The 144,179-nt window shown below is 46.0% G+C and overlaps 2 protein-coding genes across 3 annotated transcripts; both read left to right on the top strand.

Annotated features, from left to right (window-relative positions):
- Positions 1-55,601: 55,601 nt before the first annotated feature.
- nudt14 (nudix (nucleoside diphosphate linked moiety X)-type motif 14) lies at positions 55,602-85,055 on the top strand. The gene is made up of 5 exons (XM_036542377.1): positions 55,602-55,770; positions 73,107-73,150; positions 77,837-77,901; positions 79,522-79,795; positions 84,047-85,055. Exons 1-5 carry the CDS (start codon positions 55,690-55,692, stop codon positions 84,294-84,296), a joined length of 714 nt encoding a protein of 237 aa, XP_036398270.1. The 5' UTR covers positions 55,602-55,689; the 3' UTR covers positions 84,297-85,055.
- A 13,696-nt stretch (positions 85,056-98,751) lies between these two features.
- Positions 98,752-139,216, top strand: jag2b (jagged canonical Notch ligand 2b). Of its 2 annotated transcripts, XM_036542391.1 has the most exons (26): positions 98,752-99,034; positions 99,682-99,999; positions 112,831-112,885; positions 118,740-118,994; positions 120,084-120,144; positions 124,214-124,344; positions 124,964-125,083; positions 125,267-125,380; positions 126,744-126,857; positions 128,014-128,127; positions 128,626-128,672; positions 128,859-129,032; positions 130,287-130,437; positions 130,559-130,723; positions 130,844-130,957; positions 131,054-131,167; positions 131,321-131,434; positions 131,665-131,781; positions 132,704-132,731; positions 133,349-133,434; positions 134,047-134,160; positions 134,383-134,498; positions 135,212-135,463; positions 135,884-136,015; positions 137,273-137,420; positions 138,729-139,216. In XM_036542391.1, the coding sequence occupies exons 1-26, from the start codon at positions 98,966-98,968 to the stop codon at positions 139,205-139,207; spliced, it is 3,702 nt and encodes a 1,233-aa protein (XP_036398284.1). In that variant the 5' UTR covers positions 98,752-98,965; the 3' UTR covers positions 139,208-139,216. The 2 variants fall into 2 exon arrangements, with proteins under 2 accessions (XP_036398284.1, XP_036398285.1); XM_036542392.1 differs by lacking the exon at positions 128,014-128,127.
- Positions 139,217-144,179: the final 4,963 nt, after the last annotated feature.

The following is a 144,179-nucleotide window of genomic DNA, read 5'->3' as shown; positions in this document are numbered from 1 at the left end:
TCAAAGTCCTGATTGGATCTACCCCTTGGGTATGGTGCCGGAAAAGGGATGGGATCATGGGGTGATAATCTCTGGTGGATTTTATACTCCTGCAGAGCCTGCCTGTGGAGGAAGGAGTCAAGAATATGCCTTCTCTTCAACCATTGTGCCTTTGGAGACAAGGAGACAATGGTGTCCTCCAGGAATTTGGCAGTTGGTAGACCAGTGGCTGCATTCTTAAAAATATTCCCCAATGACAGTACTGTGTATATCAACAAGATATATTTGACTGTGATGCACTGGCCAGACAGTGTTGTCCTGGTGATATATGAATTCAATTTCTGGAATATGTCACTGAGGAGTTTTTCATTCCATCTAGTTATGATGTTGGTATGGTACATGAGAGAACCATTTAGCGAGCATATGGCTACCCTTACTGTTAATACCTTCCCTGGCTTGTCCTTAAATGCCTCAGTTTGTTCAGAAAGGCTGATCTCTTATATCTCTTTTGCCCATATATACTTTTATATGGTGCTGACACTTTGCGTGGGCTTTGAACTACAGGGAAAAAGAGTATTTCTTCTCAAACAAGACCTGCACAAAACCTTTCCCTGTCAAATCAGGAATGCTTTGTCTTCATGCAGCAATCAGGCATTGGGATCAGATGCTGTGTGTATACATTCATGCTTGAGTGTGTTTGTGTATGTGGGCTTTTTTAATGTGTGTATATATGTATGTGTGTTTCTTTGTGCAGTAAATTATTCTGTGTGTATGTGTTTATGCTTTTGTGTATGCCTTTTTTTCTAAGCATGTGAGTGTGTGTGTGAGTGTGTGTGTGTGAGTGTGAGTGTGTGTGTGTGTGTGTGTGTGTGTGTGTGTGTGTGTGTGTGTGTGTGTGTGTGTGTGTGCGTGGGGCGGGGTAGTGTGGGGTGTGTGTGTTTGTGTGTGTGTGCGTGTGTGCGTGTGTGCGTGCGTGCAGGTGTGTGTGTGTGGGGGGAGGGGGGTGGGTAGTGTGGGGTGTTTGTGTGTGTGTGTGGGGGAGGGTAGTGTGGGGTGTGTGTGTGTGAATGCGAATGAGAGAGAGACAGAGTGTGTCGTGCAGGTGTGTTGAAGCAGTGAGGCAGACTCAAGCGGGGCCTCTCATAAAGACACACCTGGCTGCATCATTACCTCCTGGCTGCGGCGGAGCATCTTTCACAGTGTGGGCTGTGCTGCCAGATTAAAGGCAATGGCAATAACAATATTATTGATTGCTCCGAGCTGCCAGTGAGAGCCTCGCTCTGCTAGTAGACATCCGTCAGAGAGGGACAAGGTCATTGGCTGGGTGACATTTGTCACCTTGCCCAGCTCACACACGCTGTACCTGTCAGGGTGCAGGAGAGGACAGCCTTCATCGACTTCTCATGTTCCAAATAATAGTGGCTTCAAGAAAAATGAGTGTAAGCACTAAGAAATGAGAACGCTAGAGTAGGACGCTAACATTATTCCCTACACGTTTTTCAGCAAGCTTTCTGGGGAACAGCAAACCAAATCCGTTCAGGCTTGGAGGGGTACAGCTCAGGATGGGATCCATGTTCATTGGCACAAAAGCAACAGAGCAACAGAAGGCTTTGAAAAACGCTAATGATAACTACACTTTGCTACAACATTCTGAACAGCTACTGCATTACATGTACCCTCTGTATCAGAACATTCTGATGAAATCCATTTGAACTCCCAGAGCTAAAATAAGAATACATATTTTGCCTAATGGTGCCATGAAAAAAAGATCACAATCTATTATTTCAAAGGAAAATGAGTGGAGGCCTCATTACATGGAAACCTGGATTAGAGGTCTGGAAAAGTTTGTTTAAGATTAATAATGACAAGGACATACACCATAAAACTGAACCACGGCGAGAGTGGAGTGGTATCTTTATTCCCCCAATGTCAGTAAACTTACAAAGAGTTCTACAGACCCAGTTATTAGTGTGGGGCGGCACTGCACTGCGTTCTATTGAGACCACATACTGCTGTCATTACAGCCCACTTCTTATCTGGTGCAGATCAGTCTGGCCTGGCCCTGCTTGAGTCAGTCTTTCCTCAGAGGGAGTGGAGCAGGGATCCATAGTGCGTCTTTGGGGCCTCAGGCTCTTGTGTTTTCTCGGAAGTACTGAGATGATTCAACTCGAATCTGTCTCAATAATTCAGATACATTTCCAGACAAATTGACAGGCAGCAAATGTGATTTGTGTCGTTTTCCAAAGCAGCTGAGGGCTGCAGTGCAGATTCATCCTCTACAGTAGCAGCAGTATAATATTGTATATTGTATATGACACGCACTGGGCTTCATCCTGAAAAAGAGAAATAGTTGCATTAGTGAATTAACTGAAACCCCCAGGAAATTGAATTTTGAAGAGTCTGAAACACAGAACAATGGTACTTATGTTTTTTCTGAATTTTACCTCCAAAAAAACATGTTTGTGCAACGCCACAGAGCAGCCACAGAATACCAAGCTTTACTAAGCGTACAGCCCAGCCAGCTGAGCCTGATTGATTGACTCACTGCCTGGCCGCTAAGGCCAGACAAGTTCACATGTCACAGGAGTGTGTTCCAGTTCTTCCAACGCAAATGTCTTAACAGCACACTGTGCTAGTCAATTCACTCGGAGGGACTGAGGTGGGAGAGACAATCAAGTCGTGGCACGAACTGCTGTGAAGTGCACACCTCAATCCACCAGCATTAAGTGCAGTTAAGTGTGCATTCGGCAGGCACGCATAAAGCACACTAATGATCCGGCTTTGTGAAAGTGGTCCTGAGCTCAGCTTTGCACTGTCACGCAACACACGCCGCGGTTTCTCACCCACCCTCCAGCAAGCTGCTCAGACTTGCTGCAGAGCTTCAGATGACGTGCTTACTGAGAGAGCTCAGGTGCTTTCTGCTACACAGAGAATGCACAATGTGGTGAGCGAATCAGCGCAGAACCAGGAAAAACACAGCAGATGAAGCTTCTCTCTGAACAACCTGGATCAATGGGGCCTCTCCTCGAGACGAATCTCCAAACTAATCCCGCCAAACTTATGCGAGTCACACAAAACTCAAAAGGAGTATACTCAAGAAAAAATCCTCAAAGGTATGTGAGGTCATATCACATCAAAAAAGTTAGATCAAAAACAGCATTATTTGTCTTCCCCTTGAGAATACCTGGGGTATGTATAAGAATAAAAGCCAATCAATATGGGAAAGCTTAAGAAACACAAAGATCTCTTCGACTGTCATTGCGTCGGTTGAAGGACGGGGCCTGGCATACGTGTTCTCTGACCGGCCTCAGCCCGGGAGGTGTGTCCAGACACGGGGCCCCCCCGCCCACTGACTCAGGTATCTAAGGGCAGCACTGTGTGTGCTTGCTTACACCGAACTGCCCCCCTTCACCTCTCAGACATGACATCATCCTTCCAGCGAGACGCATCATCAGGGGTGGTGAGACAGTGGTGCGATTTGAGGAACATCTGCTCCCAGCAGCTACGGAGATTAGAGCGGAGAGCAGCGTGTCAGTATACGCGGAGCTGCGAGGCAGAGGTCAGCTCTCCAACGCCTTGCTCCTGAGGGTGTGAGTATGCAGTGATTTATACCCCTCCCAGCTGAGAAGCCTTTCAGTCCTTCCACAGTCAGACGAATAAATAGGACATCAGTTCCTGGAATCTTCCAAGGAAGTTCTAGACTAATGACCAAAAGACAGTCTGACTAATGCATTTGCCTCTTATGGGTGGCTGGTTCGCAACAGCTGGCCAAGCTGTAGGCGATTTGCCAGGGAACCTGGGAGCTGCCAGAAAAGCAGCGCAGCAGCAAGTGCGGCTTTTATTAAGTCGCAGGTTTGGTCTGGTCAGCGACAAAGCGCTAGACTCTGATGTCATTTTCGGGGGCCGATGGACCGGGGCGATGATGTGACACAGTCATCATTAACCCCATCCCCTCCCATTATAATACGTCGCCGAGAAACCTCACCTGTCCTCAGGCTGTTCCAAGGAGAGGCGCAAGAAATCGCGCCTGCTGGAAAATGCATTTGCAACAAACGGTGGCCGTCTCCTGGGAAATTAGAGCCCCGATTCCTGCTGAATGTCCTACAGGTTCTGTGTTAGAGCAGTCAGCCTGGGGCATCTCTCTCTCTCTCTTGCTCTCTCCCCTCTGCACTTCTGAAGCTCTGTATGCAGATTGAGGAGAACAAGGCCGCCTAATGGCTTCAGCAGGCCCGCGTAATTCCAGACATGCACCAGAGGGCCGCTGGGATGGCGCTCTGTGTCCCACGCTTATGGATGCTATTTGTTTTAATGATCCGCCCTGGGGCTGGTCCCCCCCCCTCCCAAAAAAAAAAAAAATTCACTGGCGGATTCTTAATATGGAGTGCTGTGTTGTGCCAAGGCGGTGGGACGTTCACAAACTGGGAACGCTCCAGCGTTTGCCTCTCCCCAGTCCCCCTTCAGACAAGCTGCGCGAAGAAGGCTGTGTGCGAAATGTGGCTGCACATATTCAGGCTTTGAAACACGGAGGATCAGAGGCCTGTCTGTCAGAAATGATTTTCCATATCTGGAGAAGTAGCGGTTATGAGGATAGAACACTCTGTAGTGAGGACTTTAAAAAGACCAACAGTCCAGTGTTCAAAGCTGGATCAGTTATTTTTTGGGATAAATTGGTTAGGAATTTTTTTCTATCATTTAAATAATGTGTGACAGATCATTGAGAACTATTAACCAAGACTAAATAACCAACAATGAGAACTATTAACAGACTTATTCAAACTTGACTGTATAAACATTCTCCTCTCCTGAAATGTTTTAGGGGGATGTAAACCAAAGGGGATATACAGCTATACAGCTTGGTTTATACATTTGTCACCGTAATATGTCTTGAAAAACTCCTGTCACCAGGAGACCACCAGAGAACAGCACTTCCACTTGAACCAAACACTTTTAAAGTTGAGCTTCAGTTTGGGAGGCCGATGTTAGCGCTGTGACATATTTCAGTGTCTCCCTGCCTCTCTCTCCTCACTCCCCCACTGTCGTGGGGGCAGTGATTGTTACACTGCGGAGTGGATGTTCTGAACATCTTTGTCCTTCACCGCTCTTTATCAGCATGCCAACCCTGCCGTTCAGACTCCCACATTGTAATTACCGGAGCCACAATTATAACCAGCGCGGTGTTTGGAGATGAAGTGCAATGAGACGGCTGACTGTGATTGAGCAGGAAAGTGGCAGTTCTAAAGGCAGTCGCGCCGCGCCACGTTTTGGGCACACACATGCTCCTGCGTGCACACATACAGTGCAGGAACACGCACAAGCACACGCGCACAGACACACACATACACACACACACACACATACACATTCGCAGAGGGAAAAGCTCAAACGTTCTACTGCAGATCATAAAGCAATGCCATCTAGTGGTGGAGTGGAAGAAAAGGAAGTGAGCCGTAAAGCTGGAGTCTGGTTTGGGTTGGGCCCTCTGTTACTCCATTACGTTGTTTCAGTGACTATTTTGAAAATGGTGCTTTAATTGACACATTTTCATGGAATAACACAGGTGTGAACGACATGTTATCATGAAATGGTCATATAGGCTCTTTTTGATCTTGTCTTTCCACTCTTTCTGTTATCTCTTTCATTTTTCCTTTTCCTCCCATTCCCTTATCTCCCTTCCTCTCCTCAGCGGTGTGTTTTCCTCTCATTCTAGCTCTCGCCCATTGTGTATAGTTCCTGTTCCTTTCTTACAGCCCCTGCCGGGTGAACGGCTAACCGTATAGCAGGTCAGTCGATGTGTCTGTCTTTGAAGGTTTGCACTGAGCGCTCACCATGCGTGTATAGCATGCCGCCGCCCACACACACGTGCGTTTTCTATAGCGGCTCACCGCTGGCGAGCCCCTCGGAGTGCTGGTGTTTATGCCGACTGACACATGTGGACTGGGTCTCGGTCGCCGCACCTGAGTGAGAGCAGGGTCTCCCCCCCCGTGGGCACACAGGAGTGACACTGTGAGGACACCTAAGGGGAAGGGGGGGGGGGGGGGGGTTGCGTCACTCTTACGTACAGTGGGGTTCGCCACATCTGCTGTATTGCTTAATTGGAATACTTCACCAACTCGGAACTGACTGAAAGAGGAAAATTAGCCGCAGATGTTCCCCCGGAAAAAAAAAGGTCACTATAAATATTTGAGCAGAGCAGCTCAACTGTTTCTAATGAAGTTCCCACGTACATTTGCGAAATGTAAATCCTATTACCTGCTTGCATGTGTGCCCCCACAGCGTAATGCAAGCACAGCTCCGTCTCTGTTGGTTAACCGTGTTTGTTTTTGCTCATATGATCACAGAACTTGTTAGAACAATGTTTCGTGGTATTGAATCTCATCATGGGGCTGGCACTCCCCAATAAACAAGACATGACTGGCAAAACTTTCTACACATTCCAGTGTAAACCATATACTTAATAGAGAAGTTAAGGTAATGACAGATAAGCAGCAACTAATTAAATATTAGTTAACTGTCTGGTGAGTGATATGTAGCATAAATGGAAAGAGCCAATCATATCCCACGTGTCCTCTGAACCTCTGTGTGTTTGAGTGCCGGGCAGGGGTTGAGTCCTTATTGTTTCCTTTGTTGTCGCCGTGGTTGGGCGTCTGTCTCCTGGCCTTTGTCTCCTCGGCAGGGTCTGGTGTTTGAGCTGCGCATCTCAGTGCTGTAGTGGCACATCTGTCGAGGCGCAGCGGCCTCACAATGGGACGCACGGCAGAAGGCCGGAGAGCCCGTGCCTGCACACACAGCTCTCCATGCAGCCCCCATCTGGCCCGTGCCTCAACAGATGCTCCTTCTGGGGGCCCCCCATCCCCCCTGCTCCCCTCCCACTGCCCCCAACATTGCTGCAGACTGATCCCTTTCATTTGGCCATAAGTCTCTCCCTCCACCCACCCCCAACCCCCACACAGCTAAGTAAAGCAATTAAAGCCATTCATAGTGACTCCACCCTCTGACCCTCCACCCACCGCACCAACCCCCCACCTCTGGCCGTCATCAGCGAGGTGACAATGGGGCCCCATGCACAACAAGCACCCAGGAGCACGCCCTGCCATTGTGCCCTCACACACTTTCCCCATCATTCCTTCACGCGGGCCTTTGTGACCCCAGAGTCCCCCTCCCTCCACACACACACACTGACAATTAGGGGCTGCTGTCTCAATGAAGTGTCAAAAGTTAAGTCTCTGCACACACCCACGCATGCACACACACACACACACACACACACACACACACAGGCAGACCCACACACTCACACAGCTTTTCTTGTTTATTGTATTAATCCTCCATCCGTTGTTTGTTTTTGTGTGATTCAGGCAGCACCAAAAGAGAGACGAGTGGAATGGAATTCCCCGTCTTTTTCATGTGCGTCTGATGTTGTCCTTTGCTTTGAGCAGAATTGTGCTTCGGCTCCTGCTTTTGTAGGCTTTCCAAAAGCAGCAGTGAGCACCGTGGGCCTTGTAAACAAAATACAAAATGCAAAAATACTGCGCCGGTGTGTGTTTGGAGATAGCTGTGCGAAAGTAGCCCTATTGTACACTGCATGTAAAATAGGGCCCTGAGAGTAAGACCTGGGAGCCATCAAGCCCGCCTACTTTAGTTCTAAAACTGCTTGATAGAGATTCTTCCAGGGCGACTTGTAAATGTGGTGGAGCATTATAACTACATGGTAATATTGCAATGATGGACAAATTGAATCACACTCAGTAGCCAACTGCACCATTAATTACATGTGTGAGTAATCAATGTAAGAGCCTAATGTAAGAGTTAAAACTGTTCAGATGTGATCATAATATGGTAGCATGCATTGTGTTCAGTTTAATGTTCAATCAATTATTCTAGAGATATTATTGATTGATGCTGCCTTAATGTGGAAGATACCAGAATAGATGAGTGCTGCCTGGAAAAAGAACAAAGATAAAGGAAAAACATGAAGGTTTGACATTAGGGCTGCTTTTTACGTTCCCTGTGCCTAAGGCGAATAAATTGTTGAAAAGTAGCCCAAGGTCTCCCTGATGCTTAATTTGTAACACACAGTCTCTAGCAACAAGTCAACAGTTATTACACCAATATTTCACACAAAGAGGTATACATTCTCAGGTTCCTCTGAGCACATTTTTTCCCAATGTCAAGTTATATAATCTTGATAAAGTAACAATACTTTCCTGATAACATTTATTACAATTTAATCCTGGCATATTCATCCCAAACAACATGGTCAGAGACTTTGAAGTATTCTCACTGCGCCTGGTGCACTTGGATAGCTGACAAGACTCAAACCAGTCCTGCCATCTTTCCTGTCTGCTGCCCTTTAACAGTTCATTCTGCTGAGGCAGCCACTGTGAAAGGAAGACCAGGCTGAGACACAGGCCCACAAGCCTCTCTTAACCTGTCAGTGCAGGAGAATAGAGATGCACTGCGAGAGAGATGTGAAGCTACAATGGCCTGTACTAGTGTCTCCTGAGCCAGGTGTTTGGAGCAGGTGTTTTCTCCACTCCTTCTCCAGCATCTGGTTGTGCCGTTGCACTCAGCCCACCTGACGTACACGGTGAGGTAGGGTGCTATATGAGTCATCCTCTCTCCCGCACGCGCCTCATTGATCGCAGTGCTGGTAAGCCCTTCCACGGCTGCACGCTGCTATCTGACACTGGAGAATAGCTCTAAAGACACATCAAGGAAATGAGCGGCGCCAAAAAAAATCCAGCACAATGTCCATTAGGCCATTAGTCCATGACATCACATTCGCGCAGGGCTATCAGATTGAGGAGTTCGATAATTTCTCTGAGCTTCAAAGAGCGCGTCTTGTTTGAGGGAGAAAATAGACACCAGTCCAGAAGGGGGATATTTGCACCGAAGGGCGTTGTGCCACGTCGTGCTATCCGCAGAATGCCTGGAGAAAATGCAACCATCTGACTTTAGCCTCATTTGAACACAGCGACACCTTAAAAGCTGTGTGGATGTGTGATGTTCTCATCAGTTGAGTCAGTATCACCTACTTTCATTCACAAAGCCAAACTGTAACATTTATTGTGGCAGTTGCTGCTTGGTCAGGAGTGTGAAATTAAGTGGCACTTATGCTGTACACCATGATGCCTGGAATGGATAATTATGCAGTGTAAGTACAGCTTCAGTGGAGAACCAAGGCGCTGTTCAGCTGGAAGAGTCGTGCGTAGCCTCTCAGTGTGTGAGCATGTCAGGGCCCACGCAACAATGAGGCCGACCCCGCCCCCCCACCACAGAGTGACCTTTTTTAACGGGCAGGAGGGAACGTGGGAAGCATTCAAATGCAGCAGCCCCTTAAGTTTGTGTGGAGAGGCGTAATATTTGGCACAGTGATCCAAGCTCTAGAAGGTTGGATCCACTGACTCAGTCTGACCGAAATCTCTGACCCTCCATAAAAGCTCCTACCCCAGAGTACTCAAATTGGCTGTGACATGTGCCGCTCTCGCCAGTGACATCGGCAGGTGGAGTTAACCCTCTGAGAACGCGCTTCACATGGAAATTTGAACAATTTTGTAAGCAAGGGTGCAACCGACACACCGACAGTGTGATATCTCTGTTATTTTCCAGGTTTTTGTTTTGTTTTGTTTCACACCCTTGGGGGATGAGGTCATGGAGAGGAAATGAGTCATTGCAAAGCAGCCTGTTTGTGCTATCCCAATTTCCGGGGTGTATCTACTGATACAAAGGAAAGCAGCTCCTGCAGAAGCAGCCAAATGAATCTTTGTAATTCCACTTTGTTTTCTGGTTGTGACTTACACTGACATTACCGGCATTCTGTGTGAAATGAAGGTTTTACAGAAATTACATTAGAGCATTAGAGACATTAGGGCACAGTGTGTGATCGTTGAAATATAATTACTATGGCATGGTACTGTCCAGGCAAGGCTGGCAGAATTGGCAAGATGAAGGATTGATTTGTTGAAACAGCTTTGAAATGGAGTCAAACAAACAGATGAATTTGCTCTGGCACAAAACGATTCTATGCAGCAATGCCATATAAACGTGCCCCTGGATTCAACTATTTATAATGACAAAAATGAATGCATTAACATCAGTAAAAGTCAAGAATATGGATTGAATCTAGGTCATAGCTCGGTTTAGTTCACGTAAACCATATTGTATGTTAAGAATTTGGATATTTTGACGAAAAATGCAGGGCACAAAGTTCCGCTTTGGAAGGTGATGATGTCAGTCAATGGCTGGTGAGGGATGGTGGTGGACCACAGTGATGAACAGAGACTCAGTCAGGCAGCAGGGGAAGGATGAGGAGTGACACGGAACATCTCCTCAGACATTTATGAAGTATAGAGCTGTAACTGTAGTCAAACTCTGAACAAACTACATTAAAGTGATTGTTCAGTTTCCTAAACTAAGATGTGTCTGCCCATTTTGAGTGAAATAAAATGATGAATATGTAATGTTTTTTCTTTGCATATATAGACCTCCCTTGCCTTGAGGACTGTCCTTACTTTCAAATCTCAGCATCTTACCACCCAGAGACCTCCAAAGACCATCCGCCTCATTCTGGCATTGAGGTAATAGATGAGTTCATTTCAAACACTAGTTAGCACTTCATGTTGAGTCTGGCGTTGAGTCGCTGTTAGGAACCTGCCTGGAGATGTTTGGAAACATGTGATAGAAGTTAGATAAGTTCTGGGGTCACAGTTCTGACCCCATTTCTGGGCTTGAGACTGTTTGAGGTTGAATCCCCAGTGCGCTTTTGCTCCTCCACCCTTGAGCAAGGTACTTCTACTTCATCGGCAGGAAAATTCCAGCTGCGTAAATTACATATGCACCCTGAGCGAGGGCACCCCGATAGCACATAAATGATAATAATAGTGATGAACATCTCTAATGTGCCTTGGCATTCCAGTGGAGTGAGACATGCTCCGCAGTGCTCTCTTTCATTGAGTGGTCAATTACAATGCAAAAGTGAACTTTCATGTGGGTTTGGCATGAAGAAAAGAAGTGGAGCTGGCTCAAAGTCTGTCTCACATGGCTGACTGGGGTGCAGAAAGAGTCCAGTCCTTTCACAGGAGGCCCTGCGGTGAGCTTAGCCTCCCAGACCAGTGGAATCGCTCTTTGTTTCAGCATCACAAGTGAAACTGTGCTGACTTAATGTGTTTGCAGAAAAGTCATCTCTGCCCCTCTGTCCAACGCAGTCATGTGTCCCCAGCTCTTTGAATGGTAAAGTGTCGATACCCTCAGACTGAGGCCTATTGAAGGGAGAGTTTTTCCGTCATAAAGATTTTCCGTGCGAACGCCGGAGAAGAATGCCACTGTGTGGTTAGCTCCGTGTGGCGCTGTCCGCCGCGGCCCCCTCTCAGCGGGGGCGGCGGGGGCCTCAACAATGACGGGCAAGGTGTCCGTCAGTCAAAAATAATTATGACTTTGCCACGGACGGCTCTCTGCGGATTAGCCGATCATTCAGCGGCTTTGTTTCTTCAATTAGCGGCTCTGTTCCCGGGCCGCCCCTGCTCTGCCCGGGCTCTCGGGGGTGGGCGGAATGGCACACACACACTGAGCCGTCAACTCTCTGCCTGTTGTGCTCCGGACTCGCCCGGTACCCAGCCCCCACGCCGGAATGAATGCAATCTGTCCTGCTGGTGCCATCCTCAGATGACCAATGACGGTTCTGTCTGTCTATTCATTTAAACAGATTATGGTCTGGGATCTACAAAGCCTCAATAGTGCATGTCCAATAATCAGAGGCGTGGAACGCCCCTCTTTGAACTCAACAAGGCTCTCGCGCAGGCTTAATCCTTGCTGTTTCACCACCGAGGATGGGACAACTCCCTTTCTTGTCTCTGATGTACATGGACAAAGCATGGGAGAGGCAAATTGTTTCCGCAGAGCGGCTTTCAACATACACCAATGGATGGAAATCTAATTGCACCGCAGCCCCCTGTGTTTAAGCACACAGTCAAACTGAAGATCTCGGGCTGGATGGAGACCTCTGAGAGAGCAGGTTGTAATTATGGAGCAGAGTTCTGCTTGTTTCATTGAGAGCAGTAGACAGAGGCAGATTACTGTGTTCTGAGGGGTACTTATTAAAGCTCTCTGCTATCCCCATCAGACTTTGATATGGACTGTGTATCTATAAGCTCTTTCCACACACATATATATATATATGTGTATGTGTGTGTGTGTATTTATTAGGGCTACCTCATCAGAGGAATCACACTGTCTTGTACAAATTCGCAAAAACAAATATAACAACAATGACTCAGGGCAAGAACAAAATGGCCACCATCAGTCACCACTCGTGTCGTAAGTGTCATGAGTAGGACATGGGGCCAGTAACAACAAATAGTTGCACATCCCCATAGATTTATATATATACATATACACATTGTTCCACAAAAAAAATCTCTCTCTCTCTCTTCCACAAAAAAATCAGTGCTTCAAATTGATTGTCACAGATTTTTTAGAAGTAAATTTCAAACAAGCAATTTAACACACCATAAAATTGCTACCCAAAAAGAGTTTCCATCACGTGGACATGTGCTTGATGTTAAGTAGTTTGGCATTTAAAAATCACTAAAACACTATGAACTTTTGATTGCTACTGGCATTCAGAATTTGTATCATATTGTGCTCAAATTTGGAACACAGTTTGGGTGTGGAACAGAATGTGTGTGCCCCAAATTTGACAGCATTTAAATGAGAGGTGTTTATTTGTTTATTCACAAATTCTGCAAACTGTCTTCCAGCAGTCATATTTTTCTTTCAGATGAAAATTCAGATGGAGCTGTGTGCAGTGAGCACACATACCAAATTTTTTGCCAGTCAGCCAACCGTTTCACGAGGAGTTAATGTATTTGCATGCATAGGGCAGGTATCCACTATAGAATTAATCTTACTGAGGACAAAGATAGCCTTGGGAACTGTACAAGTCTGTACAGCCTTCTGCTTGGGAGCAAATGCACACAAAAATCATTGTGGTGACAAAGGTCCAAAATAACAAATATCCTGTCACTCTTAGCTATGTTTCATGAGAAGATCGGTCAGCGGTTTGTAACATCCATGTTTCTTGTTGGATCATAATCAAATCTGGATTATCATAGAGGCATGACCTTAATTCTCTGCAGTCTAAATTTCAGAAGGATTTGCCCAATCTGACCATTTGCATTTTTATGTGTACATTTTTCCTTTTAACTTTAGGTTAGGGTAGGTGTAAACAGTATGGTTACCAAATTTTGTGTGAACTGCTACAACAACTTATGAGAAGCTGCTCATAGGTGTGTTACTCATTTTTCAAAATGCCAGAAAATCAGATATAATAGAACAAATTTAAACTGCAAATGTTTTTGCAACTGTAAGGAGCACAAGTGGTCACAGTTTATGGGCTCTACACCTTACGGTTGATTTATCAGAATTTCTTTTTTTTTTGTAATGACAAATAGCAGCTGCCATTTTAGATGCAGCTGTGGGTGTACGTGGCGCCTCAAGCCAAGCAGCCCAACAACCGCCACAAACTCTCTTATTTTTTCACTTTAGGATAAACCATCTGGGTTCATGGATGTTTTTCCAAATTTAGAGAGGAAGAAATTAAACAAAAAATGTGATAAACAAGGGAGCCTTGAACTTTTTGTACTTGGCTCCATAAAAAAAAACAATGAAAAAACAGTTTAATCTCAAAGCAAGGAACAATTCAGTCATGAGAAAATTCAGAAGCCGATGGATGTTACAATATACAATAATTATCAATAAGATAGTTATAAAAAATACGGCTCATACTGGTCACAAGAACATTCCAGAACTATAGTGCCAAAACAATGTCAGAGTTGTGGGAGGTGGATGGAACTGCGGAGTGACTGTGGACTCGCCTCTGTGAATGGCAAGCATTTTAATAAGAGACCCTCTGAGCCATGTGGAGGCATCCTTTGCAGGAGTGTGAGGAGTGGCATGGGCGGGGTGTGTGTGTGTTCCAGATGACTTCGGACAATAGGCCATAAATTCAGGGCACAAAGCCCCCCGCTCCCCCCTGCGTACCGGCAGGATCATAAAGGGGGAGTGGACCAGGCTGCAGATGTCAGGAGGAAGTCTCAGCCTTTCAGGAGCAGCTGTGTGGGACCCTCCCACAAATTCCTTCGCCTTATCACATTATGGAGGTCATAGGAGGATGTGGCTGAAACATTAACAATGGAAACAGTAATAATGCTGCTTGTCATGTCCAGGACAGGTTCATGCTGTTCTTTCTTCATCCAGACCTCGGTGCTGGGAGGGGCGTTGCTGATAGAGGTTGAGGGAGGCGGCCTGCTGGAACACATGTTGGTTGCATTGTGTTTGCTTCTAGAATGCTGTCATACAGCTCCACTGTTCTGTAATCCATACAGGGAGGCCAGGGCTGGGTATATTGGCTCTCCTGGTACTGTGTGATACCCCTGGAAGCTTTCTAGTGCATGAGGAATTAAAGTGTAATTTGTCACGCGTGCACAGTATGTACATTATAGACACATATTTCACATCAGATTAGCGATGGGTTTTGAGAATCAGCTAGATTGTGCACGATGTCACGCGGTCCAGAGCAGTCTCTGTCAGACAGAGGAGAAGGGAAGCACCCTGCTGACTGAAAACCCCCATGTGTGGAGTAGAGATAAACCTGGGACATCAGTTTACCAAGCACGGCACCAGGAAATCCCATCCGTTCGCTGTGTCTTCCCACACCGAGACGCGAGGAGAGCATTACCATTTGGCTGTGGGGAGTGGGACAGATACACAATAAGGCGACTATTTATAGCCGCGCCAGCGAGGGAGCAACAGCAGGCCACTCGTTTTCTCTTTCAGCCGCGATGGGAACAGGTCCCGAGACAGCTGATAAGCGAGGCCCTTTGTCTAAAGTCAACCAGGGTATCTGTATGTTAGACAGGAATAAAGCTCTCCCTCTGTCTGCTGTATCAGGACAGTGCGCCAGAGCTGGGGGATAACAGCCTTGACTTCCATAAACATGCAGCCCTACCCACGAGCCCTCATTTTAACCAAAGTCAACAGTGCTGGGGATCATGTGACCCTTTGGGAGAGCAAGAATGGAAATATGGGAATTTTATCGCCTTTCCTCCTTGTAGCTCTTTCCCCTCTAGCATTGGAGTTGAATTGCATTGGGAGGCAAAGTGTTATGGGCCATATCTACAGTAAGACTGCACCAACAGCTTAGCATCTGAAATCAGTGCAGCACAGACCCAAGGTGTTTGATATACCTTTCTAGCACCCATCTCAGGTGAGATGTGGCTATCTTCCAAGATACTGCAAATGTTATGTCAGAGGATGCAAGCTGCAATAGTGATAGCTGTTCACATGACAGCAATGCCTGTTTCTCTTTTTGCATTGCAGTTGTCTTTGTGCACACATATCACCTCTGTTTTCAGCTCTCATGTGGAAAAATCATGGCAACGGGAGCTTATCTCCATGTCCCCGTGGTGTTGACTCCTCACCAGTTTCACTCCGTTTCATTTCCTCGGTATATGCACTGCTAGATATGATGGGGTGTATCACCATGACACATGAAGCAGAGCTGCTCACACAACTGTAAGCACATCATGCAGTGAGGTGCTGGTGGTTAGTGACAGAGACCCCTGGCTTTAGAAGCATACCAGGGGTAGCACATGTGTGCGTCATTCTGAACCAGGAAGCAACAAGTGCAGCTCAGTGAATTGCTGAAAGATGGAAGAAGGTACATGCATGTGAGCAGAGATTTTGCTGCTGGTGCATGATATCCATACCATAACTGGACAGTATACAGAGGTTCAAAGGGATGGTGCAAGTCAATACCTCCCCCATTTTCTTTAGGTTTAACTGCTGCAGAATTGAAAATGTCCCTTGTTAGGGCATGATGTCCCAGTTTCTGTGGTGAAGAACTGCTGGCCACTTAGGCTTTGTAACATATCAGGGCATTAAGAGGGATCATGAGCGAACTGTGCCTGACTGTGGGGGTCTCTACTATAATTGCCCCCACTTCTGGGGTGACATCATGTCTTGTGGTCTGTTTGTCCACTCTGTCAGCCAGCGCAGCCTGTTTAACAAGAAATAGGAGGGCTACATCATAATAACTAAACTCTGCTCATTGGTTTGGAAGTTAAAAATGAACCTCAAAAAAAAAAAAACTTTGCCACCATGGTGACCTGGATCTTCCTATCTGTGCTGCTGCCAGTGACCATAGCCCTCTTTAATGAGGGGCGAAAGTCCTCCCCCCGCCCAACGGCATGATGGGAGAGGGATTCCCTGGCCCTAGACATTGCCTCTACTGCAGTTAGGTTATTTCCTCTCCCTCCTTTAATGATGTGCCACAGGGTGGAATGATGCTTTTGAAGATTTCAGTGAGTGACAACCGCAAGCCGGAGCTTTGAAGGAGGGGTAATGAGAGATCAGGCTGGGCCGGCACTGGAGGAGTCTGACCCTGCTGCAGACAGGGCTTTTCGCTGGCAGGTCCTGAGCTGGTGGTTCACCCGCCTTCAAACGCCGCTGTAATAATGACAGTGAACTGAAGCCCAGCTGCCAGGAGGTCGTAAAACACTGCGCGCCGCGGCTTCTGGGTGCGCCTCTGGCTGAATCTCTTTCGGACCGAGCCCTTCAGGGGTGGAGGGGTCAGGGTGATTTGGTGTCTCTGCCGCCCTCGCCTCTTTCTCTTTGGCTCTCTCAGAGTGGATGCTGAGCATGAGCCAGAGCTGACGAGGAGATGGAGACCCCATTTGTGGCCAGATGACTCCTTGCCAGTTTAATGTCAGAGGGATGAATCTTCGGGCCAGGGGAGTGCAGCTGTCTGCCCTGCCCAATTTCTGCATGCCTCCAGGAATGCTGGGAGTGGGCACGGACTCCCTCGGCTGTAAAAGTGTGATGGCTCGGGTCAGGCTCTAGTCCACGCGCTCAGGGCTTTCTGGAATGCACACATTCAGAGCCTCCTTCTGTAGGACCCAGCCTTTTATCAGGCCTCCTGCTTCCCGTCAGTCGTCCTGAGGTCCTATTACCCCGAGGCCCTTCCAGCATCTTCAAATGAAAAACAGAACTAGCCACCTGCTCCAATCTCCTGCTTTTACTGTGACTTTGAGCTGCCTGTCATAATACTGGGACGCCATCTCTGTGTGATGTCCACAGACCTGGCGCATCACAGAGATATTATTTGCAGAGGGTCATTGCTGTCTCTGAACACCATTATGCTGCTGATAAACGCCCATAATCCACTGGGGCTTATCAAACAGCACCCCAGTTAAGATCCTATCCACTGCTATTAAACAACATGTCCTATTTGATTTGTACACATCACAGGTGGGTGTCTGAGAGTGACCCCCAGTCAACATGAAACGTATTGGAGCTATGAGTGATTGATGTCACTGTGAGTCAAATGACTAGCCCTGAGATTCACAATCCATCACAATCACAATCCATGCTTTAAGGGGATAGTACGTATATTTGAAATAAAAATGCTCTGTGGAAGAATTACAGAAATTGCCATGGATATGTTCCATTCTGGTTGTTTAATTTAAGCTAGCTCTTATAAATGATGATAGCAAAAGGGACAAGTACCTTTTTTAATTAAGAAAAAAGCAGAACTAGGATACAGTAGAGAACTGGACCAGGTGGAATACTGCTGTTGTAATTTTCTTGGTCATTCCACTACAACTTCATTCAAAGTGGCTCTTGAATAATGGGAAAAGGTTTGTACCTAGCTCTACAACTCCTGTCATTGCTGCCAAATCTCCGCCAGGATGTTAAATATTAGTACCTGGTAAGAGATCTCTTAATTATTGTACATACACCTGTAAAATATTCGGGAGAAATATGATTTATAAACACATGAAGCTTTATTTTTAGGTGAGATATGTTCTCATCTCCAAACTGGTCTCCACATTATAAATGTACCCTCCACGCTCTTCCTGGTTAGACGTCTTTGTCTGCACCTTCATGTTTCCCTAAGACGTCTCTCAAAGGTGACATAACCCTCCTGTTTCAGGCCACTCCGCTCCAAATTGATGTTGTCTGAGAGGGAGTGGGGGCCAGAGTGTATTTGCAGGGTGAAACCAGGGCCTTTTGAAGGCATTTATGACTTTGAGGACTTCCATCTTTAAACAGGAAACAGCCAGCATGGGAGGGCGATGCCATTGCGGTTGCTATGATGTGGCAAAGTAAAAGAGCGCTGCAGTTGGCATGCTTTTCATCTGGCCATTGTGTTATTGGCTTGCTAATGCAGAATCTCAAAGCTTCCTCAAGTGTTCTGGGGGGGCGATAACTACCCAACATCAATTATCTTTCCAAGCAAGCCAGGGTTAAAAGAAATGTTTACATTTCGTTTACATTGGTGGAAAGGCACTGAAACGAACCAAGGAAGCTGAAAAGTAACAAATGGAGCAGCCGAAAGAGCCTTGCTGGGGGCCTTCAAAGTTGGATCAGAACCCCGGAGCACTCTGGGTGGACGAAATGGAGGCTGTTAAGAGCTGTACAACTCCCACTCCCACTCTGGTTAATGCATACTTGACGCCCGAGCGCACCCTCTGAAGATAACATATCTGGGAGACAATTTACTGTTTCACTTGAAAACAAAGAGGACGGAATGCATGCAGGCTGAGGGGTGAAGTGTGCTACGCAGTGCTCTGAATTTTAACTTTGTCAGCACCTACTCCACCACCCTTCCATCTAGACTGTCTGCCCCACCCACTCCGCCCACGTGACCTTTGCGAGGGTGGAGGGGTTTTCTGAATGCGTGATGGGAGAGGGGGAGGCAGGTGCTCCAGCTCATCTTGCGCCAACCCCCCCGAGCCCCCTCACTCCCTGCAGGGCTCCCCCCATTGTGCCACCCCTCAAAGGAACAGCTGCCGTGGCCCCCCCTCCACCCCCCTCTCAGCCCCGATCCTCCCTTGTCAGCCTGTGTTTGCAGACGGGCCCTTGAAGAAAGGTGGCGGTACGAGGCCTCAATTACCCGCGCGTTATCTGCGCGCCCCAGCCGCCTGTGCTCGCCCCCTATTCAGGCGCCGCTCATAACAGCCATGTCCACGATTCATATTGGGCTCCATTCGCCCGGGCTGACGGACAGACACCCCTTTTGTTCCCCCCGAAATGGTCTCAGATGCCTTTGGTTCCCCCCCCCCTCCCCCCCCGGCTTGATATGACTGAATTGGTATCAATGGAGCAGCCGCATTCCTCTGTTTTTCTTGATAAAGAGGCAGGGCGTCACTTCCATAATTCAATCAACTTGTTCCTAGGAAAACAGAGCTGGAGGGTGGCCCTGGGAGAAACAATGTCAATGGCACATTGTCACACTGTGGCATTTTGATGGCGAATCTGATCACACTTACCATCAACTACCAACTACTTTGTTGTATAGAAAATCATTAACATTACATATGATGACAATTTGTCTAATTGTGCTTCCATGTTAAGTGGATGTTTAAATGGCTGGTGTTGTTTATCTTCTTCTTTAGGCTGTGAAGAAGGACAAGGATTACTCATAAAACATTTTTATTACACTTTACCTGTAGTTTTCATTGGAAGAGCTTCCTTTCTTCTACAATTTGGTAAAACAAAATTTCTGATACATTATTATGTGTAATTGTTGAATAAAGCAGTCCTCAGAGACCCACATGAGCGCATTCTCCCATGTACGTGTATTCTTCTGTGACATATATAGACGTCTCCTCTCTGAAATGTCACAAAGCACTGATTTGTATTAAACGATGATGTCCAGCGGCGTGCGCTAGCGGCCACGTCTCATGCGGACAGGCTGTTGCAGGTGCCCCCCTCCGCCACGCTTCGACCCGCTGGTGTCTGAGGAACGAGGACGCCTGTCTGTGACACAGCTGACTGGGTCTCAGTGCCTGTCTCCCACGAGGCCATTGTGTCAGGGTCACCGATCAAAGGGAGGTCATCCGGAATTGATTAGCTCTGTATCAGTGATAGATACGTCAGCCCTTTGTTGCTGACTCTTAAAAAAGGTCCCCATGATATTTAAGTGTAATTGAAATTCATAGTTTTTTTGGTCTGTTTGGTTTCTGATTCCATGATAAGGAAGTCGCACGCTCAAACTGACAGGTTCATGCATGTAAGAATCTCCTTCTTTTTGAGATCTTTGTGGTCTTCATGTCTTGCTCTCAATGCTTGACTGCCCATATGAGAAATAAATAGCAGGGCTAGTTTTAGATGCAGTATGACGTCTCTGCCGCACAGCGGGACTCTGCATCATCCTCCATGTCTATGGCTGCGTGTGCCCGATTAGACAGTGCTGACTGAGGGATGGACAGGTTGGCAGATGGACTATGTTCCCTGTCATTCCTTTCATGCTGTGCCTTGGCATGTTAGCCAGTTAGCCAGTACACAGTACTGCATGTTTTGAATTTCCTGTCTTCCTTTGAACGTCAGTCAGGTAGAATTCTGTGGTTCCAGGAACACCCATCCATTTAGAAGGCAAGGAATCAAGGTATATTGTTCTCTGAATCTATCCCTGAGCTAGTGGGTGGATTGTTGCCCGTTGTGCAGTAATACGTGCGGGTGTGATGCGTCCCTGTGAGCACAGTGTGTTCCGTGCGCTCATTAGCTGGGTGAGTATAACCCAGCAGAGCCAGCACTTTTTCCTCAAGGGCTCGACTGCAATTAACATTCGGGAGACAAGACGGTCTCGGCTCAGCTAACGGACTGGGATGCATGTGCCATGGCGTGGGTAGCTATGCAGTCTGGTGTGGTCTGGCGTGGGACACTGGTGTGACACTGGTCGGGCAAATGATAGATAGTGTGAAGCAGGGAATCAGGGTTTATGAACGATTTTCGTGTAAAACACCTCAGGTATGGGAACAGCCTCAGAAGGAAGGGAGGGAGGCACTGGCTGCCGTCCTTGCTCTGGAACAGGAACAGAAAAACAGATAAGCACATTATACTGTTTCAGGGGAGAGGTGCAGCAGCTGCCATGTGATCGCAGGGGCAGGCGGGAAAGGCGGCTCTCCTTCTGCCTGCACGCATCGCTGGGCTCCGGGGATCGACCTCGCTCGCAATCTGAAGCAACCTGCAACACAGCCACCGACACCAGCACTCAGCGCTCCGGCACCTCGGCCGCCGCCGCATGCAGGGCCCCGGGCTCACAGTGAGAGAGGGGGCACCGCAGCACTCAGACAAAGCTCCCTTTCTGCAGTGGCACCGTGGGGCTGGGGCCGGGGCTGAGGCTCAGAACAGGTTGTTTGTCTTGCAGGCTACACTGAATAGGGCCATCTGGTCTCTGCCCATCGATGGCTGTCCTGCCTGGTTGTCCCAGCACAATGAAGACATGAGAACTGGCTTTATGGCTGGGCATCAGCGCTGACAAAGAGAGAGCGGGAGGAATGCTGCAGGGGTACCAGGACCGGGCTCCCCAGCCCGCTCAGTAGGCAGGGCTAGGGTAAGCCACTTATTGACAGATTAGCATGATACGCGAGGACAAAAGGGAAAATAATGCCCTTTACCAGCCAACAGCAGAATGCAAGAGTCCCTCCCAGACGCTCACTCTCACACAGAATGAAAAGTGTTTCACAATGGACTCCTGCAGGAAATTTCAGAACAATTTTGTGTGCTCATTGTAAAGCCTCACCAACAGGGGGTGCTGCTCTTTACAATCCATTTGTACCACGCACTGGAAATCTCAGTACTACTCGAAATCGTAATATGCAGAGCAGGAGGTGAAACACATGGTAACAGGGTGTGAACAGGATGTGATGGACAATCACCAGAACCAAGGAATGGGGTAACATAATTTGGGGGTATACATAATTCATGACAATGGAGGTGGAAGTGAAAAGTAAGTGTAAATATTCAGTAGTGTACCCATGTAGCCCAATGAGCACTATTAGGTGAGGGAATCACTATTTGGCGTTCATTTGCTTTTGTCAATGTGTGAAAAAAGCAGTTTTTCATATCTTTACAATGGCACACACATGGACGGAAGGGCAGGATACAAACACACACACACATGCACACACACACACACACACAGGGATTCACGGTGTTTACTACTCCTTGCGGAGGTGGAGGGTACACGTGCATGGATGGAAACATGCATCTCCCATCATTTTGACTCCACTGTCTATTTTGTTTTCCGTATCCACCTTTATGATCCTAAAGCTGAATATGATCTCCATTGTTGGGGGTGGGGGGGGGGGGGGGGGGGCTTCCTGCCACCTCATCATCCACTGTGGAGGGAGGTCTGCATCACGCTGTGCCTCTCTGGGATTTCAGTGCTGTGATCATGTGAACAGGCCCTGCCTCATAATTAATGCCTGATCTCTCTGTAGAAGCTGAGGCACTTCACTGCTATAAAATGGACAGACTTTTTAAAAAGGCGTACCTGAGGAACAAAATCATCCTTTTTAACTTCACGGTTTTTTTCCCTCTCGCATTATATTTAGCCGTTCATGTGACAAGCCAGGGATGTGGGTTTCGGATATTGAAAACCCCTGTCCTTGGCTGAAATGGTACCTGTCCACGTTCGGGCCACACCACTGTCACACAGCTGAGATTCACTGCCTCTGTCATATTGCCATAGAAACTCCCTTCTCCTCAGAAATGACCACATTATGGCAGTGCAACCTGAGGGGACGGCCTGCTGTGTGGCTTTCATTATGTTGTTTTGCCTTGCAAGTCGGGAGGCAGTGCTCATTTCCAGCCGTCTGCATTATAAATGCAAAAATATACATTTTTCATTGGGCACTTTGTAGGGGCCAGAGCACAGCGCGGCGGTCACGTGATCACACAGCCACAGACTTGCACATGTTTTATTGATGCACAAAATAAGCTGCATGTCTAATTACGCAGCAGTGGAAATCAGTATGGGGTGTAAATGAGATAATGGTCATTTGGAGGATGAGGAACCTGAAATAAGATGAGGAGGATGTGGTCCAAACAGTCTTACCGCTGAGATGGAGTGGTTGACAGACAGGTAAGAAATAGGTGAGACCCCCACCCCCCACCCCCCTGAAATACAGCCACTGACTAGCTGCCAAACAGGATCTCTTTATTATGACACTAACGCTACTTCATCCAGTTGTGGCTGAGAACAATTACTGTGATTGACAAAGTATTAAAAAAATCACATCATTGGGACTTAGTAATCACATTGTTTAATCAACCGCACCATTTAATCAGACTGCCGGTGTGTTTTTAGAATTTGTGCAGTGCTCAGGTGGTTGCAGGAGAGATAGAAATAGTGAGAAAGAAGTAGTGAGAATCAGAATCAGTGAATCTGCCCAAACATATCTAGCCTATGGCTCTCTCCCCATCCAGCAAATGCAGCTTCTCTGCAGTGAATTGAACGCTGGGAACACTGGAGACATGTCCCCACCACTTTTTGTCGTGGCCCACTTCGTCCCCACCAAAAGGTGTGAACACGTCGAACCCGTCGTTGTCCCCAGCACTTTTCAAAACAAACTGACGCCCATGATTGAATGATCAGCTTAGCATTCCCCATGTGGGCCTGTTTCCTGCCAGTAACACAGACAGTCAGGAATATTCTTTTCTTTCATTGCACGTTCTCTTGTAGAGCTCAAAGGTGTCTGAGAGACCTATCGTTTTTTTTATGATGCTCTGAGGGATTAAATGTAAGATGAAGACAAGAATCCACCATCACAAAGGAAAGACTATATTGCGACATGCTTAAATGGCATTTATATGCTCTGCACGCTAGTCAGCAGGTAAGTATTTTATAGTATGCAAGTTATGGGCATATGTGTTCCATATGTGTGGCATATGTGTCATATGGGCATATGTGTCTCCTCACCCACAGTTTAAACCAAAACCTGTCTTGAAAAGACAATGACAATAAGGAATGACGCATTCCAGTCTCCCATTTCCACAATGATTTGAGCCGGTCACCACTTTGATTTGAAGGTAGATTTTGAGAATAGCTCCACCCAGTGGCAAGGCAGAGAAATACACTTAAGATTCTGTTGAAAACAACAGCTTTCACAGTAGAAACTGTAATTGAGTTGTAATTGTAATTTTCCTTGCATTAGAACCAGAAACATTAAGGAACCAAGGAATCTCTCAAATTTGACCGAGATGCAAGAGTTTTTCCATTCAATATTCTTTAGAAGACAAGTACAAATGTAAATGTAATCAGATAAAAAGGATCTCATTTTTATATAAATGATTTGTATTTTTAAAATGCTGCTCATATTCTCTGCAGATCTCTCCAGATAATAACCATGTGGCTGGTAGTGTCATGTTTATTGCAATTTGTGACTGGATTTGTACTGCACTCCTCAGTAAGGCACTCGATTTGAATTACTTTAGTAAATATCCAGAACTATAAATGAATAATTCATAAACTGTGTGTGTGTGATATTTTAAAAACATACCTGGGATATCTGGGTGCACCTACCAAAATAATAATTACCATTATAACGCAGTTAAAAAACAGTTTTATTGACCACTTTGAGTAACATATTGGCAGTGAAAATATATTCATAAATGTGTTTAGATGTCACTTACGTTAGATGTCACAAAGCAATCTTTTTTATGTTTTTGCTGGTGTCAGGGGAATTGAAAGAAAACCTTGCTGGGTCATCTTTAGTTCATTGGAGAGCTTCTGAAAACACTTGGTTGCCACAGAAACCCTTGTTTTTCCAGGTGTGCAGCACTGTATCTTTTCAGCAAACTGTAATGTGATCACTGTCAGAGGTAATTGAGGTTAGTAACTTTGCCAGTTCCCACAAAAAAATAGTACACATAAAATTATATACATATGTGTCCCTTGCTGGTGTCATCCTGGATCCCTTACATCCACCCGTCCATCCATGATCACTGGTAAATGGTGGCTATTCTGAGCCTGAGACACACCCTGCAAGGTCTAGGCTCCAAGGACTACACGCTGGGCAGAATGCCAGTCAATCACAGGACGCGCACGCACACACACACACACACACACACACACAAGTGACATTATAAAGATGGCAGTTGACTGAGACAGCATGTGTTTGCACTGTAGGAGGAAAAGGAAGGACCCTCGGGAAACCAGTAGGGATGGAAGAAGAGCAGGCAAACTCCACAAAGAGAAAGGCCAGATCTGAGAGGTGACAGCATAACCTCTACACCACCCAGTTCTATTGTATGTCCCTCAGAAATATCACCATCTCTTTGTTCTTTGAATGTAAAATAATACAGCTGTTTCTAGAAGTCCCTGTATCACAGTTGCAAGACATTTTAGAAGGCTGTCATTTGTAATTTTGTCACAGGGTGTCCCATGCTTTTCAGAACACAGAATCAATATGTTTATCATCTGATTGTTTTTAAAGCTAATTATTGCATAACAAATACTGGGTACATTTTGCATTCATTCATTAAAAAGAGCTAAAATGCTGACACCTAATGGCAAAAGCATAGAACAACAACCCTGAAAGCGAGAGCGAGAGAGAGAGAGAGAGAGAGAGAGAGAGAGAGAAAGAAAGGTAAAGAGGGGAGCAGAGAGACACACAGTTCAGTTCATTTTGCAAGGAGAATTTCTGAATTGCTGATCAGAAGGGAAGAGGATGTACACACCCTTGTCACCTATCAAAGTAACATGTCCGCCGGACTACTGACTGTGAGCGCAAGGTGACATTTGGGTGCACAGAGGCACTCAAAAAGCGCACTCCCCTGACCTTCAGAATGAATTACGATCAGGGAAAGGGAAAAGTTCATGCTGTGTGTTGGGTCCCTTGAGCTTACAGTAGGAGCAACTTCAAAAAATGAACCACAGAGGACCTGTCTTCCTGGAACTGTGTTCAATCCATACAGAAAGCTGCATTTTTCCTAGGGGGGATGGGGCACTCAATCTAACCGCTACGCTAGGAGCTTAATGAACACAGCCAGAGCAGCTACTTAATATTAGTTATGTTTTTCTGATGCCCTTATCAAGGACAAATTGCATTTCTTTCTTGCTATTTTACAAGCAACTAAGCCTCAGCTTTTTGCCCAAGGGTGCTGCGGTAGTGCCTCACCTGTGAATTGAACCAAGAAACATCAAAGTTACAAGATTAAGCTATATTGCCTTTCAGGTAAATACATCAGCAATCCAGCCATCACTGATCTCTGAATTAAAATTACCAAGAAAACAAGAAGCAATATTTACAATGAAATAACAGCTTCACCAAGGCCTTTTCTGGCCTTGTTCTCCAATGTCTACTCAAATCCACCCAGTGCATTGCCACAAAGCCTCTGTTGCTAAAATCGTTTTTTGAATGAATAGAATTCTCTGTGCTTTGAACTGTATTGTATTGTCACTCACTAAATAGCAAAACACGCCAAAATTTGTTATCATTAATTTTCCTCACAGTCACAGTCTTAGCCCGTTAACCAGCTACTTGTAGATAGGTATTAGTTAGCTAACTAGCCAGCTATAGTCCCACTTTTGGCTAGTTCATCAATACGTTCAAATTATTTTCCCCATGTTAACACACTTATTTATTCACACTTGTCATTTTGTGACATCTGCCATCACTAAGTAAAGAGATAAAATTTTTAACTGAAATGTTGCAAACAATGGGCAACCAGTTTGTTACCATTAGCCTTCTTTGTTTACCAGCTAGCTACATGAGGGCTTAACTTTTCCACATTTTATGAGACATTTGTGATAATGAAGCCTTGAGGTGGGGTGTTTCTGGGGGTGTAATCAGTGGGAATACATCTCCATGCTGGTCTCATGGCACCCATAGTTGCAGCCTGTGAAATATTGAATTTGACACATAAGACAATAACAGCAACAAAGCTGATTAAATTAGCATGTTGCAGGATACCAAATAAGTGCTCATCAAAAACCATTAGGACATTGTAAGTTTTTCCCAGTAACTGAGATAGATACAGTCAACATAATACCAGTTTATTTACTGTAAATGATTGACTGATGGTCTGATGACTGACATATGATGATACACTGACATATAGGCCTACACACTCATTTGTAAACATGTATAAATACACACACACACACACACACACACACACTCACTCACGTGCATGCACATGTGTGCACACATACATACACACACACACACACACAGATGCACACAAACACATACGGTCCAATCCACGCACTGCATAAAAGGAAAATAAGAGAGCAGAGAAGCAGCCTGGAGTGTAAATGAGCACTGGGGTGATCAGGGTATCATCTGCAGGCGAGAGCGTACAGGAGACCTGTGATGTTCCAGAGGTGCCTGCTTCTCTCCGATGCGAGCTAATTGAGAAATGTTTTAAACCTCAGCCTCATCAGGACCGTCCCACGGAGACGGGCTCCCGCCCGCAGCGAGGAGTGCTGCCGAGTGTGAAACGCGCCGCCGAGGAGCATGAAATATTCATGCAGCCGAGTGTGTGTGCCCCGCGCGCTCGACGTGTCTTTCAGCTGCAGCAACAGAAACATGTGTCACACGCTGCTTCTGAAATGATAATCACATCCCCATTCCCAGAGTGCAATTGTTATACACGTAGTAGCATACATATTTATCGTGATATGCAACACAGCGCGTGGCTCCTGAAGCATTCTCATCACAAGTCTACAGTGGGCAAGAAAAAAAAGTCATTCTTTTCAATGGAGAATGCATGTTTGTGTGTGTGTGTGTATGTGTGTATGTGAGTGTGTGACCTTGAAAAAGAAAACAAGGCATAAGTAAAAACTCTGATGAGGAATTCATGCAGTGTCACTGACAGATACAGTGTATGCAGGAGGACTGTGTGTGACTGCCTCTCTCTTCATGTGTGAGGGAGAGCCGTGAATTATATATGTGCTGGTCTTGCTAGAGACATCAGACTCACCCCACCAACAGCAGCAGCACCAATCAGAGGGCTGGCTCCCTCTACCACAGTATCTCCCTTCCTCATTACAGAGTAAAACATATCAAAATACCGTACACTTTTACTCATTCAACATTTGTGTAACATGAACCATATTCTCAAGTGGTATGAAATATGTTATTTCAATTTTGAATAACAATATTTTTTACATGCACAGCATTGGAGATTTACCAGCCCTCCCAGCCCAAAGCAGTTGCTTCTCATACCACTAATTTACCACAGTCAAAAGAAACATACACTGTGCTGGGTGAATTATTCTTGTGCTAGCAGTAGCACTAATTTACTGTGCATTGCTTGACTGTTTTACTCGTCAGCATGGCATGTAAACGTTCTTTGTCCAACATGTCCATCCTCCACAGTATCTTCATCCTTACACCAAAGACCACCCTGCAGCAGTCTACACCCAGTGGTGCACCTGCACAGTGAGGGATGGGAATATTATCCTGCCTCTCCACTGTGTTGGGCTGTGGGCGGCAGTGTAGCATAGTGGTTAAGGAGCAGGACTCGTAACCAAAAGGTTGCCAGTTCAATCCCTGCTGCGATGCTGTTGTACCCTTCGGCAAGGTATTTAACCCACAATTGGATAAACGCATCTACCTAAATAAATGTAAAAAAAAAAAGAAATTTCATGGCTGCTGCCTTCCCCAATGCCACCTCTCTGAACGCATCCCTACTCCACCCCCCTCTTATTCCTGAGAAAACTGGACAAAAAGCAATGAAAAGGTTTAAAAGCTCTACAGGTCAAGCTTTCACTCACCGTGAGGGTAAACCTCACTGCCTTCTTTTTCCACTGTTTGTATAGTTTGCACAGTACTGTTGGAGGAAATGAGAGGTGCACCCGTCAGCCTGGCCCTCCTTGCTTAGTGCAGACAGGCAGACACAAAAACCATCCTAGCAAGGAGCCCCCTGTACAGAGTCCAGCAGGTCAAGATGCAGGCTGCCCTCAGCCAGCCAGATACTGGCCAGCACGTTCAGCGGAGTGGCTGTGAGTGTTCATTGAACTCATTCCACACACTGTTAAGGTCACCCGTCTGCCGCCCTCCTCCCCATACTCCCCCCGATCTCGGCGATGCAAACAAGATGAATAAATGAATAAATCAACACTCCAGGCAAAACAAAATATGCTGAAAAAACACCAATTAAAACAAATGGCTCAGTCACGTCCACGGCAGCATTTTCTTCAATACAGCTCAATAACGACGCTTTCAAGGGTACAGACTGCATGCATAATTAAGGGTGGCCCTCTGATCGTTACCAGATGAGAGGTTAACTTGAAAAAGATGGGCTCGTTGATGAGCAGTCAATTGGACACGTGGGAAATGGGAGGTGGGATAGCGCGCCCTGCAAAGGGTTAATGTATTTTTCTTTCCTGAAAGCTAATTATTTCCCACACAGCCTTTGAAAGGACTTGCTTCCAAAAAAGTGAAGTCAGGATGCAGGATTCTGAGACTTTCCCCTTGCTGGTATTGGAGACATTAAAATACTTCACCATTCAGTGTGATGTTGTGTGCTTTCTCGTTATTGTTTTTTAATTCCAGTGTTTACCTCCAAACCTGCCTGCTCGCAGAGCAGGGTGAGGGTGTCACTTCTGTTTGTTGGCAGAGGGCCTTACCTCTGACTCCCTCTGAAGTGCAGACTGCAGAGCGCCTTTATACAGGGTCTCTGCCTCACTGAAGTTATTCAAATGTGCCACTGACACGGCTTTCCCTGCATGCTGGGAAGGGTAACGGTGCCACACTCATCTCAAAGACAGAGACACGCTGTCCTGCTGTCTGCCTCCACCACTTTGTATTTAGTTTATTTGTGCTTTTCCTTAAATGTGTGTGTGTGTGTGTGTGTGTGTATGGGGGGGGGGGGTGAGTTGATATTAATATTCACATTTTCTGTTAGATCCTTCTCTTTTAATTCAGCCCTCCCTCTGTTCCTTTGTAAGCATTACATGCAGTCAGTCAAAGACAGAGCTGTTTACTGCCAGTCTGTTTAGATTTCGCTCTGCACATCACTCAACTAAGAAAAAGAAAAAAGAAAAAAAAATAACCGCAAAAAAAGGAAGTCATAAAATGGAAACAAAACTAATGTGAAGAGCTTGGCATCTTTACATTATATTCAGTATTGGACTCTGCATTCTCAAAAATCAAAGCAATTCAGTGAGATAATTTCATTGTTCTTATTCTTGCATGTCACTGTTTCAGATGCCAATTGTGTCATAACAGAATAAAAAAGATTGCTCGTATGTGCTAATAAGTGAAGACTGTTCCAACCATGGTGCTATTCATGACAGCATTATGGTTAGGTACAGCGCAAGTAAAGGTTTTATTGTTGTACTATTGCACACGCTGTTAGCAGAGGTAATCCATGTCTACATGTCTTTTTAGCAAAAGTTCAAAAATAATTACAAATGTGGTAATTTTTTTCTTTGTTAGTGAGTGGTAGTATCACTTTTGTCATTCTATGGATATATTTAGCTGTTCATTTTTACATTCATTAGCTAAGTTGAGAATACCAATTCCCCAGCAGACATATGTTATCAATGTCCAGTGTCCAATGTCACGCTACACACAAAATGTACTGAATAACGGTATTGATTGCACATTTGTACAGTACATCTGCATCCAATATTGTATCCCATTTCATCATACTGTAACCATGTCAGCCATCTTATGTAATGTTTTATTTTTATTGCTGATCTGTGTAATGTAATGTTTATTTGAAAATAATTAAATAAGTTAAATAAAAAATCAAATGCCACGGGGATTCACGTCCCTCACCTGCTGCATATCACAGACTCAACGGCCAATTAACTCCATCAGCAGAACAAGCCGAATTTTCACGTTCCATGCAGAAGCTGACTGTGCATCTCTGTTGCCTACTTCCCTGACAGTTTCTGTATTTACCCCATCAGCGCTCTCTCTTCGTACCGTACCGAAGCTGGAGAGATGAATAATTCAAAGGTCTTTTATCTGAGGCGGGGTGCCACCTCCACCGCAGCTCGCAGAGGTGTCTGGAGGAGGGTTTCCTGGCAGACAGGGGGAACCTGTTCTCTGCATTGGCTCTGCTCCACCTGAAAATGGTTTCATTGTGAGCCAAAAAGGCCAGAGAGAATGGGCAGACATTCTTCCCCCTGCACAGCAGGCTGAGGCCACGGCGGAGGCATTTTTTCAGGTTTAATTCTGAATACCTGGCTTTTTCCAGAAATGGAAAAATTATTTCAAGGCTTCCCTACATAGATGGTGTTTGTTAAATAATCCCGCAAATTCAAACTGTGGAGAGATGATTCTTTTCCCCATGTGTTTTGGTCTGTGATTGACAAAAGGATTTAAAAAAAAATCACTGCTAAGTTTGTGAGTTGTCAGACATCGGTATTGCATACATGTTTCATCAGCTAAGAACAGATACGCTATAATATGATTAGATTACTTTGTTGCATTTGCATTTTAGTTTCCAGTTAGCATTTAGTTGTGTGCTTGTTTTGCGTCTTGACTTTTGGTAAGGTTAGCTAGCATGAGCAACGTCTAACAGATTTACTTGGTAGCTAGCTAGCTTGCTATTGGGAAAAAAAAGAAAATGACCACCATGCTCCCTAATTCTGTTCAAAACTACTGGCAATGTAGTTGACATTCCTGCATTAGCCCTGCTGTCCCATCTCGACTCAGGGGAATCAGTGAGGCTAAGGGCTTGCACTGAAAGAGACGGTGGAAAATGCCAGTGGGCCTTTAGCCTTAGCTCCTATGAATTGTGGTTCTGACAAAGGGGCCACAGAGATACACAGAGTAATGCTGTAAAACAATAGGAAAGAAATCTTCATCTCCTCCTTCTTCCTAAGGCACATCCCAGCTCACAGTGTGTCTCCACACTGCCGGGGTCATTAAATGCGCTGACGACATTGTTTGGAAGAAATTGAGTTTTAACTGGAGCAGCCTCCTACACAATCTTGTTAACACACCCATTAATATTTCATCATTTATTTGTTCTGCCGCTCACTACTTCCAGTAAACAAGGAGCTGGATTGTGAAAATATTATCTATTCTGCTGCAATAACGTGACTTTCTCACTACAGCACACTCTGTCATGGCAGAACAGCAAACTAGTGATCATAATGTTTTTCATTAAAAATCAAAAGAGAGGAGACCCACACAGAGGAGAGTTTTATCCCAGCTCTGTTATTATCACAGACAGATCCTAATCCAGTGTGACCTCCATGGCTGTAAAAACAGGTTCTGTGCTTACAACTTATTCATTTATGCAGTTGGGTATTTTACTGAACTGGATATTTGGATATATAAGGATGGATATATAAGGAGAGGAACATGAATATCTCTGGTTTGCAAACTTATTCCTGTACCTATGATGCCACACTTCCGTTAAACCTCACCTTCTTGATGAACTGAGGTCATGTGTACTGAATGAGTGTGATCCAGAATGGTGGGAGCTTTGAGATGGAGGGGTTTAACCTGCACCTGCTCTAGGGGCTATATCGGCAAAGCAGAGAGCAGAGAGAATGTGGTTGTCTTTGACTGCCTAATTAATTACCTCTCCATTGGGGAATTCCTCAGCGTAAGCAAATAAATTCTAATCATTGTGTACAGCCTTGATGTCTTTCTTGATGTTTTTTTTCCAGGCTATGTGTGCTTCACACAATACAAAATTGATTTTACAATTGTTCCCACAATAAATAAGACATTGCTGTCTGGAGAGGCCAGTTAATTTGTGTGAGCAAACAAAGGAACAATTCTAATTGATTAACTGTAAACAAAACATTGCTCATTTCACACATGTGGCTGCTCTAATACTAGGATTAATCTATCAGTTTTTCCAAGCAACAGCTCCATGCATCCAAGTAGCGTGCACAGAAAAACACCACAGTGCTCCCTGCTGGTAAATTCAAACCAGTGTATCCTCACACACTTGTGGTTACTATTCTTGAATTCTGTATGAGTTCTATACTTACATTTTGGAAAAGTGATCTAAAAAATTAAAGCACTTTTCAAAAACAAAACAAAAAAATCTGTGTCTTCCTCAAATCAATTTCCAGCGTTATTCATGATATCACTCGCTGTAGTCACTTGCAACCTTCAGCAGCTTCTTTGCTTTGACAGCACAGAGCATAGACATAGGAGAAAGCAGTATAATGACTCACTTCATGCAGTCTGAAGAGACTATAGCACCAGGCACTAATACCCTTGTAACTTTCCGCTGTGGTTAACAGATGCTTTCTCACTTTTTGTGGTCTGAGGTTTAGAATGAATTGAACCTGTGAGCCAGAGGTGTAGGCAGACTGGCAGTGGCAGCCAGGGAGGAATCGATAGGAACTATGCTCCACTGTGTGTGTGTGTGTGTGTGTTTGTGTGTGTGTGTGTGTGTGTGTGTGTGTGTGTGTGTGTGTGTGTGTGTGTGTGAGTCTGTGTGTGTGTGCGCAATGCCATACCTGTGTCTGGGCAGATGAGCATGTCTACACAGAATTGCGCAGACCATGTCCTTCAGGTGTTTGCCAAGCTCAGCAACAAGCACAACTGTGTGATATTGAGCATACTCAACCTCAGTGTGCCCACGCCTTAAAGTAGGCAACATTAAACAGTTGGGATTCGCCAAAAAATTCAACAATTAGATATATAATAGGGAGTACCACAAACAAAGAACAATATTTTTTACATTTTTCCAGACTGAAGCTTTGTAAAGCTGGCGTTTTTTCAACATTTTAAAAATATTTTTATAATCTTTAACTTTTCTATACATTTTTACTTTTAACTTATGTACACACAAACACACACACACAAACACTTATTATTTGCATCTCATAAGATGTGTGATGTGTGGGAAATAAACAGAGTCAGGGCTGGCAAATATTCTGGCATAGCTCTCCTCAAGCACACACCAGCAGGGTGAGGAACAGGTGCAGGTGCAGGGGTGTGATTGTGTGGTTTTCGGAGGGTGGGGTGTTGTTTAGCCTCCACTGGGAAGCTTCAGGTTCACTGAGAAACCTCAGCCTTGAGAGAATGAATTTCAGGTGTGAAAATGACACCTCAGATGAATTGGTCAGGACTGGAGGGGTAACGGATAGGAAATTAGCCAGCAGAACTGCAGAACTGAACGCCAACAATGTACAGGTAAACACCCCGAGCTGAAAGAGCTGTATCAGGTTTACTGAGAGGGGGTGGAGTGGGATGACATGCTGTCCAATGCTGTCATTTGGTGGACTCTTCTACATTGTGTGGAACTCTGTGGAATCTGAGGCTGAAATCTAACCGCCTCCGCCCAGGCAGCGGGGTCCAGTCTTCTGCCATCGCCCTTCCTGTTTCTTACCATGGTTACCTGAGAGGAGAGGGCCCATCTTTCTCAAAGAAAGCCAATTGACAAAGGCCCAGAACCAGCCAGACATTTCTAACAGCTTCGGCAAGATGAGGAAAGTCATGTTATTTTCGTTTGCAGAGAACAAATCTATCCAACCACCAAGTCACATAATTTACCATGTAAACTTTCTGCTGCAATGAATATGCTTGCAGTCTGAGAAAAGACTGTAATCTGTGGCCTTCTATAGAGACAGTCATGTCTGTAGCCTGCAGCTCTGGCTGTCCACTCTGTCCAGCACACATACAGTAGAGCCAAGGTGACAGAGACGTGCGTTTGCCCTTGCCTGTTGTCTTCTTATCGCAGAATTCTAATCTGTTAATTACCCATGGCTCAAACAGAGTGAAGATGGGGAAATAAGTGGCGGAGGTCCTGGGAGTGGCAGGTGATTTTAATGAAATGGAAACTGGCTGCACAGCCGGCTCTGATCACAGCGGGAGCCTGATGGCTGCTCATAGATGATAATTACAGTTCTAATTCCCTGCCTCTTCGCCGGGGCACACCGCTCTGCTTTATCTCCATCACAGCACTCGTGAGGTCATTCTGTTTCAGCTCCAGTAAGGGGTGAGGGAGGGGAGGGGGCTGGGGTGCGGTGTTGGACATTTCTGCTCTTTAAAAAAAAAAGCAGGGTTTGTTTTACACATCTGCTGCCAAAATGATCAATGAACCTCGAACACACTTTCTTTGGTCTCAGGTCAGCTTTGAAGGTGGCCCATGCTTCACACTGTCATTGAACGTCCTTCTGAAGAGAAGTGGTTTGTACTACCCACGTTCAGGGTGAGAGAGGGGAGCACACTGTTGATAAAGGAACACCAGCTCTGCCTGCTGGTAAAGTGTAGTAGTGTCATAAAGAGGGAGTGCCACTGTTCCGTTGTCCAATTTCTGGGATCCAAGTCCAGCAGGGCGGGGAAATTCTAAAGACGTCACTCAAAATTCACACCGTCCAGTTTTTCTCCTGCCAAACCTTGTTTCACACATTCTTTAGGGACTTTCTGCTTTTCCCTGACCTTTAAGAACACAAAGGGCCATTTAAATTCAAACATATACAGTTATCCAGATATGATCTGAGCAAATAAAAGGGGCTTCTGTGTGATGGATGCTAACACTCAAGGGGCAATCTCCCTTCATCAGCACTGAGGGTTCTCCGGGCCTCTTGTCAGGAATTGATGGCACTTTAATAGTAACATGCCGGCGCCCTGATTGGATACTGAGCGCTGATTGGACGAACGCAGCTGCTCCTGCGATGTCAGTGTGTTCTCGGGGGTTGAGGTGATCTTGTGATTTTGACACAATTAGAATGCAATGCAGCCGTCGGAGGAGGAAAGAAAAATAAAAAAGTCTCCTTTTGTGACGCGAGAGGAGGGCAGGATGTGGGGAGAAGAATATAAGACAGGCGGCTTTAATTCTGTCCTCCACCTCTTCTGGAGGATAACCCAATTTTCCCTAATTCGATCCTCGCTGCAGCAGAAATGGACAATTTCCTGTTTGCCCGCCGGTGCGGGGAGCAGCGCAAACAAAGTTTCCCCATTCAGTCGGACAGGATGAAGGGGAGTCGCTAAGATCAGACAGGGTGGGGTGATGCGGGGCGGGGAGGTGGGGGTTTTAGGCCCTGACCAGCATCACACATGTCAGAATGTCTAGAGGAGCTGAGGCTCCAGGAAGTGAGTGGGTCACAGTCAAAAGCAGTTAATAGGGAGATAAGAGTCACATGCTACACATACTCCACAAGTTCCTGAAAAGCAGTGTGAGAGATGTACACAAAGTGGCTTTGTGCTGTTGCTAGGCCTTCTTTATCTATGCTCTGTATGATAGGTAGAGGAATCAACTGTAGACTAGCAAAGGCCTCTTTTCAGTAGTAAGTAACCCAGCTCAGTGTCATCATGAGCTTGATATACATGCATGTATGTACTGTATGTCATGTAAATTTATCACTGTGTAACCTTTTAAAGGCTTTGTATCAGTTAAAGCATAGTGGCTTGGGAAGGAATACTTCCCTGTTTATAAAAAGGCATCCTGTAAGTCTATGCTTTTAGAAAATACGCAGTTCTTACAGGAAGGTTATGAACCTCATTCAGCTGTTATTTAGTTTTGGACATACAGACAACAATGCATTAAGTAAAACTTCACTTGGAGAAAAAAGATCATAATTTGTAAGTCAGTATTTGATGCTGGTGGAGCTCAGTTGTGGAACTCCTTGTTTTACTTCAGTCAAGTAAATTTTCTGTGTCCTTTCCAGGGCTTCCACAAATCAGTACCCACTGCTTGAATTCATCCTTCAGTTCTTCAATTCCAGTATGCAAATGCTCCTCTTTAAGCTGTTGCTGCAAGCTCTTCTACATTGTATATATATATACATAGGTACAATTTATGTGCTCAAAAATCAAGCTCCCTAGCTGTATCCACAAGGGGGCGCTGTTATCAAGCGTAAAAGATTTGCAAATTTAAGGAAAGGACAGGCAGGTTCCAGCCTGAGGTGCTATTCTCATGTTTGTTTAATTCTCCAATCACTGAATGAGGTGGCACACATCCACAGAACTGGGAAAGAACACACCTTTTGGAACACTGTTGTTTTGAGGAACCCAATCCACATGTAATGGTTTTCACTAATCAAGTTTGGAAACAAGGCATTGAAGCGTTCAGAAACACATTCCCAATATTTAGTGGGTAGAAAATGCGCAGGTGGTACAACATTATATTTTTAAAATATATAAATATATTCCTCGGTGGTAACCACGAATCAGAAGTCTTAAGCTAAATTAGTTTTACAATATCTGATAATCTTCAAGAGTAAAATTAGGTTTAGCTTCATTCTACATAAAAGGGCTTCCAGGAGGTGTGGTCAGTGTCCTTATTACTTATCCATTGTCAGAGGGTGTCAGTGGGGGGTTCAGCCAAATTTAGAGGTAGAGCTTCCCTGAAGCTTTTTTCTACCCCTCATTAGCTGAGTTCACACATCCTGAGGAACATCTCGAGACTCCGGCACTGCTGGAGGTTTATGGCGCTCATTTAGAGAGCGCGTGGGCCAATCGAGGTCACTCGCGTTCACGGGGAGGGCTCTCGGCGGGATAGAATTAGAACACCGGACACCCGAAACCCGGGGAGGTAAGAGTAGAGCGAGCCACCGTTACACAGTGGGATGGAGCTGCTGACCCTGAGGCCGCTGCACGCCCCATCGTACCTCTGACAAGAGCAGGGGGGCCCGCTGTGAATTAGCGAGCACACTTAGCATGTACAAGCGCTTTATACAGCCCACGGGGGGAATTTCAATTGATTCCTTTACAAAGGAGCAGCGCTGGTCTTTGTCGGGCGCTGGGTCCAGGCCTCTCTCTGGGCCCCGCTGTGGCCGCTGGCCCCTCCAGGTTTCCACGAACAGGCCCCGCCTGCAAGCGCACGCAACACAAACCGGGTCTTATTTAGTTAAGTGCGTCAGCCGAGCGTGCTGAAGGAGAGCGGCGCTGCACTCCCCATTGATTGGAGTGCTGCATTATTTAGTATTTTGTAGGTGTGGACGCACGAGCCCGCGTGAGGGCAAGCGGCAGAGCCCGTCAGAGATAAGCCACGCCGAGGGCGAAGGAAGAAGAGCGCTTCCGCACCCCCCCCCCGCCCGCGTCCAGCTCACCTCGCCCGGGCCGGACACCCGATCCGGCGATGCCCGGCGCATGGCGGTGGCGGCCACTACGGTTACTCAGAATGCGACCTGATACAGGGGAGTAGGCCTTACTTACGAGATAGGCTTCACTAATCCCTCTGTCACCATTTACGTAAGTCAACGAGATACCCCTGGCCAGGACGGCAATTTTGTTTTCCGAGCCGAGGAGAGGATCCTCTTGGGTTTTCCGTGAGGCTAGGAAGCTGGGATTAAATCAAAGCGGGCCGAGAGCTCCCTGACAAGTGAAAGCACCCTCACTGTCATCACTCAGTAAACAGTCCTCCGCCGCTGTGCTGAGCTCTGATGTAATCCCCACTCACGTTCGCATTCATTGATTTCTCTCTGTGCCGAATTCTCTTCATGTTGCTCTTTTTCTCTTCATCCCTACTTTAATGGCTTGTTAGCCATTAATGGTAACCTTATGTAAAATCCTATACTGGCTATTGATGCATGAATGTTTGAAGCCATTACCTCCATATTTATGCCAGGATGTTTATGATAGCCTCAAAGTGCTGTACTATATCATTTTCAAATTTACTCTCTATCTCAGTGGTCCCCTTTTGTGTTGTTAAGTCCGAATTGCGTAGTTGGGCATGTTATCGCCATGGATGGATATATGCCCCCATGCTGACACTATATAGCGCCTTTTGTTGTTTGGTGAAAACAGCACAAATAACTCAACCGGACATTTTCAACAGCATTGTCATCTCTTTTCTGTGGCTGTCATATTTGTTTATGCATGTCTACCATGATGTGAACAGTGTTTGCATTTTAAAAGACAATTATAAATACAGTGCAGAATTAACCAAAGAATCCACTGTATATTGTCAAAACAACAAAAACACTGGGACAAAATAACTCCTATACTTACACTGCTAAGGAACTGCATTTAAATTTACACTCATTTGCAACATGTAATACAGTCAAATTATTAATGTGAGTTATAGTCTTTTTTATTTTATTTAATAAAAGAATTGGACAAAAATATTGACTTCCATGATTGAAGAACTTAGTTATTGAAGACATTAAGGACATGATTGAAGACATTTCTCAAATGTTTAAGTGAAAAGAGAAAGAGTGAGAGAGTGAATATTGATATTGAACACTCTGCATTAATATACTGTTCTGAGTTAAAACCTGCCTGCATTGTAAAATGTGGCCTGAAACAAGAAAAAACTGATGTTCGTAAATTTTCAGCACTGTTATGTTTTGGAATATATGCAATTCATTCATTTCAGGAATACTGCACCCCATTCTTCATTTGTATTGCTGCATAAATAAGATTATGAAGTATTTTATAACAAAGTTTCAGTTCAAAGTTTTTATTATAAATCTATTATAATCTATTATGATCTTAGCCTTACAAGAACTTCAGGGCCCTTCTAAGGTGAAGAACTTCAGGCAGCCCTCAGGTTCTTAGCTTTTTGCCTGCTTCAGCCATTCTGAAGCTTCTGGTTCTAACCAATGTGGATATATTGATTCTCAACTGAAATATTCCTTCTCATACAGCAAGTACAATAAGAAGCAGAGTGCTCAGAATGAGAGGCCCACCAAGAGCACTGAACATGATTTAATTACATTTAATGTGATTCACTTGCGGTCCCAGAGTAAACAATACAGTGAACCGTTTGCTCATGAGAGCTTACTTTCAGTGTTGCTTTGAAATTTCAAAAAATGAATTTTGTGCAAGGGGAAAGTTAGTTAGCCCTGAAGGGGTGTAGCTAATTAATCAATTATTACTTGTTATTACTGGCAACATTTGTGTTCATGCAGCCAAACAAGCAATGGATATGTCTCTATGGATAAAATATGGATACTTGTGAAGAAAGTGAATGCTAGCTAAGCAACTTGAAATCATGCCTAGTGCTCAGGCCAGTCACTGTGTGCTTACAGTTACTTAGTATATCCTTTGTGGGAGACGGAAGACCTGAAAAATCTTCCACTTCAAGTCTGTATCCTCTCTGCGATTGATAATGTCCTTCATATACATACTTGAGTGAAATTATGTCACTTCCAGAGAGTTAATTTTACCCACATGCCTGTTATCCCTGTATGCCCACCTCTGTGTCTATATTCCTTGATCGCTTATATTGATGAATAAGAAGATGATTATCCTGTGGCAAATGGCCAATAGCATATTTTCAGAGATCTTAGCGTGTCAAAACAGTGTTTGCTTTAATAAGGAGAGTTCAGTGGTAAATGCATGGACTGTCTTATTTAGGCTCCTTCTATAGACTTAAGTTATAAAAACAAACAGCTGGACTTTAAAGTGTCAGTCAAGCTTACTACTTGCAGCTGGCAGCTCAATGACTGTGTAATAATAGAAGAATTTCAAAATAATAGCGTGTTGTGTTTAAAGGTGCAGAATAATAGCCCCCCCCCCAAAAAAAAAAAAATGATCCAGGGGATGACAGTATCAGTGTGCCTGGAGACTGCTTACAGCACATAATGAGGCCCAGGTAGGCTATATTTACATTGTTTTTACACTAGGCTGCAGCGGATTCAGGTGGTTCAGTGGTTGCACCTCAAAGTGGATTTACAAAATGCAGTTGCTTGGAATGGAATACACAGGTGCATTCAGGTTTTACACTTACTCTCTTGGCAGGCGCAACGCAGGTGGTGGTAATTGCGCAGTGGAGGTCCTCTGCTTTGCAGGTGCTAAACAACAGAGTTCCATCGGTGCACAGTTTGACCACTTTCATCATCTGGTGCAAACGTGTGAACCTGACAGGGAGTAAAATGGAAAAAAATGAAAAGAGTAACACAGTCCATGACTGAGAGAGAGGTTCAAGATGAGAGCTTCCTCTGAACTGTATTTTCAACACAGGCACTTGGTTTTGTAAGATTCGGTCTCTTAGTGTGTTGACTAAAGACTTTGCAATCAGTCTTTCACCTGGCTTGAATGGCATGGCCACATTACCAGGAAATCATACTCAGACCGATGTACAGTACACGGCATATGCTCGATCTGACTCAGCGGCAACATTATGGGAGGTGAAAGGGTTTCATCAATTGACAAAATCTTCCAGAACATTCCTCACTGTGGTGAGTGGCTGAATCTGGAATGCAAAGGTGAAAATCAAGGTAAAATCATTATGCCGCCCTGAGAAACCGCAGTGACGAAGGTGAGAGCACATAAATTCCTTTGGCAAGCTGGGCTTTGCCCGCAGAATATTCTAACAGAGGAGTGATGAGTGGGGCAGGACAGTTATTATCTGTTTTTGCTGGTGCCACTCCTACCTGCAGTGATTATTGAGTTTCACTCATTCCTTCACTCAGCACCACTTTCATGTAAACAAATCAGCGAAATTTCACCCTGTTGAAGTGATTGTAAGAGCTCGGGGAGCTGGTGATAATTCTGAAGTGTGGATCTGTGCAACCCACAAGATACATTTTGAGTCTTAAAAAGATAGCTTATGGGCAGCAGCTGTTCTTGAATGCCAAATATTTGATCTGTCAATATTTCATCTCTTTTAATTCCCTCAGAGGAAGAGTTCAGCTCAATACCGAGCTGTTGAAAAGTTCTATGCCGCCCACGCACTTGCATAATGGCGGCTGTGAGACCACACAGTAAATCAGAATGCTTAACAGAGCCCTATATGCTCTCTATGTGACCCAACCCACTGAGTGGGCAAGTCTTAATCTGCAATGCCAACAACTTCAAAAGCCCTTTCGCAGAAATAACAGAAAATGATTATTCGTTGGAAAATGCATCAGATGGGCAGGCAGAGTCACCCTCGCCTGCTCACCTGAAACGAGCCCTCCTCACCCAGGCCACCTAAACCAGGGCTCACGCTGCAATTGCCTCTGCTTTTACCATAAAACGCATCCCCCTCACCTCCCTCTCTGACCTGTTGCAGTTAACTATTGCAAAAGGCTGTCAAGTGCATAACTGTGTATGTGATGCCAACCGCCTTAATGAGATTTAGCTGCGAAAAGCGGTTACAAATTAGCTAGTTAAAAGCCCATGTTATCTCGGCTGTAGCACCAATGGAGGGCTGTATTGGACATGCCCCTGAGCCAAACGGCACCATTAATATTCATGGACAAATAATCGAGTTGATTTTAATTAACAGGCTTTCATTTTTAATGTGTCAGCCATTTAAACTTTATGAACCAAGAGGGTGATTAAAGGGAGAAAAACATTTAGTGCAAAGTTAATGATACAGTCATTTCTGAATGCTAAAAAATTAACATGCCAGGGCTCATTTAGTCTTTGAAGTACTTACTCTCAATTTGAAGGGGAAGTTTATAACACAGTGTAGTCTACAAATGATGAAAACATGACTGATTTAGTAGGAATAATACACTAACATGTGCATGAATTCATGTTCATTTTATGTCCCTTATGTACTATAATATTGTATTTTGTTTCAATGATTTGAAGTGAATACTGTTGGGTGATAAATTGCTATAAACTTTTAGTTCATGTAGCAAGAAGAATATACTGGCTTTCCCTTTGTATAGAGTAAAAGAAGCAAAATCTTGATGCGGTAGTCAGCTGAAAACTTTGTACCACGAGCTTTGGCGCATGAGGAGAGCCAGGAACTCAGCCAGAGACTTCAATCAACAATCAGTGATTCACTAGAGAATATGCATGTGGAGACAAGCAGATACAGCACTCTCAGCCTATAGAGGTGTGAACCACTGGTCTAAATTGCTGACCCCAGAGGAGCCCCTTTATTCCCTAAGCTCCTCCTGTCTTCCCACCTAACTTAACTTATGTTGAGAGAAAGTTACACCAGGGGTGAGATTTAGATAAAAAATGTGATCTTAAATATGTATCATAAAGAAAATAAAGATATTAAAAGTAAAGATAGGTTTCACTGGTTTCCATCACTTTTACCAAAATGAAAAACCAACAACCAGCTAACTGCACAAGAGGTCTGCACAGGCCGAACTGATACACTGTAATAGAAATCTGCTAGCGCACCGAGCATCTGAATACAGTGACCTGAAATAAGCTTGTCAGAACTCCCAGGGGCTTCCAGAGTGATTCAGAGCAGTCCCAGACTGGCTCTGAGGGAAAGGGTGTCCACAGTTGGGGGGTGCTGCTGCTCCGACAGCCGGGATGAGTAATTTTTGGGAGGCGGAGCTTCCCAGCATGCAGCGCAGAGGCTGTGACAGTACTGGGGACACGCCCTCTTTGAATCCAGTGCGTGTAAGTGGGCTGTTACCTCTCCATCCCAGGAAGGGGATTCAGAGATGTTAATATGTGGTTCAACAGTTATCCAGTGTGTGACAGAGGGCTGTGATGGACTGCAGACTGTCAGTTAGGGAGGCTCTGCTGGAAGATTCTGCTGACTTGAAGGCCAAAGCAAGAGCCGTGTGCCATTAAGAGTACTCCTCAGTGATTCTATAAGCCAGCGGCACTGCGCTGGCCTTTGTAGAGGATCATATGGCTGAGGCAGACTCCAAACCCCTCCATTGCCTTTGTCTTGTGCGGATTGCCGGAGCCAGTTTCTCGACTGGCATTGAGCTGTTAGCTCCTGTTTGTGCGTGTGCATATCTGACTTTGGAACGACGTGGTGATCTTGTGTGTGCGTGTGTGTTTGTGCACGTGTGTCTTCAGGTTGGAGACTGCGTACGTCGCATTTATTTGTGTGTGTGTGGGGGGGTGTCTGAATGTAATAAAACGTGCTATGCAAATTAGTGCAGTTACGAGAGGGGTGGGAGTGTGTAAAGACAGCGAGTGGGAGTGTGTGTGTGTGTGCACACAGGGGGGTGGGGGAGTGCAATAATCCCTGACTTTTCCATTTATTTCACAGCCAAACCAGGACATCTGTCAGCAGGCTCTGCTGCTGGGCCGTGCTAGATCATAGGCAAGTCCTGGAAGAACCTGCTCCTCTTCCTCTGCTTTGATCACAAAAACATCATAGAGACCCTATTAAACTATTGGCTATATTAGTGAAAATAAATATATATATGTGTGTATATATATATATATATATATACAATACTATATATACAATACATTATATCATTTACTGAGCAGCCTTTTCTTGTTAATTGTATCTCTGAACAAAAAAATTGCCCAATAATTACTGCATTTCCATCTAGATTCTCTATACGGTCTCCCACTGTTAGTTGCTGTTTGTTTTTACATGTACTTGTATTTATGTGCACACTGCATCATACTGTATCAAAAGTAAGCTAATGACCTCCAGCTGCAGTTTAACTGAATGAGGAATGTGAGGCAGGCAGAGACAGGCACTGTGTCCTCAGCTCAAACCCTGTTGGGTACGCAGGAAACATGCTAAAATGCACCGACATGCAGCAATCTGTCTCACAAGCAGCAAACTCTGCGCTGCTTTAATTACAGGGGCTGTTTCAGCAAATTGTCATCTTATCCTGCTCTGATAGAAATACCCAGGGCTAATGGGGTGCTCGCTACCCCCTGTCATTATTTGACGTCCCTGTGATAAGCTCAACGTTTACGGCTCGCTTTGCAAAGGTGAACGTGATTCTGATGATGACTGTCAATGTAATGATGTAATGACAACGATCCTTTATGCCGAAGAGCATTGTGCCTATCATTACTGTACATGAAGGGAATGAACAAGACCATTTCGAAAAGAGGACGTGATTGTTAAGACTTCTTTTGCACTCCTTCCCTGGTAGTGTTTGCTAAGAAAGCAGTCCCCTTATCACAGTTATCAACAGTGCTGACCGGGGCAGCCGCTGACAGCTCTCTATGTACAGTTTGATGAAGATAAAGCCAGTGCTGTAGAAACACCACACCAACGGCAGTAAAGTGGGCCCGGAGGAAGGCTGTATTGTACCTCCAATACAATGGCTTCATTCTTCGGCCCACACAGAATAATACCGCGCTCCACGAGCTGGTGGCACAGGAAAGGACCAAGCGGGCGGTACAGTGGGGTCCCCACGACTACGCCCCGAACACTCCGGGGAGTTCCCCGCATGGGCTCTGTTTACTTTTTTCCATTTGTCACACACAGACACGCGAAAAGAGGAAAAAACCCACAAGGGGCTCTGAAACAATAACTTTGCACCACCCAAACATAACAGTTCTATCAACCACCCATGAGTTATTGGTCATGGGCACCCTCTTTCAAGGCCCCATCTATCAGATGGCACTGTAAGACTGAGCTCCTGGTCTCTGTGAAACCCTCATGCTTCCACACAAGAAACCGGGTTGGGTGGAGAAGATGAGAGACATGCTGCTTTTCATAGACAGCCTGGCTTGAAAACCTGATCTCATTTGCACACTGTGGACCATACGTCCTCGGCTGAAAGGCCCACACAGCAATGTGACAAGATTAAGGAGCTTCACTGTAGGTGGACCATACTCATACATCGCATAAGAAAGACAATACCACTGAAGATCCTGTGGAAGCTGTTCCCTGTCACATAAAATGGGGGACATTGTCATTGTTACCTCCTCTGCCAGGTCTTTCACTGTTGTCTAAACTTTTCATTGTGACAAGCGTATTAATACAATCACTTTTGGCATTGAAGCCTGTTCTCAGAATTCTCTAATACCAGGGCTCCTTGCCTAATATGACTTGATCAAAGGCCTTATGAGAATGAATTAGTGTTGCTTTAGGCTCCCTTGATAGTTGAAACTGAATGATTAATGATGAAAAACTTCACGCAAACAAAGTCAAGCAATCATGGGAACTGGATGGATTGGGAAAGCACATGGGCCCATGCACCTGATTGGTAACAGCATGTGAATGAAGGCTATGTTAGCTCATGGCATTTCTCCGATGGTCATTATATCAGCTCCTCCGAACATCACATTCAGTGCTCATTTTTAATGTGCGGTTGGAGAGTTGTGGGCTTGTCCGTCACAATCCCTGACCTATTGTACCGTGGCACCAAACAAACTACTTACAAGTGAGCAGGTTCTTTATTTGTCATTCATTAAAATTACAGTGTAAGAGGCAAGGTAACATTATCTAGGGGCATTAGCCAGGTATCCGTTCCCCCATGCATTCAAGTGCATGTGCTATACATAGGGTGACAACAGACGTGTTTTATTTTTAATATGGCTCGAACCTTTCATCCTCTCCACTCTGTGATAATCTCAACACCAGGACACAGCGCAATTCAGTTTTATTAAACTGCATTGTTCTCCCATCGATGACACATGCTGTGGGTTTGTTTTATTCTCCTCTCTCATTCACAGCATTGTGACTCTGAATTCTATTCCTTGGCAGGGCTCTGGGCTCCTGTGATGGAGGCGCAAATGAATGCTGCTTAGTTGAGTGAGAGTGTGAAACAGCTCTTCTCAGAGCTGACGAACTGGACTCATCCTCATCGCTCCTCAACAGTTAGCAGTGTATCTTAATGGCCCAACTTTCTCTGTGTTACCATGAGCGTTCTGTACTCTGTGTTTTATCTAAAATTCTTTGTGAACAGCATAGTTATGAAACGTATTATCTCCAATTGCTAGAAAAATTCAGTGTCAATAATGAACTTTTAATAAAGAAGATGGCAAGCATTTGGATGACAGGTCCAAGGCACCTGCCAGGAAGTATATATTACAGGGGAGATTGCTGTCATTGGGCATCCTTGTAGCCTAGTGTCTTGCCTCCCCCACAATTGCTTACAACTCCTGTACTGTGCTCTGGCCTACTTAGTTGGCAATTGCTTCCTTGCAGGTCAAAGCCTTGTTGTGGCACTGTCACAACAACCCCATTTCAAAATTGCTTTCATGACTAGGTGCACACACGCACACACAGACACACGCACACACACACAGAATGTACATGCCCATGCACTCATGCACACACGCTCATGCCAGCCGTGCTGTTGATCGGTACACTGCTACACCATGTGTCATTAAAATACCCAACATGACGAAACCGGCAATTATAATTCCAAGCTGGTGGCCAATGACCTGAGCTACCGTGGGGCATGCTGTCAGTGGATCTTGAACAGTGTCACCTGACTCCCCACCCACCCCCCTACCCGCTCCTCTGAAATACAAAGGGCTCTATTTCAGGCCCCTAATTCAATGACTAGACTGGCCTGGCTCAGGGATGGTGTAATGTGCCGTGAATTAAAGAGGTGAGTGACATTCCCCGACATTGTGTCGCTTGTACAGCTGGTTTATCATATATTCATACACATCTATTTGCGAGTCCTGCTGAATGGTTATTCTTCTTGTGGGTCAGTTGTTCACCTCCTCCATATCCACTGGTCACGCCTCTTGCAGGCTTGGTCAAATTTCCTGGATTAAATTACATGTCCCTAAGAATGTCTGATGCATTATTCATCTATTCATGTCAATAATAACAGAGAACCTGGACAGGAGACAGGTGACCATACACTCGGAAACACAAGAGCAAGTAATAGTATCCTTAGAAACCACTACCCCACGCCCACCCCAACCCCCACCAAGAAAGATGGGGAAATAAACAATTTAAGGGCTTGTAGCTTTGCAAACAAAGGAGTGAAACCTTTGCAGTTGGGATTCCGGATTGCCCTCATCCACGGAGCCCGCCACAGAAAAAACAATAGGAATTGGGTTTCAGTGCAGTTAAAATAGCCCTCTTTCCAGGAGGGGCCAGCTGTCTCATAGTAAATTGCGGGAGAGCTGAGCACAGTACGCCTGTCAGACTCATAGGTCTCTAATCCCAACCGACTGCCACCGCTGTCTGGACCCCTGGTTCCAGGCCTGTGTGAGAGGACAACTGCTGCAACGTTTTCAATCCACTTATAGTAACAGCCACCATCTGACCCCCTCTTTCTAACTCAGCCGTGGGATCCTTGTCTTTGTAGTTTTCCAATATAAGCCTGGATTTTGAGGTGGACTATGGTGGACTTGGCACATTCCCACTTTCCTTCAACATCAGTTAGGCCTTCATTCTTGATTTGACATTATGGTATTATTGAAGTGACTGGGCATGGGCAGGGTGGAGATGATATCTTGTTATATCCAGACTGCTCAGCCCAGTGTCTCCTTTGGATTTATTATTTGCTGTCACATTAGAAAAAATGGCTCTCTGGCATTCCATAATCATATTTAATTGTGTCCATTTTTACAGGTTTAGTAGCACATTGCTTGAATGACACTAGCAAAAGTGGCCCTGTAATTCATGAACTGTCACCCACAATAACTGAGGAACTTGAAACTGAGGAACCTTGTCAATGTATTCCAAGGTTTCTGTTCACAACTATATTAGAGCATATAGGGGGAAGGGGTGTTGAAGAGAAAAATGGAAGGGGGAGGTCTTCAAAAAACCTGACCTTGTCCAAGCAACAAAGCTGAGGGTATGAGAACAATAATAGCCTTGCCTAAAAATAAAAGGGGCAAAATGACAGTGGAGGTTTCCATTACAAAGACCCTTGATAGGCAGGAGGGCCTCTGCTTTGAAAACTGTTCACAAAAGACAAAGTTCCCCTGAGATCAGGTTCCCTTTATTTAGGGCCTACCTGGAAAATAAGAGTAACGGGGACTTGTTTGAAGTGACAGTTGGTGGCAGTTCTAACTACACAGCTCATACTGTCTGCCCGCAGTGTATCTGACAAACAGCTCATACTGTCTGCCCGCAGTGTATCTGACATACAGCTCATACTGTCTGCCCACAGTATATCTGACACACAGTTCATACTGCCCGTTTACAGTGTATCTGACACACAGCTCATACTGTCTGCCCGCAGTGTATCTGACATACAGCTCATACTGTCTGCCCACAGTGTATCTGACAAACAGCTCATACTGTCTGCCCGCAGTGTATCGGACAAACAGCTCAAACTGTCTGCCCACAGTATATCTGACAAACAGCTCATACTGCCCGTTTACAGTGTATCTGACACACAGCTCATACTGTCTGCCCACAGTGTATCTGACACACAGCTCAGACTGTCTGCCCACAGTGTATCTGACACACAGCTCATACTGTCTGCCCACAGTATATCTGACACACAGTTCATACTGCCCGTTTACAGTGTATCTGACACACAGCTCATACTGTCTGCCCACAGTGTATCTGACATACAGCTCATACTGTCTGCCCACAGTATATCTGACACACAGTTCATACTGCCCGTTTACAGTGTATCTGACAAACAGCTCATACTGTCTGCCCGCAGTGTATCTGACATACAGCTCATACTGTCTGCCCACAGTGTATCTGACAAAAAGCTCATACTGTCTGCCCGCAGTGTATCTGACACACAGCTCATACTGCCCGTTTACAGTGTATCTGACACACAGCTCATACTGTCTGCCCACAGTGTATCTGACACACAGCTCATACTGTCTGCCCACAGTATATCTGACAAACAGCTCATACTGCCCGTTTACAGTGTATCTGACACACAGCTCATACTGTCTGCCCGCAGTGTATCTGACATACAGCTCATACTGTCTGCCCACAGTGTATCTGACAAACAGCTCATACTGTCTGCCCGCAGTGTATCTGACAAACAGCTCATACTGTCTGCCCACAGTATATCTGACACACAGTTCATACTGCCCGTTTACAGTGTATCTGACACACAGCTCATACTGTCTGCCCACAGTGTATCTGACACACAGCTCATACTGTCTGCCCACAGTGTATCTGACACACAGCTCATACTGCCCGTTTACAGTGTATCTGACACACAGCTCATACCTGTCTGAATGTAATCCTCCGGTTACTAATGCCAGTATGCTTCACCACTGTGACCTGACTTCAACTACCTCAAATTCCTATGTTGCATAAATCTGTTATATGTCAATGATATCAAAACTATTTAGGGAATATATGTGGAATATGCATTTGCTACCATACAGCATATATTATAAACAAATATTAGACATACCTTGAAACAGATGGTCAATGCAATACAGTGCTAAACCACAAGAGAGATGAGATGGCAAAATCTGCAAAATTGCTAAAATCACAAACAAATGTCTAAACCTGCAATTGTCAAATTGATGTTTGGTCTGTGGAGAGTTGGCTTATCAGGTATTAAAACAATTGAACAATATTTGACCTACTTTTTAAATGAAAATCAATCACTTAAATGTTATCTTCACAGTTTCATGTACAAAAATGTGTCCCGTTTCAAAAGGTACAGTATGAACAATTAGTTATATATGTTGGATGTGTTTTCTATGTCAAACAGGTAGTTTCAGTTGATGACAAAATGTATTTAAAAAGTGTCTAAGGGTTAAAGCACACTTATTGCTTGGAAAGGAATGTCTTCAATGACTTGTCAGATTAGTGGTGTTGCTTTTTGAAAAATAGTTTCTTGTTATGTCTATTCATTTAACTGAAAAAGGTGAAAAAGAAGTAAAACACTGATGGACAAGATCATCCTCATATTCTGCCATTAATAGCTATAGTCTGCTCTTCATCAGTGCTATTCTACTGTCTCTTCACAGTGGAGGGGGTAGCCAGAGGGGGGCCCCACAATCATAGTCCTGAGGGGGTGTTAGTGCAGCTGGTCGTACCCCTAGGTGAGCAGTTCTCCCCCAATAGCACCTTGTTAGCTAACCCACTGTTTTGGCACCTACACACAGACCCCCTGGGCCTCTCTGTACTGGACCTACAGCAAAGCAAAGACCACACCCTATTATTGAGACACAGTTATTCATAATCATACATATAAAGTAATTGAATATACAATATACACACAATTGAAAATGGCCTACTCAGTCTTGTTTGGATATGTTTGCCCCTGCACTGTTTTACTATGGTGTCAGCACCTCACACATGTAAAGAACCAACATTTTCAGTCAGGCATTTTAAGTTTTTCTGTGCCAAAGTCTCTCTAGATTTTAGCTTTATTTATTTATAACACCAACCATACTAAGATCGTGGTGTTAAAATTATTGCCTTATAGAAAAGATGAAAGCAATATCGGGGTGTAATGAAAGGTTTCATTTTTTGTCAGTGCATGGTTAAACTAACACGGAGATTACAGGCACCATGTCTAAGTGCATTCCCTGAGTCCAGTTCTCTTCATCTATAGCCTAATAAAGATCCCTGCTTAACCCCTGTAGATCCTGGGAGATAGAGTTGCTATGGATAGAGCAGTTTAAGGGAGTGAGAGGCCATGGAGGGAAGCCTCTGTGACCTGGCCCCCTACTCTGGCATGTCACTTAAACCCATAGCTGTCTGGCCTGTGTCGGCGAGAGATGGATCCTAATTTGGAGTGATGGAGCTGTTCCCCCACAGGTCATGAGGCCTGACAGGGCTCTCCAGATCACCCCCATGAGGCCATCTTGGCCTGACGTGCGCACAGAGGTGTGGGATTAGCAAGTGATTGGTGTCTTGGGTCCGAACCTACTGAGTAGATTAAGCAGAATAGCCCCTGAAAGAGGGGAACAGATGGAAGACTTCAGTGGGGCTGATGATACAAGGGAGTGAGGTGGGAGGTTAGAACGGATCCACTCTGGACCCTGAGGCACTCCAGATGGATTCAGTACTACAGGAATCAATTCTCAGTCTTTAAACTCCAGCTTTACGTACAGGTATGGGTACAACGCACAACCATAAAACAAGCATAAACATATACATATGCATGAATACACCCTAGTGTTTTTATCTTCATAGGTTCATAACTGCTGAAAAAATATCAAAATCTATGTTTATACATACATGTACATGTAGATCTCAAAATGGAATTAATAATGTCAACTGAAAACCGAAAAATTTAAGAGTTGAATTAAACTTGGTTAAATGACCAGCTTTTGGAAAAAGAGGGAATTATTTCATAATAGGGCTGATATGACAACAGCTTGCTATGAAATAGGCATTCACTATATGGAGCATCTCTTCAGTTAACTCAGATTTACTTCACTGTGTACTGCAGGCATCATCTAATCACTGAGTCACGTGAGAATACCATTGAGAGCACACCAGAATGCTGTTGCTCAACTCTGTCTTTGGTTCTGATGTCACATGCACACGGCACAGTCCCCGCTGACGGTTCTGACGTCACACAGGTACAGTATGGCCTCCACTGGTGCTTCTCCACAAACCTCTTAGGTGCTCCTGCTGTCTGTGCGCACACAGCTCCCTGACCTCCCACTGCTCCTTAACGTTTCCAGAACAATGAGGCTGCCAGGGCCGTGGCTCTCCTTCTGCACAGGGGAGGTGCTTATCGGGCTCAGCAGCTGTACCAATCGTTCAATATGAACCAAGCCATGGAGAAGAAAGGAGCACATTCATTTTCAATAACACATTGTTTTGTCTGGCAGTGTTTATTTAGATGTAGATCAGCTGCAAAAGTGTTATATCCTGCCTGTGTATGAAGCTGGGGCCCAGACAGGAAGCTGGCCCATTGGAGATTGGGTCTGAGGGATGTGTGTGTGGGAGTGGCGTGGCCAAACTGCAACATGGGTACCAGCAAGGAGTGCCACGCCCATCCTGTCACTCAATGTTCTATGAACAAATGTGTATTAGTAATGTTATCCTTTCACTGATTATTATTATTCATACCTAGCCTTGGCATTTCTCTGACCTTTGGAGATTGAAACAGCTGTAAGTTTTAAAAAAATGTCAATGACTTAAAAAATAGCTTCAGCCTTGAACACATTGTGCTGATAGTCGTCCGTCTATTGAAACACTATATGAAAAAGTCCAAACAGCAGAGAGTCAAATTCACTTCAAAGGGTTTAAAGGAGACATTTCAAGATCTTTTCATAACTGAGGACTATACTGAGTCATTGTTCCTGAGAGGAACTATACAGACTATGTCTGCATGCATGCAGTGGAAGATGAAATGTACCCTACTTAAAAGAATTGAAGGTATTGAGCAAAAAACAGTGGTCTTGGAGACAGGAGATCTATTGCTGTATTTCTATGGGGATTTCCGCTTGCTACGGTGGCCCCAGGGACCAGCGATAATTACACCCTCATTACCAACAGTGACCGCAGGCACACACTGCAGCTCTGACCTTGAGATAGGAGCACACGGTCCCTAGGAGTCCTCTACACAGAGCAATCTGATTTCACTTCCTAGAAAATAAAGGAAAGAGAATTGCATGAATGAGCAAGGGAAAAAAATGATGGCATTGATATCCCCTCGGTTTCAAAAGGCACAACAGGTAGTAGCCGTGAACACAAAGCACACATCAGTCTCATCAATAGGATAGTTGTTTGTTGGCGAAGAACAACGTTTCAGAAGAACAATATTCTTCACAATGATACACTCAATATTTGTCAATACATTTTCTAAGAAAGAATGACACCAGGGTTGAAATATGGCCAACTTAACATTAATCAGAATAAATTAATTTCCAAACTGATATACCCCTGTTTATATATCCCTGTGGTTGCCACCCTTATCAATTCCACAAAAATCCCATGGCAGTGTAAAACCAGACTGCACATAGCAGTTCAGTTTTTATTTCTGATGTTACCAAATCGAAACTGGGGCACTTTAACACTATTTTCAGCTTTCTCTCAGAGGAGTGGGAGACACTGTGGCTCAGTGCATTGTGGCTATTAACTGGCTCCATTTCCAACACTTCCAAGTGGAACGAGAACAGCAGCTGGAATTGCTAGAGCTGAAAAACTTTAATATTCCAAAAAATATACCAATTTCTCATGTTATCTGGGATGCATTGAGCAAGAGAGAGAGAAATGAAGAACATATAAGCCATCTCAGCTGGTCTGGATGAACACAAAGCTGAGGCGTATGGTGAGATAAGGAGCCAGAGGTCCATGTAATCTCAAAGTCTCAAAGACAGTCAGATAAGATATAGCATAAATGGATTTCTTCCTTCAAGAAGAATATAAACCACATGTTTAAGCTTTTCCTTGACCATAATAACTATGTGTTATTCACAAGCTAACAAGAATCATCAGTGAATTTAATTTTCTTTCATGTCATATACACACATGCACATGCACACACAAACCATGGCAGTTCCCTGTTTGAAAACAAGTCAGTTGTGAAAGTTCAGAAATTCTTTGTTGTCTTAATCTACATGAATGAGTGTAACAACTCAATCTTGAGCTGTCATTTCTAGACAGAAGTCTTCTGAAATCAAACATCTACAACATTTTGATATCTCAGACAAAAATGCATTCAGTGTGCAGATACCCCAAGTTTCTCAAATGCAGTAGTGTATCTTATTCACACAATGATTTTGAAATCAGATATGGAATCTAAAGGTAATAGATACAGTGACAATTAACTTGTAGAAAATCTTTACATGCATTTTAATGTAACAACAGGAAATGCCATCCCCTTTACATTTCCCTTTACTGCAGTTGATTTAGCATGAGGTTTGAAGTTATAAAAGTGTTTGAAGAGCACAAATAACCAGTCCTACAGCTAACATGATTACCTTAGAATGCAATGCAGAACAACAAACTGTGAATGTGTTAAGTATTAATATGGAGAGCCATGTAACGGCGACGTCTGAGCAATACCATGTTAACAGAAGAACACACTTGATGAGGCACGCGCCGCACGAGCTATGTGTGCCGCTCCCTACCAATAGGTTACTCATGAAATTAACGCAGCATAATCAGAGTTGACTGCCTGGGGCAACGTTTGGGATTTTTAATGGAAAACTTAAAAAAAATCTTTATCCACTATTGCATTTGAAAAAAAAAAAAATCGAGGTGTAGGAGAGGCTCAGGTGAGTCAAGAGTAAGTGAGGTGAAACGCTGAGCGGAGCGAACCGGGAAGGGGTGCGGCGGCGGCTGGCGTTTGGCGGCAGCACGCAGCGCAGACCCACAGTCTCGCGCCGGGCGTGCGCGGGAAACATTCCAGGTGAGAGATTACAACTTTACCGCCTGTGGCTATAAAGTGAGGGAAGGTGAGCTGAGCACAGTGAGCGGCACAAAGGCACGGAAAGGAAATAATATATAACGTTACCACTAATGTGACAAGCATGCCTTTAGTGTGCTTGAAAGGGTTAGGTAAAGATATGACTAATGATTTCAGCTTCTTGCCTTAGATAAATTTAAAACATTGAGTTGGCAATCCACGTCTGCCTACCCACAGCCAGTGACACATGCTGCGGAGAGATTGCAGTATTTCCTTTTCTGACTTTAATAGGTTGGCCTACTGTTCATAGCAAATAGCAGAATGACAGCACACTGTCTCAGTTAGAGTGAATCCATGGATTCTTGAGCCGCAAATATAGTTGGCCTTTTGTAATATGCTATGGGTGTGAAAGGTGTTGTGTTGCTGTGTGTGTTTGCCCGTTTTACCTTATATCGGAGGAGTTACATTATATGTATTGATTTGGCAGACGCTTTTATCCAAAACGATTTACAAGTGAGGCAGAGAACAACACAAGCAAAAATCCATAAGGAGTCAATTTGTGGTAGGCTATGGCGATCACATCCTGGCTGCATTAAAGTATGACGGTGCACCGTTCTTAGTTGAGTGATCTTGACTCACCGTATCTCAACATCTAGTTCAGTTTCAATCACCTACATTAATCTGTCATAGTTGCACAACCAGTTTAGGTAAAAGGCATGCTCGGCGGAGAGCTTGTTCTTTTTAATCAACTGTTAATTGTTTTGGATGCATTGACATAGTGATGTCAATTCATAGCGTGGACAATCCATTTCGTTTTAAGGGCACTGTACTACACACCACTGATTCAAGAATTAAGTCCCTCTTCTGTCAAAAATCCATGATGTTGTCCCCCTACTACACCAAAAGAAGCATTTTGAAACGTATTACATATCTGAAAAGCTATAACAATATGGCATATCTTATATTTTGTCTTAAGTGTAGAACGGAAAATGTATGTCGTTAACATATTTACCGAGTGACAATTCAAGATACTAAAACAGTTTGCTTACTTTGGTAGCTAGACCTTCCTTCTTTGCAGGGAATTGCAAATTTACTGCTATAAGTATGTCCTTTACGAGCACCCGTAGATACCTTTAAGTTATCACTACCTTCTCCTCTGCGGCTGTGCGTTTTAGAACGAGAAATACCGGGGTGGGCAGCAATCTGTATGAACCATGGAGCAGATTAATAATATCCAGATCGTCCCATGCACCAGCTCCAATTATCTGAAACCGTTCAGGGTGCACTATAGCCAGGTGAGTCAATACAACTCACTCCTACGCGATCCTATGTATCAGAGCAGTTCTTGTCTCTAGCTTGCTAGCTAGCTAGCTGTAAACCCACCCATTCATATGCAGCTATCCCTTTCTAGCTAGCTAGCTAGCTAGCTAGCAGCCCAATCCCCGTTAATGTGCAGTTGCTGCTATTATAGCTAATGGTACTCCTCCCCAGTAGAAACGTAGCTACCTGCCGTACACCCATCTTATGGTGCCGGAAATGTTTTATTTTTTTTTTTTTTTTACCAGTTTACTATGGCAGAATTGTTCGTTTGTTAGTCAGGGTTTTGTTTCCCAATATAGTTAGCCAGCTAGCTAGCAACCTTGCTAGCTAACGTTACTAGCCACATGCTTTACATTAGTGAAATTGACAGCATAACGCGCACAATGAATCTGCTATTCCCTATTGCTTAATGATCTTCCGACTTTGAGAATGTCGACCAGATGATAACTCGGCTTACTACCTAACTAGGGTAGCTGAATAACTAGTTGTATTAGCTTGCTGGCTCTTTATCACAGATGTGTCAAGTAGCCTACTAGTTAACAAGTGCATTTCACAAGCCGGGTGGCTAGCATGCTACCGAAACATGCAAGCCTTTCTGCGCTTTTTATGAGTTAAAACAGGCAAATTTTACTTGATTGACGAACGATTTGTCCTCTTCATAGCTACTGGTTGTCTTCCTACCTACAGAAATGTATAGTTAATCAATGGATGTATTCAGTGCTTTTCTTCGGTGCCGAAATGGGGCTTAGGGTCACCGTCTGTTGCTAGACTCGATCAATAACTGTAAGAACAATAGTGATCACCAAATACACATCTGTCAAACGCTTGTCATGATTTTCTGGTGCATGGACGTGAACTTAGCCGCTAGTTAGTTAGCAAGCAACATAGACTCAGTGACTCTTGGCTCTTCACACTTGTCCAAAAAAAAAAAAACGGGATGATCCCAGACTTGGAAGTTTTACTGAAGCTGTAGCAATCTTTGTGATCACATTCTTAATTTAACTTAAAGATATTTCCAAAAGGTCTTGGCCCTTGACCCTTGACCCCTAGAGAGGGGTAGTAAGTGTGTGAGCTTAATTAGGCAAAACATGGAATCTGTGAAATAAATGTGCACGTGCCCTTAAAAGTGTAGCTTACTAATCAAAATTTGTCATAAGTGTTTTTATCTTAGTTGTTCCATTGTGTGAAAAGCTGAAGATGAAGCTGCGGTGTTCTTGAACCTCATTATGAAACAGGATTGAGCCCACATTCTCATTTTATCGACATGGTAGTTCTTTTGTTTTCAGTGCCTTTTTGTATTATTCAAGGCACAGATGTGCACTCAAATGGAAAACTGAAGGAAAAGAAAATAAACCATTTCTGTGTTTGTGGGATGAGCCTGTTCTATGCAATGGCTCTGGGTTACTTTTGAAAATGAGGGTACATGTTTGGCAAAAAAAAAAAAAAAAAAATCCATGCTGTATGCCAGCTCAGCACAATGATTGGCATGCACTGTGCATAGTGTGTATTTATTTGTCCCTGCCAGACTCTCGAAAAGTGACATCAACACATTATGTGAGGATGTCCTGTGCATAATTATTGCATGAGGGATGACTAATTATATGCAGCGTCACCTCTCACGACATGACTCTTTTTTCCAGATCCGTTTAGGATATTGGGTTTGTTATCCTTGGAGGAGGGCACCTGTTTATGTTTCCGTCTTAATTGTTTCCTACATCTGTGCCCATAGTCTCCATATTTTTGTAGTGCTGTAATGCTTCCTTGTATTGAACCTAAGAGCAGAGCTAAACCTAGTTGCCCATTGTGCTTTAAGTTCATGGATGAGTCATTGGTGTCCCTAGCTGGGTCCACAGCATGCAGGAAATTCTTTACACATTCCTAGCAGATGGTTCATATGGACCATCTTCCAGCAGTAGGCACAGAATACCACACAACAATGGGGCATTAGGCATTTTTTTTCTCATGACAACATCTGGTCAGCTTAGCAGTAATTTTTCCGTTGCTAAATTGCACGAAGCAGCAACACTGTTCCCGGAGCATCCGTGCAAGATTGATATGCAGCCTCTCTTCAGGCGTTTAAATATTAGTCCCATAATGAGAGGGTCATCATATAATTAAACACTTAAGCACAATTATTGCCCGATGTTTTCTTGGGCTTCCTACAAAGAACGTCTGTGTCACTATCCATAGAGCCTAACTGCAGGATATGCATATTTTTTTAAGTAAAAAAACTGTGAGGAACTGTCCTGAACTTGTCTGACAGGCTTTCATGGAGAAGTGGAGGGTCGTCTGTATGGACAGGAAGTAGGGCTGGCATGTACAGCACTGCTCCAAATTTTTAGATTAAGCTGTATCTGTTCCTGTATCTGTTCCTGTGCATGCGTGTTGAAGGCAGTGTGAAACGCAGCAGCGCTGCAGCCTCCTTTGTTAGCATGTGCATAGAACATAGTCACAGTTTCGAAACAAACTCACTGATTGTCACTTGACTGTGTAACGGTTCAGTTACATGTGCTGTAGGATGCTTTTCTCTTTGCAGTCAAGGCATCTTGTTGGGGTTAGTCTGTCAGAAATGGTCATCTTCTGTGTGAAAACAAGCAGTTCACCTCAAAATATAACAGTCTAACGCAGTGTATGCTAAAAATTGATTCAAATTTGAGACATGGTCATTGCCCATTGACAGCCCTGTTGTTTTAGCTTGATACAGCCTTAACAAAGAAGCAAACGGCTTTGTTACAGCAGTGTTTTGCCAAGTGTGAAACAATTATCACTATATAGGAGCTGCTTTTCCATATTATGTAGTTTTCAAATGTAACAAAATGTGACTGGAAGGCCCTGGTAGCCTTCTGCGTGTAATCTGTGCACTGCAAGAGGGGATGTGTGTATACCAGGGGTGTGGGTGGCGCTGGTGGATCGGTCTCCTGTGGGGATTGTCCAGCATGGGGAAAAGATGACCATCATGGTTGGCAACTGCTGTGGTCATTATTTTTAGGTATGTTTTGAGTGCGGTATGTACATGAACCTTAATACTTTGTTACTGTGTTTTGAAGTCTGGGAAATGTTATGTAAAGTTTCCTGTGGAAGTCAGGAAGAACAGTATGTGTTGATACATGGAGAGTGAATATGTGTAAGTGTGGGAGACTAAAATTGTAATTGAGATTCTGTCAGCATGGACCTCTTAAAATATCAAACCGTTTTACTCCATTAATTATTTATTTTGCTGGTCACAACCAGTAAGCAGCACTTCAGTGTTATCAGTAAATTAGTAATACTCACATGGGAGGGCCTTGTACTAAATGTTAGGTGTGCGTTTGTGTAATTGGTCTACATGTATGAGCGGAACCTTTAAAAGTGATCTCATTTCCTTGTATTGTCTAATCCTTGTACAGTTTTTCCTCAAAGTAAAGTTTATATTTTTATATTGTATGTCAGACTCTGTTGGCATCAGGTGAATCCTGTGCAGGCAACATTGCCACACTGTGACACAAATCTTTTATGGAAGTGTATGTATTGAGCAACGTGCTGTCAGAGGAATAGCCTATGTGTTTGAACTTGTTAGTGCCAACCAGCCATGAGAATGCTTGCAGCTGTGTTGTACCACTAAGAGATACAAATGAATCTGGTTAATATAACCTTAATATTACAACCCTCTTAACGTTACATTTTTTGACAACCATTTGCCATGCACCATACACAATTGGTTTCCATGTTAAATGGACCGTAATATTCCTGCAAAACCTTTTGCGCTTTTGGTGTTGCCAGTTATTGCTTTGTATGCCCTTATGTGTATAGTTTTGCATTGTAACCAATAATGCCAGCTGTGGAAACATTGTGAACTGTCAGATGGTGTGTTTCTAAACAAGCACTGGTTGGTTATAACCGCACTCAGTGACTGCAAGTCTAGGCTGGTCACTTAAGGCAGTCAGCGGTGCACACCTTTTCAGAATCAGGTCAACCTTCAGCTTATGAGCCCTTTTGATTTTGAGGCTTGTCAAGACATCTCAGGATCATCTGTCCAAACTACCACCTGCTAGTGATATGCCGTTGCCAATGTTGCCTCCTGCCTAGGTACTGATACTGTTCTACTGGCTACATCATGGCTCATTGATGAGTGGCATTGGATTCAGGTCTCAAGAGGAGAAAAACGGGGTGACAAGCTCATCTAGGTTCATATGCCGTTGATATTTGCGATCAATACTAAGTGGGTTACTCTGCGTTTGAGAAATGCCAGACATAAATAGCCCACGTGGGTGAGGGCTAAATCAGATGCCAGTTTGATCTTGACAATTACTTGACATTTTCCATCTATTCTTCTTCAGAGCTAACACTGTTGCTAGTAAATACTGTTTTTTTTCTTGTTGGATCTTAAGGACATTTTGTTTATCAAATATTAATTTGACCTGCTCACTTACTGACCTTACTAGCTGAACAGTTAGTGTTTGTATGAATTCTTTACAAAGTATTTTTAAAATGGTCTGTAAAAATATTTCAGGAACCCACCTGAAAGAAAGACTTGTTTTTGTTGTTTTTTGTGTTTAGTTCTGAATTGATTAATCATTTTGCCTTACTTAGGAAATGTTTTTCAAGCCAGTAAACAGCCTATCAAACCCTGGATTGATGGCTGTGTCTCAGACTGTGACTCCTGCTCAGTCAGTATTCTTTGGTAACAGAAAGAGACTTCATGCCATCTCTTCAAAACAGGATAACAAAGAGAGCATTTTGACTGCATTCAGGACTGGGACTCGGCCCTCATTTTAAAAACCAAATCCCAGCTAAGCACTCCTGCAGATCATGTCAACAGTGGACAAAGACAAAACAAACAAGTAAAAGTTAGAGCATTTCTTATCTTTGTTTACAGTAAGCGAGAAGAGAGAGAATGTTGATGGATCCACTGTTACATAATCGTATGGACTGGGGTATAGTATGGGGTCAGGTTTGTTGAGGGAAGGGTTTTGCCTGCTCTGGTCCTGTTGGTCTTTGGCTGGGTCTTTAGTCTCCTCTGTGACTGTAGATGGTGGCTCGTTTTTTTGCTGATGTTCAACACTTTTTTTGCAATGCCTTTCTCCTTTTGCAACCCCCGTTCTGCCTTTATTAGAAAGGTATCATTGTATTTCTCTGTCTGTGCGCTGCTCTTTCCGCTACACTGGGAAATGCTCATGTGCGATTCTGCCTTATCACCATTAGCAGTTCTGCTTTCAGTGTTTTGTCTTCACAACTTTGCTATCAACTGTTGCTTTATCCCTTTCCCTTGCCCCATACATCAAGGATCAGAAGATGAGTATTGCCTTCATTGTGAGACAGTCTCACGGTGCGATTACATATCATAAATTTACTTTCTTAAAAAAAAAAAAAAAGGCTTTTAAACTATAACTTTAGCTATCTTACAAGTGCAAATCCGTGGTGGTGGCTACGGATGCACGAGTAATTAGCAAACCGGGTCCCCTGGGAAATGGCAGGATCAAGACATGATTAATTAGTTGATTTGTCGCAGGACAGGCTTCATCCCCAGCCCAAATCCTGCAGCTTTTCTCATGAGAGGCATTGAGGGGCTCACGAGCGAGCAGCTGGGCGGACAAGGACGACTCGTCCAGTTGACAGGCTGCTGGATTAGGAGGACGGGGAGGGAGGGTGATATCAAAGGCGGGGGGCGGGGGGTGCTGGGACCGGAGCGAGCGGGTGGACAGCAGTTTGCAGCGGGAGGGGGGGACAACAGACGAGGAACAATGAGGGCAGGGAGCCCTGGGAGGCTCAGGGGTGAGGAGGCCATGGGAAACGTGTGGCAGCCATCACCACAGCACCAGGCCGCTGAGCTCGCTCAATAGGCACAGGAAATAGGATTTGCCAGGGCAGATGTGATGAGGGGTGATGAATACATTTGAGCCGAATGAGCGATATGGGCACAAAGGTGAGCGCCTCGGATGCGCTTCCCATGAAATTGGGAACTTTTTTCTTTCTCTCTTTTTTTTTTTTTTGTTTTGGCTGTTTTAAGGGCAGTCACTTGCTCATGGGGAGGTGTGGAAAGAATCCAGAGCGAACCGAGGGGTGGCTTTCGGCTGAGCATCCTGCGGTGCGGTCTCCCCCCCCGTCGAACCCCTGTGGAATCGTGGGTTGTTTTCACGTGACTTCAGAATGCGGGCGAGTGACTGTTGAGTGGGGCTGTGTTTAGTAAGACTGGGGGTCTGATGGACAGGTGGTCAGCGTGGTCACGATGGACCTCTGAACCCATCTCCACCCCCTGATGGCAGCGCATGTGCTGCCTGGTCATAGGGGTTGTGACTTTTGGAGCCCCTCTTCTGTCAGTCAGTTTGAGGGCAAGGGGTGACCGCTAACATGCTCTGCGGCCCCTCGTAAAGGACGTGTGCTGCTCTCTCCCCCCTGTCCTAGTTCACAGCTACGGGTCAAGTCCTGCTGTGAGGGGCAGTGCTACTAATGGTTTTTCTTGAAGTGAATTTCTGCATTTCCAACTTCTTACAGTTCCTCCAAGTCTCTCACTAAACTAACACTGTTTATCTCATGAACCATGCATGGTACACCTCAGTTAAGGCGTTGTATTTCAGTTTCTTTGCCAGTCGCAGGGTGCAATATTTCTGCTCTGCTGTATCAAGCCAGTGTCATGTGAAAGTAACTGGCATCTTTGGTTGAAGCCTTCATGCGGTTCACGTAGAACTCCTCCTTGTTACGCATTGGGGTTTATTGGGGCAGCCATTGTTGTAGCTGATGTTTCAAAAGCAGTGCTGCAGCTTGCATATTTGAACTAAACCTTGAGCAGTGTCCCAGCACAGCAGTGCACACCCACGTCTCCATGTGTACGTGCAGCTCACCCTGGCTCCAATGGCATGTTCTGCAGAGGCACACACGACTGCATGGTGAAGTCAAAGCAAGGAAACCTATTGATTCCCAAGACCGCTGGGGCAGTGTTTGTCCATCAACCCCCCCCCCCCCCCCCCCCCCCCCCGACCGTGCTCCATTTGAACATGACAGAGATCTCTGGGAAGGGGGGCCGGGAGCGCGTCAGAACATTTTCCCACTGTACGTGGAGCCACGGTTCTGTTGACAGGGGTGGTCGGCCAATCTGGGCATTGTATTTGTGTCCTGTGTATCATTTCCCTGCAAGATTGTGAATTGTTAAGGGGAACAATGGAATGCGTCGCCTTGAAAGGGCCCGTAAATCATTCAATATACCGTAAATATAAAGCAACACACTGCCCTTTTCAAATCGAGGAAAAAGGCTTTGTAAACAGCTCTCCAGTGCAAGTGATTTTGTATTGTATGTGTTAATTGGAATAGGAGCAGAAAAAAACTGCCCGTTGCCAGCAGAATATTGATTAGCCTAAACTGAATGAACAAAAGAACAATTTTTTTCTGCCTTAATGGTTGCATCCTAAACAGGCTAGACGTGACCTTTTGTTTTGCCTTATGTTATATTGCAGCTTGCCCAATATTACAGCTGATACAACTGAGCATCAAAAGACGTTTGTGTGGATTTATTCATGATTAAATGTACGGAAGAAAAATGCAGAAAGAAATTAAAATGTCCTGATGCTCACAAGGAACTGCCTTTGTGCCATCAACGTGTTGAAGAATTGATTAAGTCAGTACTGTTGGCAATCACTGTAGTGTTCGCAGCCAACAGGTTCTAACCTGACAGGATGTTACAGCCAAGCACAGTCCATCAGGGATGCGTTACCTGTTTTCCGCCAGTGTACTGTGAAATTCAGAACAAGTCTCAGTTTGAATGTGTCTCTGCTATTATGCTGTCCTGCTGAGCAGGAACCAACCATGAAATTTCTGGCCCTGTAACTTATCTTGTACTTTTTTACTGACACCAAGACAGTAGGCAGAGTTGGCGAAGGCTGTACTTCATAACTCAACAATGTAGTGATCTAACACACCAGAAACATGATGTAGCTATTGGACATTTCTCCTGTTTTGGGCAGATATTTAGCTACAGTAAGGAAAACGAACCCATTCACATTTAGGGATTAAATGACACATTCACATTTTTAAAAATAACATTGCTTCTTCCTCACCTTGATGTGTAGATTGCTTAAAATCAGAGGGGGAGTGCTGCAGTTTAAATTTTGCATGCAGTATTAAACTGAGTGAGGGAGGCTGCCAGGACTGGCAGTTCCAGAGAAAGATGGCCCTGCTGCTGTCTGATAGCATCCAAAAACAGAAAGATCACAAGATCATATCTGTATCTCTTAGAAGAGCTTCCAGTGACCTTCTGGAAGAGGTGGTTGCTGTAGGGGGGATCCTGTTTTTGTAGATGAATAATAAAAACTGGTTGTCAGACTCCCAAGTAGGCTAATACATGTGCATGTGAACTGCTGGGGCAGTAGGGCCTGTTGCTGTGCTCTCAAGCCTGAGAAAGAGGCTATCTAACTAAAACTACTACTGCAAAATGGGCAACAGTGGTGCATAGAAATTTTTGTTTTCAGGATTATACCTAATTTATAATGGTTAAATTAGTTTTAACTTTTTGTAGCTTGGCAAGTTTTTGGTTGTTTTTGTCTTCTTTCCTTGTCCTTCCTGGTGGCGGCAAAAGGTTAGCCCTGAGTAGTGTTATATCCAGCTCCAGTCTTAACAAGCTTCGTGACAAATTCTTTCTTAATCTCGTCACCATTTGACAAGACTGTGTCGGGAATAATTAGCTAGCCGTGGCTTTGTGTTGATATTGTCTCCGGTAGAGTGTCTGTCCTGACCATTAACAGCAGCGGTGCTCTGATTCACTGACTGGTGAAACTGGTGTCTGTCCTCAGACTGTCCTGATTTTAATAGGAATGTGGGATAGTGCAGGAAATGAGGGAGTTTGTGAGCTGGAAATAGCGCTCCGTCAGTGTCTGCTCGTCCCCTGATGAATAGCTGTGGGAGGAGGAGTGGAAGGGCATGGGTCTTTATGGGAAGCACACCTGTGAGAGAGGAGGGGGAGTAGGAGGAGGAGAGGGTCGGGAGGGTGGGTGTATGTGTGTGTGTGTGCGCGTGTGTGTATAGGGGGGTGTGGTTTGGGGGGGGGGGAGGGGGGTTGCAAAGGCAGCATGTGGAGACAAAGGGTTTGGTCACCCCCTGCTCTCCTCCTTTCATCTCCTCTGCTTTAAGAAGCACATGGGGAGAGATAAAAACACAAAGGCTCGTCTTCAGTCTAAACCCACCAGCTTCACTTCACGGGAGCCATCCCACACATTCCCACCCGTGCTTCCCCTACAGCGCCGTTTTCCAGGCCTGCCAGCCCCCTTCAGTTAGGACTGGAGGTTTTGGTATTTTTTTGATTACAATTGTTTTTTCCCACATCAGTGTTTTGTCACATAACAGTCGATTGTAAAACTTGACTGCCATAAGATAATCACATACTGAACGACAGGAGGTGGAATGAAAAGGGGAGAGCAGCACCTGTACAATGAGCTGAGGGGCAGTTACTACGTCAGCATTTGAGTTCACCACGTGTATACCTGGCACACGGTACAGGTGAGCTACTGCAGAGTTGGAGCTGGCATGCTAGACAGTTTTAAAATTGGGGAATTGTACTCCTTGTCACCACTTCAGGGATTTGGCAGCAATATCATTCGGCTGCATGGTTCTGCCTGCTGGTCACTGATGCTGCTGATGCTGCTGATCCTGTAAGGTTGTAAAGTGCTTAACATAACTCTGGGCCACACGGTCACCAACTACCCAAGCTTTCTCCCCACCTGTCATGCTCTCTTTTTTTGATAGCTGTTCACCTATAGATCAATGAAACCTCATTCTGTTGTCACAGCTTAATAAAGTCCCTTAGTGCTGCTGTACAATGTGTGATACCAGGGCCCTCTACAACTACCTGCTGCTCTTTCTTAGCTTATAAGAGACTACTGTTTCATCAACATGTTATCCTTATATTTCATTGGCTGTTGGCAGTTCCTCACTGCTCACCGATGAAAAGGAGATGGGAAACATTTCGAAACATGCACACAAGATATTCAAAGGAGTTTACATCCTGGCTCATAGGACCTCACACACAACACAACCTTAGGTACTCTTTGTGCATCCCCCAAGAATTGTTGCAGACTAGCAAGGGCAATGAAGAACGAAAGTGAGGCTAAAATTTTAGTGTGTACTTGACAATGCACTGCTGTCGTCTGTGGCCACTGGTCCCAAAGAGAACACAGCACACAGCCTGTTGCATGGACATGTACACACACACACGCGCGCGCACACACACACACACACACACACATATACATAGTCATCTGTGCTGTGTTGTATCTTTCAATGTCCCCTTCACTAATGGAGCTCAAATAACTTGTTCTGTTGTAAGAAAATTTCCACTTAGGTGAAGTGCTCTCTCTTTAATGAAAACATTTACCCCCTGTTTATTTTGTTATGGGTTGGGATCAGCAGATAGCTATTCTTCTATTCTTGTTGCTGCCTGAATTTACTGTGGTTTGATTCCTTTCACTGTGGTTATCACAGCTGCCTGTGCCGAAATAGTCTTCAAGTCTGAATTTGTTTTTATGTGGAGGAGAATGAGGAGAATATACTTAGTCGTGAGGGTGTTGCACTTCAGTCATTTCTGTGATTTACAAGATTGGGAAAGGGTGTGTGTGTGGTGTGTGCGTGCCTGTGTGTGTGTGTGGTGTGTGCGTGCCTGTGTGTGTGTGTGTGCGTGTGTGCACGTGTCTGTGGGGGCCCCTTATTTGGACAGAGCTGGACTGCTGTCTGAATGGATGCGTCTCAGATCGGGAGCTCTGAAACGCGGGAGGCAGGATGTGAGCTCGCATGCATTTCCTGTTCTATTTCAGGTTCATGGTCTCACTTCAAGTGAGCCTGGAAGGAAATGGTTTCATCCGCGTCCGTCCTGTGGAAGGAGCGAACGCATTGCTGATCACAGGCCGAGTAGGTGCAGTGCTCTCTTCCAGCCCTCCGCTGCCTGCCACCTTGGGCTCCGCTCCATAAACAGACAGCAGGAACGGAGCATGCCCGTGTGCATGGCGTCACACCGCCACACGCTGGCCTGGGTGAAGCCCGAGCCACAGCTGCTGCTGAAGAAGCTCATCAAATGGTTCATTTTATCAAATGTGGTTTAATGTCCCAGCAGTGATTCTCTGTAAAATCAAGATGGACGACTCATGACATTGAAATGGCATTCATTTTTTGAACCAGAAGTTTCGCATCGCTGGAACTGCATGTTCCAAAAAATTGAAATGGCGTCATACCATGCCAAATATATGAGAATAGAAACCATTCCTTTTCAGGCTCTGCATGTGGGCACTTTTGGGCATGTTGAGTCCATAAATCATAATCGTTTATTGAAAGGAAAAAAAAAAAAAACCCTTCCGGTTACCCTAGCTAGTATAGTTATAGAGCTCTAGCGCTCTGTGTAGTTGTATTGAAATAATTTTAATGCTTTCATTTTTGGTTTACAGTTTTTAACTTTTTAGACATAAAAAGTCCATAAACCTCCATGAATTTCTTAAGCAACATCTCTGAGATGGTATGTTCTACCACCCTTTTACTCATGGGATGAAATGACCCTATAGCCACAAGAACCCCTTAACTGGGGCAGGAAGGAAGGAAAAAAAAATGCATAGTCTCTAGTGATAAACCCTCTCTGGCACCAAGGTCTGAAATGTAATCTTTTTCTGCTCTACATCTTTTGGTGCATTTTCAGTCGGCGTGCTCTGCGTGTATCAGAAGCTGGCCTCTATAGAAAGTCTCTCTGCGTGGTTGGCAGTCTGGCACTGATCCTTCAGCCCCTGCAGCCTGATGCAAAGGCCCTGTGTGGAGCTCAGACCTGCAATTCTGCTGCACTGATCTTGGTGAAGGAATACCTTTCACTCAGGGAAAGGGGGGAAAAAAAATCCCCTCGGATCCCCTTGTTATGAGCGCACATTGATGCTTTCAGGCATCTCCCACGAAAATATATTCAGCGTTGTTTAGAGGGAAACGAGGAGAGAAGGGGGCTTAAATCATGTGTAATTGAATAGCACATGGTGGGAATTAATGACCGTGATTGTAAATGGCAGCGTGACAGCAATTGAATTTCTGCAGCTGCCGAGGTCGCCATGTAATAAACTGGGCCGATGATAATTAGACTTTAAGCACCTAAGAGAACAAGATTCCTCCCTCCCCCTTTCACCATTCATCCGGACGCCTGTCTTTATTGCGCCAGGGCCCAGGGACCGCATTAACTTCAAGGTCCTGCCCCCAGTAATCTGTATAGTAATCTGTGTCGCCTGTGATTCCCAGAGCCCCGGCGGGCTATTCACACTGACCCAGCGAGTGGCCCTGTTAATGAGGGCCCCCACCATCTGTAGGCTAGGCCAGGGTCCCGGCTGCCATCAAAGTTAGTCCTCTCTGTGGACATGTCAGCACTGGGGGGGCTTTCCAAGAGGATTGCCTTTCACACATGCATCTTTTGTCATTTGAAATGTTAAGAGAAGAGAGGGGGGAAAAAAACTGCCAAATATCAACAAGCAAGGCGCACTCTCATGGTTGTAGAAATGTTTGCCCCCATTTCATGTAATAGAAGTTTGTTTGCCAGTGTTATATAGAGGGTTACAGTGATGTTGCGCACTGCTGTAAGTGGTGGATTGGTGTTAGGAGGCCTTCACTTTTAAGACAGCTCAGAGGGCATCACTTGACTGAGGATGTGCATGACGGAATGCCAATTACAGTGCTGATTCATAGTTTATAAAATAACTTTCAACTGAGTCTATGGATGTACATTCACTTGGCTCATCTCATCACAACACATAACACAAGAAGGTTTGCCAGGTAGGCGAGCATGTAGGTGTGTTTGGACGCTTTTTTTTTTTTCACCCCCGAGTGGTATTGTGGTAAATGTTGATGTGTACTGAAGCCGCCACGCGTTTGGCACCTGTTTGGCGGATGTTCTGAAGGGGAACATTGTCTGGCAACGGATACCACTTTGATCCCCCCCTGCGCTCCTGTGGGACGACCTGGCACGACAAGGAGGAGGGCTGGCCGAACTGCTGCACCTCTCTGGCAGCGGCGTGACCCGCAGAAATGACACGCAAGACTGGACAGAAAAAACCCAGCGAACGGAATGTGAAATATCAAAAAAGCTGTGTCATTTCTCATGTCTAGGTTCATTTGAATATGAAGAGGACAGCCCATACTTCATAGTTATTTGAATGTTCTTTCCTAGGAAAAGGGTGTACCCCATCCTCAAAAATATACAGAAGAAAAATACTGCCTTTGAGTAGTGCGTTTCTTGGTAGAAACTGAAACCTTTTGGTTGTCACATTGGATGGAAGTGTACATGTCTTGAAAGTCTAATAATAAGCTCTCCATTCAGCAGGTACTGTTTGTTGGTGTTGCATGGATCTGCAGCAGGATACGTGGGTTGCACTGCATTTCAAATCTCTTTACTCTCTCTACATAATCTAATCTAATCCCAAATTGCTTCATCATGAAGCACTTGCAGCAGGTGGCAGCCACCACTTGCACTTTTGTCAGTGAACCTGGGCTGCATGATTTTTCATGAGCCTCGGTGTGGTGGGCTAGTGCTACTGTCCCATTACTGCTGTCCTCAGACTACTAATGTCTCTGGGCTCCACTCGCGGAGAGCTGTTATCCCACAGAGTGACCATATGGGCCCTGCTTAGAGAGAACCTGACCCAGGTATTGTTTTACAGCCGAGTGAATTGGCATTCTCTGTGTCCTCATGTGGTTGGCATGGACACCTGAACCTATGCTGAGCTTTTGCACACACACAAAAATGAGGGGTTGTACCTGGGTAACCAAGGTTTCTCCCATTATGTAGAAAGTGCCTTTTGTCATCTCTTTTGCATTCTTTTTATTGTTAGGCCGAAGTGTAGGAGTACAGAAAACAAGCTTGAGAATTACAGGGTCAGCTGAGTGTCAGTGATTGGATGGAACGGGTTCGTCATAAGAGTATTTGAGCACAAGCTCACCAGTTGATTACTTTGATCAGAATGTGAAAGCTATAAAGTGAAGGAAAGGTGTGTGTGTCAAGTCAGTATGGCACTGATGAATAACATAATTAGATAAAGGATTTTTATTTATTTTTTCTCCATCGAGGAAGCAAGAAAGGGGATATCTCGCAGGGAGTTCCTTAAACAGAAAGAACTTGAGTTTCATACTGTCAATGAGGTGGGGAAAATGGGGAGATGTTGATTATAAGAATAATGTATTGCAATGTCTGTTCAGTACACAAATGTGTAACGGCCTGAAACGGCCCATCCTTAGTGTGTTATGGAGCAACGGAAGCGCCTCATTTACACAAGCGATTGTAGTGTCTGCACTAAAGTCACACATATGCTCATGTATGCACGCACCCCTTCCTGCCAACACAAATATGCCCACCTCCACAACTATGTGTTCAAGCTCACGCTTGCTGTGGAATGGTGCCTTTTCCACACTCACCCCTCCCTAAAGGTGAGCATGCTGTTGACAACACCCACATATGTAGGGTCACCTGTGATTTTCTTTAATGTACAGGTAAAACAGTGGGAGAGCCAGGCATTTCCCACCCTGGTTCTTAAGATGATTGTCAGCACCGTAAACACTGTCCTTCGGATACTGTACATGGCACTAAAGCTCTTAAAACGTTTAAGCTGGTAGCTAAGACTGAAAAACATGGGTTCACAGGAACATGTCAGAACTGAAATGTTCGTCGCTGACTGAAATCTTTTTCTAAATCCTACAGTATCTGTATTGCCTTTTCTTAAAGCTGTTTTGGAGTGTACCTTTTTTATTGGACGTGTTATTTTTCTTTCTCGTAACGTTCCTCACATAGGCCTCTGTCCCCTTTCTGGAGCAACCACAGCTACATGTAGCCTGAAATATGTTTGCTTGTGCTATGCTACATAGGTTAGGAGAAAGACCTTTGGACACCAACGCACAGACACAACCCCAGCCTGTATGGTTTCAACACAATTTCAGCTTCCCTCCAAAACAGCCACCATTTAGAGCCAAAAGGCCCAGGCGATTATCTGTAGTTATAGCACAAGGCAAACACAAAGAGCGGGTTTGTGGGCAGGCATTTATATAATGTGCAAAGCTCCATTGTGGGTCTCAGTTTACACAAGGGTGTGTGGGTATGTATATGATGTTGTGGCTAGTGTGTTATTATGTGAACCTTGTTATTTATTATCAGGCCCAGGGTTGCTATTGCAAAACAACAAAAAAATGTAAAAATAAAGACAGTAAAAGTGAATAGTATTCATTCATCAGTTTGCCTTGTAGACCTCTCCCTTAATCCCCTCAGCAGATCTCTGATCAGTGTTGAACAAGTAAATGCAAAGTACTCTCTCACTGAGCACTGATCAGATATCAGTGTTGCTGAAGGCAGTAAGGAATGAAGGAGGCTGAGAGTTCAGCCAAGGTATAGGCAAATATATAGTACTTTACAATCAGATACTACACAAGCTCAAAAAATATATATGTCAGAGCGTGTGTGTAAATTGATAATGGTAGGGAAAATTATAAAGTATAATTTCAGACAATAATCCTAGGTAACCTTGAACAGATATAGTGGGCGGAAAGTGGTGTAGCATTTTGGCTAAAAGCATGGGATGTGTTTTTCCAAAAGGGAAAGAATGTTTGCTTGGAAGCGTAATAATAGCCTGTCCCAATCTGTTGCCTCCCTGTCCATAATCGTCACCTAACAGATCTCATAACCAAGCACATTATACGTTTTATAGGCTATAAAGCTCGGAAACCCTGTACTCTCACAGTTTGAGTTATAATGCTGTAAAACTTGAGAGTTTGAAATTACAACACTGATAACCAAGTAGACTGCTGAGGTAAATACAGATCAGAAGTAAAGCCTCCCACTCATTCCCAAACACCAGGGACATAACACCTGTGTTCAGGTCCATGCAGGGTGAAGAAGCGAAGCACTACATTCTCAGATTCTCAATGGGAGAATGTGTTGGCATGGGAAATGTGTGTGCTGAGTTTCAAGGTGCTACACTTTGTGGTCAGTTTTGGTTTTGTTAAGTAATAATCTTTCTGCCAGATTCTGAGGCTGAATCACATGAGTAATGGATACAGATGGATGCCTAGGAGATGTGCACCGTAGTCCCAAACAAACCTTTATTACAAAAAGTTAGGCGTGTAGATTTAATAGTCATTTTTCCAAAACATTAGGAAAGAAAAATGCAACTCATTGGGGAAAAAAACACACTGGATGCTTGGCCCCCTGCAGAACATACTTGGCAGGATGTAAAATGGGAAGTGGATAACATTTCCTGAAAGATGATAGTGTGTGGTAATGCTGTGGATGTGCCAGACGAATGAAGGCAGACATTTTGTTTGGGTTCCTTTTCTTTTTGGCCCAGTTTTATGTGATGCAGCTCTGGCCTCAGCTTCTGTTATGTACTCAGGTATGACCAGGATATAGGACCAGTTGCTGTTCTGTTTTGCAGCAAAGTAGTGTCAGATATGGAGACTTACGACTGTACCTTTACTTCCATACAGCAGATCACTTATGCATGCTCATCTGCCACTCCATGTGCCATAAAATTTGTATGTCGCATGTACATGAAGTTGTTGAAGTCAAATAAGTGCGTTTTGTTGGTAAGATTTAACATTGGTGCTGAGATTAAAAAAAGTGACTTGCTCTCCCCTGCCAGGTCCTGTGTGATCTCTGTCCCGGAGTTTCAAGTAGTGTTCACACATGACTGGCCGCCATGACAGTCACCCTTTGCTACCCGTGGGGGTAAAGCAATTTCCTCAGTTTCTAGTGTTTTCGTTTCAGAGCACCGTCGCTCCACGTCCTTCCTGTGGTGTAACATGCCCAAAAGCCTCTCCGCATAGGCTCGCGTACAAGGGAATCTGTGTGGGTGTTTTTCTCGTGTTTCCTGCATTCCAGAGCATCTAATGTGAGGGATCAGCATGTACATTCCTGGCCACAGAGCTGCATGTCATGACCTGAGAAGGGAGAGAGTAAGCTTTTTGCACAATTTTAGCATCTGTCATTTCATTGAATGTATATTGGAATTTCTGGAAGAAGATCTTCACATTTTCCGGTGAGGTTTAGCAAGAAGGGAAGTCCAGAAGATCGTGGCGTGGAAGAGAGGGTTGTGTAGGAGGAAGAGATGGTGACAGAGTTTTGGCAACTTCACTTTATTTTTTACAGGGCTTTGTTGAGTCATTTTGGGAGAAATTGTTGCTAAACCCCTTGAAGCACATGTTCTCTAGAGGTTTAGTGGGATGATCTTAAACCATTGCCATCAACACAACACGCGAGTGGGATCCTTTGGGTTGGGCTTTTTGCTACTGCAACCATAGGACATCATTCAAGAAAGACATGTCAGGTCTTTAATTTTATTCTCTTTTGTTTTTCCAGAATGGGACAATGAAATCCTGGGACTTCATGCGCACCCATGATAGGTAAGACTGGTTATCCAGGTACCGCGTAACGAGGAGAAATTCTTGAAATGATAAGGACTTATTTCCACTTCCTCTGATGAGATTTTCCTTATTATCCCCCAAGACTCCTCCTCGAGTTTCTGGGCTCATTCCCAGGGGTCAGAGGTCGGGACCTGGCATCCACACAAAGCCCAATGCATCATACACTTTTTCTGCCTGTGAGCTGAAGCGTGACTCACCACCTACATTAAAACTCCATACTGATATGAGCCAATGAGGCACATGGCAGGGAAACTTTCCAAGGCCTGCGAACTATTACTATCTGCAAACACAGTTTTTTTCTGTGGGGCCTCAGATTGACTGAGCAATGGCAGAGATGTACAGTGAAGCCTGCAGATGCTACTGCACCCTCTCTGGGCGCATTTTGCACCTAAAAGTTGGGACTATGTGACATTGTTAACATCTCATGGGTCATAAATGGCCACTGTCAGGGGGTGGCTGCGCTTGTGGCAGAGCAAAGATCGATGTTTCACAGATAACTCTTTTATAGAGATTTTCATTTACAAACGATGCATGTGCCACAGCAAGATTGTGCCAGAGATCGCCACTGTACAGATATGGTTTAATCTTTAAGGGGTCTCTTTTAGAACACAGCTTCCCTCATCCACATGCATGCCCTTATGGAATCCAGTGCTTTGGAAGTGGAAGGTCCATTTTTACAGGTCTGCCTCCTGAACGCTCCATTAAATGGCTGCGTTAGGAGGCCTGCGATTTCATACCCAATTCTGGGTGGTAGAACAGGGAGGATGGAAAGTTGATAAAGAGAAGAGTGAAAATGTGATCTAAATGGAATTATAACCCAATCCCATATTGAGATTTAAGAAAAAAAGAAACAAAACAAAAAAAACAGCTAAGGTACAGACCCAAAAAGTTGAGCTCAGTGGGAAAATGGTGGTGTGACATCTGAATGATAATGAAAGGAAAATGGAGGGAATTAAAGAGTCCAGGATAGAAAGAGAGAATGGAAGGCCGGGGGGTAGAGCGCGGGGTATGGTTTAATGCTCTCAATGCGGTTGGCCTTTGTGTATTATTGCTGATGGTATCCTCCCAGGGGAACGCTGTATTGATCCTCTTATCAGCCCCTCAATACAATAGGGCTTGGGAGAGAAGGGGACCCTCGCTGTGGGAGCACTCGGCAGAGTTGAAAGGTAAAACCATTAAAACCAGCATCTGTTTAGATCATTAGTGTCTCCCCGGCCCTTTGTGACGTAGACCCTGCTATTGGTCCTCGGGGTGTTCCAGTAATGAGCAGGGAGGCAAGAGGAGAAAGCCGGTGTCAGCTACGCTTTTGTGGTGATGGAGGAGAGGGGGCCTGGGGAAGGATGAAGCCGAGGGGATGGGGTGTGGCGTTTGGGGGGCAGTCACAGTGAGACAGGGGGCTCCGAGGTGGAATGTTAACCCACGCTGGGGGGCTCCGAAACACCCAATCAGTCCGGTTGCCTCGCCGCAATTTGTCTTACAGAGAAGTGGCATCCCAGCGCGTTAGATCATGTGCGCGTCCTCAAGCTGTAAATGAAGAGCGAGGTTTAAACATTACGAGAGGTTTTCAGGTCGAGCGGCAGCGCGGGGTGCTAAAACAAGCCGGGGCCTGTCGGAGTCGTGACCTCGCGCCAGCTGAGCCGCTCTCGGCCTGTCCAGAAGGCTGTCTTTATCACTCCTCGGCAGCCCAGAAGAGAAGAGAAACGGCCTGTGTTCTCCAAGTGGTTTCCTCTTCCTGGTGTGTTTGTTTTTAAGGTGGGAGGTGCGTCCAGGGGCACAAGAGATCATTGTACACAGAGGGAGGCCAAAAAGGGAATTAGGAGTTCTTTATCTACAGGCAACAAGATTAATTTCAGTCCCTGATAAAGTGCTTTCCTCCCGGCCCTTTTATAACGCACTTTATTATTATTATTATTATTGCTTTCTTAAATAAGAGAGCCGCAGCGGTAATCTCCAGCTGGCCCTTGCCAAGGCGTTTTCAGCATGGGAAAGTCGGACCTGGCAAGGCAGGGCAGGGCTTCCTGCTTCCCTGGGCTCTTCCGCTTTCCCAACACGGCCCTCAGCCCCCTGGCTCCACTGACCTCAGAGAGACAGAGAGAGAGAGCGGAGATGAGGCTGAGTGTGTGTGAGCGAGAGGCTGGAAGCCCCAACACCTCACATTCTCATATATACAAACAACCACACAGACACACACAGAACACGTGTACTTTCTCTCTCTCTCTCTCTCTCTCTCACATACATGCACACGCGCGCACACACACCCTATTTATATCATTTGGCAGGCCTAACTTGGCATTTCTCAAGCAAGACATCATGGCGGCCTCAGTACACATCAGATGGGTCACCACTTCATCACCATCTCCAGCAACACCTTACAGCACATGTCTATTTCTGCAAACTGCAACTGTTACTTAGGATAGGCCTTCAATGGGAAGAATCTCCACGAGACGCCTGTTGCATGAGAATCAGGAGAGGATGAATTCAAGAAACACCAGTAACAGAGGAGAGGGCCTGGCTCTGTTGTTTTAGAGGAAGATGTCAGGCTAGGAGCGCAGTAAGTGCGCCAGCAATCTTAAATGCATTCAAAAGGCAGAGGTGGGAAGGGATAAGCAATAGCACAGAGAAGGTGAAGGAGGTGAGCACCTTCCCCAAGGCGGTGTTAACTAAAGCCAAGCACTTAATCTCCTCCAATCCAGTGCATCCTCCATGCAAAGAGGCCAGGAATGCCTACCAAGCCATTGTGTGCACTGTCCTTTTCCCTCAGAAATCCTATTATAGTGAGATTCTTAAGACTGAGAACCAGTAGCTTTGAATTCAAGGAACGGCAAGTGACAAAGGCTGTGGTGTTAATCCCAGGCCAGCACAACAGCAAGGTGGTGGCCTGATCCTTCCCACCCGTTTCCTCTTTACCTCGATGGCTGACCGCACTGCAGCCAACCATTATTAATAGGTGTGCTGTGGTGAGCCAGCCTTTTCTTTAAGGGAACAGGGGCAGCTTGGGGGTGGGTTAAACGAGGGAGAAGAACTTCAAAAGTCTCCCAAAAAAGAGTTCCTCAAAGAGCACCGGGGAGATACGAAGGAAACCTGGGTATTAATTAAAGTGATAACCCTTACCTTTTCAGCTTGTTCCTAAGCCCCGACGACCCTGTTTTCAAAGCCCGCTGCCTAATTGACACTGTCTGCTCTTGTAAATGGATGGGGCTGTTGTTTCTTTTTCTTTCTTGCTTTTTTTTTTTTTTTACAGTTTCAAATTAACTTTGCACATGCCCCCCCCAGTAATGAGGTATTTACATGGGTGTGGGAACAAGCCTCACATGCTTTAAGTGGTAAATGAAAGACAAATGCTTTGTGTTTTGCGCCCATCAGGGGCTTTTGCACTGTAATTTAAGCCTCCTGTTGTACACGCTGCTCCAGTCTCAAAGCCTGTGTCCCTCCAGATCATACGGCGTGTGTGTGTTCATCTAGAGCTGGTCTTCTGTGAGAGAGAGAGAGAGAGAGAGAGAGAGAGAGAGAGAGAGAGCTTTGTGCTTCTCAGTTTAACATGGTGAACTTAAGGTCCTTTCAGCTGGACTGGCGTAGCCAGCAACGGGGAATCTCCCTTGTCACGAATCTTCCAATTAGATTCCCACAGAAGCTCTCTGCGGTCAGCTGCGCCGGGGGTATGAGATCTGAGGCGTGCCGTTGTGAGGGAAAATCCAGGCCTGTTCTGGTTTTGGCCAGCTTACAGACCCAGGTGAAAAAGCGATAGCTTCCCTCCGTGAACTTAGCGGCCACACCCACCTGGCCTTACAGTAGGCCTGCAGGTACTTCTGACTTGGGGTGTGTGGGCAAAAAGAATGAATTATGAGTTCTCGATCGCACTCACGCAAGAGGAAGCTAGTAGGTTAATTGCCTCCGCCCTTGTAATATGAAAATGCAGAACTTGCTGTGCTACCTTGGTGATGAACCTTCTTGTCCAGGTCACTTAAAATGGGGTACTTGACTGTGTATGTTTGCTTTGCTGTTCATGATAGTCCTCTCCATTCATGAGCCTGGTCCCAGTGAGAGCTTGGTTGCCCAAACACACTTCCTCTGTGCTCACAGTGGAAGCCCTGCACACTTAACATTCTCACTCCACAAAGGCCCATGGCAGCGCGTAGTTGTTTGCTTTACAACTACGAGGAAATTGTTTTGGCCAAACTGCCGCTGCGGGTCTTATCATCTATATTGTCCCAGTACAGCTACAGGGGTCAGGGGGTAACGGCGGCAGCAAACAGACAAGGCTCACAAGGCCTCCCAGGCCCTTAGGCCAAAGGCTTCACCTTTGCAATCATGCATTTTCCAGTAACAAGACACTGACTAATGAAGATGTTGAACAAAAGTAAGTGCAAGCCAGGACAAGCCCCCAAACAGAGCGCAAGAAAACTATTCAACCCAGAGTGTGCAGTTATGAAGCATTTTATCAATGGCACTAACATATCCAGTTTGTGATGTGCATGGGCCGATTTTCAGGAGTGATCGGAGCCCTATATATGTATTAGACAGCCAAACTGACATTTTTAGGAGGGTGTTATTCTCCGCCCCGACGCTCAGGGGCATCTCTGTGCTTTGTGGCTCTGCGTTCTGTCAGCTCGAGGGGGACTGTGTGCGCCAGCTGATTTCCTCTCCTGTTCTTGCTTTCTTCCCCAGCGTCTCGGTCCTGATCTTCAACACCACGTTGCACTGCTTCATCCTGGTCAAGCAGTTCCGCCCAGGTAACTCCCTCCGCTCGTGCAACCCCCTCCTTCACAAAGCTCTCACCCAAACGCAGAGAAGCAGCAGGCGTAGCCCGAAGTCCAGTACGCAGGGAACGAGTCAGCCTTCAGCTTAATAGGTTTGATTTCGTCCCGGGCGTCTGACTCGGAGGCATCAACCTGCAAAACAGACACATTCTGTAATGCGTATGAGGGCAGGAAGTAAGGATGTGTGCTGTGAAATGATTTGTCGTGCGGTTGTCCCTGTGGTGGTACACCGTGTCTCGAGCGTGACTGTGATAATGAGATCTAGTGCCACAGCCCCTCCCTGGTGTCTCCCTACCCCCCACCCACCTCGCTCTCAAGCTAAACACCCCCTTAAGAGGCTCACAGCTCTCTGCGCTCAATGTGGGAGGGCTTCCTACCAAAAGCAGTGCTTGCCTCAGGCGAAGTTGTTTTTTTTTCGTCTGTTTATTTTCTTCATTTGTACAAGCTGAGTTTGTTTTCACTCTAATCATGAAATGATAGATTGCACGACATGAGACTCTTCCCCTCCCTGCTATGTATCTACACAACTCTCGGATACAAATTACCACCCTCGGGCACAGGAGTCCTCCAAGTCCCTGCACATAGTTTGGAGATGCGTGTGTGCGTGTGCGCATGGGTGTGTTCATCTGGGTGTGTATGAGTGAGAGAGAAAGAGTGAGACATGCAGGGAAAAGTCTTAATGGCCCATTGTCTGTGATCTGAGTATTATTATATTATTAAGGAAGACAGCAGTTGGGCCCTGCAGACAAATGGAAGGGGGTCTTTGCTGATTTAAAACAGCCCTAACCCGCTCGAATGTAACAGACTCCATCGAGACCTTATGGAATACAGGAATGGTAATGATGTCAGAACAGCGTCGCCCACAGAAATCATTGTGTAAGCGGACGCTTTCTTTTGTGAGGTCATTGCCGTCCCTGTGGGGCTTTTCTCGTTTTCCTCACTTGCTCTTACAGTGCATGGACACAAACCCATTGTTCCAGGCCCAGTCTGCCAGGGCCGCTGCGGCAAGCTTCATAATGGAAGGAAGGCCTTGCATTCAAAGCGATTGTTCCTCGGCGAACAACATTGGACAAAAAAGGCAGTAAAACTTTTCTGTAAAGGAACGATATTCAAACAATGCTTTTTCATGCAGTGTTTTTCTTTGGATTGTCAGAATGTATGCGGCACAGGGTTTGTTTGTTTGATTATTAAAGAGCTTATTGTCAAGCGACGTGTCCGTTTAGGCCTCCACTGAAAGCTTGTCAGTCTACGTGTGTGCTTTGCCTCTTTGGTTGAAGGTCACTCTGTGTAGATAGTTCTTGGCATGTGAGGCTGAGGAATGGAGAAAAATGGAGCATTTTACTGATGATACAGTTAGAATGAAGAACGTGGGCAGCTTGAGAGGGGTGCTCAGTGGAGCGCCTTTGATACAGGTTGATGAGTGCAGGACAGGATAAAGCCACTTTGTGTCCCTTAAATTGCAGTGTAGGCCAGCAAAGGAAGTGCATGGCATCCTATGTGTGGCTGCACGTATTATGTAGAGGCCTGGAATGGTTCAGACAGCCTTGCTGCAGGAGTTGCCCTTCCCCGTGCTGACCGCCTGTCTCACTGCAGCGGTGTACATGTGCGAGTGGGAGAAGAGCCAGCCCAAGCCGGCCGAGGAGACGGGAAGCGAGGGGAGCGAGGCCGCCGCGCCGCCGGAGGAGAAGGGCGACGCGGAGAACCACCCCCAGCTCCCCCCCGCCTCGGCGGGCGTCACCTACGAGCTGTGCGCCGGCCTCGTGGACAAGCCCCACCTCTCCCTGGAGGAGATCGCCCGGCAGGAGGTCCTGGAGGAGTGCGGCTACGACGTGCCCGCGTCCAAACTGAGGAGGATCACCTCCTACAGGTACACCCCCCCCTCCACCCCAACTCCTTTTTACACACATAATCCTAAAATCCTTATCTCATCAGGTCCACCCTGACCTTATCATTCTGCAGTGACAGAGATTAGCTGCATCAAGTCTGAGATGCTGTAGTCTGTGCACCATATTCATACATGTGCACTTGAGTTAATCATCATCATTATAGTGCCCTCTAGGCTCTGATAGCCACATGAATGTTTAGCAGAATGTGTGCAATTCCATTACAGGGGCGATGTGAAACAGTGGGTGAATTGAGGCACTAAGTAAATAATCAGATCCCACCTAGATAGCAATAGCGGAGCATTGTGCTGTTATCAGCTGTAAAGCAGGAGGGAAACGAGGCTGGTGCTGTAAAGCCACGGTAATGAGCCCTCACACCTGCCTGAGTTTGCACCTGCTGCTTTTCTCACAATGACCCTGGCGCAGCATCAATGGACTTCCAGGCAAGGCGCTGCACCTGCCAGATATTTATGCAAAGGTGTATTGGAATGAGAATTGGTGATGGCCTGAGTTTTCACCTCTCTGCTTATCAGCCGCAGAGGGCGGGTGAGAACAGCAGCGTGGCTGGGTGAGACATTCCTACACACAAACGCACATATGTTTGACAGCACCCCGCTCTGCCAGCTGCTCCCTGCTATGGCATGGAGGTCCTCTCTTGACTTTTTTTCCTTATTCTCGCCTCATTTCTTCTTTGTTTTTCTTTTTGTTTTTTTTTCTTTTCTTTCTCTTCTCCGTCCTCAGGTCAAAAGTCACATGGTTAATGTTTTAAATGTGTCTCTCAGAACTGAAGAGTGTCAGCTGTGGATCGTGTGCACATCAGCTCCTGATAGGTCATATCCTATTCTCTGTCTCACCACAGACGCACAGACACACACACAGTGTTTTGCAGCTCTTGGATTGATGGGTGTTTCTGTCAATAAGCTGTTAAGTGATCAAACAGCTAGCCTCTGAAATAGTTTCTCATGACTCTTTCCACATTTAGTTTAGAGAGGCCTGAGATGATCTATCTTTACTTCTCTCCCAAAGGTTTTTGTCTGGGCTAGGGCTGTCATGATACCAGAATTTTGAAACTCAGTTCAGTTTTGCAGTATTCCATACCTTTTTGATACCACAACAAAAATAAAATCTGAATCTGAATCTGTCTTAACAAATTGATTTGAACATATTTATTGCAAGAAGTATCAGTTTAGGTTACAGTTGAAATTGGGAAATCTGATCCCAGATCAGCAGTAAAAAGTGAGTTCCATTTAGGGTGTCCCTGCACAGATGTAAAATGAAGCTTTTTTGCTGCTGTTAGCAATTGACTTCTGATTGGAACTGAATGCAAAGATGCAGATTTTATTAAATGAGAACACACAGCTCCATTACTTTCACAATTTCCCTATTACCAAATACCGAAATGAAGACTGGAACTGATTTTGAAATATACTATCTTAGTAAAGTTATTTCTTTACTTTTAACAACTTTAGTCAGAGCCAACTGATGCTTTTGTGAATGGATGTTAGCACCCATTGGTCATGTGTTGCAGTACCTTCCCATGTTATTTTCCTTTTTTGCAAGGTCATGTCAGGTTGTGGTCATCATGGCAGCACATCTGATGGTTTCCACTCTACCTAATTTGTTTTTTAGCATTGTTATTACTATGAAAAGACCAGTACAAGAATTGTTCTGTAATGTCATAATGCTAACATGAAATATGCAAGGTAAGTGCAAACCTCAAACATGAAAACAGAACAGAACAAATCCTTTGTGGCTGATGTTGAGCAAAAGCTCATTAACTGCATTAAATCTTTCAAAAACAAGCACAAATTACACAGTGCTCCACTTCAGGCTTCAGAGAGTGAAGTACACAGCATAAATGTGTACAGAGACAATACTCCACTGCTGTCTCCTTGGAATGATCCCTGTGAGGCCGTTCCCAGCATCCTCTGAGAGCCAGGAGGGCGTCGGCGAGAAAAATTTGGTAGTGTTTTGGGTCTCTGGTGTCCGGCGCTGCAGCTCTGCTTTTGGGTGTTTGGAGTGTTGTTTTTGTGTGTGTGTGTGTGTGTGTGTGTGTGTGTGTGTGTGTGTGTGTGTTTGTGTGTGTGTGTGTAAGTGAAACGCATCCTGGCGCTGTGGGTGCGGGGCTGGCTGATAAGACACCCACAGTGGTATCACCCCATCAGCGGCTCCACCTCACTGGCTCCCTAAAGGGAGCCCTGTAAACAAGCGCTCCACGGGGGCATGGCTGGAATTCTCACTGAGCACTGTGGCGTAGATAAGCCATCTGTAAACTGAGGAAAGTGTTTAGTTCAGCACCTGAGGCTTCCTTTGCCGTCTCTGTTCCTCACTGTTTCATTTGTGGCCAATGTCTTCCGACCAGAGAGAGAAATGCAAAAATGGTGGTTTGTGTAATGTGCACAGGCCATTGTTTCTGCATGTTTGATGATAAATTCATTAACTAGAGGGTGGATTTCAGATAGGAAGTCACAGTTAGATTAGCTATCATCCTTATAACTGTTCTTGGAAAAGTAACTTTTCATTTTTCTGCATTTCATTTTTCATATATGGCCATTATTCATTACTAATGGCATAACTTTTGTAGGAGATGAGACAGATGAAGCAGGATGAGTCACTGTTTCCATTACATTTAGTGGGGCACACTTTCATTCACTAGGCAAGGCAGTAAACATTCCGTAGATAGGAAAGGTACGATGAGAGAGGGAGGGTTCTCCGCTGCACAGTTGAGAGACAGAGAGAAGACCTGGTGCAGGACTGATGAGGGAGAGAGAGAGGGGGCTCTGTGTTGAACTGATGAGAGAAAGAGTGTGTTGGTGAACTCAGTTCTGCTAATCTACATGCTGCCTGACTGAATTGGCCAAAAAAGTCCCCAGCCACCGGGGTGTCCCCTCTCAGTAGCACTGTGCCACGCTCACATTCCCGTGAACACGTTGCGTACGGCTTTGCTTTGGAAAATAGTGTGCGCGCACGACGGTGGTGGTGGGCTTCCTCCCCCGGCGGGCGTCACAACGGCCCCCATGCCCCTACGAGGCCTTGCCCGGAATAAGCAGAATGACAGAGGCTTGCGCTTCCGCTGCAGGCACGTACAAGCCCTTCCTGTAAGGCAGAACGTGCTTCAGGCCCCCAGTCATGCTGCTGCGCTCCCCGCCTCTCGGCAGATACCGGATCTCTGGATGTACTGAGATCACGTAAGAGGGAAACGAGACGACCTCACTGCGCTGTGTTTGTCTAGTGGGGGTTATTTGGAATGTGCCTGGGCTTGAAACGGAATGCGTTCTTTTTTTTTATTGGCCTTTTTTATGTATGTCATTAATCAAAAGTTTAATACAGAGGAAAATACACAGAATGTTTGACTAGGGTTTACGTAAGTTTTGAAGTGGAGACATCATAGCCATTGGGGTCCCAGTTTGCTCTCTCTATATAAAAAAAGTTTACCTTTTTTTTTTTTTTTTTAAATGCTTGGCAAACTTCTCTGCTTTACATTCATGCTCTTTTACAGAAAACAATGCATACTTGGCAGGGTCGTGGGAGCATTTAGGGTTTTTTCCTTCACCTCACTAGTCATGGTGTATTATGGCAGTGTTATGTCTTTAGGCATTAGAGCACAGAACAGCAGAGCAGACGTATACGGTGCTGAAGCCTTGGATTTCTTAATCCTTCAAAGAGTCGGCTCCAGAATGCATAATAAAACAAGCCAGCATCTTCGTGAAGGGAATGGTTTTTGAACTAAGCCGTGTAGGCCTCCTGGGAGATCTCCATGACGATGCCCCCATGGCGATACTTCAGGTAAATCATCACCTGAGCTGTAGCAGCAGTGTATGAGGTGGCAACTGCCACTCTGGGGCAGAGTTATGGGCTGGAGCTGGGGGACCCCCATGTCACATTTTGCTCTTCACAAGCACCCCTTATCCTCCCCCCACCCACACCGGACGGAAAGCAACCAAATCTAAACAGCTGACTTGGATCTACATGCCCGGTCATTAGCTGGGTTTGAGTGGAAATCTGAAATTCCCGGTAAATCTGGCTACCTGGAGGTGATTAACTGCCCAGTCCTTGCGTAGGTGTTACATGTGAAATCTGGCTGATGAGGAAACTTCTCATTGGCCTGTAGGCTGCAGAACAGGAGCCCTGATCTTAAAATCCTTCCGGGCATGTTGCTTGCTGGGCTATTAGGTAGGGGTCGCTAGGGATTCAGAAGTAACCTATATGGTGATTGTTTTACCTGTTTTTGACAGGTCTGGAGTGGGCGTGACGGGCGCCAAGCAGACCATGTTCTACGCAGAAGTGTCAGACGAGAACCGCGTGGGCGAGGGCGGAGGAGAGCCGCAGGAGGGCGAGCTGATCGAGGTGGTGAAAGTGCCCCTTCACGAGGCCATGAACTTTGCCTACGACGAGAACATCCCCAAAACCATGGGCGTCATCTTCAGCTTCATCTGGTTCCACAGTAACATGTTGTCCAAATACAAAATCTCCACCAATGTGTAAATGACAAACGTGTCTCATTCCTGTCACCGCTTCATAGTTCGGTGTATGGGCGATCTGGTGAAGCCATCAGTAGTGATTTAATGTGTTTCTTTGTGGTCTTTGCTGCCCTTTTTACGTAGTTCATTTCAGGATAAAAGCCTGTTTTTCTGCACTTCTTAGTAATACAGTAATTATTAGGGTTGTGTGTGAAGAAAACCCAAGAAGAAAGATGTTAATGAGCTTCATCAATATGAATACTGCCATCACTTTTTGATGGGGGAAGGTTGACTTCAGGATCGTGAACACTTATGCAATTGGAGGTTGCCTATAATAGCCATGCTTAGTTAGTTGTACTAAGGGAGGAAAAAATGAATTTCACCTCCCTAAGTTTAGTTACAGGATAGATAATCAGAAAAAGTTTATACCTCTGTGAAAAAAGGGGCAGCTATGAAACTCCACATTTGATAACCGGACCATGGAGCTTTCAACTAAACAATAGAAAAGCACTTGCTAGTCCTCTCAGGTGTTAATGGTATGATGAAGGTATGCGACATTCAGGGACTGTGTAAAATGGCACAGTCCCTGGCACAGTTTTTACAGAGCTTTACCATAGCACTCCTACAGGCAGGAAGACATTTGGTGATGGAGGCACTACTTAACACTTTTTAGTGGAATATATGAAGGTGGTAGATGGGATGTTACAAGTTAATTGTTCATTTTCCATACTATATCAAGAATAGCATGGACGCCCAGTATTTAAAAAAAAAAAAAAAAAAAAAAGCTTATTTTTGAATGGCTACTGTATTAACACAGAAGTAACTTAAAATGTAGATTAACACTGGAAAAATGGTAGCCCACTCATTAATACATTGCAGAGAACCAACTCAATACTAGCTTTCTGTAATTTATATCAATCTCAGTCTTTTCTTCTCAAAATTAACATCTAGGTGTTTCCCTCCAGGATTTCTTTGTTCACTGAGACCTTGCTTTTAATGTGATAATTTCTACCATTGCCATAGTTACCTTGTGCAAAGACAAAGGAATTATCAGCAATAACTGTTGTGTGGTGGTTTGAGGTTTTGCGGGTTGTTAATTTGAGCATTAAAGCTATCTCTGTGGGGTCAGAGGAGGCTGAAGGGAGGGGCAGTTTTTCAGGTTAAACAGGTGTTCTGTTCTCATCACTATGTCCTCAGTGAAGCCAGCCCTCTCTTACTCAAGGTCACCATGGTACAATCAGGGGTACAACCACTTAGCCCTACTTTTTTTTAGTACTTCTAAAAATAACTGCTTTCTTGTAAATGTGCCAGCACTTTACTCAAATCAATTCAGAAACGGGCACATTGATTGACATGCCCATAGCAGACTGCTTTCTGTTTTTACACCTCTGTTTTTTAATTCTAACTTTAATCAGTCACAAATTTGAAATCTAAAGAATAGACTCGCTCTCTTAGGGTAAAAAAGTACCCTTCAAAATGGCATGGTTTTTATGTTGTGCAATGGTTGTGTCAGTCTTAAAATGAGATGTGTTTTTATGTGTTCACTACTAAGTAAGAGGTACTATAAAATTGTGATTCACTGTTGGTGAATGGGCAATTTTAACCATTCTGAGTTGTAAATTAGTGTGTATAAGCACTAATGTAACGTTTCTACTTGGAATTCATCTAGTAGACACTTGGATTAATTTCAGAAAATTTAGGTTATTTGTATAATTTATATAGTAAAAAACTTAACTTTGGAAGAACTGTCCTGAAAGATGTAGACAAATCATAATCATCAGACATTTTTACAACAAAAGCTGTTATTTGACCTTTAGAGTATCTTTGGGTTTTCTGTTTTGAGCTTTTCTGAGGACCAGTATTGAAACAAAGATCTCTTTTGGCAGTTTAAATGATGTACCCGTGTGTTGAGTACATCAAGACCTGTGTATGCTTGACACTTGAGATGAGTGTTCTATACCGTCTAATGATATTTATGTAATTTCTGTTTGTATTTTTGTAACTTAATTATGTATTTATAATCTGTTGCTGTTAACACCACTTTTTAAATTTATGACACTGTTCATACTGTGTATAAATTTAAAAAGTGTTGCATGTGTTCTCTATATACTTGATATCCAGACTAAAAACTAAATTGTAAATAAAAAGGGTTAATATCCCAGAATGCCTTGTAGTGAGTTGATTTGGTCCCCCTGGGGCTAGTCTTCCTCCCCACCTTCCTCAAAACCTGCATATTCAATTTATATCAGACCGAGAGTCTTCAACTCAAGATGAAGCTAACCATTTTCCCTGACTGTCTCACAGATGATTAGAAGTGATTTGAGGTAACGTGGGAAGAACGTGACTTTGAGGCCAGTAACCCCCCCCCCCCCCCTCTCACACACACACACACACACACACACACACACACACACACACACACACACACACACACACACACACACACACTGTTTTGTGCTGCGTTTTCTGCTCTCACACAAAGGTCCAGGCAACATGCTGAATCGTGCATGCTGTCATCTGAACACAAACAAAAGGAGCCTAATTTGTCAGTCCTCCCTCCTTCTGCTGGGGGTGGGAGGGAAGGGGAACACCTCCCCTGTCTGAGGAATGGGCTCAGATAAGACCAAGTTTCCATGGTGATGTTTGTGTTTGCCTCTCTCTTTCAGGCAGTGTGGTAATCATTAAGTGAATATTTGTCTCATTCATGAACATGGTAGGAAGATTGGTGAGGTTGGGTGCGAGGGGGAAATAAAAGCATTAAGTAACCAAAGACAACCCTGACTTCTCTATAGCAACCACACTCTGTGAGGCTCGCAACAGCCGAATGTGGTCAACAACGAGGACGGCTCATTGACAGCCCTGACATATTTCCTTATGCTTGAAAAGATTTCCATTAATGTTTTAGTTTAAGTGTATTTTATGCGTTTGAGGTATTGTGAGCAGGGATAGCATCTCAAGGATGTCTTCGTTATCCACTGAATTGGTATAAAAGACAAAGCATGCTTGTAAATACATGCCCTTGTGGTGTTTTGAAGGGGGTGGGTGGGGGTCACAAATAAAACAGGAAAGCAGCAGAGAATGGTTAATGAGCGTGCAGAACTACTGCAAAGCAGAGACTGCCATGCCATGACCATGGAAGGGCTTAGGTGTGGTAGTTGTTTGAAAAGAAACGGGAATCTCAGAAGTTCAAGCTCTGAGAAGAAACTGAAACACAAAGCAAAATGCAACTGAAATCTCACTCTCACTCTCACGATGGTAAACTTTCAAAACCCGTCATCTAGCTGGGATCATTTCTCAAACAGCGCTTCTTATAAGGCGGAGAGCTGCCCGAGCTGCCGCGCGGTGGTCCCGCATGCGGACAATGTAGGGTTCAGGGCGAAACAGCAGCATGCCTTGTACCAGAAGATGCCTGCCAGCTCTCATCTGCACCGCCCAGGCAGGACGCCAGCCCTGCAGCGGCTCCCAAATAAACAGCCTCTGATTCAGGAGTGCCGACTGATATAGCCCCCCGTTTCTGTGGCCTCGTTCCGCTGCCCATGGCACCAGATTAATAGAATTGCAATCAAAGCCCTGCATTTTTAATCGCCCAGATGTTTCTCTTTGTGTGAAGTGTGTTGTCTGGCCAGAATTTCACTCTGCATTAAACAGCTACATTCACAGTGGGGCAAGACACACTCGTGGCCTGTGTTTGAGGTAGGTCGTTATCTTTGTCGCAGTAACATGATGCTGTCACTTTTGTATTTCCCTCTGTTTTCATATGTAAAATGTAACAAGGATGTATTTATACCGTATTGCTTATATTATGGTTGTTCCCTGTTTAAATGGCAAATTTCTGTAAGGGTGTCTACATCAATGAGCAGTTCTTGCTGGGCTAAAAAAAAAAAAAAAACATGTTATAGTTAATGGTATTTTCCACATCACCCCCTGCTCTCTCCATGCAATTGCCTGACTTGTTTGGATTTCTGTGGCATTGCTTGGTGATTTCTTCCCCATTATTGTAGAAATCCATCAGTTCCTGTGGACTAACTCACACAAGCGCCTCTTACATTTCTTGCATTATATGATTCTGGTTTGGATACACAAGGTGAAAACGATGACTCCTTTATATATAATAAAGGAAAAACTAAAAGTTGGAGGATGAAGCTGAAGTTTACTTTGGGAGTTATTCTCTGACATATGCAGATAAGTTCATATCAACTACTGGTTTTTTGTCTTCAGCATCACCATGTTTAGAGTGCTGGTAGTCTGCTAAGTTATGCCTGCTGAGGTATATAGGGTTTGCATATTCGGTGTGGTGTATGACAGTGTTTGTACTGAAAGGCACCTAAATGTGAAAATGCTTTTTCAGCCCATAACTATGACACTGAGCTACTGTAACCTCCAACCATCAGCTGGTTGCTCTGAAATTGGCATAGTTTGTCAGGTCTGCATCGTATGGATTGACAGTGCTTAATACTGTAATGTGTGCCCTGGTTAATATCCATATCCATGTTCTAGTAATTGTCTGATTCTCAGATTTGAGCTGAAGAGAATTTCAATACAGTGAAATGGCAGAAATGATCAGGTATCTCTGTAAAATTCAAATGAAATATTCCTTTTTTTACCCTTGTTTATCGTTGGAAAAAAAAAAAATCAAAATCCAGTGCCATTACTGGGGGCTGGCAGACCACAGAGCAAATGCGTGGAGCTGCTAGGAAAGTTCCCACACTGCCTGGGTCAGTGTGTTTCCTCATTCCCATCCAGCTGCATGCCTCCCTGCTGTGATGAAGAGCGCCTACTGCAGAAGAGCTGCGATGGGGGGGTGGCATCTGTGCCAACATGGCAGACTTGCAGAATTGGGCCATCTGCATGTAGCGTCAGCCTTCCAGCTCCTATCCTGGTTAGGAGGACGTGGGGGGGGGGGGGGGGGGGGGGGGTGTCTTCTTAGCCAAGAATTCAACTCTCAACTCCCTCGTCCTCGTCCTCCCGCTGCTGGGTGCTGGCTGGTCCTCCCAGCATCCTCTACCACCCATTACCAAACAGCTGCAGCCTCTGTCCCGGCTCCACAGGGCAGGAGTCCGTTTTTTTTGCCAAAAAATAAAAATATGAGAATTGCTCAATCAAAGAGACTCGGCAAGGAATATCAACCGTCGTGCTGTAGGCCTATTTTGGTCACCTGGCTTCCCTGTCGTCTCTGTGCCGATGCCAGAAAAATAATTGCAAAGAAGAGCAATTTCAGTCAAACGCCCGCTGAGCTCATTACACATGTTTGTTTTTCATGTCGGGCTTTTTTTTTTTTTTTTGTCCCCAATGTTAAAATTGGTCTTTTAGCTGAGAGATCTGCTGAATAAACAAGCTCCGGGGGAGGGCTTTGATTTCACGTCCCGGCAGTCGCACCGTGGGCCTGGAACGCGCACGAAAAACAAACGAGGGAAACGCCCTGCCGAGAATGGCCGACGCTCTCCGTTCGGAAAAAAAATAACAGAACCAACGCTTTCTGATGTCTGTGGGACCCGCGCAGGAAAAACACTTTTTTTTCCCTCCTCCCAAACACACTAAACATGAATTACTGAAAACTTTTCAAATCCTTCCAAGTGCTCTGACTTCTGATGAAGAAAAATGATCTGAGGATGGAGAGTTTCGTGATCATATTGGAAATCTGGGCTGGAGCTCTGTGTTCAGTGGCTCCATTAATATGCTAGAGTGTGGGAGAGTCACTGTGCTCCCTGAACTGCGCTGACCCTGTGAATACGGTGCTGAGACAGACATGGCCAATAGAGCTGATTATATTCTTCTACTCCAGGGGTCCAGGTTAGGCCTCATCTGTCAGATCTCTCCTTTTCATCCATTTGTCATCCTTTTCTTGTGGCTGAGTGCCACACCCAGAGGTGCAGATGCAGATCTATTTGATTGACTGCTGTTTTTATTGCTATTATAATTAAAAACAATGTCTTTTGCCCTACACATTTACTGTGCCACAGACCTGTAATTTTCACAGCATTTTATGAGTGCGTCATTTAACTGTTGCTTTTATGAATAAATCTGTATCTGAGCTGGCACTAATAAAAGAGGCTTAGCTTTCCGTTGTTAAAAGCTGGCCTTAAAAATGAGCTTGATTCTTCAGCCCAAGTCCTAAATCAAGCTTTCACCTTCAACAGATCCTTTCACCACTGAAGTCAGCCACTTTAGGCCAAGTTGGCATTTTTCACATTATAATCCTGACTGCTCCAGGCAATGTTGCATCGACACTGAGTGAAAGGCAGAAGAAACTTAGCCCTGACTTCTTTTATGTAATCGTTCTTTCATCAGAATTATGCAATTTTGCACACTGAAATATGAAACTTTGGTTCTGGGTGTGGATCTAGCATTTATTGGACAAGGAGTGTCATATGGTATAAAACCCGCATGATTAACCTGATAAGGACTTCTATGTCAAGGGGGTGTTGTGAGTGCAGTCTGTTCTTGAGTCTGTTACTACGCACATACAGCCTACTACAATAAAACCTACCTCACCTCCCACCTGTCATCTCTATTCCGCTCAACCCATGTAGTTCCTCCACACAAACCTCCAGCCTGAGAATATGTTGCCTGGACATCTTACAACAAGTCATGTGATACCCCCCTTATTTTACTGCACTGGAAGTGTTTGTCAGTCTATCTCAGAAAGTGTAAACACAAAAATAAGCCTAGATTTCAGTTCAAATGAATCCCCATCTCATCCCATTTCCCTCAAGTTTTTATTTTCATCCCTGTGTACTTGAGATGTAGTGTACTCTTTCCACCAATGTAATGGACAATTAGCCTTTAAATTATTTTCTTATGATGGTGCCAAACACTATCAGGAGTACAATCTTTACCATAAACTGAAAGTTAAAAAAAAATAAAACGTCTTATTATAAAAGGCACAATATCTTTTTACGTAGTTCTCATTTTGTTTACTTATGACTTTCATTTGATTAGGAAATGTAAATATGTAGGCCTATATGTTTGCATCTACAGACTTGCAGGCTGATGGTTTATTCACATGTGAGTCAACCTACTATAACTAGTCATGTCAAGTGTATTTAACCCCCTAGTAACTTTGTACGTGGAGCTCTGCTCTCTTTTAGAAAAAAGAGTCTGATTCACAATACAGTGAGACAGCATACCGCTCCCTGTACTTGCTATAGAATACAACAGCAGAATAGTACAATCTCTCTGTAAACTCAGAGAGAAGATTACATTCACCATACGTTGTGGTTTTTCATAGGAAAGCAGCAAAGCATAGAAAGGGAGAAAGGTATGTGAAAATGGAAAGTAAAATGGATACCTGTAATCTAGCTGCAATCTTAGATGTGTCTTTATGTGCTTTAGTGTGGTGTACAGGCTGATTGTCACCTGTTACGCATGTCTGCCCGTACAGGTTTGTAACTGATGAAGGTTAAGAGCATTTGATGCCTATGGCTTTCATGGTTGCACCTTTACACAGAAGGCAAGCACTTCATTAATTGTCAGTAGACTAGATTAAGCACTAAAAAGTCATACATGAGGACACACTTAAGGCTGGTGACTACTTCACTGAACAAAGCTATGGGCTCTCGATGCTATGAGGCTCATTGTACAGACGCTAGATGTTAGCCTGTGATTACAAGTACTTGGCCAAGGGTAGTTGATGTTTGTGACTCTGCCACAGCAATGTTACATTCACCTGCTGTTCTTAAGTCATCACATTTAACCACCTTTTATCAGCAGATTCCATTGTAAAAAGTGTTTAAGAGATAACATTGATAACTGATATTTTGATGATTGCATTTTGCTCCCAGTGATGGCTCTATACAGAGTGGGCCAGCACATATACCACACTATAGGTGTGAGGTCTGAAATTCCTTCACATCTTTGGCTCTGGAAGTCTGATAACTTTCCAGTTTCTCTTCAGTCATATACTGTCTGACCACCTGTTGCTTACTGACACCTCTTAAATCAGCAGAGATGATTTTTGCAGCGTCCATGTGCCACCAAATAAAAATACAGAGATCGCGAGCGAGATCACCGAATTTCTGTAATTTGACACATCGGGTAATAACAGTTCCTTTTGTGCGAGCGCGAGGCAGGCCATCTGTGCTGGCTGCCACGGGCGCTTTTCCCGTTGTCTCTCATCCAGGCCCCGCTCCTCTACCCCCCAGGTGTGGCAGCCCTTTCAGGCACGGATACATTGTGCCCACATCTGGAGTTATGATGGCGGGACAAAAGGGGACGATATTCAATACGATTCTGCCAAGCCGTCCATCTGTATGTAAATGAGGGCAGTCCCATGCAGTCCAGAAATTTTAGAGGGTGACCTCAAAAAACCTGATATTTTCTGTCCTCAATATAATAGTAATTTTGCTATGACAAAACAAGCCATTTTATTGATTTATTACTTAAACAATTTGGTGCATAGGACTGTTTTGGCAACGACTTCTGGAAGTTAGAATGTGATGCTTTATTACTGTGCTGTCGTTTTTACTGTGCGTTTATAGTAATTGATTACTGAGAATGGGGAGCATTAGCTGCTGGTATTTGAATATTTTTGTCACAGGAAGGATGTAAAATGTGTCATATTCACACCCACATTTATTTCGTAACGCTTTTGGTGTGTCATCAGAGTCAGCTTTCCCTCGTCGTCTCTGTGTTAGATTGCCTACAATCCCACTTCCCTTTGGCGATGGACAGGGTGTGTTCATGTAAGGCCCATCTTTTTAAAGTGTCCATTTCCTCTCTTGTAAGGAAGGAAGGCCTGCTATATGTAGATGCATTGTGGTCCAGACTGTATGCATCCTGTCACCTGCTCAATAGCAAGGCAGGTGGTGCTCAGTGGATCAGTTCCGCATATGTCTGGGACCCAGTCTGTGATTCTGAGTCTAAGGACCAGGAAACACACACAGTAACAGCAGGTTTTGCGTGGAGGAGCTGGATACCCAGCATTTAGCTGAATCAAGCTGAATTCACAGTTTAGGCAGAGGACAGATCTGCCCTCTTGGAGGAAGCCATTCTTCCTGCCTCTCCCGGACAGAGAGGAGAGGGTAACTGGGGTGGAGTGGGGGTAGCCTGCGTCACCGCAGTCACTGTTTACTCCGTCTGATTCAATCTACAGGCGAGGATGTGGCCCTTAGGGGTAAAATAACAAGCGAAAACAAACACCAGGGGCAGCTTTGGTTCAGGCCAGTGTTTAGCGTGAGTTGTAGGATTTCCTGGATGAGCAAACTCAGATTCTGTTTTTAGACAAATATTTGGAGTTCCCCCCTGAAACCCATTTGGAATAGGAGCTGTGTTGTGATGACTCATTTGAGAGCTTCTTGCCAATGAGGGAGACTGATGTAATTCACACATGTAGGCTTTTCGTCCTGTTCAGCACTGCTAACCTTATCCTCCACAGCTGACCCCACAGGGGACAACACCGAGACCTTCAGAGTGCAGAGGGGGTTTTAAAACATGCTTTCAGACTGAAATGTCTTATTCATGCTCCATTCATAAGACAAGAGATTCTGTGACATTTGTCCTACAAAATTTGTCAGGACAGACGCTGGGGTGAAAATAGAAAAAGAAAGATGACCATGTCAAATAAATTTGGTAATGATTTGATGACAAAAAGTGATTTCCAAGAGTGAACAGGTTCTAGTCAAAAAAAAGCGGAAACCTAACTGCACTATGACAAAATGTAACTGCAATCACACACTGAACAAAATTTGTAAAACAAATAAAGAACTGGAAAAACTATAATCTCCACCTAGAAGTTGAGACAACAAATTAAAATGTATAAGTAAAGATCATAATGATAATGAATATTGCCACTTTTGAAATTATTATGTGTGACGGATAGTATCAATCCATAGGTTTGTTTGGGGACGCCAGTAGTTTTTCTTCTGTCCATGTGTTCTCAGTATCATTGCTAGTGGGTATTGCATGCAGTCAAAAACAGCAGACATAGTCTTGAAGTCATGTTTCATGATATTGTGTTTTCCCTTTCCATATACAGACGCTCACTGTGATTGCAGTTAACATCCAGCACAAGTGCGCTGAACCCCCTAACAGTAACGATGAAGAGGCATCTCTGTATACCGTCCCCTTAACAGCAATGACCAAGCGGCATCACTCCATACCACGGTGTCAATGCACTACTAACTCCCCTGTTCTCTGTGTGGAGCTGCACAGGCAATCAGACTTTGGATTGCCCCTCTCTGGCCTCTTATCACGTTTGATAAAGCCTGTCATAAAAGCTGTGGATATAAAAGATAAATGGAGGAGACCGTCTGCACCTGCTTCCTGGGAGGAAACATCTGCTCAACTGTGACAAAGGCCACCTGTTGAACTGTGTCCTCATCACAGCACCAGGTCTGGAATGCTGCGGCCTCAGGAAGCGCTCAGCTACTGCGGGCCCCTAGGCACCGGGCGCAAGCTGAGGAGTCAGAGTCTGTCAATCTCTCTGCCAGTCTCAGAAGGTCCTTGGTGTCCTTTTCAATCCCACAAGCCTCAGCGTCAAACACTTTTCTTTTTTCTGTCTTTGAGGATTCGCACTGTCTCCTTCCGCCTCTAAACCACAGTGTCTGAAACCACATTTAATTACCACAGACTTGGTATCAGATTGTGCTGATAAGCAACATACTGTACACAGCATATCCAGGCTACACGTCTGAAGGGTGCTCATGATTTTCTGTTAAAAATAAGGGGAGGGAATTAAGTTTTACAACAGTTGTAACAGTCATCAAGTGAATATACTTCATTGGTACTACATGGTATTGAGAAGATGCTACGTGATGTTGAGTGTTCCTTGTTAATTATTGCATCTGAATGCCAGTTAATGATTGCATCCTCCATAGCTCGCGCTCCAGATTGTAACAAAAACAAGGTGAAGCGTGAACATGACATTCCTGCCTTCCCATTACCCGCCTCTTCAACTGTAAAAATTAGCTGGGCGGAAAGACTAGGCAGGTGGGAATGGGGGAAATTTGGGATATCTTTGAAGTGTTTTAGACTAATCAAAGGTCGTTGGGTTAACTAAGTTGGAAGGCACCTATTTCTTCTTGTGTAAAGGTGTAATGCATGACTGAACAGTCAGGCAGAGGAAGTTGTTGTAAGGTGTGATAGAGACAGGAAAAGACTGGATGTGTCAATTCGCTTTGCTGTCAAATGGTTAAATGCACACCAAGAATGCATGTGAGATACATGCAAGGACATACTGACACCAGTGCTGTGTTCTGCTGCAAGCACTATATGTATATTTTTGGCAAGAACATACAAGTGTGTACTTACATTAAACAGAGATGTACTGACAAGTAGCTCTGTTACTGTACAAGCAGTACAAGGTGAAACCTCTTAGTGTGAAATAAAAAAATGATATATTAATACGTTTTTAATCCAGTGCTGTCATCACAGTCCTTCGCCAGCATGCCTCTTTAGCGCAGATCCCTGCTGCTCTTCACCTTACACTACACCGACTGCGGGGATTTCAGATCCAGTGGAGGGATCTGTGATTGCCGGAAAAGTGTCACCTGTTTTTGAAATGCACATACAGAGAGGATGCAGTCAGGTTCATCCACGGCACGCAGGGAGTGACTTTAAATGGCTCGCTGAAAAGCGTTTGCTAAAATGATTACAGCTTGGTGGAGTTCCATGTGAGGACTATGCAGAGCTGCCACGTGTGACAAGATCCTTCCCCCTGTGTCATGGTCAGGTACAAAGAGACGGTTGAGGCCTCTATGGTTAAACTTGAAGGGCTGGATTTTTTTTGGTCCGGTATGGCATTTCCTCATTCTTCGCTTGCAGAAATCAAGCGCAGGCTGGAGCGCTGGTATGTTTATTTACAGGGGCGGATGACAACTGAGCCCTCTTGTGTGCTGACATTAGCATCAAAAGCATGTTGAAATGTTGGGGTCACAATGGAGGTAAACCCAGGTCAAAAAAGGACATTGAGATTATCACCACTGTGGCCTCTGAAGAGATCAACTGATTTTTTTTTTTTTTTGCTGACTTAAGCACTCCAGACTAGATGGTCTACAACTTGAGCAGCTGAAAGAAGGAAATTTTTGCAGTAATCAGACACCCATCCATCTCACATATTTTCACATTCAGAGCATGAGTTACAAACATCTCAGACAATAGATGTCTTGTGTAACAAAATAATGTGGAGCAGTGACAGCTGTCAGATTATTTGTAACCAAAAAGACAGAACATCTTTATGTTTGTTTTTGCTATTATTACAAGTGACAATGCGTTGTAATTTGGCACACACCCCCCATCTAAGGCGAATTACAGAGCATTAGGACATAACAGATGGGTTTTCGTTTCAGGCAGTGTTGATTTCAGAGTTGATCTTCCCTGCCTCTTCATCTCCCTTACCAGTGTTGTTGCAGAGCTGACATATCTGAGCCCTGATCAATTGATAAATGTCTATATCTGCTGCCAATTGGCAGGTGTGCTGTTCTTTTATGGTGCCAGTCCTCCGTGGAGGGCAATTCAGTAGACTATGTGATTGACGCCCACAGGAATCCACAATGTCCCTCTTGCATCGGCTTACATCCTTCATACTGAAATCAATTTTAATCATGCAGTTAAGATACGTTACTATACAATCATATTTAGATATTGGTTGTACTGCTAGACACTTGTGACTATTACTATGTAGTAAAATATTCCCATTGAAAAAACTCCAATATACGAAAATGTGTCTTTGTCACGGCTTGCTGTATTATGTTATTTCATTGGTGTTGATCTAATGTATATGCCGACTACTAAAGTGGGTCAGGGAAGGGGATGAATAGAGATAAAAGGGAACTGGTGTGGGCTACAAGAGTGTGCACAATGCCTCAAGGGGAAATGAAAAATAGATGAGGGGAGGAATTCACTTTGCGTTTCTCTTGAGATTTCCAACACACCCTCCTCCTTCTCCTCTTCCACCTCATAATCCTTCTCCTCAACCATCCTCATCCTCCTCGTCTTTCAGGACTGACTTGGTTGAATTTTAATGCGAAGTCCCGAGACCGGACTAATCTTACAGGTGGAAGTTAGGTTGTTTTTCTCATGTTTTTTGCATTTCCTCTGTTTCGCATTTGAGAGCTGCCGAGTGCCAAGGGCAGACAGGGAGACAGAGGCCGGTCTGCTCTGTTACACTGCCTGTGCCAGTTGAACAGGTACTGTAGGTGTTCCTCTTGCTCATGTTGCCTCCTCTCCCTGCCTGTACATCAGGCACCATCAGGCAAAAGGCTAAAGACAGTAAAAGCAACGACAAAAATTAAATGACATTGTGGGCAGTTCTGATTTTCTGACTTTTCATTGGATATGAATACAGGTTTGGCCTCGTAATATGCCACTGGTCTATGGCCTTTGCTCTTTCATACCAAAAAGTAAAGACTTTCATTGAATCTGAGGTGTTTCAGAAAGCATTTGCACAAAGCAATGCGTTACTGTGACACTGACATCGAGACTCGTGGATTATTTCCAAATGAGACATTACAACCGCTTGCAAAGCATGTTGCTGATAGAAATGCTTGTGTATGTTCTGGTAGACCTGCTGCCGTTTAACCAATAAGAAATGCAGTGGAAACTGTAATTAATTTTCGCCTTAGTATTTCTACACCCTGTCCATATTACCATGATCAATCATAGTTCAATCTCTATTACTATTGTTATTCAGTATAAAATCCTAAATATATGCAGTGCACAGTACCACCTATACTGTATATAGATGCCGTAAGTATTGCTGAAACGTACAGAAGAGGGCGCTGATAGCCACGTGAATTAGTAACAGAGAGACGCCCGCCTTCGCAGCGCTTCTCTTCCACCGATTATTCTAGTACAACATGTGGCACTCCCAGATACAACCTCATTTTCAGTCTACAAAATTAATTTCAGACATGTTGAGATAGTAAAAGTACAAGTAATATTCATAATTATAAATCAATTTGCATAAGGTTATGGAACTTAAATTTAATGACGGATCAACTAATTTGCATGGATGTCGCATTTCGGTGGCTAAGACAAGCGCACCTAAAAACTTAATGCAGTGTTTTATAAAACAAAGGATAAGAGGACTGCGTTTATTGCATGTTTCAAATTTATAAGACATTGCTTGTCGTCAAGAGATGTCGCGAACAGTAAAATTATAACGCCATGGGTCTAATGAACGCTATAACCAACGGAGAGCTCATAGAGCGAAAATCGCCCAGAAATTACGAGGAAATTAATAAACATTCACAGAAACGGATAAGGCAGTGGAAAACAGCGAAAGCGGACAAAAAAACCCCACTTCAAATAAATGGCGTTTGTGGATTTAATTGCATCGATAACATGACTATCGCCCTCCGCCACAAACGTACCACGACAAGTTTTAGTTATACTCCGCCCCCTGTGTTTTTGGTTGGCTCGCAGATCGGTCTTCACCAAATGTAAGAACTCGAGTCAGTGAGTGGTTTGCTCGGCTGCCAATCAGAAACACATCCTCGAGCTTGGCTCTAGCCCTGTAACATATCAGTTGCCGTGGAGTGATTTGACGGAGGGAGAGTCTTGTGGCTGGACCATCTGTGCGCTGCTTCGGCTGTTCCTTAACGCGCATCTAATGTTTCTCTTCCATTTGGAAAGATAGTAGGAATAGATCACGCTTGTGAATATTGCATGCCAGGAGCGGAGGACCCTGTCGCCGGTCAACGGCAGCAAACAAAATATATATATTTTTTTCTCATGATACATTAATTAATCAGAGGCATGTGGAATTGTATAAGGATTACGAATTGCTTTTCAATGGTGTGTCTGCTATTGACGTTATGGACTAAGGTAAGAGGACTGTTTTCAGATATTCAGAATGCATGATTAAATAGATGTCATAAAAGATAAAAAGTCATACATGGTCAAAAGTTCCTTGCTGTTCTGTAGAAGACTAAATCATATACTTAACACATTAAAGTTCTGTTTTTTTTTTATTATGCTGTCGTCTTTCACTGAAATCATGTGATCCTGCAATTCTATTGAGCTCCGCGAAGTAAAATTCAGGTTGAACGTTTTGCGTTTTGTTTCCGTGCAATGTGTTGCTGAATAAAACCTCAAACTTTGCCCGTCTGTGGTTTTATTTAGGTTTTTTTTTTGTCAAGAGTTGTATTCTCATTTTAAACGCTTGTTATTATGAGTGAACAATTCTGAGCTCCTTGAAGCTTAGCTCATAGAACAGGATTGACCACTAGTATTATAGGTAATATTGATAAATGATCTGTTCGAAATAGTATTATGTTATGGAATCATATGTCAAGGATATGTGGTTGAGCAAAAGCATTAGCGCCCTATCAGCTGTTATAAAATGACCAACCTAACACTTACTCTGATATTAGACACGTTACTTTAATTCATAGCTATGTGCTGTTCTTCTGGAAGTTATTTGTTTATTTATTTATATATTTTTTGCTTAATTTTTCATTTGTTATTTTTAGGTGTCCCACTCCTCGGGCTATTTTGAGCTGCAGCTGATTACCGTACAGAATGTAAACGGTGAGTTGTCGGACGGGGAATGCTGCGATGGCAATAGGAACTCACAGGATCGCCGCTGCCGGGACGAGTGCGATACGTACTTTAAAGTATGTTTAAAGGAATATCAATCCGAGGTCACGACCACTGGCTTGTGCACTTACGGAACTGGATCTACTAACGTTCTTGGTGGAAATACTTTTCATTTTAAGAATATCAAAAACAATCAAAACAAACTCAACGGTGCTGGCAAGATAACAATTCCTTTCCAATTCGCTTGGCCGGTAAGTATTTTACTCATTTGTATTTGATGTTACATAGCTTGACAGGTTAACCAGATGTGAAGTTATTAAACGAGAAGTAGACTGCAGCAGCTGACATGCAGCTGGACTATGTTTTGACGGTACTGACAGGTTCAGTAATTTCACAAACTTCGTAACTCTGATTACTCCATTGGGATTGTTTTCCGCTCTGAGCGCCATGCATTATTACGCAGGTTTGGAAAGTGTGGCATTGATCTCTGGTGTAGAGGGCTCTTGTCTTCGTGTGATAAGGATATTCCCGGCATTACAAGCAATTAAAGAAATTGCCTGCACGTCGTGCCCAATAGAAGATATAAAAGGCCAGTGTACTGCTTGTCCGCTTGCATTCCAGCAATCAACATTGCAATGTGTGAATCTGGGAAAGCGTATAGCTTCACAGGACTGACAAAAATAGCAGTTTCTTTGGATGAATCTAAGAAATTTCCTCTTTCCTTACCCAGATTTTTGTTCACGTCTGTAATTCGCAACATGACTGATTCTTTACTTACCTCGCGTGTCGTATTATTTTGACAGTAATTTTGCCCTTCGCACCTGCAGTAGGAATATCTAGCGAGCAGTCGGATAGGTATCAGGGCGCAGTTAATGTGATCAGTGTCTCAGGCGGAAACTTGTGCCGCACGCTGCTCCAGGTGTGGATTCCGCAGGACAGCCTAGCGGGCACACAATGGCGCGTGGAGAGCGCGCGCGAGGGATCAGGCTGATAGAAGTGCGCCTGTTGGTTGCGCCACGGTTACCAAATAACACAGGGTCGCAAATATGTATTTTGGGTCATGGTGGGAAAAAAGTGTGAAACATATAGCCCACCGGTCTTGACTCGTCAGAGAACGCCTTCTATCCGCGATAAAGTAATTCAAGGCCGAAAATATTGTTTGTTTTTGTCATGTAATTCAGGATTGCTGACATAAAGCAGCCGATGTATTTTGTTATTATCGGTCCTCGTAGAACGTTATTCTCACTGCGATAACTATATGCGCAAGTAGTGGAAAAATACTCGTAAGAAGGAGAAAGCTGCAACTGCGCGATGTTTTACTTAAGGCAGCACTTGACTGGACTTGCTCACGGGAATAAAAACGCACACCCTTCTTACTTCAAGCATACAGGGGGAAGTAATCTGCAAAGTTGCTCTTGTAACTCGCATTTCCTGTCAGAGAATCCGTGTAAGGAATAAATTGAGAGGAAGATATTTTGTGTTGGGGGAAAAGGTGACAAGCGAGTGAATTCCCCTCTTTTATCTTTTCCCCTTTCCCCCGTACCTCACAAATCAGTCACATTAGTACTGGCCCCCGTTAACGTCGAAAATGCAGTCAGGTTTGCCAGTTTGTGTTTTGCAGTTATTTCTCATTGCTGCAACAAAGATTGATAGTAGGCTATTGTATTCACCTTAAGTTCTGGACAGGTGCCCGAGGAAGCACGGAGGACGTGCGGGGAGTCTGTTAACTGAGCGTTTGCCTGAAGTGGGAAACCATTCCGTTGGTTATGTCATCGCATAGACGTTGGCCAGTATTGATTGAAACACTATCCTTGATTTGAGCTCGGTTCATGTGTAATACCTTGTTGTTATACTTAAAACAAGAGAAAGTAAGAGATATATCATTTTTGATCGTTCACCTATTTTTTTTAAGATATTTTAATTCAGTGGTGTAGAAATACACAAGGTTGATTTACAGCAGTATTTCTGACAGTTGCCATGCAGTTTTTGCTCTTCTGGAGTGTTCCTTGGAGGCTAATGAAATTGCTGGTGGAATGTTTCCCTGTGCCACGACATCCGTTTGATGTGTTCTCAGTGTAACTGAATCCGTGGTGTATTGTAAAGAGATATCTAGCACCTTATACAGATTAGGAGGCTGCCACCTGTTGTGTTGGATTCTTTTATTTATTTTTCTGTTTTGACATGTAACTTCTGTGTCTCAAGACACCAGTGGCGGTTCCACTACCAGTGCAAGTTTTGCTCGCTGATGTAGGGATAGACGCCTTGTTTTATGAGCTCGAATTCTTGAGTACCTCTCTTTGTAGAAATAATATGGCCAGATGAATGAACCAAATGGTTTGGCCAAAGACTCAAGTGCCCCACTATTTCATAGCCACTGATTAGATGTGAAAATCACAAGTGACTTTTGTTCAGGTGGTCATTCCTTGGCAATTCAGTGGGAAAAAAAAGAACGAATGAACTTCAATATTGGGTGTGCCCTCTGGTGGAAGTGGCCATGAAATCCAGTCTTGATGGTCAGCTGTCAGCAGTTGGGGCAGTAACTGGGCTTTGGTCGTATCCAGTTACTGGTAAGCTGTGTGCAGCACAGCATTTGCTGTGTGTATCACAGTGGCTGAAACAGCCTAAAAAACGACTCATGCTGGAACCTAAACAGGCCTGCTTCAAAGTGGACAGCGGTGCCTTTGTCAGATAGTGGTAGTGCTGGGGGGAGGGGACTGCTTGACTGCTGGGTCTTAAGTTCAGCTTTTGGTTCTGTTGTTTGACTGCTAGCAACGTTAACGATTGATAGAATGGAACAGGTCAGGCGAGACTTTGCCAGCTCGCTGAGGTGCATGAATAATAAATAAAGCTAACCGTAAAATTCAGCAGCCTTCAGAGGCCTATTTATAAAATAAAGTAGGTTTTTATTGATGTAAACACACCGTGTTTTGTCTAAACCTTGTGTTGGGATGATGGATATTCACTTCTTATAACGGAGTAGGAATTTTGTTGCTTTGTAGTGGGTTACCACACGTCAACCAACCAAGGTGATGCTGTCACACGTTTAGGTAAATGCTGACTGGGAGTGATTTTTCTGTTCCACCCCATCCTGAGATGTATGTGTGGGAATCTTCACATGTAGCACGTGCAAGTAAATGACACTCATGAGTACGGTTTTGTCAGCAAAGTCTCATGACTTTTGCTTATCGGGTCTCCGCAGGGCTAGTGAATGCCTTCCCGCAGTCGCTAATGCCTGAAACCAGACTCTATCAGCACATTTTCAAGAGATTGATCCTTTTCACGGGACTGTACAAGATGCCTAAGTGTAAGAGAAATGTGTACAAAGGTGTCTTTTCCCTAAGGTGAATGGCAGTGAACGGATAGCTGAGTGTTCGTCTTGCAGCTGCCCGGGGTTCACACTCACTCATATCTGAGGTAGTGATGCTCGTCAGAGAACAGCACTGTAGGCAGATTCTGATGAGTCTCATGAGCCAGCTTTTGGAGATGCACTAGTTTAAATTTCTGACTGTCACACAATTTGTTGGTTTACTCGTGCAACTGAATGTCACTGGCATATTCAGTAGGGAATTGGCTGAATAGTGATACGTTGACAACAGTAGCTGTTTTACTCTTACCATGTCAATACGTTGTTCACACACAACTGGCATGTACTATTAAAAGTATGCCTGTGGTCAACAGATGCAGTGGTGATGGTTTAGGTTCTATAAATATAACTTTTTATCATATCTGTTATTGTAAGCAATTCTCTCTCAGATTTACGGTGAGGACTGGTGTTCTTTGTATTGACGATGACTTTGTTTATGACAGAAATAAGGGTTGGAACCTTCCATTAGAGCAAAGGGGCACTGCACTTCAAGGCTAAATGACAGCTGCAGTCATATTTGATTGGAGGCTTGCTGGGGGTTGCTAGGATACAGCTTAATAGTCCTTTAGTTAGTAATTATCTATCCCCCTCCAGCCCCCACCCCAAACCTCTCTCTCTTGGACTGGCCTTTCAGTGCGCTGCCCCTTGTGTAGACCTCACCTGGAAGTGGGGCTGGGGGCTGCAGGGAATGAGCACTAAAATAAATCCACTTCTGATTACATTATTGATTTCTCAATTACTCAGTAGTGGTGGATTTCTGCTTTACAACACAATACCATAATTGTCAGTTTTAGAATTCAGGCAGGTGGTTGTGGCTGTCTGACGTCTCTTCTCTAAACTGAATTGCATTGTAGCAAACACTTAGCCCAGATCTAAGGGTATTTTTAGTCTGTCATTATTAATGATGACTGGAATAAAACTGTCTTCTTTACTTTGTGCCAGTTTGTGTAAACAACCTGATCTGTGGTACTGGAAAATAATTGATTTGGTGTCTATTTGTGTCCCCCAGTGGCAACCAACAAGAAGTGTTTTTCGGAAGGAATTTCTGGGCCGAAGCTTCTGCCATGAACAAAAACGCCTTTTGTCTCTACCCGGCTCTCAATAAACATTTTCCTTTTCATAACCCCAGGGCTATTTGGGTTTTTGTAGCATTTTCCCATGAAATAGAAAGGAGGATGCTTGAAGGCTGTGTTTTCCTCACCCTGGTCACGGGGGAGATATTTTTAGTAGCAGACTCTTCACAGAGACTCGTTCTATTAGAAAATGTCACGCTGGGGTTCAACTCCAGAAAACAGACATTTTGTTTCTCTCCTTTGTGCTCCATTGTGCCGGTTCAGACCTCGCCCCTCCCTTAACCCATTTCTGACTTCTCACATAGTAAATCGCGAGCGTTGCTAAACATCCTGCCTCATCTCTTTGCCCCGTGCCTGTGCCCTGTCAGGTTTGGCGAGGTATGAGATCTCGTACGGACGTGGCGGAACAGCCGGTCGACTATAATACAAAGATGTCTTCCTGACTGACATATGCGTTATTGTTAGAGAGGTAACTTTGACAGATTTATGCGCTGATAGATTCATACATTGCCCTGCAGTAAAAGAAGGTGATGTGTTGTCCTGGAGAAAAGGGCTAGTCCGTCTGTTCTCCCACAGGTCCTCTGTGTCTCAGTTTGAGGGTTAGAGGACTTTAGGTTGGACGGTTTAATCTCAACCCTTTTGAGATTAATGTTTGGCAAGAGTTTTACATTTACAACTCAGACAAAACTGCTTAGATCAATAAAGAGTGCTAATGAGCATGGCTGTCTAATTCGTTTTAAACCCTTGCTTCGAGAATGTGGTTGTATCGAAGGCGCTTGTGTAAGCAGGGAGGAACAGTCTTGGACTGTCTGAGTCCTCCCCTCATTTGCTGGAAGCGGCTCAGGCGACTTCACATTTGCTCGAGTAGGCGCTGATGCACTCGAGCAGGGAGAACGGCTCCTCTGCCAAATGAAATTGATGAACATATGTTGCTCGCTCTTCCAGGAGAAACGTTCCCATTACAGTAGGTTAAATTTATTGATCCGATGCCACGCAGCTGTGCGGAGACGATGGTAATTGTGTTAGATGATTATAATTGACCCTCATGCTGTCTTGTTGGGAGTGGAGCAAAGCAGCTGGCCCTCGGAGGGGACAAGTGCGCCCTGGCGTGCCGCTCTAATAAGACTAAAAGCTCTGGATGCCACTTCACAGGAGGGTGTGAGTGCATTACGTGAGCAGAGAGGAGGAGGAGGAGGGGTGGGGTGGGGGAGGCAGGAGGGTGGAGGGGTAGTGTGTTGTTTAAGGCCTTGTAGTCCCTAATTGTTGCCAGGAAGCCTGCTTGGTTTTGTTTTGCCTTCCCAGCTCAAGTAACTTCCTCTGGTTCCATTTTGAACAACGTAAGAGTGCCAGAAAGCCCCTGCAACTTGCTGTGCAAATGCATCCTGTGCGAGAGGATGTCTCCTAATTCTTTTGCCGCAAGCGCGCCGTCCGCGTTCGGTTTCGCAAAGGGGGGGAAAAAACACGCGAGGGAGCTGGGTTGTTTTGCTCTCGCCGTTTGTGTCTCTGACGCATTAGTCTGTTGTCAATAACACGGGCTTGTGTTCTTACTCTGCTTGCCATCGTGAGGTAAATTAAATGCATGCAGGTGTTCGGCGGCCTAGTGCTGTAATTAAGGCGCGTTATTACACGGCTAGTTTAATTCCCACTTGACTCTTGTACCTGTTTGAAATTATAATGGAGCTCGGCTCGGAGCGCCTGGAAGGATTTCTGCGGAGCTGAAACCTGTCGTGGTTTCGGGGCGGGAGATTGTGTTCGGCCCTAATTAAATCCTATATGTATATCAATGACTGTGGACCCCGGCGGCAGGGCACTCGCACATCCTGAGGGTGATGGAGAGCCGCGATTGTCTTTTGGCTGTTTTTCAGCGCCTGGTATATGTGCTTGCGCTTTGCACGTATCAGCAGCGGATATCGAAAGCTGTCGAGTAGTGTTTCAAGGGATGAATCAGCCAGATAAAATTTGGGTGTACCAGGCATTTTAAAAATGAACCTTTTAATGGCTGATGCCACCTGGGGCATTCTTGGTATATCCGGCTTTAACCGGGGTTCTGGGATGGGTCAAATTCTTACTGACTAAATGAATTTCAGGGCCTATTATATTTTAAATTATAATTTAAAGGCATACTACGTTTTGCAAGATAACAGCTGAGGGTACCCCTTACATTAGGTAAGATAAGTAGCTGTCAGGTAGACTGTCAGACTGTCAGAGCTATAGGAAAGGTGTTGTTGGTCGTGTGTGAGTACGCTGGTTGGGTTCAGCAGTAGCGGAGTGCTGACCTGATGTGCACTTTGCCGTGGCTCTTCTATGAAGTGGGTGAGCATGCTCTAGAGTGGAAGACATCTGCTCAGATCAGCTGACTACCACTGCACTCAGTGCCCTGACTTCACTGTTACAGAGTGCCCTGTCGCAAGCTGCTTTAGTGTTGATTTGCACGCGTGAGCTACAGGCGCAGGGGGATTTTGGGTTGTTTTTTTGTTTCCTTTACATTAGCACATAAAGCAGTAGACTGTATTGGAGGCGGAGATGCTAGAGTTAGAGAGAGAAGACACCTGAGCTGAAAGGAAGTCTGTTATTGCACGGCACTCTGCGTGCTCACATGTGTGTTAGTGTGTGTGCCTTTGTTTGTTTCCTTGCTGGTGTGTGTGTGCGTCTGTGTGTGTATGTGTTTGCGTGAGTTTGTGTGTGTGTGTGTGTGTGTGTGTGTGTGTGTGTGCGCATGCGTGTGCACAACCGAGTTTGTGTGTGTACGCGTGTGTTAATTTGTGCATTGAGTGAGTACGCGAGTGTGCTGCTGGTTAATTAGCACTCTGAGGGAGGGGCTTGCTGAATTGTATTTATGCATTGTTAATGATCCTGTTGGCATAGCAGCAGCATGCTAAATGGTCTGTATGTGTACATAAAGTGCATGCGCCTGGTGACAAAGTGCTTGAGGTTTATCACTGGGGGCAGTTTTTCTGCTCCGTCAGACACTAAGCCGTCGTGCTGTAAGCTGCCCGGACCGCATTTGTTCTCACTCGCTTGGCTTGGCCCAGCGCAGCTGGGTGTTACGAAGTTACCCTTTTGAGTTACTGATGTCGCGTTTTCGTAACGCACATTGTCTGACACGGACACAGCGTCCGGCTTCACCCGCTGAACGGACCTGAGGCGGGGGGGGGGGGGGGGGGGCGCTGTGTCACAGCGCAGGCGAGAGCTGGACACTGGATCAGGGAAGGACGAGAGACTCTGAGGTTCCCCAGCCCTGAATATCATTTACCGGCTCTGAGAAGAAAAGGGTTCCTTTTAAGCGCTTTGTCATTGTGCCTTTCAGCCCAACAATGCCCTTTACAGAGCCATTGTCTGCTTTATCATGTCAGGAAGGAGGGGAAGAAACGCCAGGGCCGGTCGCTTGATGCGAAATGTCATTCATATCGAGGATTGGTTTAAGGAGGTTTACATAAGGGTTTCTTATTGCACTTAAGTAGGCTGCATTTAAATATCTGGTGTTGAATGCCTTGCTCAGGTGTTGCTGTTCCACTGTAAAGTGCCTCACCCACATCAGAGGTTTTTTAGGGTGGGGGAGTGGGGGCTAGTGGAAGTGGGGGGGCATGGGAAGATCCCGAGGAACAAAAGCTAGCATTGCCTTTGAGCTGGCAGGGCAGATGAGAAAGGGCGTGAAAGGGAACTAAGCCCGACGCAACCTCTACATTTCTGCCTAACTGCGCCTCCTTAGCCCTGGCGCTCCCAGGGTGCAAATGTCACCGCGGGCCGCCGCCACCGCAGTTTCTCAGGGCTCACGGGCAGAGCCAGCGGCCTGCAGCGCTCTGCTGGGGCCTTCCTGCTTTGATTGGACCTTGCCCCTCTGAAGCCCCCCCCCCTCCCTCTTTCTCTCCCTCTTTCTCTCTCTCTCGTCTTGATTGTGTTTGGAGAACAGTGTTCCGCGGTGGCAGCTTTGGCTCGCACCCAGGGGATTAGGAGCTGCGCCCTTTTTCATTTCGGCAGGGCCGCGCGCAGCCCTGAAGTGGCTCTCTCCCTTAAAACAACAACACCAGCGACTTACTGCCAGTGAGGTCTCGGGGTTCGCAGCCGGCCCCTGGAAGCCGTGCAGGCTGAGGGAGCCGGAGAGGGGCCTGATCTGATGGGCCCCCCCTGCGGTGTGTGGGTGGTGGGGGTCCTTGTCGCGGTGGAGATGGATGCGGGTGACATGTCCGCCCCCTCGCAGCACCCGCGGGAGGGGTGTCTCTTCCCTCCCCCTCGGCCCTAACGCCGCGGTAGGGAGGGCTCCCGTGCAGGCGGATGATTGATCTCGGGGTGTCTTTTTTGTTTTTTCTCCGCCCCGTGTGAAGAGGATACCGTCAGCCCACCAGGGTGACCCCCTGGCTTGTGTTGTCTGTTCCGAGGCCAAGTCTAGACTCGTTTGTCTTGAACATGACTGTCCTGGTTGACTGGGTAGCTGGTATTAGATCCCCTCTGTCTTCTTGAAAATAAATCAAAACAATATCACACAAACATACACACACACGCACGCATGAACACACACACACACGCAGGCACACACACACGCACGCACACACACACGCACACCCACATGAAAGCTGGGCTAGTATGCTTTTCCCATTTCACTGTGTGGTAGGGGGCATCATTTATCTCTCTCGAGAGCATTTTTACATGCTAGATGGGCATTCTCTTATGTTTTGAATTCATCAACTCCTCTGTGCCCCTAGGGACAAAATCGCTAATTTATTTTTATCATGCCGAATGTGAGAAAGGGAGGGTTGGGATTTTTGACACCTATATATACCAAGTTGTTAATTGTGTGATAATTGTATTGGAAAATTGAGAGACTGTGTCTTTTAGAGGTGAGTCACAAAACACTTAATTTTCCTGAAACTCTCTGAAACAGCTACGAAGAAGAGAGAGTTCATAACTAATTTTGTTTTCATCAAACGATCACTGAAGAAGGAAATTTTATGGAATTCCATACTATACAGCCCTCATCTTTTGGACACTTGGGGGGGAGGGTGGGTGGGTTTGGGGGCGTATAATTTATTCATTGAATAAAGAAATTGAATTGGGAGCGGATTCATCTCATTCCAACTAATGACAAAATCCTTTAGACTCTTTTAATTGGCTCAGTGGTGTCAAGTATCTGCGCTTAATTAAAGGTTGCTTCCTCAGTCAGGTCGACCTGGAAGCACCTGCCCTGATGGTGCACTGCTGTTGGCCTCCGAGGACGCCTGCGCCAGCTATAATTTAGAGAGCCGCCTTAAGACCGAAAGCCAGGATTTACATGTCATGACATTTAAGATTAATGAAGATTACATGCAGTGATTACTTGCTATCACATGAATAAACAACATTTCCATCTTTCCAGGGCAATAAATCACTTTAATATATGGGGGTTGTCTAGTGCTGGATGGAGACCTCCCCCTGGGAATGTCTCTCGTCCCAGGACAGATGTCAAGACAGAGGCACTTCCTGGTGATTCTCCTGCTGCTGATTCTCCAGCACACGCGCACACACACATACACACACACACACACACACACACATGCAAACATAGTTTAGTAACCCAAATACTTTTCACCTAATTTTCAGTTGTATGATACATTTTGGTGCAGTTTCTGTGTGTCTCTGCATCAAGATGTGTTTGAGTATGACACGGTCAATTCTGTGGAAAGACAGTAGGGTGTCTGGCAGGTCATGAAGGGAAGAGCTGTCTTATCTTAGATGTGTCCCTTTCCTGAATAACTATTCTTTTGGACTCCCCTGCTATAAAGTGAAAGAACAGGAAATGCACTTCTCTCAAGCTGAGAGTGGGAGTCTTTGGGCTGCCAGAGGAAACGGCAACAGCTTTTCAGCTGAGAGTAGCATTCTTGCCTTTAAAGCACACTCTCCCACTCCCCACCTTTCCACCTCTTCCTCTCTCTCACTCCCCCCGGTGTCTGTCTGCGCTCTGCTCTCTCCTCTCAATCACTTGGCCTCTGATGTTTTTTGGGGCTGCCGTGATTGGGGCACGCAGCAGAGACAGCTGACAGCATTGTGGAAGGTGTGTGTGTGTGTGTGTGTGTGTGTGTGTGCGTGTGTGTGGTGGTGGGGGGGGATGATAAGACCGTGTGAAAGCTCCTGGCCACTGTGCACTCCACTCCGATGGGGTCGGGCGGTCCTTTTATCAGATGCGATGCTGAGAAGCTTGTTGAAAAGGTCGCTGACCCCCGGGCCATTCCAGAAGAAAGAATAGAACAGTAGCAAAGTGTCAGGATCTGCCATGAGCCCCCCCCCCATCCCAACCCCAACCCCCCCACCTCCGCATTGCAGCCTGGGGGAGGGTGACGGGAGTGACAATGCGGGGTCGTTTCCATGTTTCTGCATGACATTTGCTACAGTGAAGCATCACCCTCTCCTCTGTGGCCTTGCCAGCAACGAGTTGTGACATCTGATACCGGTGGGATTTCTCGTCCACACAAGAGACCGCAAGCTGCCAAAACCGGTACAGAGAGACAAGGGACAAGAGACCAGCGGCAGGTTAACCTTGGAAAAGGAAGAGCAGAGCAGTTTGCCCAGCTCAGTACGATAAGTCACAACACGGCGCAGGAAATGCATTTTCTGTTTCCCGTTTCCTGCTGCTAACGTCCAAGAGGAGCTGATTTGTGTCTGATTTTATTTGTAGCCATCGCCCTTTTCTTCTGGAGGCTGTTTAACTGTTGCATGCGAACCTCACTGAAATAAAGTTTTATTTTACGTCCTCTGCTTCTCAGACATGACATAGTTTCCTGAAACAATATTACTCTACCAGGTTTGTGCAGGGTTGTCAGTAAGATTTAGTAATGTCAGTAAGACGTCAGTAATTTCTGTCAGTCCAGTCCCTCGCTGAGTGCACAGCTAATGGGGCAGTGCGCAACAGCCTGGGTCAGCCTCCGGAGGCCTGATAAGTGGTCTCCACGGGCTATTGCAGGCCTCAAACACAGCGGTCCCTCTAATCTGAGCACTGCTGTATAATCTTCCTTCCAAACACCCTCCCCCACACACACCCCTGGCCACCCCCTGTCGTGGGAACCTCCGCCTGTGGCATCCTCGCTCTCCGAAAGCCCATTCCCAGGCGATTCAGGTCTGCGGCCAGTGGGTGCCCTGAAACTCTTGGTCACGACTGGTTTAGATCGGTAACTTTGGTTGTCAGGGGCGCGGATGGCTGAGCTCAGCAAGGTTGCGTGAGTGAGCACACCCGTCTTGAAGCGGGGTGTGGAGGGAGGCGTGGCTTGGCGGCGCCCATCATGAGGTGCGTGCTTGGCGTGATCGGGTGAGAGGCGCTCGCGGTGCTTCCCCTTGCTAGCACACGCCATGCCGGGGAGGGGCCGCCCTCTCTGACAGGTCTGAGATGGGATCTCTGTTGGTACTCGCCGCCTCTGCTCATGCTCCCTGCCCGAGTTTATAAATATCGCCGTTATCAGCTCCGCGCTTGCGAGTGTGATAGAGCAGCCAGACATGCAAATATAACCCATCCGCAAACATCCGACAACAAAAATGCAAGCAGATATTCATCTCGCTCAGCAAAATAAACTTTTTTTTGGGGGGGGGGGGGGGGGGGGGGGGGGGGGTGAGGAATGTAAGGTGGGGGCGCTGTGTTCGAATCTTCTGGGAGGCTCAGAGATGGGTTTCTTTCCCAGCGGGGTCTTTAGGGCCCTCCTCCCCCGCTCCTTTTATCCTCACCCCCAGCCATTTGGGCAGCTGTCACTTAATCCAGCTAATCAGGGAGAGGAGTGTGTGGGAACGGTGCTGTCCCCTTGCTATCAACACCCCTGTGGCTGGACACGCACGGACACACACACACGCACACACACAGGTACTCGAAGACACCTCGGTGATTCATATCACTGCATAACCCACATGCGCACACTCACAAACACACGCTCACACAAAAGACACGGCAGCCATAACTGTTAGCGGGGGAGGGGGAGATGTTATCAGCCCATAGGTTGCGGTGTGATTCCTTTCCATGTCAAATAATCTGTCTCCTTAAGGCACATCTGCTGTACATCTGCATTAGCGTGTGGAGGAGCTGTTCCACACCAGCCATCGTCCCTCTCTTCCTCCCACAGCCATATCTCTCTGGTCTGGCCTGTTGAAAGCACGATGACAAGTCTAACATGTGAAGTGTACATGCATAAGCTCACTCAGCAGGCAGGAGAACTACTTAGTGGAGTGTTGAATGACCTTGCGGTGTCTTTCTCTACTGCTGAGGGAGAGTAAGCCTATGACAGTCATGATCAACTAAAACAGTGGGGGAGCTGTGTCTTTTGCTCTGTTGTTGTTAGTTGCTGTATGCCCCCAATCCACATTGGGCATATATGAATGCAGTGGTGAAATGGACTCTTCCCAGTAATGGGTTGTTATGGGTCACCCTTTTCATGAGTACTGCACAGATTCCATGCTCAGTCACTTACTCTGTCACTGGTGTGCTTTGTTCACTGTACAGCCTGCCTAATTCTTTCTGTAGGCATTGCCTCTGTGTCATGGGTAATGTGTGCAGTGCAGACCTGTGTATGTGTGTGCGGTGTAGGCGTATGTATGTATGGGTGTGTACATGTGGGTGATTCCAGGGTGATCATCCGCCTGGTGCCAAACGGGTTCTGCTGAATCTCTAACACCCTGCCCTTTTGCTTCTCTTCCAGCGGTCGTACACCCTCATCGTGGAGGCCTGGGACTGGGACAATGACACCCGCAGCAGTGAGTATCCCCCCTCACGCCCTTTACCGTTGGATAGGGCAAGGAGTAGCCTGGGCGGCATGGGGCTGAGGTGTGAGAGGGCAAAAATGTGAGGAGTAGCCTCGGCGCTTTGGCTGCTCTCCTCACCTCCATTGCTGAAATGTCTGGGCTTGCTGCTCAGAAACACCTGAGGTTCCTTCAGCTGGCTCTGCAGTGCGAACGCTAACATTGGAGTCTTAGAGCTATGCCGAAATCAAAAGGAATAAATCTCTCACTGGGCTCGTGACTGTGCCAAGATTGAGAGGGAGCAGATGGCTCAGTACAGTAAAATGCTGCACATTTTCATGAATGGGCATGCCATCTGCTAGCCATTGCAACCAGTTTGTTCAGGTGAAGGCATGCTTAACTGCAAGTCATCCTCTCAAAGCCAGGAGGCTGTCTAGTGCTTAGACATAAACTATGCATTTTTTTTCCAGCTGCGAAGCAACAGTAAGTGCTGGTGAACCATTGCAGAGACCTACGGTTTATACTTGCAAAGGACAACTGCCCCTTCCATGGTGACCGTTGTTATGGTAGCGCAGGGTGTCTTACCTATTGAATGGCCATTGGATGTATATGAATGCTAGGTCAGGTTTGTAAGGTTAGCCAATGGGCCGCAGAGAGGTTTTCCCAGCTTAGCAGCTCTCCAAGGTGATAAGAGTGAGAGTAGGTAGGGACCTGGACAAGCGAAACAAATGGAGATACAGTATCCTTATGAGCACATAGGTTAATCCATGGCACGTACACATGCCTGCTTTATGGACCTACAGATGCCATCACCTTGTTCCGTCCATCCATGGCTGCCTGGCGTAGGTATTTCTCAGAGGAAGCAACAGGGAAGAGATTTCCTCCGCCTTTCGTAATTCTTGACCCCTCGGTTGGAGCGGGGTCCTCCTGTAAACAGCGTGTTCTGCCAGAGCCGGGAGGAGAGAGAGAGAGAGGTGGAAAGAGAGAGCGCCTGCCGCGGGCCGAGACAAGGGGCTGCCGCGGCCGTGTTGATCCACAGCTGCTTCCTGTTTTTCCTTGCCCCTCTGTTTGCGCTCCTGCTCCGCTTTGTTTGGAAGAATTGTCGGGAGGAAAAAAGGTTAATTGAGGAATTTAATCTATGCGAGAGGACCTAGCTAGGCGCTGGCTACCTCGGGCCCTGCTGGAAGCGGAGCAGCTTTGAACCGCGGGCAAGATCAATGGGCCTCGCCCGCATGTCTACGTATCCCCCCCCCCCACGTAAAGCACAATGCAAATACACGTTTCTCCAGCGTGAGGTCACGGCATCCTGTTTTCGCTTCATCTCCGCGCCGCTCGGACAAAGGTTCCGAGCAGTGTGGGAAACAATGCCGGCCCGAATGTCCCTGCAGAGCGAAGAAAAAAAGGCCCCGCAGTGCAGAAGTATGTCCCGCAGTGTTGCTGACCCTAAGAAAAACTAGGAGACATTCTTTTGTAAGGCTAGAACTTAAGAATGCACGCTAAAAATAGCCGCAAAACAGGTGTCCTCCAACAAAGTTACCAAGGTATTTTCCCTACAGCAACTGGTCAGTAATTGAGCAGTCCTGAGACAGGCTGGGGAGCCTGTTATTAATATGCCAGGCCTATCCTGATCGACACTGCTGCAAACTCTCTTAAACTGGGAACTGAAAGCGGGTGGGGGCTTGGGGGATTGGGGGGGGGGGGGGGGGTGTTGTGATTAAGAGCTTAGTGTTGACCCCACTCAGTTCTGATTTCAGTCTTTCAGACAGAATGTCTGCCTCAGGCTCTCCCATACTGAAGTGTCCCTGGCCCTGTGGATCATGTGGAGGCTGAGGTTCCTTGCTGTCGGTGTTGTCCTTCTCCACCTGTGTCTATGAGCATGGCTGATTCTGCAGGTCAGCAGTGTGCAGCTATCTGATTGTTGTGCAGAGGAGGCCAGTGGATCTCTATTTAATCCCTACATACTACAATACCCCTCTGCCCCGGTTTTCTACCCCAAACACGGACCCCGTCCCATCCCTCTCCATCTCCTGGTTTCTGCTGGTCAGTTATGGATCAGTCCACAAACCTGGTTCAGGCTGTAGCGTCTGGATCAGTAATTATTTCCAAAGTTGAATGCAGTTTTTTTTTCTTTTGCCTGCTACTCTGTTGGCACTAAGTGTGTCAACAAGCTAAGCCTGGCTTAGCTAAGCAGTCAACATCTTAAGAGTAATAATCAAAGAATTTCCCCGAACCCTAACAGGGATTGAGCCTTAATGCTTTGCCTGCAGGCATGACTCTTCTGATGGTTTGTTGATATGTAACCGCTGAAGAAATGGATGAAACAAGTCAAAAGGCGCCACAGCGGGGCAAAGGATTTGTCACAAATTTCAAAAGCTTTACCCCTTTACCACGACTGGAAAATCCTTCAGAGAACAGGGGTCTGAGACTCTCTTCTGCCTCCATCTTGAGAAGGCGATGTCTCAGGTTTAATGTGGGGACTCGGTGGTTGCTGTGTAGGTTTCTGTTCTCCTCTCCTTGCTTTTTTGGGACATACAGTGCAGGCCTGGCTTTAGGGCAGTAGAAGCTGCAGGGCACCGGCGAGCTGTGAAATGTCTGACGCACATCTTCAGATGGGCCTGTGGAGAGCGTGTGAATGGAGCCCGCTCCATGGGAGCTCCCCTCGGCGGGGTCCGCTTGCCCTCGGGAATACGCGCAAATGTTATTGGCCTGTTTGTAAGGGCCCATAACCTGGTGGGAAGACCCCTTAAACCAGGGGCCACGTCGTTGGCTCCTCGACAGGAAGCCTTCATTAAAGCGGAAGATAGATACATTCGCACGTGTGCCATTTAGGGGAAGCGAGGTTTGTCAGGGTTGCAGTGAAAGTAACTCCCTGACAGTGTCACTCCCAGAGCCTCTCGGTGTGAGCGTGAGATTTGAATGAGGAGCGCATGCAGCACGTGCTGTCCGGCCGTGCTCCTCTGTCTCCGTTCGGTGGCTGCGGGGTGCGGTCGGAGTGCGCCGGATCACCTTGCCGTGCCCCTGTGGAAGCTGCATGACGAGCGTGTGAACACATCTGTTTTCGCTCACCCTGCTCTTCCTCTTTCTGCGCGTGTGACATCATATCAGCGGTCGCTTCTCCCGTGCCCGTCGGGTTAACCCCTTCCACGCCCTGCTCTGCTGCTGCACAGGAGCAGGTCTTGTTGAAGGCGTTATTCGTGTCAGCCCTTCCCACTTGGCTGAGGGGTTTTTTTATTTCGGGCGGTTCCTTGACCTGTGCTGCAGGGGTGGCCGGAGAGTGAGGCGGCTGGCATGTCCACCGGACGCTCAGGGAGCCTTTATTTAGACTCGGTTTAAGAGCTGTGTGGAGAGGCAGGCTGGGCTGGCGTCAGGGGCCGCTGCTGGGCCTGCTGGGAGCGTCAGAGGAATTCAGCAGTACAAGTACAGACAGGTGGGGCTGACACCAGGGTTGTGCATGCACGCACACACACACACATGCACACGCACTGGCACACACACACACACGCACACATGCTCGACATGCACACACGCATGCACACACACGCAGTTGCGCACACACACACAATGTACACATGCATACACGCTCACATGCATGTTAGAAAAATTCTCACACACAGATGCAACACATGCCCACATGCATGCATATCACACACACAATGCACAGGCACTTACACACGCATACAGTGACATCTACACATGTGTGCATGCATGTACGCATGCTATTACACGTAAACATTCACACTGTCGTGCATACGAGCATGCATTCATAAATAAACATATTCCTTGTATGTATGATTACAGGTAGGCTCACATTCACATGCCTCTTCTCCTGATCAGGGTATCCATTCTTTGAGCATGTGTTACAGGCTTAGCATGCAGTGACTTAGCGCTAGCCTGGAGTCCATTCAGCTCACATTTGGTTGGCTATCAGGTACGTGCTATAGAGCAAGAGGACGTCTTCATGCGTTAGGTGCTGATGGTGTCCGGGGGGGCGTAGATGCTGACACTGTCTGCAGCGATCGGGGTCTTAAGAGTTTGCTCCCTGGGGACCGAGGGGGTGTTTGTGTGCCATTGATCTATATAAAGCCAGTGAGTGCATCACCTTGCTAAGCCATTAATTACTGACTCAAGCTTTTTTTTCCACTGATGTCTGCCTGCTAATTACTGTCCCAGCAGCTGCAGAGCTACCGCGTGGCGCTTCGTTATCGTGTGAGGGCTGGACCCGCGGCAGGCGCCCGCTCCGACAGCCCGCGCCGGGCTCCGACGCCCTCAGGAAAGAGCACACCGCGCGCTGTTTACCCCACAGGAAGCCCACTGGCCCACGCTGTGTTTAGACACAAAACAAAGCAGCCGCACGAGGCCCCGCGCCATTGTTCTTTATCTGGAAGCGCCAGGGCTATTTCTGTTATTGTTTCTTAATTCTTCGGACGTTGTCATTAGATGGCTAGGAAGAATGGCGGGGTTTTGTTTTTTGGGGGTGGAGGTGGTGGGGGGGGAGGGTTAGTTCCCTTATTTTCACCTTGACTCTTCATGGACTGCAGGCGCACTCCGCTAAGCATTGCTTTCATCTCCAGCGCCTCCGTGAAATCGTAACAATAACTGAAAAAAAAGCTACCCGGCCTAATAATTTATATCAGCAGTTAGAAAATGCCGTTTGTGCGCGCAGTGTGTGTGTTTCCAAAGCCTGCAGAATTCAGAGCTGTGTAGGTTTTACAGAGCTCCTCGGTGGCAGGGAAGGTGTAAAAATCGAGTCCATCACGCGAGCCTGAATCACGGGCTGAAATTCAGATAATTATCGAGCTCTTGACTTGAACTCCCGATTGCGAGGCCCCCTCTGTTTATGGAGCGCTGCCGTGTTCTCCACCGCCCGCTGCCTGCTCTCCCTGGTAACAGTCGCCTCTCAAAGTGTCTCCTTCAGCGCTGAGAGCAAATGATTGGCCTGTATTTTTATATCTAATAGCAGGAAATTAACTGGAGACATGAGTGCTGCTGTTTGCAGGTGGGGGGAGAGAGACAATTGATCCGCGGCAGACCGTTAGCTCCTCTAACGCTCCAAACCTTTTTTTCTTTTTCTTGTGCTAAAGTCTGAATGTAGTGGAAATGTTGAGCTATTTAATGCTGTAACTGTGCAGTTCTCAGGACCAGATTTTTACTGTATTTTTCTCCTCTTTTAATGCGGGGTCTGTCTGTGGTGCTGCTGCAGAATCCCTGAAGGTCAAACACACTGGGGGAGCTACTGCAGATAGTGAGGGTGTGGAGAGGGACCCAGAGCACATCGAATATCCCTGGGTGAGGGGCGTTGGTAAAGGCAGAGCAGTGATTAATGCCACTGTCAGAGCCTGGTCCTCCTGTCAGCCTACATGGTGGTCCCCTCGCCCCTTTTGTTTACACCTCTCCCATTGAGCGCCTCTGGATGCAGTGGGTGCACGTGTCCCCTTTTGCTGGGCCTGGGGAAGGGGGAGGTGCGGGCAGGGAAGTGGGGCTCCTTGGAGGGGTTTGCTTAGATTCGGTGGCCTTGGTTGTGTCACGGGTTGGGATCGGCCGCTGTTATTCTGCTCCTTGAGAGAGAACTGTCTTATTATTTCCTCCTTGGCTCCAAAGTAGTTGGAGCTGGATTTCCTGAGAGGGAGAAACTAAGAGAGTAGAGCAGGGGAAAAAAAGTCTCTTTCACAAAGCAGGGAAGCTGAAATAAAATTTGGTTATCAAGCTCTTGCAGTCCTGGACCTACGCCCTGTATTTTTATTTATTCATTTTTTTCCCCCCGCTGTCTTGGAAAGAGACCTGTACATGACCCGGAGTGGCCTTGTCTGATCTCGACAGGCAGATAAACACTTCACTGTCCTAAGCGTTTTTTTTTTTTACCCCCCCCCAGACGAGGACCTGCTGATTGAGCGGAGCATCCACAAGGGAGTGATCAACCCGGGGGACGAGGGCCACACCCTCCAGCACAACGGCCCCACGGCCAGCTTCAACTACACCATCCGCGTCAAGTGCGACGAGAACTACTATGGCCCCAAGTGCAACAAGCAGTGCCGCCCACGCGACGACTACTTCGGCCACTACGTGTGCGACCAGTTCGGCAACCGAAGCTGCATGGAGGGCTGGATGGGCGATGACTGCAAAATAGGTGAGCGGGACGGCCTGTTCCGACCTTAGCATGGCCACACCAACATGGAGCCACGTCCAAGCTATTAAAGCATGTGCTTAGTGTAAACTGCTGCTGAATCTTCAGTGTGTGCGAGGACCGCTTGCCTGTAATGTCCCAGGCTTACAGTATGCCTTCTGTCCACAATTAAGACGGATAGCCCCGGGGTGGCCCCACAGAGCTTTTGTTGTGTGCTACTGTAGGTCCTGGGGCCTAGTGCAGGAGACACAGGCACACACAGATGAGCGCCTGGGTGCTTTTGACTAGCGGACCCCGTATACAGACCTGCCAGGGTGGGCAGTCCTGAAGTTTCCATTAACAGGGCCCCACAAAGAAGCCCTTGGCAGGGTAATTTATGAATATAGCCCAGTCCTCTTTGCAGGTTACACTTTTACGGCCTGCCAACTAATCTTCCCCCGCCGCTTTTAGTGCTGCGCCCGACACCTCCTCTGAGGAGGGTTTACACAGCCCTCACACAAGCTAAAGCCTGCGTTCAGCACAGAGTGCCATTTTCTGTGGCCTGAGATAATTCTCAGCCAGCCGCTCCGGTGATCGCATATACATGTACAAAACAGGTCATGTGTATGTGTGTGTGTGTGTGTGTGTGTACATGCATGTGTGTGTGGGTGTTTGTACTTGAGTGTGTGTGTGTGTGTGTGTGTGTGTACATGCATGTGTGTGTGGGTGTTTGTACTTGAGTGTGTGTGTGTGTACATGCATGTGTGTGTGGGTGTTTGTACTTGAGTGCGTGTGTGTGTGTTTGTGTGTGTGTGTGTGTGTGTTAGTTACCCGGGCTGACGGTTCAGCGTGAGGGCCAGTGGCCCCGGGGTAGGAGTGGGTGGAGCTGTGCAGTGTAGGAGAGAGGGCAGATCCCGCACAGGCGTCAGCAGCCGGGCGGTAAATCACAGCCCCGGCCTGCGCAGCCAAGAGTGGGAGGGGAGAGGGCCGTAAAGCGTCCGCTCTCACAATGGCTCCCGTGGATTCTCACGTCATGTCCAACTTGTAGGAGTGAAAGCAAATAAACAAGCCGCCTCCTCTCCCACCCCTCCCCTCTTCTTTTTCTCTCCGCAGCGATCTGCAAGCAAGGCTGCAGCCTGCTGCATGGGGGCTGCGACGTGCCTGGTGGATGCAGGTAAGTCAGCCCGACCTCGTCCCGCTCACACTGCGCCCGTCGCTTCCGGCGGCAGCCTCCTCGGGTGCCAGCCCCTCTGTGCGGATCCAGCACTGTAACGCCACAGAAAAAGATTTAACTTTACTACAACATTACTATTGAATAGTGTGTTGAACATACAACTTTGTATCTAGATATTGACTATAATCAGCTGTCTATAATATAGCTGTCTGACTATAATTAGGCAGCCACTTAACATTTGCAAAAAGAAATCTAGTTAGGTGGTTAGTGTAAGTGATATTGCCAAAACTGAGCTTGTGACTGGATTGTAGCGGTCCAGAATATCCGGTGATGCAATGATTTGGCTATTGATTTGGCTTAATTCCAACCTTTAACAGGGAACAAGTGTTATGTGACTGTCTGTCAAGTCAATGGAGGCTACTGTTTAAACTTTTCAGCAGAGTTGTCTGCTCTCACACGCTCATCTTGACACTTGGTTGAAGGGTGCTTTCACTTTCCTCATACTGTGTCAAGGTAAATGCACAGTACAGTGGCATCCTTTGATAAGGTGTGCAATTGCGAATTGTGGATTTATTCCTTTACACTCTTCTTTGAAATAGCTTCTTTATTTAATTTTTTTTCCTCTCAGTCATGAGCAGGCATTGCCTCAAAGGTCTACCTGAGAGAAACACCCTCACTGTAATAGCCCACTGCTTGCGGTCACGGCCAAAAATAACTTTGCGCGTTATCGGTGCAAGGAGTTCAGAAGCTGGGACTCTTCTTAATTGCCACAACGGAGTGGACAATGGGACGCATGTTTGACCCCACCCCTGGGACAATGATGCTGCATAAATCAGGGACCCTCGTTAATGCTCCCCCCAGCTCTCGTCAGCTCTTTAGGGGTGGGCTATTCTTCTACGGCCCAACCCCCAACCCGCCCCGGCCACACACCCCCCACCCTGGCCAGGCAGTGCACACTGCTCCAACAAGCAGCTTTGTGTTGTCTCCTTAGTCTCTGTTTCTCTACGCTTCTCCCAGTTTGCATAGGTTATGTAGGTGTGTATGCGTGTTCGTGTATGCGTTTGTCTGTGTTTTTGTATGGGGGTGTGGTTGCATTGCTGTATATAGTGTGTGTGCACTCTAGCTCTCTGTAAGCTTTAATAATGTTTGGACTGACAGGAGGAGCCAGGAGGAGCGCAGAATCTTTGGGCGAAGGCCTAGAAGGGCTGTGGTGCACCTGACCCGACTGGGCCCTGGAACCCTTGGCTTGGGTTTTGATGGGTTAGAGAGGGGAGAGTGGGTGGTCCTGCTGCAGCCTCACTAGAACAAAGGGAGCCACACAGCAGGGCTGTGTGTTTTAACGCATCGACCCACACAAGGATCATTAGTTTTACATGTTCAGCTTACAAGTGTTAAAAGGTTAAAAAAGTTTTTTCAGGCTAACTATTAGAGTTATGCAAATAATTTCCATCAAATCGAATGAGCATGTTTGTGTGTGTGTGTGTGTGTGTGTGTGTGTGGTGGGGGCTGTTGGGGGAGGGGGGAATCACTGAACCCCCCTGCCCCAAATGTGGAACACAGTCTGCAGCTCCTGAACCCACAGCTATTGTTCCCCTTCCTGTTCCAGAGCAGCGGTAGACTGTTTTTCATGCAGACTGCGTTTCCTCTCCTCCAGCAGCGGGCTGGGCCCGCTCTGCCCGCGTCACTGTCTCCCATTAGATCTTCCTGTCTTGGGCCTGTTTTGGCTGCTGCTTCCCTGCTCTGAATAGAGGAGGATCCTCTTCCTCTCAGACAGGAAGAGCTGTGAAGCCCACTGCTTCCTTGTCATCTACCTGTCAGCTGCGGGGTTACTTAAGTTAGAATTCCACATTCCGCATTCTGCAAGGAGCATTGGTGGCGCTGAGCTGCTAAGCCATCGCCATGTTACATGTGTGAATGCACGACTGTACATGAGTTCTTTGCTCTTACCTTGTGTGTTTGTGATTAGAGAGAAGGGTATATTTATGCTAGCAATAAGTTCATCTCATTGATTGTCCTTGTTCTGATCTGTTTGGAAGCCCCCGCTGAAAGGAAGGTTTGAATGGTTAACAGTGCACTGCGCTTAGCTCGCCTTGTGTCACTGAAGTATTAACCAAACTAGAACATGTTTATTGGGTTCTCCCCTTGCCAGAACCAGATTCCTGTTGTCCACAGAGGTCTGAGGGTGGGCCAGTCTAATCGACAGGGCGGTCTGGGATATGTTGAAGGGCAGTGCCAGTCTGTTCCACAGCCCACATGTTGCACTTAGAAGAGCCTCTGTTAATTAAAAAAAGCTAGCAGAGCAACATGGCGGTACTTCTTTCCAAAGATTGGACACTGCAAGCTTGCACACGCCCAGAAAGGCCACGCCATTAAACAAGATTTCATAACACATAAGGAAACTGTTATTGTTATACAAAATTTTATTCATAGCACAGAACGTTCACAAAAACAAAGCAGTCAGCGTGGTGGTTGGCAGTCGGCAACTTCCACCCGAGAGGAGGCGTCCAACAGTGGCGCGTTCCCGTCTCCCGTGTCCCGGCCAGGAAGTGGAGGCGCGGTTTATGTTTAGTACCTGTTAATGCAGGAAGTGACTGGACCTCTTCCCTGCCCGACAGGAAGGAGCGACTCACTTCCCCTCCACTGCCGTAAGGGGGACAGGGGTCCCAGGCGGTCGCCTCCTTATCTGCGCACGCCTGGAGAGGAGAGCGTGTGCCTGTGGGAGGGTGGGGAGGTGATCCCAGAGGAGGCACGGGGCCCGGAGAGGGCCTTGTTTTAGCAGGGCCCTCAGGGGCGAGGGAATAATTAGGCTTCACCTGAACCAGTCTGAATATGCCTCTGCTAAGGTGCTGACTGCCTTTGCCCCTCAGTTAGATCAGTAAACACAGTGAAAGGTAGCACCTGGGCCATGCCTTTCAGTTGCTCATGACTGGAACACAAGCATGTGCGAACTCAGGATTTTTTTTTTTATTCTTTGGCTTATTAATGAAAATGCCAGAGGAATGGAGTGTGTCTCAACACATGATCTTGTGTTGGCTGAGTTATTTGTCAGCTTGGAACATAACATCCCTTTCCAAGAGTAAAACCTGGCAACCGATTAAGCTTAAAATTGCAACTGCATCTCAAATTCGCAAAGGGTATTCAAAGCCTAGCCTCTTTCATGTGATACTAGTAAAGTTGTATCCAAGCAACTATGGGCGAGCTGTGTTTTTTTTTTTTCTGTGTAAATATACACAGAGAGTCTCAAGGAGTAGTTAGGCAGACAAACACAGAAGCTGTGATAAAGCTCTGGTGTGCATGGTTTCAGGCTACCTTATCTGGTATGTTAAGGTGGATTGGTGATGGAACTCTTAGCCACTGGGTGAATGAGATGGACGTACATTATCCCACAATCCGAGTACATCTTTCTCTTACCTTGTAGCTCCTTCTGAAACCGGACAACTTGGCGCAGCCCCAAGCAGAGACAGTCTGCCCGCCCATACCCCCCCCCCCCCACCCCACCAAGCCCCATTAGTCACAGACCATTCCTTTGAGGTGTTCATGAAAGCTGAGACCACATAATACCCCCCCGATCTTATTTTATAGTGAATCATTCTGGTGGTTGGGGCACTACTCAACTGGACGCCTCTTAAGATGCAGTCCATGCAGGGTTTCTGAAGACCTCGCCTCTTCAACCGGCAGCTGGAGTTTGGCTGGGCCCGACGTGGAGAAAAAGCGGCTTAAAATAGTGCATAGAGAATTGACAAGACAGCTGGGACCAGTGTACCGCTGGCCTTGGAATAACAGAGTGCTGCCATAAACCAACTGATTAGCTAACCCTTCACCGGCCCGCGCTCAGTCACCTCGCCTCTGGCCACGCGACATGGAAACAAGCTTAACCTTTCGCTGCCTCGGAATGCGGCTTTCTTCTATCATTAGGACTCAGGAGACGTTGCCGATCGCCTCCATGAAGACGTCCTCGCCGCTCGAGGTCTTACCTGACACTTGGTGGACGGGCGTCAGAGACCCCGGGGTTACTGTGATACAGCCGGCGGGAAGAGCTTGCAGTGACCGCCGCTCTCCTGTTTTCCAGGTGTAACTACGGGTGGCAGGGGCAGTTCTGCGACGAGTGCATCCCGTACCCCGGCTGCGTCCACGGGACCTGCACCAAGGCCTGGGAGTGCACCTGCGAGAAGAACTGGGGCGGCCTGCTGTGTGACAAAGGTGAGAGGAGTCGACACCCGAACACCGGCGGAGCGCGGCAGGGTTGGGGGGGGGGGGGGGGTACAGGCAGAACCGTATACCCGCAGCATCTCAAGCGGGGCGGATGAAATGGAGTGTACGGGTTACCTGGCTCGCGTACTGCTGCGCGCTCCCGTTGCCACATGGGTAATCAGCAGCTGTAATCAGTGAATCAAGCCGCACCTGGAGCGGAACTCGGACACCCGATCCGCAGGGAGCCCTTCATCACCCGGGGCGCTGGCAAGGATTAGAGCCCTGTGGAGATGTTCTCTCTCTCCTCCCACTGTTTACTTATTTAGTGTACGTGCTGAGCCTTGCCCAAAAAGGTTTGCGCAGAGCACGTGGGGCGGGCGGCCGACCACAGGGGCCTTTGTGATGATTTATAGGCTGGTGTGCTGGCTGTGTGGGGGGATTGGGGGGGGGGGGGGGGGATTATCTACATGCCTGCTCCGGGACGGGGAAGAAGGGGTGGGGGTGGGGTCAGGGACAAGCAGGGTGGATCAGGGCCCCCGCTTATGGCAGATTTTTGAGTTATTAAAGAGCGTGTGTGTGTGTGTGTGTGTGTGTGTGTGTGTGTGCATGTGTGCGTGTGTGTGTGCAGATCTGAACTACTGCGGGACGCACCACCCCTGTGTGAACGGAGGGACCTGCATGAACACGGAGCCGGACGAGTACAACTGCGCCTGTCCTGACGGGTACTCGGGAAAGAACTGTGAGATCGGTGAGAGAGCACTCCTCTGCCACACATCGCCGGCAGTGCCAAAATCACTTCCTCACAGGAAAAGCTGAAACTGTGCACGCATTCAGCCTTGTTTCCAAGCGCTGGTGTGAGTCCCTCTACAGCAGAGTGCTGCTCTCTCATTGTACCGTTTTCTTTTCTTTTTTTTTTTCTTTCCTCCTGCAGCCGAGCACGCCTGTGTGTCCAACCCTTGTGCCAACGGGGGCACCTGCCACGAGATCCCGTCAGGATTCGAGTGTCAGTGCCCGCCGGGCTGGGGGGGAGCCACTTGTGCCAAAGGTGAGTTCCTCTCCGGCCTCCTCCCCATTGTCCTCCCGGAGCCCCCGCTCCACCGCTCGCTGACGGACCCGCACATCAAAGGCCCGACCCCCCTCCCCCCCCCCGGCGTGTGGAGCCAGATGCGCTCATTCACTGCGAGCCCCACAGGAGGGACTGCATGCTGGGCTGGCCGCTCTAATGCTGGCAGACCGCTCCGCGCAGTGGGGTCCTTCTCTGCAGCGCAGTCACAGGGGCCGGGATTAAACAGAAATGATACTGATCATGGAGATGAGGGGATTTGCATAATCTTTGCTGACTTTGAACCAACCTGAATTTGGCTTCATGAAAAAAAGCCGCATGGCCTGGTCACTGGCACGCCGCGTCCCCCCGGAACTGCGCTGTGTCCCCCCGCACGGCTCCGCGCTCCGCCTCGCTCCACGATGCTGCGGGTGTTTTTGTTATTCTAAATCCACCCCCCCCAACCCCCCACCCGCCCTCATTTGACCCCCCAGCTCCGTGAGCCCACGGCACATCTGGGGCCGAGGCAGCATCGTCATGGCAACGCGGGATCTTTCTGGTGGAATTCCCCGCTTTCCCCCACCCCCCCACCACCTCCACCCCGCCGAGTCGTGAGGGCGCTGCTTCCTCTTCTCCCTGCTCTCTCTAACAGCGCAGTGCACGCGGGCAGGGAGAGCGGCCCACAAGGGCGCAAAACTCTGATTTATTTCACGTTTTTCTCCTCGCTCCTCTAATGGGGAGCCCTTCGTCCAGAACGGAGAGCCTTTGTGCCTTTATCAGAAGTGTAAGGACTGGGCTTTAATCACTGTTAATCTTCTGGACCTGGATTATGCAAAGGATAATCGTGTTACAGTGTGAAGTCAGAAACACGGCCTCACAAAGTGTAAGTCTCTTATCTGGAGCCCTGCCACTGGCATGGTATAATAGCTGGGGATGCTCTTTCTTTTGGACAAGCCCTCAGAGTAGCTTTAAATGAAGTGGGTTTGTTTTAAATGTATTAGATAAGCCTCGCCTGAGCTGGCTCTGGGTGCATGGAGAGGCAGCCCACACACACTGGGTTTAGGTGGATATTCCGCCTTTGCCTTGCAAAGCAGCACCAACTTTCTCGAGAGACATTCTAGCGTTTGGAATGTGAAAAACAGACAAGCGTGTATGCTTGAAGCAGTGTCAAAGACGGAAAAAGATTCTGTCTTTTCATGTTCATTTCTATTTTATCATGTGATGTTAAAGGGAGCTTCATACACCTCCAGACATGGTCTGATGACATTTGGTATTTGAGGAGAGGCATGTTCTGAGCTGGCAAAGTGTGAGTGTGTGTGCGCGCGACTGTGGTGCAGTGCAGTGAGAGCAGTTTGGTGTGTTTCAGACACAGACGAGTGTGCCTCCAACCCCTGCGCCCAGGGCGGGACCTGCATCGACCGGGAGAACGGCTTCGAGTGCGTCTGCCCCCCGCAGTGGGCCGGGAAGACCTGCCAGATAGGTAAGCCAGGGAGGGCGGGGGCGGGGTGGGGGAGGGGGTCTTTCTCCAAACAGCGCCTGCTAGCTCGGGGTGTGAAACATCTCATGTTCTAATGTGAGACAAGACCCGCTGTGTGTGTTGATTGCATGTTTTATTTAATGTGTTGTTTAATCATACTCCAGTAATCAGCCGACCTGCATTTCGGTGTGTGTACCCCCCTCCCCCTCACCATATTAAGCCCACATTACCACAGAGTTCTAATTTGAACTGGCTGCATGGAGAAAGCTGGATATTATCTGTAACCTGATCCAGGTGACTTGAGTAAAGCTATAAATAATGCACGGCCTGGCAACTGCTAGCCTTGGGACTAAATTTAAAGCGGCGGGGGGTTATCTTTGGGTACGGGGTTGGGCAGAGCGGGGGGACTGGCATTTTTACTCGGATCCTGCCCCGGGCCGCAATTTGTCGAGGAAGCGGAGCCGGAGAGGAAACGGCTTATAACCTGTAAACAAGCTGAGGGATAAATTCAAGACTGGCGGCTCGGTTTACGGGGGCGGAATCTTGGGCCCATCTCCCCTTTCATCCATTAGGCGGTACCTGAACGCGGGGCGTCGGGTTTCATAGAGAGGACAGGTGTGCCGCAGAGAAATGATTTGCACATTGATGGGCCCTCCTGAATATTTTAAGGCCTAATAAGCATGCGGTCTGCGCGGTGGGGCTGGAGGGGTTACAGCCCCCTTTCTCCTCTCTTTTTCTGTAGAAAATGAGCTCCAGTTTCCCGGCTGCTGGTATGCCTCTGCTGCTAATGAGATTTGAGAGAATAATTCATTTTGGGGGGAGAGTGTCGGGGGGGTGGAGGTGGAGGGAGTGGGGAGAAGCACACAAAGGTGCAACCGTCTGCCTGGTGCCTGGTGAACGAGTTAATAAAAAGTTCATGACGCTGAGGTTGAGTACAGTGCTCTCAGGACAATGGTGGAACATGAGAGACTCTGTGTCATTGTTCAGCAATCCCTCTGTGGGTCCTTGCCTGAGAGCTGCCTGGTGGTGGGGCTTGGATGCTGGTTCTCAAGTCTCTCCCTTTCTCTCTCTTTCTCTCTCTTTCTCTCCCTCTCTTTCTCTCCCTCTCCCTCTCTCTCCCTCCCTCTCTCTCTCTCTATCTCTTTCTGTGTCTTCACAGATGCTAATGAGTGTTTGGGGAAGCCTTGCTTTAATGCTTACTCTTGCAAAAACTTAATCGGTGGATATCATTGTGACTGCTTTCGAGGATGGGCTGGACAGAACTGTGACATCAGTCAGTATCCGTTGTTGTCGTGCTGCTGTCCTCTTGCACAAACCTTTACGCAGAGCTGTTTCACTCTACCTGCAGGCCTCTCTGTTCTAGCTCAAGCTTGGTCACTTCAAGCTTGCTTTCAGTACACTCCCAATTCACCTGTGGCTGTAATCAACTGCAGATCATAACTATCTCTGAGAAGGCAACACCATCTGTCAAACGGCACTGTCTACCAGGGTTTTCTGGGTCTAAATGTAGACATATTAAAACTGAAAGCTGTTACCTGTCTTCTGAAGGAACTGTACACTGCGTGTAAAAGCCTTGACAGCTCCTTTTGCATGCAATTAACAGCATTGTTGGTCCAGAGTTCTAATGACTAAACCGGCATTTTCCTTCTTAAGGCATTGAGCCTGCATGTACAGTGTTTGTATTCCAAGTGCATGCCAAACTGCATGGCCTGCGTGTCATTCCGTGTGTTTGACCTGCCATGAAAAACACTCCCTTTTTTCTCCGATGCAGATGTCAATGGCTGCCACGGACAGTGTCTGAATGGAGCGACATGCAAGGTGGGTCTCGCTGGGCAGGTCTCCAGAGAAATCGCACGGGGGTTTACTGTGGCCGGCTTTTGTTTTGATCGCGACGGTCAGTCGGCCGGCCGCGATCGGCATCTCATGAGCTCAGACAGGTATGTGTGACGGCAGCAGCTGAGAGGCCCTTGGATAACGTCCATTCGCGTCTCTCCGTTCGCACAGGAGGGGCCTCGAGGATATCACTGCCTCTGCCCGTCGGGGTTTGTGGGCAAACACTGCGAGATGCAGCGGAACAAGTGCGCCAGCAGCCCGTGCCGGAACGGCGGCCGCTGCCACGTGGTGCTGGACAGCTTCGTGTGCGAGTGCGTCGAAGGCTTCTCCGGGTCCCTGTGTGAGGTGAGCGAGGGGCGGGGGTCTGGGGGTGGCCTGTGCCACTGCCTTGCAACAGACTCTCTAAGGTTCTGCTGTGGAAAAGCAGGTGTGAAAGCAATGAAGGTGGACACGGCCTTTCTCCCCCACGCATGTCTAGCAGAGCTGCATTTCTGAATATCAGAGGTGAGGTATCACAGCACAGCCCTCCTTTACAACAACAGCTGGGTGTTTATAAAAGGCTCAGATCTGTGGAAAGTACTGATTGAGGTCCAGGAGTATTGGCACACTCTGTGAGCTAAAATAAAGTCTGTAGTGGATGAAGTAACTCTTATTTGGGACACTCTGGCCTACTTCCCATTCATTGCCCAAGAAAGCAAACATGCCCGACAGCGTTCGTATGTTTAGCAGCGTGATCCGCGCTAGTATTTCTGAACAGGGGCAGAAGACAGGCCAGCGCATATCTTTTTTGTCCCAAAGTCAGACTGAAGTTAAAGTGGTTTTCAGAGAACTGCCATTCCTGGAGCCGCTGGGAGCTCTAGCATTTCAGCACTTGATCCCTGTTGCAGAGAATAAAGGCATCAGAGACACCAGCGGCTTCAGCCTCCATTAGATGCAGTTTAGCAGAGATTAAGTACCAGAACCGGAGCCAACGTCAGATTCTTTATATTAAACAGAGGCTCGCAGTTAAAAAAGACAGCATCTGACAGTGAAAAAAAAACCCCTGTGTGGCAGACGCATGGGGCCATTCCATCAGCTGACCCAAAGTGACACATTACAGACAGAGCTGGATTGCCTTACATGGCCATAAGCGCATTGATGGTTTACGTGCTGCAAGGGTTTTGTTTAAGTTAGGCATTTTTTTCCCTTAATGATGTGCGACTTCACAAAAGCTGCAGAAATGGAGAAATATGAGTGTATAGCTGTCCATCGCCACAGAGCCCTTCTGTTACACTTCTCTTTAAGAGAAGGATTGTTAAAAAAGCCCAGCTGGAAAGTGCTCTATTTACAGCCCTGCATTATATGGCTAACACAAGCCTTGTGATAAGGGGCTGGCGATTCCCCAGGCCCTCTGATATACTCCTGCTGTACCTGATGCTGGGTTTTCAGGGAAGCTAAGGAGGTTATGTGCAAGATGTGATGCAGGTAGACTCCTCTTAATGAGCTTACAAGCGGAGGCTAACAGCTTACCTCTGCACTTATCTGCATGTTTTAAGCAGGATTTGCGCTGCCAGGCCTGCACACTGAGTTTCTCCCAATGCGACGTGTGTCTCTCTGCAGGTGAAGAGTAATCCCTGCAGCCCCAACCCCTGTCAGAATAAGGCCCAGTGCCACAGCTTTATGGATGACTACTACTGCGCCTGTCCTGAGGACTATGAGGGGAAGAACTGCTCCGACCTCAAGGACCACTGCAAGACCACCCCCTGTGAAGGTATGCGCCAGTCCAAATCAATTAGGCAGCACCGGCATTCCCTTCTCTGGGTTTTCTTGCTCCACTGCGAAGGTCCGATGCTGAAAGGTTATGTGTTATTGTGCTCTGTTTCGTTCCACAGTGATTGACAGCTGCACAATTGCCGTGGCGACGAATGCCACAGAGGAGGGGGTGCGGCACATCTCGTCCAACGTGTGTGGCCCTCACGGGCGCTGCATCAGCCAGCCCGCCGGCAATTTCACCTGCGCCTGCGAGCTGGGCTTCACCGGGACCTACTGCCACGAGAGTACGTTCCCTGTGCCACGCTGGGATGACCAGTCTGTGACTCCCGCTATCCCTGTAATCTTAATGTTCATCACATATCATCATCATCAGTGTTTCTCACACTCTCTCTGCATCCCTCCAGACATCAACGACTGCATCTCTAACCCCTGCAAGAACGGGGGTACCTGCATCGACGGGGTCAACTCCTTTCAGTGCTTCTGCCCTGACGGGTGGGAGGGCAGCCTCTGTGGCCTCAGTGAGTAGCCCGTGCGGTTCCTCTCCTCCGCCCTTACCGCTCCTCTCGCTCGCGTCCGTTCTCCCAGCTGAATCACGGCCCACCTTTCTGTCGCAGATGTGAATGAGTGCAGCCGCAACCCCTGCAAGAACAGCGGCCGCTGCGTGGACCTGGTGAACGACTTCTACTGCGAGTGCACGGACAACTGGAAGGGGAAGACCTGCCACTCGCGTGAGTGATGGATTCAGCGCGCGCTCTTGCGTTATGTAATGCTGCCCCTTGGGGCTGCGTTATATGTGTGTGTGTGTGTGTGTGTGTGTGTGTGTGTGTGTGTGTGTGTGTGTGTGTGTGTGTGTGTGATGCCAATGTGTTGTGTCTGTTCAGGTGAGAGCCAGTGTGATGCCAGTACCTGCAGTAATGGGGGGACCTGCTACGACCATGGAGACACCTTCCGCTGCGCCTGTCCCCCGGGGTGGGGCGGCAGCACCTGTAACACAGGTGAGCTGTCCTGTCACTGGACATAGAATAATCACACGTGTGTCTCTGTGGACCCTGTGCTGTCATCACAGGACATTAAAGTGCCCATCAGCCCATCTCCATTTCTGGAGTAGTGCATTGGCACATGCCTTGACTTTATAGCCATTACACAGATTGCTCATTGTTATTTTAAAGTGCTGGAAGGGAACACATTACATCAACGATATCTCCCTTCCGCCTCTCGTTTTCAGCGAAGAACAGCACGTGTGCGTCCGGCCCCTGCGAGAACGGCGGGACCTGCGTGGGAGGGGGCGACGCCTTCACCTGCATCTGCAAGGACGGCTGGGAGGGGCCCACCTGCACGCAGAGTAAGGCCCGCACGCCCGCCCGCCACCTGTCAGGCCCCTGCAAGAGTGTGCCTGCCCGTCCCTCACAGCTCATACGCAGAGAAAGAGAGAGAGAGAGAGCACTTCAGTCCAACCTTCTCTTTCTCTCTCTCAGTGCTTTTTTTTTAAAGTGGGTGGTTCACTTTCCCTCCCAGGGAGGACTGTTTAGGGCTCTGTAGAGGCAGAAAGAGGGAGATGGATCTCCTCGGTGAGGTGGAGTGTTGAGGCGTTCAGGACTCGACTTGTCAGAGCCATAAAGTTCAGCTTGTGCTGTGCCACTCTCCTCTTGCTTTCAGGTAGCGAAGCATCAGGTGAAGCGCTCTTGTTTTTGTGCGCTCCGCAGAAATGCGTGTTCGGCGCCAGGTAGGGCGAGTTCGGCGGGGGGTGGGGGGTTGGGGGAGAGCGTGACTCAGGGATTTGCAGAAGCGTTTCCGATGACGCAGCCGCGCTCCTGTCCCAGGACACCGGCGGGTCTGAAAAGCCGTAATGTAATAAAGAGGAAGGAGACATCCTGAGCCAGCAGCGAGCATCTGGGAACAGATTGACATCAGCAATGATCCATTAGAGTTTAGAGTGCACAGAATGCTGCTTTGTGGCTGATGCAGAGACTGCGTGCAGACAGCAAGTGCATCATGTTCAGCATCTAAATCCTTTGAATGAAGCCCTGCCCTTAAAAGGAGAGGGAAGTTTGTACAAACCCTAAACTCAATCAGAAATCTCATGGCAACTGGTGGTCTGCTTTTGCCAATTCCTGCAGAAGTCTGTCTTTGTGCTTTCTCTTCAATAAACTGTGTTTGGATGAGACTGAAGTTCCTTTAGGTGATTGATTTGAATGTGCTGGTAATCACGTTGCACTGAGCTATGTCCCAACTCTCACTCTGTTTCTCTCCCCTCTTCCCCACAGACACTAATGACTGCAACCCTCACCCCTGGTAAGTAATTTCGGTTAAACAAGTCTTTATGTTCTCTAACGCGCGGGGTGGAAATCCTGCCTTTGTTCGGCCCTGCCTGTCTGTGCTGGTGGTGGTTTTGTTGTCCTGTCGCAGCTCCATCCCTCCCTCCTTGCCCGAACAATGCCGGTCCTGAATAGTCCAAAGGCATCCACTTTACTGGGCAACATTCCCAGAGCTAGCCGAGGGATCGTAAAAAAACAGGGAAGATGTCCCTAAATCATCTTTGAATCTGACAGCTCGGCGAGCCGGGATCCTATTAATCAGAGAGACCGACTCCACAAAGAGCCAGTGCCCTTAAAGAGATTCCTTCAATGAGTGGCAGAGGGATTAGGGCAAGGGGGGGTGAGTCAACCCCTTCCCCTATTCTTCCCAGTTGACCCTTGGAGCACAGGGTGGGGGGTTGGGGAGGAGGCCGTCCCAGCATGGCGATGCGGGGATTTGCATATGAAGGGCGGATATTGATAAGCGGAATCAGCCTTTGTCATCCCTCCTCCTGGCTTCACCCGTGATGGCGTGGAGAGTGAGGGACGAGCTGGTGGTGGGTGTGTGTTTGGTTTCTCCTATTAACACTCTGTTTGTAATGTTTTTTTATACAGCTACAATGGTGGCATCTGCGTGGATGGTATCAACTGGTTCCGATGTGAGTGCGCCCCTGGGTTCGCTGGCCCGGACTGCCGAATCAGTAAGTACCAGGGGTTGGGGGTGGGAGGGTGCTTGTTACCAAAGCCCAGATTAGATGGCATCTCCTGACCTTTTGACCTCTGCGGTGATCGGAGGTCAGCTGTAACCCCAAACAGACCAGCTGAATTATTCATTGACCCCCAGATTCCTGTCTCTTCCCAGAGAGAAGGGCCCTTTGTTCAGTTTGTCTTTTCTGTTTCTTTCTTTCTGCCTTTGACACGCTCTTCAGAGAGGGGAAGCGTTCACAAAACCAGAATTTTCTTTTAGTTTCCCTTTTTTTCTTCCACAACGCTCTGGATGTGAACGTGAGGTATCCCCTGGGGACATCACCTGACCCTCATTCACACATTTGTGAACACCCTGCTCAGTTCTCCTCGACATCCGCAGGTCTCCCGCTCGTTTGCAGATCGAGGCGCCCTTTCACCTGCCTGATTAAGCACCTCTGTCTCCAGCAGTAATTATCATGCGTGCAGATAGCCAATTAGCAGGCGGGCGAAGGCAGAGGTGATGCTAGCTCCCCGGCAGGGCTGCATGTTGAAGGCGTGCTGTTGCCAGAATGCATTTCCTCACTCTCACACTCACTCTCCTCTGACGTCTTCTCTCCCTGAAACAGACATCGACGAGTGCCAGTCCTCTCCCTGCGCGTACGGCGCCACCTGCATAGACCAGATTAACGGGGTCCGCTGCGTGTGTCCCCTGGGTCGAGCCGGGCCTCGCTGCGAAGAGTGTGAGTATCGTTTACAGACTCCGCTGCAGGTGCTGGGGCCTGCTGACCCTGCGTTTCAGAACGTACGTGTCATTGCTCTGAGACCGCTGCTTATTTAGGGGTGTGCTGTATTCATGCTGTCCTTGCTACTCTGCTGTGGCGTTTTGTTAGTTCCTCTCGAGTCGAGTCACCTCACACAGATAAGATAATGGATATCTGACCTCATTACGGTGTGTTTTGCAGTCATAGGCATTGGGAAGGCGTGCCGCTTCACTGGGCTGCAGTTTCCACACGGCAGCCGATGGGAGGAGGAGTGCAACACCTGCCAGTGCATCAACGGCAACGTGCAGTGCACCAAGGTAGGCCCCGCCCCCGGCACGGCCGATTTAAAATAAACCGCCGGCCGAGCGCTCTGGAAACCGTACAGCAGCTTTAGCGTTTAACCCAACGGAAATAGCTGGCCGACCCCAGAGCTGATTCAGTGTTTTCTGTTTGCGCAAACAACCTTCAGCACACAGTTGTAATCTCATAGTAAACATGTTCGTGTATTATAAGGGGTGTTTGACGCAGGAGCGGTCCAACAGCTTAAATGTTTTATTGACTCTTCTCCCTCCCTCAGAACAATATCTCGTGTGTGATCTCATTTTTAGGTATATACGTGTAGTAGAACACAGCTCAGCTTTGGCAGTTGTTTGGAAACTTTGATTTCAAAAGTTTGTTTGAGAGCTGGTAAACAGTCAGGAGAATGGAAGGCATGTTAGTACTGATGTCTGTGTGTATTAAATTAGGACATTATCCCTTTTCAATATCAAAACTAACAAACTATAGAAATAGAAAACTGAAAGCAGTGTCACAGTCTGACTAGAGGCACTCTGTAAGGCTATTCACACACACACACACACACACTTGCGCATACTTACACGTGCGTGTGTTTGTGAATAGATATATATCTATATATCTTATTTATCTATAAATATGGCCAATCTATATGAGTATATTTAGGCCCCCTGAGACTGCCTTTGTGTGTATGTGTGAATGACCCTGCTCTGACCCTGTCTGCACCTGTGCACAGGTAATGTGTGGGCGGCGACCATGCCTTCTGCAGAGAAAACTGGGACAAGAGCGCCACCACTGCCCCGCTGGCCAAGAGTGTCAGGAGCACAACTTCCTGACCTGCTTCTCACCCCCCTGCCACCAGTGGGGCATTTGCTCCTCGGCCGACCCCCCACCCCCCATTAACACCAAGTGTGAACCCAACACCGGCTACCTGGACAATAGCTGTGCCAGGATCACGCTCATCTTCAACAGGGACAAGGTACCACTGGTAAGTGCCTCCTTGTTTTCTCTCTCCCCTAACATGCACTACAGTAACACTCCCATAGCGTGGCCTTAGAAGCTAACACAGGAACCTCCTGGATGTTGGCTATTGAGCATCAGTCACCATATTTTAAAGTAGATCTTAAGTCCCATTGATATAAATCTGCTTTGTGTTGCTGCTAAGACTTGGAATGGATCGGACGGTTATGCACTGGGGATATATCCCACACCCTGCATACTTGTGAAGTCCATTCAGTCTGTGCGGAGCCAGTTTCTTCTCTGCACAGAGCGCCGAAATCAAATCCATGTGTAAGCATACCATTCCTTCAGAGAGGTGATGTCTGATGCGAACCCTCCGTTGTGCTGAAAAGCGCCTCGGACGCTGGCGGTTCATTCTGACACTTCTGTTTGTGTGTGTTGGCCACAGGGAACAACAGTGGAGAACATCTGCACAGAGCTGAGGTACTTGCCTGCCACTCGAACCCTGGCCAAAGATCGCTCCTTGCTCGTGCTGTGTGACCTCTCCTACTCCAATCACGATGCAGTAGAGGTGGCCATAGTAAGTCTCCGCCACTGCCTGTCTGTTAAGACCTTCATATTTCTTCATTACCACCTTTTCTGTGGCATCCTTTGGTTATTCAATCATTCTTGTAATCATGTTTGTCTGTCTATAGGATATAGTTCCATGAGACTTGTACTGCATCACGTTGTTAAATAATATATTTTGCTCATCATCAGAACGGATTCACGAATAGATCTCTCAAACTGTGGCTTTCTCTAATTTTAAAATTCTTGCTGGTTGGAAAGATCTGTCTGCGTTTCACACATTTCAGGGGCTAACGTGTAATGTTTTAGAAACCATAGAAAAGATACTTAGATCTCTGATTGTGGGCTTAGGTAATAAAAGATCCTACGTTGTTCTTCTTTCTTTCTTTTTTTTTACTTTCACCACATCTGTTTGACATTTTCTGTAGCTAGTTTGGAACACCTTGTGCATCTCTGCCTTGTGCCTGGGATCCTGCACATATGAAAGTCTTCTCTCTGACAAGTTTAGTTTGGCCACCCAGGTTCTGGGCTTGGAAACTGAAGCGCGGGGGAAATTAGTTGCTAGAGTACATAAATCCCTTAATGGATGGAAATTTGATTTCCTCATGACTTGCTATGTTTTGTGATTTACTGGAGAGGAGTGGTACCAATTACTCTCCTTCAATGGGTGGTTCTGGCTCGAAAGGCTAATCTGCTGCCTGCATACGTTGAAATACTGTGTTAGCCCACAACAACGGGGGCCTGTCTCAGCCAGCGTGCAGTCACAGGTTTAGATCGGGTCTCCGTCAGCGATACTTATGAAGTGTCTCCAGAGTGATGTGTCTGAAGTGTGTCCAGGGTGAGACTGTGAAGTTGACTTTTGCCTAGCAGGGGTTGTGCAGTAAGGTGTGTGAATGTTGAAGATTGAGAGAGGAGCAGGGCTTTGCTCGCTGGAGACCTTGTTGCAACATGTCTCTTGGAGCACAAGCCTCAATGGCGCATAATGAGAGGTGGAACGGGAGTGACTTACAAAGCAGCGAGCTCTGACGCAGCCGCCTGCAGGCAGGGGACTCAGACAGGGGCCGCTCGACGTCGTTGACCTGACTGAACTCCCGCGGTAAAGACAGAAAGGGTCAGGCCGCGTCTTCGGCACCTCGAAGGGCTGTGACGCACCCGTGACGTGAGGTCATTAGCGCGGCCCCTGAGCTGCCCCGCTGAGAGGCCTTTGCGTGAGTGCTCGGAGTTTGGACTGAAACCCTCCTCTGTTCCCCTTTTGTCTCGTCCCTTCCAGTCCTTCGAGCAGGATGAGCAGGATCACAGCCTGATCCAGGAGGCTGCCAGCACCATCATCAACACCCTGTCTAAGCGGCACAACAGCACCGTCATGCTGGCTGTCATCGAGGTCAAGGTGGAGACACAGGTCATGCCCAAATCAGTCGGTAAGTGAGGAGCTAATGACCCGAGAGGCCACCCTCTATCTGGGGTTCCTTTGCGGAGGGGCTGGATGGCAGATGCACCAGACCCATTTTAGAAGCACTCATTCTGCATGTTTAGGACATTGTTCCTCTTCCTTTGAACATTGCCCACGTTGGGATTGTTAATGAACTCTCATAGTATCTATCCAATTTAATATTGTTTTGGGTGTGGTGTGTTTGTGATGAGAGAATGCAAATGATGATGTTGGTCTTTACAATCAGTCTCCCAAATGTGTCTGTGTGCATCTCTATGTGTCTATGTGCCTAATGTGTCTGTGTGTTGTGTCTAATTTTAACTGATCAATTATTTGACTTCTTCGATGGCACATACTTACTTCACATTCAAGTTAATACTTCTAATAGAAAATTCATATCAGAATTCAGAAAACAGAATTCATATCTCACTGAATATTCAAGGAACATGTTGGCATTTTTACCACAGCAGAATCTAATAATTAAATCAGAATCATCAGAACAATTCGAACTAGACTTTGGTCAGAACAATCCAGATATACCTGACGAGGGCAAAATCCCGCTTTACCCTTGTTTAGTCCCTTACAGTTCCTCATTACAATAACTGTATTGATATAATTCCCTTTATCAAGCACTTCTGCTGTGGCTTCAGCAGTTACGAAGTGTGAGAAGCGCAATGTGTCTTTTAATGACTGTACATAGCAAGTGTGAGTTTGGCCCGTGGAGAGCCCGCCCCTCCCCCTGGAAGCAGTGCTTTGTGCAGGCTCTCAGAGTGGAAGCAAGCACTTTTAATCAGTGATCAGAGAGAGCTTGCATTAAGTTTCTCACGTCATACCACTGCATTATGGGGATTGTAGTGTTTTGTATTTAGACTCATGTAATACAGATATGAAGTACAATAAAATGTGGTAAATGGCTGACTAATGTACTGTTTATGAAAGCTTTGCATCAAACCCACCCATGAAGCTTTGACTTCATACGTGGACTCGTGCCACCGGCATACAATACTAAGCCAGAGATGAGGAAAATTTTCTCGTGGGAAAGAATGCCTTCAACCAACCTGCGAGCTATACGCAGATGAGGAACCTCATTTAAAATATGATTCACATATTCAGTCTGCCTACAGTGAAATCCTCAAGTTTTGACACACCAGTGTTTACAAGGAACAGGTCCTGATGCCTGGTCCTCTTGTCAAATGTATTTCAGTCTGGACTGAGGCCATCATTTCGGCTGTGGGCTTAAGTGAGCTCGGAAACAGCGAGGGCTACCTGACAGACTCCTCATCTCTCTCCCATGCAGATTACTTGGTGCCAGTGCTGTGCGTGGTCTTCAGCGTGCTCTGGATCTTCTGCATCGTCATCTGCATCTGGTGGACGCGCAAGCGGAGAAAAGAGCGGGAAAGAAGCCGGGCACCGGTGGAGGACAGCGTCAACAATCAGTGGGAGCCGCTGAAGCCCAGCCGCCAGCAGCACAAGGACAACAGAGACATTCAGTATGAATGCAAGAAGCTCATGTCCCCCTCCAACAGGACTTGTGACGGGGGGGAGGAGGAGGAGGAGGAGGAGGAGCTGGAGCTGGTGGAGGGGATGGAGGTGGACAAGTGCCCCTCCCACAAGTACTCAAAGGGCGCGGTGCAGGCCAAAGACGAGGTCATTTGCACGACGCGCAGCACCCCGCTCAAAAAGCCCCACCGGACGGCCCACAGCCCAAAGGACAACCGCTGTAAAAATGTCAATGCTGCCAACGTCAGCCAGGAAATCAAAGACCACTACGTATGAACAGAGAAGGCGGGGTTAAAACAATGAATAAAAGCCTCTTTCTCTCCATACTATTTCAAAAAAAAGAAACTAGTGTTCAGAAAGTTATTATTTTTTTCCTGTCTGTAAATTATTTGAGGCTCCGTGAGCAAAGCGGAGAAGATTCTCTTTTTGATATTTGCATTATTTTCTATGTTCAGCTATTTAAAAAATGGCATTGCTTTATACCAGAGGTGAAGAGGTCTGAGTTTGCAATGTACTGTTAAAATTAAGAAAAAGTAAAAAAAGAGAAAATGGTTTAAAAAAAAAAAAAAAAAACATTGTGTAAAGTTAATTTTCTGTTTACAGATAAATTCATGTTTTGTTTTGATGAGAGGGCCCTCTCCAAGTGTATTGTGGGAGAGGTTCCGAGCAACCTGTGGCGCGAACACTGTCCTGTCGAGGACTATGAGGAATCGTTTGAACGGCAGCTCTTCACTGACACTCTCGCATCATGCATTGTACTACTGTCAGTCCGTTCTGGCCTGTACCTGCCTTACCGAAAGCGCGGCTCCCAAACGGGAGGAACCTGTGCCTCCGAAGTGGCCTTTTTTTCTTTGTCGTCTTCTCTAAGCCTGTGCAAGGATTTCAGTATTTGTGTTGGTAGCAAAGTGCCTTCAGAGCCCTTTTGTTTTTCATCGTCGGCTGTCACGATTAGCATTCAAAGGGAAAGATGTCCTTTCAGAACTCTCTTCATATCACCATAAAGGTATTTGATCAAAAAAAAAAGAAAAAAAAAAAACAAAACAAAACAAACATTGTATATATGTACATATTAAAGGAATCGCTGTGTATATTTGAAGTTAGTAACTTAAGACAAGTCACACTTTTTTATTATTGTTATTATAATTATTAATATTATTTTGTTTTTTTGTTTTTTACAATGCCATTCCTTTTATTTATGTCAGTTGACAAAGGCAGGTTTTATAACAGTTCAAAAAAAAAAAAAACAGTATCCCACTTTACCTTAAGAGCATTAACATTATCATCGATCATCATCTTTTTTTGTCTGCTTTATTTTTTAAAGAAAGTAACACTAAAAGATTGTGCAACATATGGCAACGTGTTTGTTTGCTTCTCGATTGGGGTCCCCTGTCCCAGACGGCTGCTTATGTTTTCAAGACGTTTGTGGAAGTTCCTAACAAGCAGTGAGGCCTCTTTGCCCCACTCACTTTACTTTGTGAATACTAGTATGTCAAATGATGTGATACTATGTATTAGTGCATCAGATTTCTGCTCTGAATTTAGGCCTAATGAAGGGAACAATTCTTTTGTTTTTGTTGTTGTTGTCAGGCATTTGTGTTAGTGCTGTTTCTGCACAGCGGCAGACAGAAAAAAAAAAGTACACCAATTGATACTTGGATGGATTACCTCAGAAGCGGTAGTGGATATTTTTTTTTTCTTTGTAATGTTTAGTATTGCTACTCTTGGACAAGTGTCTTGTTTCAATATTTGAGACGATACAAAATAAAAGAATTTAAACACTACCCCTATCAGAGCCGGTAAACAAAAAAAAAAAAATTGTAGAAGCTGGGGAAATATTGAGGGGGTGAATGTGCAGAAAATTGTAATTATTTTGTACAAAAGAAGTTGCTTTGCAAAGTCATTGGGTTCGTTTAGTGGAATTTTTGTTTGTTCTTAGAAATAAATCGAACTATTTATTAAAGCATTTTATAACAATGTTCTTCAAAAGCCTTCTGTGGACTGGTGTTGAATATGCCAAGACATGACTTGTAGAAAAGTTAGTATACAATGATCTGGGCAGGCCTTAGCCCTTGCGCATACTGTGTGCTTAATTATTTATTTGAAGCAAATATTCCAACACCAGATTTGCAAACACCTTAGCAACATGCCATTCTTTATTTCAAACCTGTAGTAAAGGAAAATTTGTATTTTCAACCAGAGGAAAATATGTCAATGTGTCTGTCAGTTTTGAAATAGCTATAATAAATGCGAGTTTTGGAGTTTGTTCAGTACTTTTCCATCCATGTTTGCACTTGCTGTGAGGAGACCAGCAGCCAAGACTGAAGGCAGGGCTGGATCAATATCTCAAGGATCAGTCCAGATTAGATTCAAAACGGCCTATGGCTCTCTGCTGTTGTGGGCTGACTGGGAACCAACCAATAGAACTTAGCCGAACCCCCTTGGCTTCATCCACTCATTGCAATGTAATGGGATGTTTATGAGTGTTTGGGCTCTATAAGGCCCATCTCCCCTGGGTGATCCGCCGCTAATGGACTGACTCTGCAGTAGGAGAGCAGGATTGGCTTTCATGTCATCATGTCACTTCGAAAACCGCAACTGCTCCAATAATGAACCGGCTGATGGAAAGTTTAGCTGCAGGATTTCTACAGTGGCTCAATGCGAGTGCATGCCTACAACTCCAACTGTGCAGCAGCTGAGCTGGGTTTGTGAAGAAGTCCATTCAATGCTTGTTCCGTTTAGTTGCTGATAAAATGTTGCTGGAATGGGATAGCACATTAATATGACCATGTACATTTCAGAGGTTAAATAAGAGGATAACCTGATGGAACTAAGGAGCTTTGTTGTGTATTTATATATACATGGATGAAAATGGGTGCTTCTGAAAAGGATAGTTTCAAGATGAGGTAGCTGATTTGGGTGACAGCAGGGACTGCAGCGCTAATTAAGATGATGTCTTCTGAAATCATGGCAATACCCTGTGAAATGCTGGCAGTTCTCCTGTCCCAGTGTGGATAGTGCAGTCTGTGTATTATTCACATTCTGCCATTTCTGCAATGGCTGCAAACCATGTTTTGCTGACTCTTACACTCAGTCTATTGCACATTCATATTCCTTACGTTTTATATTCTTGACTGTGGAGTAGGGGAAATAAATTGACTTAGAATGGGAGACGAACAACTGAAAGACTCCCAACTTCTTTGGTTCACTGCCAACACCTTTCTGTTATTTAAATGCAAGTTATTTTCATAATTTCCATGCTATGTGAAAGTGAGATATTTCAGTTAAATATGGATACCCCTGACACACAAGTTAAAGCTGAATTTAGTACAGTGCAGTTTTTTTTCAGTTTCATAATAAAATAACCTGACACCTGATATATTTTAATGAAGTGCAAATGATTGAATGCAAAGGGATCATGACTTTCTGAAAAACAGAGTAAAAAATCCCATCAAAAATGTGTTCATGTAGCAATTTGTCTGCCAGTCACACCTAAGCTTTTGCATTTCACATTTTGGCCTGTCATAAACACTGATTGTCAGAAAAATGCCTATATCAAGATGTTCTACATGGCTTCCTCTCACTTTGTGCAGTTTCTTGACATCTTGTCAACTTCTTGACATACAATAACACTTTGAAGTACTGGTGTTCTAATAACTCATTGTGGTGGCCTCAGCCTCCCTGTTTCGCCCTGTTAGCTTGTCATGGTTTGGAGATTTTGATACAATACGTGTTCTATATAAATGCAATAAAAATACCATTAGGGGTAGCAAAGCCTTCCTGCAATTTGGTTCGTCTTTCCTGTTAATGGTCATCGTACACGACCGTAAAACCATTACAATACGACTCGGAAAAAAAACCATATGCGTGGAATCTGGGGTCTGGGGTATCACTGTGGCAGTATCTGTCTACTGTATATTTTGACTGACCTACTTGTTTTAAACTACAATGAGAGAGGGGGGCGCTCTGAACCCCGACTGGTTCAGTTTCTGTGCACTGTGTCTGTGGTATGCAGCTGAAAGCCAACACCGGATTCCAGGAGTATCTCTGGAGTAGCAACGGTCAAGGGTATCTTAAGAGTCGCGGGTTTGCAGACACACTGTATCGCATGGCGTGTCCAGTCTGATCCCTGCAAACGGGGGCGCGTCTCTGACTGTCTTCAATGATTTTGCCCTTTCCAACTACATTTCAGAGTCGACAGACAGCCTAAAAGAGCACTGATTGCATCTGCTCAATGGTATTTTCTGTCTGATGATTTCATGGCAATATTTGTGCATGATAATATACTGTTGTCGATCAGATTCATTTTATTCTGTATTGAGTGAGTAAAGCTTACTAATCAGAGTATTACAGACATTGTGTTGTCCGTTTGTCATACAGTAAGCACTCATGACCTGACTGCAGTGGCACATATAGCCCTGCATACTGCCGTGGCGCAGTGGGCTATACATAGCAGCATGCTCGGCTCTGCTGCCGTGAAGGGCAACCAAGCCCACGAATGCTTGGGCTGGACAGGAAGAGGAGCCTTGGCCCCCAGGATCAGCTACTGTAGAAGGGGCTGTTTTTCTCTTTAGTGTAGACTTGCACTGTGCATGTCACGAAAAAGGACACAAATCCAGATATAGTAAGCATTGACAGCAGTAGATTTTGAAAACAAGAATAATTTCAGATTAGTTCATATATTTACTTACTTAAACAAAGAACCTTTCTTTATGAAAATCCAATATCCCGTGGATATGGAATAACAATGAAATGAATATTACATTTTCTGCAAATTTAACCTTTGCACCCACCTGTAGACATTCTTGACTCAAACATTGGAATGTTTGATTTCATCATAGAAATTAAGACATAACCAGCTTTTCACTAATTACTCATGAGAGGTAGAGAAGGCTTCTAGACACATCATTGATGAGTCAGATGTGTTCATAGTCAAATGTATTAACACATTTTTTTTCATTTCATACATTTCTACTGCAGAGCTAACACTTCTATTGAAAGACGTGTTAATCTCATTACTGATCAGTTTGATTTTGATCACTTTGGTATTCAATGCAATACCAACAAAATAAATATTTTCTGAACAGGGTTAGAAGACTTGACACACCCCAAGTATGTTCTGCCATCAGTTTGGTGAGCTGTAAATGAAGATGTTATCAGAGCAGAAATTGGAATGTTTAGTAATAATAATAATAATAATAATAATAATAATAACAATAATAATAATAACAACAATAATAATAATCATAAT

This window comes from Megalops cyprinoides, chromosome 12 (assembly GCF_013368585.1).
Source record: "Megalops cyprinoides isolate fMegCyp1 chromosome 12, fMegCyp1.pri, whole genome shotgun sequence".
NCBI classification, from domain to species: domain Eukaryota; kingdom Metazoa; phylum Chordata; class Actinopteri; order Elopiformes; family Megalopidae; genus Megalops; species Megalops cyprinoides.
Note: the sequence above shows the minus strand (reverse complement) of the source record. Positions and strands in the feature narration are given on the sequence as shown.

Excerpts from the sequence above, each read along its gene's own strand:
- nudt14 (XM_036542377.1), top strand. The coding sequence starts at position 55,690 with ATGGAGCAGATTAATAATATCCAGATCGTCCCATGCACCAGCTCCAAT. Across the intron at positions 73,151-77,836 it reads TTCATGCGCACCCATGATAG|CGTCTCGGTCCTGATCTTCA; the intron begins GTAAGACTGGTT and ends TTTCTTCCCCAG. Across the intron at positions 79,796-84,046 it reads AGGAGGATCACCTCCTACAG|GTCTGGAGTGGGCGTGACGG; the intron begins GTACACCCCCCC and ends TGTTTTTGACAG.
- jag2b (XM_036542391.1), top strand. The coding sequence starts at position 98,966 with ATGTGGAATTGTATAAGGATTACGAATTGCTTTTCAATGGTGTGTCTG. Across the intron at positions 99,035-99,681 it reads TATTGACGTTATGGACTAAG|GTGTCCCACTCCTCGGGCTA; the intron begins GTAAGAGGACTG and ends TGTTATTTTTAG. Across the intron at positions 124,345-124,963 it reads CGGCCTGCTGTGTGACAAAG|ATCTGAACTACTGCGGGACG; the intron begins GTGAGAGGAGTC and ends GTGTGTGTGCAG.